The sequence below is a fragment of the Oncorhynchus clarkii genome, chromosome 12 (assembly GCF_045791955.1).
Source record: "Oncorhynchus clarkii lewisi isolate Uvic-CL-2024 chromosome 12, UVic_Ocla_1.0, whole genome shotgun sequence".
Lineage (NCBI taxonomy): Eukaryota > Metazoa > Chordata > Actinopteri > Salmoniformes > Salmonidae > Oncorhynchus > Oncorhynchus clarkii.
Genome location: NC_092158.1, coordinates 62,428,555 through 62,572,295, shown reverse-complemented (window position 1 = coordinate 62,572,295; position 143,741 = coordinate 62,428,555). Strand labels below are relative to the sequence as shown.

The 143,741-nt window shown below is 42.8% G+C and overlaps 7 protein-coding genes across 10 annotated transcripts in view; 4 read left to right on the top strand and 3 right to left on the bottom strand.

The window, feature by feature from the left end:
* Positions 1-590, top strand: part of LOC139421006 (rabaptin, RAB GTPase binding effector protein 2) — a 10,453-nt gene extending 9,863 nt beyond the window's left edge. The window contains exon 12 of the mRNA XM_071171471.1: positions 1-590. This exon is cut by the window's left edge and continues 456 nt beyond it. The gene's annotated coding sequence lies outside the window, so the exon portion shown is untranslated.
* A 719-nt stretch (positions 591-1,309) lies between these two features.
* On the bottom strand, positions 1,310-32,489 carry LOC139420951 (ATPase sarcoplasmic/endoplasmic reticulum Ca2+ transporting 1). Its single transcript, XM_071171385.1, has 25 exons — positions 32,415-32,489; positions 32,076-32,212; positions 30,703-30,720; positions 26,842-26,924; positions 24,704-24,808; positions 24,158-24,296; positions 20,641-20,721; positions 20,035-20,120; positions 19,618-19,773; positions 17,698-17,839; positions 17,251-17,417; positions 13,489-13,577; positions 13,235-13,337; positions 12,895-13,026; positions 12,495-12,620; positions 12,106-12,324; positions 11,822-11,933; positions 11,371-11,594; positions 10,955-11,175; positions 10,473-10,675; positions 7,870-7,955; positions 6,838-6,971; positions 5,975-6,092; positions 5,234-5,351; positions 1,310-1,660 (listed from the first exon to the last, which is right to left on the bottom strand). Exons 2-25 carry the CDS (start codon positions 32,191-32,193, stop codon positions 1,623-1,625), a joined length of 3,018 nt encoding a protein of 1,005 aa, XP_071027486.1. The 5' UTR covers positions 32,194-32,212; positions 32,415-32,489; the 3' UTR covers positions 1,310-1,622.
* A 24,765-nt stretch (positions 32,490-57,254) lies between these two features.
* LOC139420970 (uncharacterized) lies at positions 57,255-73,615 on the bottom strand. Its single transcript, XM_071171414.1, has 12 exons — positions 73,307-73,615; positions 65,646-65,757; positions 65,275-65,368; positions 65,031-65,085; positions 62,124-62,264; positions 61,737-61,897; positions 59,550-59,648; positions 59,251-59,396; positions 58,920-59,091; positions 58,682-58,794; positions 58,497-58,581; positions 57,255-58,422 (listed from the first exon to the last, which is right to left on the bottom strand). Exons 1-12 carry the CDS (start codon positions 73,422-73,424, stop codon positions 58,366-58,368), a joined length of 1,353 nt encoding a protein of 450 aa, XP_071027515.1. The 5' UTR covers positions 73,425-73,615; the 3' UTR covers positions 57,255-58,365.
* Positions 73,616-73,799: 184 nt separating this feature from the next.
* LOC139420989 (nudix (nucleoside diphosphate linked moiety X)-type motif 9) lies at positions 73,800-80,337 on the bottom strand. Its single transcript, XM_071171446.1, has 9 exons — positions 79,772-80,337; positions 79,286-79,570; positions 79,075-79,164; positions 78,558-78,644; positions 76,402-76,513; positions 75,488-75,634; positions 75,283-75,367; positions 74,861-75,050; positions 73,800-73,881 (listed from the first exon to the last, which is right to left on the bottom strand). Exons 1-8 carry the CDS (start codon positions 79,861-79,863, stop codon positions 74,905-74,907), a joined length of 1,044 nt encoding a protein of 347 aa, XP_071027547.1. The 5' UTR covers positions 79,864-80,337; the 3' UTR covers positions 73,800-73,881; positions 74,861-74,904.
* A 10,376-nt stretch (positions 80,338-90,713) lies between these two features.
* Positions 90,714-106,085, top strand: LOC139420976 (mitogen-activated protein kinase 1-like). Its single transcript, XM_071171421.1, has 9 exons — positions 90,714-91,118; positions 92,581-92,763; positions 94,090-94,279; positions 94,803-94,919; positions 95,047-95,161; positions 96,509-96,640; positions 97,489-97,598; positions 101,991-102,119; positions 102,256-106,085. The coding sequence occupies exons 1-8, from the start codon at positions 90,916-90,918 to the stop codon at positions 102,108-102,110; spliced, it is 1,170 nt and encodes a 389-aa protein (XP_071027522.1). The 5' UTR covers positions 90,714-90,915; the 3' UTR covers positions 102,111-102,119; positions 102,256-106,085.
* Positions 106,086-107,240: 1,155 nt separating this feature from the next.
* Positions 107,241-129,253, top strand: LOC139420984 (lysophospholipase D GDPD3-like). Its single transcript, XM_071171433.1, has 10 exons — positions 107,241-108,049; positions 109,655-109,697; positions 119,152-119,287; positions 119,556-119,601; positions 121,250-121,368; positions 123,052-123,141; positions 123,354-123,487; positions 123,849-123,908; positions 124,024-124,075; positions 128,524-129,253. Exons 1-10 carry the CDS (start codon positions 107,911-107,913, stop codon positions 128,650-128,652), a joined length of 948 nt encoding a protein of 315 aa, XP_071027534.1. The 5' UTR covers positions 107,241-107,910; the 3' UTR covers positions 128,653-129,253.
* Positions 129,254-132,511: 3,258 nt separating this feature from the next.
* LOC139421000 (yippee-like 3) lies at positions 132,512-143,222 on the top strand. 4 transcript variants are annotated; one of them, XM_071171466.1, is made up of 7 exons: positions 132,839-133,120; positions 136,426-136,522; positions 138,408-138,524; positions 139,539-139,657; positions 140,354-140,397; positions 140,914-141,022; positions 141,204-143,222. In XM_071171466.1, the coding sequence occupies exons 4-7, from the start codon at positions 139,541-139,543 to the stop codon at positions 141,291-141,293; spliced, it is 360 nt and encodes a 119-aa protein (XP_071027567.1). In that variant the 5' UTR covers positions 132,839-133,120; positions 136,426-136,522; positions 138,408-138,524; positions 139,539-139,540; the 3' UTR covers positions 141,294-143,222. The 4 variants fall into 4 exon arrangements, with proteins under 4 accessions (XP_071027565.1, XP_071027564.1, XP_071027567.1 ...); XM_071171465.1 differs by lacking the exon at positions 132,839-133,120 and adding an exon at positions 133,187-133,882; XM_071171464.1 differs by lacking the exons at positions 136,426-136,522; positions 138,408-138,524 and adding an exon at positions 133,785-133,882 and having other exon boundaries at positions 132,512-133,120.
* Positions 143,223-143,741: the final 519 nt, after the last annotated feature.

Below are 143,741 nucleotides of genomic sequence, written 5' to 3'. Positions count from 1 at the left end.
TTGGTTGCACCTCGACTCATGTTGCTTGAGCGCCCTCCATCTTTCCATATTTGAGAGTTTTTAAAATGTATTTTCTCATGTTCAATGACCAAACACTCATTCTATGACCAAACTTAACCCCCTTTTTTAAAACTGGACCTATTGAGAGAACTTGAATATTGGATTGTATTCACACCCGAGTCAATACATGTTAGTATTGGAGTTCCTGACTTGACATTCCCGCTAGTCAGATGTGACGAGAAACAGTCCGTTACTGCTTTAGTGGACGTCACTAAAAGGCAATATGTTGAGAAAAGGCCAGTATCTACTACTGTAAGTTATACTGTATTATGATACTTCTGACTCATGTAAATACACATGCATACACACACACCCACCTCTCAGGACTTCCGACCGTTGATACCAGCGAGTAACACTAACAACCCTGTTCCAAACCACTCTGACACAATTACCATCTTTACCTTTTTTAGACTTGACCATGTTTTTAAATGAAGAGAAAGAGATAAACCTGTAAAAAATAATATGAATGAATTTGGCATTCTCTCTTGTTGATACTAATTGCCGTAATATATAAATATACATTGAAAGACTACTCTTTGCAGGATCATGTTCTTCTTGTGTAATTGTTTGCGGAGAGAGCGGTGTGTGTGTGTGTGTGGGTTAACCCTGTTAAACAGCCGGGAAGCATGGATCCCTTAGCACATGAAAACCCTGGAGTCCTTCCACATAAAGTGCCTCCAGAAGATTCTCGTTGTTACCTGGCAGGACAGAATACCCCACACCGAGGTACTGAAACGGGCTGGCAGTGGTAGCATGCAGTCCACCTTAAACAATCACCAACTAAGATGGCTTGGTCATGTCATCCGCATGCCAGAGGGCCGACTGCCAAACGAAAGTGCTCAATGGTCACATGAAGGCCAACGCTCTGTTGTTGGCCAGAAGAAGCGGATGCAGGACCGAATTAAAACCACTCTAAAGAGGTGCAAGATCAATCCATCCAGTATAGAGGACCTAGCCACCTGCCAAACGTTCTGGCGCTCTCATTGTGCAATGGGCATCAGGAGTGTGCATTCGTCCTCCATACATCTGGAGGCAAAGCGTGCAGAGGCATGCTAACAGGGCTATTCCTCCCCCCTCCAACCAAGCTTTCACATGCCCGGTCTGCAGCCGCAGCTGTAAAACCATGATTGATCTCCACAGCCACCAAAGGACTCCAAAGTAAAGGAGAAGATGCTTCTCATCGACCGTAAGTAAGTGAGATACTGGGAATAAAACCAAAACTAATAACAATTAAACAGCCACACTCGCATTCTTTTAATACAGTTTTATTTTTTAAGAATAGTCAGAATAATTTGAATATATTGTTCATGTTCATAACGCTTACCTATATATATTAACTTTATTTCAATACATACACAAAGGAAAAAAGTGTTTATTTGCACATTTTTTTTTGTTTGTTCGTTTTTATAATTTTTTTCTGGTGGCTTTTGTATGTTTCATTCTTTGAGCTTGTCAAAAAAAAAATCTCACTTCTAGTGACGGTCTGCGCTCTCGTTTCTGGGAAGCGCTTCCACCATTTTCTCTTCTCATTCTTTTCTCTCCTTTATACTCCTCGTGTTCTTTTAGTCCCACTTCTTGCTTACTAGATTGTCATCAGCAACTGCATGGGAAAGAAAATGGCTGTCATTTTCAGGGTATTGGCAACCGGATGAGGTAGGACTAGACTCAAGTCCCAAATTGAGCACTAGCCCCCAGGGATCAATTTGGAGGATAGGTATAAGCAATATGGGGAACATTCCAACCCAGCCTAAAAATGACCATATTTTGAATTAATTACAACCCTTTTAGATCTACATGAAGTACTATTGATTGATGTGGAGTTGGGCATGCATCTATTATTCTGGCCATTTTAGTTATATATTAGTACGGCTCAATTTACGTTATCCAACACTTATATACTCAACACCAAATATTGGTGGTTCTGTAGAGCATGGCGCTTCCAACGGCAGGATTGTGAATTCCCAGGGGCCACCCACATAAAATGTATGCACGCATGACCAAGTTGTTTTGGATACGTGTCCGCTAAATGATACCAATATTTTTACTATGTTCATTAAAAAAACTGACTTTTCCATACAATCATAGGCTACTTACTGTATGTTGACCGTAGTTAAATGTTAATATTGGAGATGTTTTATATTAAGTTAAAACTGCAATGGCTAACCTTATCCCCAACCATGATCTTGCTGGTGGAAGAGTACACAAAGGCAATTACTACCTAAATGGGACATTATAGCCATAAAATTAGACAAACTTTAAGCAGTATGGGGATACATAGAAACCTGTAGGAAGACACTCACACATAGACTTTAGTGAAAACATGTAAGAGTGGGTATTATATATTATCAGTGTAAATTCAGTGTTGACACCATCTAGACACAAAATACAAAACCATTGATTCATAAACAAAGTGAAAACAGGAAGGAAGCCAAGGCAGTGGCAGGTATAGGAAAAGTGGGGGAGATAAATCATTGTTATTATGAAATACTTTGCAATTAAATAGATTCATATTTAGAATTGAAGCAAGTATGAAAGTCTGGATCAATATTCACTCTAAGCTGTTTGCGTGCGCGGCCACGCACCACCGCCAGGACTGCCATGCAGAAGAAATGCCAGCCCGCACAGAGATGCAAGAGATTAATCTTCACTATCAGCCACTTTCAATGCAACAAACCAAAACAAATCTAAGATTGAGTCTGTGATTTTGTTGTAGACAAAGCCACAGCTAGCCTGGGCAGCTGGTAGTGGGCTCTCGATCGTAACCTCAACTACAGTACGTACAGTGGTGGAAAAAGTACCCTATTTGTCATACTTGAGTAAAAGTAAAGATGCCTTTTTAATAGAAAATTACTCAAGTAATAGTGAAAGTCATCCAGTAAAATACTACTTGAGTCAAAGTATTTGGTTTTAAATATACTTAAGTATCAAAAGTTAATGTATAAATTATTTATAATTCCTTAAGCAATCCAGACGGCACCATTTTTTATTTTTTTATTACGGATACCCAGGGGCATGCTACCAACAAAAAAAACTTTACTTTAGTACTTTAAAGTATTTTTACATCACTGCTACAGTACACATTATTCCACAACTCCAAAACTGCCAAACAACCCAGTGTGCTTTGTGTGTGCAATAAACTCAAGTATTGGATTCCTGCTCCTCATTCCTCTAACATCCTGACTAATATACAATAGCGGTAGCAACAGTCTTAAACCTAATTTACAGTCCACCCTAGAGCCTTGTCTTCAATTGGTCAGCAATGGGGTGTTACTGCTTCCTATACAAGAGCATCATGTAAAAACGTTTTTTAAAAGACTGCATTGAACACCCCATATAGGCTACTGTAGGCTATATCATAGAAATCAAAATTGTTGGTAGGCCACTGATAGGCATTATGCTCAAATAGCCACGATATCCTATTGGCTGCTGTCTAAAATTGTAAGGGTACAGCCTCAGTGTTCACTGTAAACAATGCGCCGGAAGTTGCACAGAATTCTCACAACATTCAAGTTTCCACTCGCAAGACCTGACATTTGCCCAGGGCCCAAAATAGAGGGAACATTTCTGTGGATATTACAGGATATTATTACAAGGAATAATATACACTGCTCAAAAAAAAGGGAACACTTAAACAACACAATGTAACTCCAAGTCAATCACACTTCTGTGAAATCAAACTGTTCACTTAGGAAGCAACACTGATTGACAATAAATTTCACATGCTGTTGTGCAAATGGAATAGACAACAGGTGGAACTTATAGGCAATTAGCAAGACACCCCCAATAAAGGAGTGGTTCTGCAGGTGATAACCACAGACCACTTCTCAGTTCCTATGCTTCCTGGCTGATGTTTTGGTCACTTTTGAATGCTGGCGGTGCTTTCACTCTAGTGGTAGCATGAGACGGAGTCTACAACCCACACAAGTGGCTCAGGTAGTGCAGCTCATCCAGGATGGCACATCAATGCGAGCTGTGGCAAGAAGGTTTGTTGTGTCTGTCAGCGTAGTGTCCAGAGCATGGAGGCGCTACCAGGAGACAGGCCAGTACATCAGGAGACGTGGAGGAGGCCATAGGAGGGCAACAACCCAGCAGCAGGACCGCTACCTCCGCCTTTGTGCAAGGAGGAGCAGGAGGAGCACTGCCAGAGCCGTGCAAAATGACCTCCAGCAGGCCACAAATGTGCATGTGTCTGCTCAAACGGTCAGAAACAGACTCCATGAGGGTGGTATGAGGGCCCGACGTCCACAGGTGGGGGTTGTGCATACAGCCCAACACCGTGCAGGACGTTTGGCATTTGCCAGAGAACACCAAGATTGGCAAATTCGCCACTGGCGCCCTGTGCTCGTCACAGATGAAAGCAGGTTCACACTGAGCACATGTGACAGTCTGGAGACGCCGTGGAGAACGTTCTGCTGCCTGCAACATCCTCCAGCATGACCGGTTTGGCGGTGGGTCAGTCATGGTGTAGGGTGGCATTTCTTTGGGGAGCCGCACAGCCCTCCATGTGCTCGCCTGACTGCCATTAGGTACCGAGATCCTCAGACCCCTTGTGAGACCATATGCTGGTGCGGTTGGCCCTGGGTTCCTCCTAATGCAAGACAATGCTAGACCATGTGGCTGGAGTGTGTCAGCAGTTCCTGCAAGAGGAAGGCATTGATGCTATGGACTGGCTCGCCCGTTTCCCAGACCTGAATCCAATTGAGCACATCTGGGACATCATGTCTCGCTCCATCCACCAACATACTGTCCAGGAGTTGGCAGATGCTCTAGTCCAGGTCTGGGAGGAGATCCCGCAGGAGACCATCCGCCACCTCATCAGGAGCATGTCCAGGCGTTGTAGGGAGGTCATACAGGCACGTGGAGGCCACACACACTACTGAGCCTCATTTTGACTTGTTTTAAGGACATTACATCAAAGTTGGATCAGCCTGTAGTGTGATTTTCCACTTTCATTTTGAGTGTGACTCCAAATCCAGACCTCCATGGGTTGATAAATTTGATTTGCATTGATAATTTTTGTGTGATTTTGTTGTCAGCACATTCAACTATGTAAAGAAAAAAGTATTTAATAAGAATATTTCATTCATTCAGATCTAGGATGTATTATTTTAGTGTTCCCTTTATTTTTTTGAGCAGTGTAGATTTAATCGAGAAAAGATGTGTGTGTACTTACCCTCCAGGTAATTGCGGGCCACAAACTTGAGGACCTCGTCAATGAGGATGACGGGGAAAGAGAGCTTGAGCACCACCATCCATTTCTCCACATTCAAGTGGGTCAACTTAAAGATCATCTGCAGCGGAGAGGACAGGCACATTTCAGACACGTATCACATACTACTACTTAGTTATCACATACTCTTACGGCTAGATTCAATCCGATCGGCCCTTTTATGCTATGCACCTTTTTAAAAGCAATGTTTCCGTGTTTGCGTAGACCACTCACTGTAAACGCTGCATATGTCGGCTCAATCGGGGAAATTACCTTTAAATGTAAATCACACTATAACGTCCCAGATTGAATCTAGGCCTTACTCAGTTGTCAAATACTCTTACTCAGTTATCCCTCTTAGGGCTCTATTAAATCTGTATCGCTGATTCATTACAGATTATGTGATAGAAATGTTCAGGTTGAGCAGACATATGTAGCGTTTACCGTGAATCCGCCGATAACGCGGCGACATTGCCTTTAAATTTCAATCATGCTCTAACGCTGAATATCACAGTAAAGGGGAGTGGATAACAATAATGTCTGTATAACAATAATGTTTGACTGGGAGAGAGAGCGAGAAGCAGACAGAAGGCGAGAAAGAGAGGCAGAAGGAGATCGAGAGAGTAAGACAGAGAGGTGGATGTAGGATCAAAACTAGTGGTCCTTGGAGCCGGAGGGTTGTGGTGTGAGGTCAGGCAGACTCACGGGCATGGGGTCGACGTAAATGATCACGAAGTGGAGTGACATGGAGAGGGACATGGCTCCAACCAGCCACAGGTTGCTCCAGGGGGGCATGCGCAGCAGGGACTGGTTCTCAGACAAGCTGGGAGGGGGAAGGGGGGGATGGGGCGGAGGGGTTACGTAATCCACGCTGGCTAAACACTGTGTGTGTGCGCGGGCGCACTGAGATTTTTAGATCCTTCTTGAAATGTACATTTGATTTGTGGATCCAAATAAAGTATTTAAAATGTGTGTGTTCATACGCTGTTATCCACAGAGGTGTGTGTCCCAAGAGGTGTGCTAAAGCATGTGTAGATCTGAGATGACATGGTGAAGGATGGAGGATAATGTCTGTTCTGCACGTTTAATCTAAAGTTACTCTTCCAATGTCTTTGGGGTTACACTACACTTTCAACGTTATAGCTACTTTTGGGATTGGGCTTTCATATCATACTCTTGATACTCTGTGTTTTAGAAACGCACTGTTATAGAAGTGCTATAATTTATAAACGTAAACAAAGTGTTTTATATAACTTTACTGTTCATGTTCCACCTCTAAATTGATATACTGTGTGTGTATCAAGAATTACAGTGCTAACAAACTACCAATGTTGCTAATTCTGAGGACCCAGATTAAACCTACTCCTGTCCTGCACTACAAAGCATGTCAAATGGATAATCTCCATTGAAAGTGCTGTTTTAGAGTAGGCTTAATCTGGGACTGGGAAACAGGCCTTTTAATGTTATGCCTAATTGAATCTAGCATTTCTACCATGAATCTTCAAACATTGCTTTATATTGAACCAGACAGGAACCAAAGTTGCTTCTAGCTCTATTTGCAGTCTGACCTATTGAGGGCATTGCACATCTCGATGGTGACCAACACAGACAGGGCCATTGTCATGGGCGGAGCGGCCTCAAACACCTCACAGTGGACGCCGACAAAGTCCTCGTTTTCCTCGTGGCACTGCATGAAGTGGGACTGAGGAGAAAAATCCGAAATTAGGATGGAACCATTTACTGGATTATCACAATCATTCACTGTACATTTTTGCTAAGTAAGACGTTTAAATGTAGATCCTAGGTAGACCCTACACCTAAGATGAAAAATCTCCAAGATTGATGATGATCATGATGGTCTATGACCTTTAATGTATTTTAAATGAGGATCTCTTGATGATAATTATGGTTTTAGACCAATGACCAATGAATTTGGAACTGCAGTGGCACTTTTGTACTTTGTACGGTTCCTTAAATTATTTGGTGAAGCCATAGACAAATCTTTACATTGTGTCGAGTTTTTAAAATAAAAATAAAAAACAATAGTTGATATCTGATACAGTTAGTATCTGATATTAGTATCTGATACAGGTGTGTTGGTGCTGGGCTGAGACAAATGCCTGCACACCCAGTGAAGGTGGAGACCACTCCCTGTTCTACATCCCAAATGGCACCCAATTTCCCATAGTGCACTACTTTTGACCAGAGCCCTATGGGCCCTATATAGGGAATAGGGTGCCTTTTGGGACCTCTGCTCTACTCACCGGACTACGTTTTTGCTGAATGACTCATTTAAATGTAAGTCCTAGGTAGCCCGTACCCCCCACGAATGTATAGGATTTTTTTTTAAAGATATATATATTCAGATCTACGTGGATAGCAATGAGCTAGGCATAGGGTTCCAATTTTGGATTGGTGATGCTACCAAAGACGTTGGATTTTAAGATGAACGACTCAAGCCGTTTACCATTGTCTGCTTAAGGGGGTACCTCTCCCATAGACACCAATGAGATAGCAGTCTGCTTAGTTCATTGACTTCCATTGAAAGAAAAATGTGGGAGGTCTTGCCCTCCTCTTCCGTATCTGATGCTGCTACTCACCAGCTGATAGAAAGACACACCAGGGCCGTCTTCACTGTAGAGGAACCACCAGGCCGCAGCAGCAACGGTGGCAGCACCGACGTAGCCTGGAACACACACCACAGGAGGTCAGGTAACATTGATCTCAATTATAATTGGTCCTATTTGATTTCCTTTTTCTGTTGGAAGTATCGAGATGAGATGATGACATACTTTGTTGTTTATTTGCTTTGCATCACTTTTTAATTCAATTTTTTTGTATCTACTGTGTTCCTTTATCACGAGGATGTTCAGAAACAGTATAACATTAATTTGATTATTGCTTTGGCTTCAGTTTGTGTCCCACCACCATGCCAATAAAGCACTGCTCAATTTGAATGTGGTGTTGTAGAGAGGGGGGTGTCTACGCTGTGTGCCAGTGGAGGCTCCTCAGAGGAGGAAGGGGTGTTTTTTGTTGTTGTGAAACAGTTATCCTTTTTAGATAAACTATACTAAATATACACAACACCAAATAATGGATTAAAGGTCTACAGTAGAATCAACAGTACTCTGTAGGGTAGCACCATGGTGTAGCTGTAGGACAGCTAGTTTCCGCCGTCCTCTGACATGTTTTCCACCCAATCGAAGGATCAGAGAATGAATCTAGTACTGAAAGCATAAGCTACAGCTAACTAGCACTGCAATACATAAAGTGTGGTGAGTAGCTGACTCAAAGAGAGAGAACGACAATAGTTGAACAGTTTTGAACAAATTAATTTCTTCAAAAATGAAGGTGAAGCGAGAGAGAAAGCTAGCTATATTTCTTTGCATATTTTTTTTCACTTCCACTTACTGAGCTAGTGAATGCAGCTAATTACTTTAGCCTACTCAAACACCCGGCTCAAACAGAAAGGGATGCTATGTTAGCTAGCTAGCTTTGGGTATCCAACACTTGAACTCTTCTAAGTTAAGGTAAGCTTTTGGTTTTATAAATGTATTGCCACTGGAGCCCCCACCAGTGCAATGGCTAAACTGCTTGCTGACTGTACTGTGTGATTGTAGCGGGTTTACTAATGTGTTAGTTCTAGTAGCTATGTTGACTATGACATTAGATGATATGGTGACAACGATGTAGGCTGTGTGTAGCGGTTATGATATGAAGGCTTGGCTTGGAAAGTTTTTTTTTGCCTGGTCACAGACAACTGATGTGTTGTGCACTGAAGTCCACAAGCGAAAAGAACTGTGAAAGGAGGTCGATCACGTAGATGCGAGAAGGATATATACTACAAGAAAAGTAATCATGCTGTTTGTATGTGGCTGCTATGAAAGTGAACTGTGTTTGTGTGTGATCAGGGGTATATTCATTCTGCCGATTCTGTTAAAACGTTTCTTAAACAGAAGCAAACGTACATAAAATGGGGACAAACGTACCTGAATTTGTCCAAGAGAAACTCTCGTTTGTAACTGTTGGATTAATGATTACACCCTAGATCAGCTAGATGTAGGCAAGAGTGTGGAAGGCGGTATTGAATGTGTCACTGTCTGTCACCTTGATTACTCAAATTTCTCTCGACCTCTGCAACTACATTGTAAACTTTCATTCATAGGCTAGGATGTAGAAATCTAATGATGGGTATAGGGAAAATGTGAGTATCACGCAGTAGCCTAAACCTATCAATGTTACATTGAGCCCGGGGGAATGGAATATAAATGACAGTTATACAATATGCTGTAATAGAAATAAAGCCATGCTCATTAAAAAAAATCATCGTCCTCCCTCATCTTAAATGGCACCGACCACAACTGCTGTACGCCCAGTCGGTGAGGGTTGAAAGCTCTAAGCGTTTGACGTTGGGTCAGGGTTGTATTTAGATTTACGACTGAGCCAGGGATAGTTCAGGGTTGGAGAGTCAGACATAGCTTCATGAGATAGAATTAGGTCAGAGATGGATAGTGAGCATAGCATCTATGTTGAACCTGGAACATGACTCTGTTCCAGTATCCACACTAGCGTACTACATAAGCCCCATGTATAACTACTGCTAACAGGTCCCATGTGGCTCAGTTGGCAAAGCATGGCGCCTTGCAACGCCAAGGTTGTGGGTTTGATTCCTACGGGGGACAGGTATGAAAAATACGTTTCTCTGGTTAGGAGCATATGCTGAATTACTCAATTTTGTTCGTTCATGTAAAAAATGTGTTATCTTGTTTGTTACACTTGTTTGTTACACTTGGAAGATCTGATTAAAATCAGATCACAAGGAGTCTTTTAATCGTCTACACCTGTCTAAAAACGTGGGCACAATTTAGAATGTGGACAAAGGCTGCATGTTAGCACCAGGTATAGACGGGGCTTTAGACACAATATCCACCATAGCATACTATTTAGAGACAACTTCCACACTATCAAACTACTTAGAATGAGGCAATGTATTGGTCATGCATTCACAGTGGTATTCTAGTGACCCCAACAGTTGTTGAAGGAACATGAGAGGAGGAAAGCATAATGGCCAGTGCATTTGTAATGGTTTTGTTTTGTATTTAATGTTTTTGATGTGTTCCTGACTTCCCAGAATACATTTCCATGCAAATGGACAATAAAAATGCTGTCATATTATATGGTATGGTATCTTATCCTATCGTACCTCCGATGGCGAGGTATCTGAAGAACAGCCATCCAGAGATGAGGGGCTCCTTGGGGGAGCGGGGCAGCTTGCCCATGATGTCCAGGTCAGGGGGGTTGAAGCCCAGGGCAGTGGCAGGAAGACCATCAGTCACCAGGTTGACCCACAGCAGCTGGACAGGGATCAGAGCCTCGGGCAGACCCAGGGCAGCGGTCAGGAAGATACTGAGAGAGATGGAGGGATGGATGAGGAGAGCGAGGGAAAGAAAGAGAAAACAAAGAAAGGAGAAGAGTATGTTTTGACTAGAACTGTGTGTGGCAGTCATATTGCTGTTCTTGCTCACGGTGGTGTCTTGACAGCCAATACAGGAGCGTGACCAAGTAGTTAGGCTGCTACTACAGTGAATCTCTGTCTTCCGTCTGGATTGGCGTTCAACCACGGTTATGTCTGTCGCGATGGGGTCACGATGTGGTCACTTCAACCCATCCCCCCCGAACACTCACCAGACGACCTCACCAACGTTGGAGGAGATGAGGTAACGGATGAACTGCTTCATGTTGTTGTAAATGGCTCTGCCCTCCTCGACAGCTGCCACGATGGAAGAGAAGTTGTCATCAGCCAGGACCATCTCAGAGGCAGACTTGGCAACGGCAGTGCCAGAGCCCATGGCGATTCCGATCTCGGCCTTTTTCAGGGCGGGGGCATCGTTCACTCCATCTCCGGTCTGGTGGAGGAAGCGAGAAAGAAGGAAGAAAAGAGAAGGTAGAGAAGGAGGACGACTGTTAGTGATGTGTTCTGTTATGATGTGAATCGTATTTCCGCACATATTCTGGTTTTTTTTTGTAAATTGGATGGTTGTACAATAAGCTTTTGAGTTTTGAATAGGAGTGTCTCCTCTGTTCCTGTTCCCTCCTCTCACCATGGCGGTGATCTCGTCGAAGCCTTGCAGGAACTCGACGATCTTGGACTTGTGAGAGGGCTCAACGCGGGCATAGCAGCAGGCCTTGCGGACTGCTTTTTTTTGCTCGTGGAGGGGCAGATCGTCAAACTCACGGCCAGTAAAGGCTCGGCCAGTAGTGTCCTCATCCTCGGTGAAGATGCCAATACGACGGCAGATAGCCACGGCGGTTCCCTTGTTGTCACCTGGGAGGGAGGGAGGGAGAGAGAGAGTGAAGTATTGTATTGTTTGTTTTTTTCTCAATTTATTTCAGTCCTCTCTGAGACCACCAGAGTGAAATATAATGGAGGAAAGACAACCAACGGAGAAGAGGTAGATGGATGGAAACAGTGGGAGTGATAAAGGTTTTCCAGAAATCCTGGTTAGAGGATTCTTGGAAAAGCAACAGATTTTAGCAGTCCAGCATACTGACCAGTAATCATGATGACGCGGATGCCAGCAGCCCTGCACAGCTCGATAGCTCCAATGACCTCCTTACGAGGGGGGTCAAGCATTCCCACGCAGCCCACGAAGGTAAGGTCAGTCTGAGGACCACAGACAGAGCGAGAAAGAGAGGAGATGTAGGGTAAGTGCTTCGGATGAATTTAGAAATTCCAGTAGTACTGTTTGTATTTACCTAGTAACTCAGGAACCCCTTTCTTTACCTAGAAATTAATACAGTAGGTACTTAAATCCCCCCCTTCTCTCCTTTCTCACCTCGTAATCGCCGAACTTGGTGGCGTCTTCGAGGTTCATCTCTTCCATGCGGAGGGGTGTGTCTCGGGTGGCCAGTGCCAGGCAACGCAAGGTGTCACGGCCGGTACCCCACTCCTTGATCACAGCCATGATCTTGTTCTTGACAGGCTCGGACAGGGGCACGCGGGTAGTGCCAACGCGCACATATGCACACCTCTCAATAACACCCTCGGGAGCGCCCTAGGGAGAGGGTGACGGAGGGAGAGAGAGAGAGAGCGGTCAGAACTCAAGGAGCATTTAGGAACTTCATAAACAATCACTGCAAGATTTCTATAGAGATTATTGATATGAACATGTCACCGGGACCTTTACTCTGAGCATTTCCATGGAGACTGTTGACGTTCTCTCACCTTGACGAACATCTTGTTGCCGACAGCGGCCTTAGAGGACTTTGCTGGGGAGCAGAACACTGACATGGACTTCCTGTCTCTGGAGAACTCCAGGGTGAACTCCTTCTTCATCAGCTGCTTGATCACCTGGGAGAGAGACGGAGAGGACATGGGTTAGAGAGGGAGGGAAGAGAGGGTTTAGAAATGAAGGCAGGCGTTGTAGAGGGAGAAATGGGAGGTAGGCTGGAGAGGGGAGGGAGGGAGGAACGAGAGGGATGAGATGGGGAGTAGGGGAAGTAGGGGAAGAGGGGAGCCAGATGGAAAAGAGGGAGGTGAGAGAGGGTGGACTGGAGAGAGGGCAGAAAGGGGGAGGAAAGGAGGGGTAGAGGAAAGGTGGAGGGAGGGAGGAAGGAAGACTTACAGAACAACAGGCGTTGGCTCTGTCGGGCTTGGACAGGCCACGCACTTCAGTGTTGAACACGTTCATCTTCTCAACCAGGCAGCACAGAGCGGTCTCAGTGGCCTCGCCCACCTTCTCATAGATACCCTTAGACTGCAGGAGAGAGGGAGAGGAGAAAGACACTATCAGATCTGGGCTAGACTAATACACATATCAGATCTGGGCTAGACTAATACACATATCAGATCCATAAAATAACAGCTACACATATACAGATACTGAGTGCTGACAAAGTACCACGCACACACACGCACGCACCCAAACTCACAAACACACACACAGATAGAAAGCTTCTCCTTACATCGTTGTAGTCCAGAGAGGAGTCATTGCACAGAGCACAGATGGTGGACAGCTCCACCAAGCCATCATACTGGCCACACTTCACTAACGCACCGTTCTTAGTACTGAGAGAGAGATGGAGAAGACAGTAAGCAGGTGTGTGTGTGTGTGTGTGTGTGTGTGTGTGTGTGTGTGTGTGTGTGTGTGTGTGTGTGTGTGTGTGTGTGTGTGTGTGTGTGTGTGTGTGTGTGTGTGCCCATGTCCAGCTATACTCACACTTCTCCCTCAGGGGTGTACTTGGAACCAGAGATGTCGAAAGAACCCAGAGAAACGCTGTCTCCCTCCACTTTGTCAATGATGAACATCTGGAACCACACCACAAAGACACAACACACACTACTTAACTATGCACTTTAAAAAAGCCAACTGATCAAATTTCTTAATCAGCGTTATTTTGTGAGTTGGGTGGACTTTAGAAGGACAATAAATGGATCTAATGTGTGTGTGAGTAATTTTTGGAGTAAAATGACAAATTCATGTTTACCTTAGGGAGGCAACAATGTATGTTGGGTCTGCTGCAGTATGTGCCAAATGTTGAGCATACTCACAATCCTATTGCAGTTGGCTGCCTTACAATTGTACGTTGAATCAACAGACTATAATTGAGGTGAGCTGAATTTAAACGAGCTTGATGAGTAAAATTACAAAATGTATGTTTGCTCAAAACCACTGAAAACGAGAGCCATCATTATCCTATTTTCCAGCATGCTTTATTGCAGTTAGACTTTTTCAATACCCGTGTTTTTGCTTTCATCAAGCAATCATACCCCTTGACTTATTCCACCTTTTGTTGTTACAGCCTGAATTCAAAATGGATTAAATTGATTTATTTTCTACACAGAATACCCCATAATGACAAAGTGAAAACATGTTTGTAGACATTTTTGTTTTCGTCAATTTCGCACTATAGCATTTTCCAGCCCTAACGCCAGATTCTAACATCAGCTCACTTTACGTTGTAGTGGGAGGGGTGGCCATATTTGAGGTGTGTCCTTAAAAATACGAGCAAAAGTGACAATTTAATGCAGTGCTAATGGGAAGTTTTAAGACTCACAAAAAGCAGGTCTTTGCAGTTGATAATTGCATGGATTTTGAGAGCAGAAGTGCAGCCTATCCAGCCGTGATGCACAGTGAGTGCCCGTGGAAGAGAGATGTGATTTTATGCCGCTGAATCTAGTATTTAGAAACATAAACTATTGGTTGCTCTCCATTTCGTTTAAATAAGAACCAAGCATAGCCTACCCTTCCCTTAATCAAGGCTGGTTAAGCACCATCACATAGGTGCATCTTTTTAGCCTGGCCATTAGCCAACTAGTTTATGAATAAGTTTAAAAGTTTTTGCCCTCATGCTTTTTTCATTAGCTAGTCAAAATTCACATACCTACATACTTCATTTCGCTTGTTTGAGTAGGCTATCCATCCCCATTTTCAAAGAGCGCTCCTCATCCAAATAACGTTACCAAAGACACCCGCGCTCCTTCAAACTATTCAATCCCCCTATAATGCCATATCAATGCTGTATTTTTTTCAGAATCTGACCTAGGACATAGGCAACGATACAATTGACAGGAGTCTAGTTTGTATATAGACGTGCGAATGTTACGCGTAAAATCATACAGGCGTACCTGTGCAAACTCACAGACCTTTACAGTACTTATATACCTCCAGTCCAGTGTGCAGAGGTCCCTCCATATGAGCATGTGTACCCCGTTATCCTGAAAGAGTTAACTGAAAACCAGCTGGAGAACACAGGAGGCGTTTACAGTATCTCTGCCCACTTGTGGATTTCAATTTGAGCCTCCCAAGGCCTAGAAATGTTTTATACGTTTATAAGCAATTTATGATATCAAGCTTCTGACCCGATCCTTTAAAAAAAATATTGTTGTTGGTTTAAAAAGCAGGTTGGTTGTGTTTCGTTTAATTTGATTGAAAAACAAACTTATTAGAAATATTCACATCCATGGGTTTATGGTGATGAAGTAAACTGCTACATGGCTCAAATGCAATGCAAATTTCATCTGCTATTTCCGCGGTGCAAATATGATCTGTAGATGGTTCCATAATGTTTATAAACATTACATTTGCCAGTAGTATATTGGTGTGGACATTTCCCCTTTCTCTTTATATTTGATATTTATCCAGCACCAGTGAAAAGTTTGGATGTGCATAAAACCCTCCATAGTCTAAGATGTATGTATTATGCCCACAAGGAGCAGTTATGGTGCCTGTAACTGTATTTAGACAGAGACTATTTAAAAGAAGTTGCCGTTTCGTTTTTATTAGAATTTGATTTTTAAAAAATGATACACTGTCTTTTTAGGCCTTATCAATAGCCTAGTGAATTTAATCTAGTTTATGACTACGAAAGGCATGTCCATGTCCAGACTGCATTTATGGTAGGCCTAGAGCCCCTATAGCAGTGCAAATGCTATAGCCTATTTAACAATGTATTTCCATACTAAAGCAATGCAATGCTTATATAAACAGTTCGACTGCAAACATGTTCAACATATATTGCAAATATGGGGCAGGCTATTTAACAAAATAGGTGATAATGGAGTAACATTCGAATTGGAGTTGATAACAACGCAATCCACAAAAGACTGTAAATACACAACTTGAAGCAACCACATATTTAGCCCTGGATCACGTTCTGATTGGCCAGCAAGCCTCGACACACCAACAACTGGTTTATTTATCAAAACGTGCCACCGCCAGCAACTGTGCCTATAATTATGCTGGTGAAAATAGCACAAATATTTTTGACACACCCCTGAAACTATAGTGCTACTGTCAGTGCCTAGATTTACCGCTGCGTTAGATTTGTTGAAATAGAGCCCATCAACTCCATTTCATGTATTTTAAATTCAGGCTGTAACACAACAAAAATGTGGAAACAATCAAGGGGTCCGAACACTTTCTTAAGGCACTTATTGGTTGATTACATTGGTTGATTGGCTGATTACACAAATAACATACACTGAGTGTACAAAACATGAGAAACACCTTCATAATGTTTAGTTGCACCCCCTTTTGCCCTCAGAACGGCCTCAATTTATTGGGGCATGGACCACAAGGTGTCGAAAGCGTTCAACAGGGATGCAGGCCCATGTTGACTCCATTGCTTCCCACAGTGTCAAGTTGGCTGTACAGTATGTCCTTTGGTTGGTGGATCATGCTTGATGCACAGGGAAACTGTTGAGTGTGAAAAAAACAGCAGCGTTGCAGTTCTTGACACACTCAAACCAATGCGCCTGGCACCTACTACCATACCCCGTTCAAAGGCACTACAATCTTTAGTCTTGCTCATTCACCCTCTGAATGGCTACACATACACTATCCATGTCTCGATTGACTCAAGGCTTAAAAATCCTTCTAAAACTTTTTTACTCCCTTTTACAACGTGTCTCCTCCCCTTCATCGACACTGATTGAAGTGGATCAGGTGACATCAATAAGGGATCATAGCTTTCATACTGGATTCACCTGGTCAGTGTTCCTAATGTTTTTCAGAAACTAATCCAATCTGTTAGTAGTTGGACGTTTTGCACCCGTTACTGAGCCGTTACTGAGCCATTACCCGTTACTGTCTGTTCCAGTGTATATGATTTAGGTCGTCTCATTAATCAGTCTTCCCTTCCCCGGCAGTCATTCTCAATGCAGGCTGCAGGTGAATAAAAGTTCCAATTGCTGGATATCCTCACTTTGGACTCCAATAGGAATTACACATCACTTTGCAAGTCAGCATTGAGGTTTGAATCAATGTAAAATTGTAAGGCAACCGGCTGCAATAGGATTATGTGTTTCCTCAACATTTGATCAACAAATTACACATATTTTTTTTTTACAGTGTGTTGGATCTCTGATGTGTTTGTTTGTGTGTGTGTGTGTTTGTACGGCGTGTGTGTGTGTTTGTAAGGCGTGTGTGTGTGTTTGTAAGGCGTGTGTGTGTGTTTGTAAGGCGTGTGTGTGTACCCACCTTGGTGACACACATCTGGTTAGTGGTGAGGGTGCCAGTCTTGTCGGAGCAGATGACGGAGGTGCAGCCCAGGGTCTCCACAGAGGGCAGGGAGCGGACGATGGCATTCTTCTTGGCCATACGGCGGGTACCCAGAGCCAGGCAGGTGGTGATCACAGCGGGCAGACCTGGGAGGGAGAGAGAGGGGGGAGAAGGGGGACAGATGGTAGAGAGTGAGGGGAAAAGAGTGTTATTAGTTATACAGTAAACCGTACAGTAAATGTTCATGTTCTTGTGAATTGAAACCTCTCTTGAGACCTGAAGACATGCATTCGTTTTGCTACATAGGCTTTAGCCCAGGTTAACACAGTCTTGAGGGTGATTGGTTGATCGACTTTTGTCCACTTTACTTTGACCCATCTAGACTTTTTAGATTCGATTAGTGCTAGTCCAGTATCAGTTGCTCACCCTCAGGAATGGCAGCCACAGCCAGGGCCACAGCGATCTTGAAGTAGTAGACTGCCCCGCGGATCCAGGAGCCTCCATGGACAGGGTCATTGAAGTGGCCAATGTTGATCATCCACACGGCAACACAGATCAGGGAGATGACCTGTTATGGAATAGACAACCACAGGTTGTCAGATAAACCCTGGTTTAAAAATATATATAATATAATTGTCATCATTGCACTATTGGTTTCCTTACATTCTAAGTCTATGGACAAGGTATGACTTGGTTTCATTTCCCTGACACTGTTTCCAAATGCTTACGTAATTACCATTTGTTGCACAAATCCCACTGTCATTTTGAAATTTGGGTGAAATATCCCTTTAAGATGTATCAAATCAAAATGGGCAAAAATTGGCTACTTGACCGTTTTAAGGCCGTCAGGAAACTCATCTTGTCAAGTTGCAACAACTAAAGTGTAGTGTAGTAGAATTGTAGTAGTGTAGCTGTAGTAGTAGTAGTAGTAGTAGTAGTGTAGCAGCCGTAGTAGTAGTGTATTAATAGTAGTGGAGTAGTAGTAGTAGCAGCTGTAGTAGTAGTAGTGTAGTAGTAGTAGTGTATTAATAGTAGTGGAGTAGTAGTGTAGCAACTGTAGTAGTAGTGGTGTAGCAGCAGTAGTAGCAGTGTAGTAGTAGTAGTGTAGCAGCAGTAGTAGCAGTGTAGTAGTAGTAGTGTAGCAGCAGTAGTAGCAGTGTAGTAGTAGTAGTAGTATCGCAGCAGTAGTAGCAGTGTAGTAGTATTGTAGTAGTAGTATAGCAGTAGTAGTAATGTATTAGCAGTGTAGTAGTGTAGTAATAGTAGTAGTAGTAGTGTAGTACTAGTGTAGCAGCAGTAGTAGTAGTGTAGTAGTAGTAGTGTAGCAGCAGTAGTAGTAGTAGTAGTAGTAGTAGTAGTAGTGTAGCAGCAGTAGTAGTAGTGTAGTACTAGTAGTAGTGTAGCAACAGTAGTAGTAGTAGTAGTGTAGTAGTAGTAGTGTAGCAGCAGTAGTAGTAGTGTAGTAGTAGTAGTAGTAGTAGTGTAGTAATAGTAGTAGTGTAGCAGCAGTAGTAGTAGTGTAGTAGTAGTAGTAGTAGTGTAGCAGCAGTAGTAGTAGTGTAGTAGTAGTAGTAGTAGTAGTAGTGTAGCAGCAGTAGTAGTAGTGTAGAAGTAGTAGTGTAGCAGCAGTAGTAGTAGTGTAGTAGTAGTAGTGTAGCAGTAGTAGTAGTGTAGTAGTAGTAGTAGTGTAGTAGTAGTAGTAGTAGTAGTAGTAGTAGTAGTGTAGCAGCAGTAGTAGTAGTGTAGTAGTAGTAGTGTAGTAGTAGTAGTGTAGTAGTAGTAGTGTAGTAGTAGTAGTGTAGTAGTAGTAGTGTAGTAGTAGTAGTAGTGTAGTAGTGTAGTAGTAGTGTAGTAGTAGTAGTAGTAGTAGTGTAGCAGTAGTAGTAGTGTAGTAGTAGTGTAGTAGTAGTAGTAGTAGTAGTAGTAGTAGTAGTGTAGCAGCAGTAGTAGTAGTGTAGTAGTAGTAGTGTAGCAGTAGTAGTAGTGTAGTACTAGTAGTAGTGTAGCAGTAGTAGTAGTAGTAGTAGTAGTAGTAGTAGTGTAGCAGCAGTAGTAGTAGTGTAGTAGTAGTAGTAGTAGTGTAGCAGCAGTAGTAGTGTAGTAGTAGTAGTAGTAGTAGTAGTGTAGCAGCAGTAGTAGTAGTGTAGAAGTAGTAGTGTAGCAGCAGTAGTAGTAGTAGTGTAGCAGTAGTAGTAGTGTAGTACTAGTAGTAGTGTAGCAGTAGTAGTAGTAGTAGTGTAGCAGCAGTAGTAGTGTAGTAGTAGTAGTAGTAGTAGTAGTGTAGCAGCAGTAGTAATAGTGTAGTAGTAGTAGTAGTAGTAGTATAGTAGTAGCTGTCTGTCTCACCTTGGAGAGCTGCTCTCCGAACTCGTCCAGTTTGGCCTGCAGGGGTGTCTTCTCCTGCTCTGTCGCAGCCATCTGGTCGCGGATCTTCCCAATCTCTGTAGAGACACCAGTTGCCACGGCTACGCCGATAGCCTTGCCTGATGCAATGTTGGTGCCCTTGAGGGATAGACAGAGGGAGCGAGATAAAGGGAGGGGGAGAAGGGGAGACAGAAAGAGAGAGGGGAGAAGGAGATAGTGGAAAGAGTGAGAGTGAGAGGGGAAAAGAGGGAGCGGTCAATGAATGGCTGTAAGGGTGGAGGAGATGGAGAGTAGAAGAGGGCAGGAGTGTGGAAAATGACAGTTAGATTGATGGAAAGATTCCGAGATGGAGGAATAGAAAGATAGATAGATGGATAAATATATAGGAGAGTCCCTCACAGAGAAAAGCATGTTCTTCTTGTCCTGGTTGACAGCTCTCATGTCTGGGACGGCATCAGTGTGCTTGATCACACTGACAGACTCACCTGAGCGAGGTGAAAGACAGAGAGGCAGATAGAGTGAGAGAGTTTTACAACAAAAATGTTTTACATGTATTTATAATAGGGCTGTCAAAAGATGAAACATTTAATCAAGTTAACTCTCAGGATTTTATTGCAAATTCCAAGTGTAATTTAAAAATGTTCATACAAAAAACATTGCAAGAATATTGACGTCTTGATTTTGTCTAAAATAATGGTTCAAATTGAGAAAGCGCACTTTACTGAACCTCAATGTCAACTTGTTTTTACATGGCATTGTAGATTTTAGCTGTATATATCATGTATTTTGGATGTTTTCAGTGTATTTTCAATGCTTTCAGACAATGCGGGGAATGTTTTCAGTGTATTTTCAATGCTTTCAGACAATGCGGAAAAAAAGAGTGCACTAAAATGACAAAAAGTGAACTCGAGTTAACTGATTAACTCTGTCAGCCCTCATTTCTTTTTTATTGTGGTCTTGTAAAGAAGGTTACGACTGACAGTCAGAGTTGATAATATCACTCACCAGTGAGGATGGACTGGTCAACCCGCAGAGTAGTAGAGTTTATTTTGACGAGTCTGATGTCAGCGGGGACTTTGTCACCAACTGGGAAAGAAAGAACAAACATACACAATGTTAGCTCATAGTAGCTGTCTCAACTTCATGCATACACACACACACACACACACACACACACACACACACACACACACACACACACACACACACACACACACACACACACACACACACACACACACACATTCCACTCCACTCCACTTCAGAGTTCATTTCACGTATGTTCAAACATAATTGCTACACTGGAATCCACAGTCTTTATCACAATCAAGGTTTTCCCTGGATAACATTGTGCTTAGTCTGACTTATTTTTACAGTGTATTCTGTCCAACGCACTGCTTTTTAACATTGTCAAAATATCACCATTTGACATCTTGACTCTTCAGTAGGGCAAAATTAGAGCGAGAGAATTGATCATGGAGAAAAGTCCCCTCATCCAACTAGTCTTGACTCTCGAGGCTAAGTTTATTAACCCCTACCAACCCAACAAAGCCTCAGGACAGTCTGATCCAACCACATTATAACCAAACGAAAAAAATCTATTATATTACCTATTCAGAAAACACTTGTACTATTTACTCGTTGTAACAACACTGTACATAGTTAATAATATAACATTGAAACTTGTGTTTTTTAATTTGAACTGTTTTTTTGTGATTGCCAAAGCAAGTGACATACACAATGTAAAACATTGCTTCCCATGCCAATGAAGAGCCAATGAATTGAAAGTACATGCCAATGAAGAGCCAATGAATTGAAAGTACATGCCAATAAAGACCCAATGAATTGAAAGTACATGCCAATAAAGACCCAATGAATTGAAAGTGCATGCCAATAAAGACCCAATGAATTGAAAGTGCATGCCAATAAAGAGAATGAGAGAGAGAGCCAATAATGAGAGTGAGAGAGAGAGCCAATAAAGAGAGTGAGAGAGAGCCAATAAAGAGAGTGAGAGAGAGCCAATAAAGAGAATGAGAGAGAGAGCCAATAAAGAGAGTGAGAGAGAGAGCCAATAAAGAGTGCGAGGGAGCCAATAAAGAGAGTGAGAGAGAGCCAATAATAAGAGTGAGAGAGAGAGCCAATAAAGAGAGTGAGAGAGAGAGCCAATAATGAGAGTGAGAGAGAGAGCCAATAATGAGAGTGAGAGAGAGAGACAATAATGAGAGTGAGAGAGAGAGCCAATAATGAGAGTGAGAGAGAGAGCCAATAATGAGAGTGAGAGAGAGAGACAATAATGAGAGTGAGAGAGAGAGCCAATAAAGAGAGTGAGAGAGCGCCAATAAAGAGAGTGAGAGAGAGCCAATAAAGAGAATGAGAGAGAGAGACAATAAAGAGAGTGAGAGAGAGAGCCAATAAAGAGTGAGAGAGAGCCAATAAAGAGAGTGAGAGAGAGAGCCAATAAAGAGAGTGAGAGAGAGAGCCAATAAAGAGAGTGAGAGAGAGAGCCAATAATGAGAGTGAGAGAGAGCCAATAAAGACAGTGAGAGAGAGAGCCAATAAAGAGAGTGAGAGAGAGAGCCAATAATGAGAGTGAGAGAGAGAGACAATAAGTGAGAGACAGTGAGAGAGAGAGCCAATAAAGACAGTGAGAGAGAGAGCCAATAAAGAGAGTGAGAGAGAGAGCCAATAATGAGAGTGAGAGAGAGAGCCAATAATGAGAGTGAGAGAGCCAATAATGAGAGTGAGAGAGAGAGCCAATAAAGACAGTGAGAGAGAGAGCCTGACGTGACTGACTCGTCTTAGAACTCTGGATGAGTAGCAACACTGAAAGCCGACCCCACGGACAGACAGAACGAGAGGGAGAGAAAGACAGAGGGCAAGACACAGCGATATGATAGCAAACAGGTGTATGGGGGAGAGAGAGAGAGAGGGTGTAAGAGAGAGAGATAGATAGACGGGTGTGAGTACTAAGCACACACGTTATCACTCTCAAATTCAACATCAAATTCAGATTGCTTTATTGGCATGAAATATAATTTGTAGATATTGCCAAAGCAGTATAGTGGTACAGCATTTCAGTACAATGGAATGAGGATAATGAAATACAGTTAATTTCAGTAGTAATAATAACAGTACATCTAATCATGTATACAGGTACAACACTACTGCTGTATTGTGGAATCTTCGGTCATTTTTTATTTCATTAAATAAAAATAGGATTATAAAAATAAAAATAAAGAATGGCTAATAAATAAACAACAAAATGTATGGATGATGGTTACACTGTTTTACTGTCACTTACAGTATATACAGTATATATAACTTTCTCTCATTCTCTCTACACCTCCCTCTCTCTTACCCTCTGATTGCCTTAAAAGGACCCACTGTCTCAAGGACACAAGGACAGCCACCCTCCCTCCCTTCTTCACACAATGACACTTAGTCATTGTCATACGCTTTCTATCCCTCTCTCTCTCTTTCTTACCCTCTCAAATATGCACGGGCACACACACACACACACTCGTTCACAATGCCAAGCCACACATCTAGTACATTGGTGCAGGTCCCGTGTGGCTCAGTTGGTAGAGCATGGCACTTGCAACGCCAGGGTTGTGGGTTCAAAAGAAAACATGTATGGACTCACTACTGTAAGACTCATTGGATAAGAGCCTCTGTAAAATGACTAAAATGTCAAATATAAATGTAATGCATTAATTATAGTGTTTGTTCTTAGGTCACCTGCTAAATTTGGAAATTCTGCCTGCAAAATGAATAACACGCATTCAACATTAAAATGTGCCCTTATTGGTCAAATCTGTCCCTTTATCTATACTTGGATCAGATTAGCCAACCCTAAACCTAACCTTAACCATTAGAGCGATAAAGCAATCTGACCCAGGACCAGCCGCTGGTATGCATCCCAAATATCAGCCTATATCCTGCATCAGTGGTTCCCAACCTTTTTCAGTTACTGTACCACCAAGTGAATTTTGCTCTGCCCTGAGTACCCCTGAAGTACCCCCTCATGTGCATTTTACCAGTAGCCCTATGGTGTCATGAGTCTTCTCAAGTACACTCTGTGGATAAGCCAAGTACCCTCAGGGGTCCTGGGGCCTACAGTACATAGTGCACTACTTTTGACCAGAGCCCTATGACTATAAAGTGAATAGAGTGCCCTTTGTGATGTGTCTGTCAACCAGTATACTGACAATATTCACTATGGGTATTAGGCCTTGTTTGTTTATTTATTTTTCTTGGGGGGTAATTTGCTAATAGCAAACCCTAAAGACGTGATGTTCATCTGAGAGGATTTGACAGATTCAAGCACTTTGACATATTTTGTGACAAATTGTACACCCTTCGTCTCTGATAGGCCAGGTAGATTCTCTCTCGATTACATCAGATCTACATTCATTTTTAGTGGCTTGTGGGTATTGGGGCTATGGGTCGACTTGGAACTGGGCCTACAACTCTTGGGCCGGTTGGGGTAGAAGTTGCCCTTGGGCACAGATCTGAATCTTACCGGACACCTCCACCACATCTCCAGGGACGATCTCCCTGGCCTTGATCATCTGGACGTTCTTCCTGTCCGACCGGTAAACCTTCCCCATCTCAGGTTCATACTCCTTCAGAGCCTCGATGGCGCTCTCTGCATTGCGCTCCTACAGGGCAACAATAACCCCACAGAACATCAGTTCCTCCTGACCTCCCGCCCAGAAGTGTAAAGCCAGACTTATGCCAATATGGCCACCCCCTACACCCGTCACATCCACCCCCTCCCCGCTCCCTCGTCCCATAACCCCCCTATGTGTGAATCCGTGTACATAGTTTCCAAATGACCACCACAAGGCCAATATGGACCCGCTGCTTGTGGCTTGCGGTAACCCGATCGTCCCTCTGTATTTTTACTGTGGGACTGGGGGCTGCTGCATTTCCCCCTTTAACACCCCCCCACCCCGCGGTTAACACATTCTGACCCTGAGCGGGTAAACTAATGCATGTGATGTATTATGTGTGTGTGTGTGTGTGGTGTTTGTGTGTGTGTGTGTGTGTGTTTCCACTAACTGACCTGCCAGACTCCAACGATGGCATTAGCGATGAGAATGAGGAGGATGACTAAGGGTTCCACGAAGGCTGTGACTGTTTCCTCACCTTCCTCAAACAAGGCCAACACCTGAAAGCGAGAGAGAGAGAGGGAGAGAAAGAGAGGGAGAGAGAGAATTTATGTTTAGTGACAATGGAATGGAATGCATTTTTATGACACTTGACAGTATGCGCCTATATCAGAATCACTTTTTTCCACTCTATGCCAGCCTTTTTTTGTATGCGTGTCCGTGTGATAGAGGGAGTTTTTGAGTGTGTGTTTCCTCACGTGTGTGTATGCGCTTTCGTGTATGTGAGTGTAACGAGTTGTTGTCACTGGTCTGTTTTAGGAAAGAGGCTGTGTTGACATGGACACAGATCAGTTCTGATCCACTGAAGCAGAGTGAGAAGCAATGTAACCCACAGAGAGAGACAGAAATCCCTCCATCTCTCCATTATGTTATACGTCCATCCATTATTCTTTATTGCCTATTCCTTTGTCCAAACCGTCCTCTTTTTACCTTCTTCCATCGCCTCTCCCTTCTCTACTCCGTTGTTCCTTAGTGCAATGATTTCATTCTTCCATCCTCTTTCTTTCCTTCTTTCTTTCTTTCTTTCTTTCTTTCTTTCTTTCTTTCTTTCTCTCTCTTTCTTTCTCTCTTTCTCTTTCTCTCTTTCTTTCTTTCTTTCTTTTGCTTGTTTCTTTCTTTCTTTTCTTGTTTCTATCCATTTATTATCTTATTCCCTCTCTTTTAAGATCTCTACATTGTAGCCTCCTCACACGTACCATGCTATCGTAGAACCCTTCCATTCCTAGCAAAACTTCACTTGAAAGTACATGAGAAACATTGCAACAATATTGCCAATGCATTTATGCATTCACGCAGTATATCAACTTAATAATATGTCATTCATAAATGCATAATATAATCACTACAGTGTCTTCCTCAACCATATGCTGTATGTACCTATCATCATCGGTTTGTTTGTCTTTGCAACAATCAATGCCATTGTGCAACACTGTCTCTCTCTTGCGTTCTCGCCGGCAATCCTTCGTTCCTTTCATCCCTGACCTTTGTGGAAGGATACAGTTTCTCGGCCTGGCTTGAGACTTTCTTAAAATAACGCGGGCCTCTCTCCCCTCGCGCCCTCTTGTCACACACATGCACGCACGCACGTACACACCATGCACACACACACACACACACACACTATATCGCACACACACACCATTCTTTCTAAGGCCATAATGACAGCTGGCCAGGGACAGAGCGTAGAGGGCTGGGGGGGGGGGTTACAACATTGTGTCACCCCCCCCCCCCCCCCCCCCCAAAACAGATTTGAAAAGAGAGAGCGAGACAGGAGGGTGGAGGGGAGACAACAGTGAAATGAAATAGTGAGAGAGAGGGATGGGGGAGGGATTCCTAGAGCGAGCGAGCGAGTGAGTGAGTAAGCGAGGGAGTGAGAGAGGGAGGACATCAATCCATGTGAAATATAACTTGACGGGTCACAGCATGTGTTCTGTGTGTGTGTGTACGCAAATCATAATTGACCTGTGTGTGTGTACAGTATGTGTCTTTCACTGTGCAGGTATGTAACCTTGTGTGTGTGTGTGTGTGTGTTAGCTTTCAGTGTCCTCTCATGGCCTTTGCCACCATGCACAGCTGCTACGCTGAAACATTTACCCATCCTGCGTTGGGGTAAGGAGAGGACGTGGAGGGAGGAAATTGACAGGAAGTGACCTCACAGTGACCTTACAGGTGCTAACACCAACAAACAGATACATTCACCCAAACCTATTGACCTGTATAGACCCTAACCCACTTGTGGAGATCTGAGAAGACTCAATAGGTATTAACAATACATGAATATCTTCCCCTTGCTCTAATTACACTAATCATTGAGGAGCAGACCAGATGACATCACTTTGTCTTATACCAATGAAGTTTGGAACAGAACATCTGAAGTCATTCACCATTCTAACGCAGCAATGAATCTAGCGACTAGGAGGTCATGTCTTTACCTTGTCTTGTGTCATTACTCTGCAATCTTTCCCCTGTAACCCATAGCAATATCTTTTTACCATAGTCGGTCAAAATCAGTGACAACATTTTGTCTACTTACAAAAGAGATGCAGGCAGCCAGCAGCAGGATTCTGACCAACAGATCCTCAAACTGCTCTACGACCAACTCCCAGATGGTCTTACCTGAGAGAGAGAGAGAGAGAGAGATAGATAGATAGAAAGAGAGAGGCAGATAGATAGAAAGAGAGAGGCAGATAGATAGAAAGGGAGAGGAAGATAGATAGAAAGGGAAAGGCAGATAGATAGAAAGAGAGAGGCAGATAGATAGAAAGAGAGAGGCAGATAGAAAGCGAGGCAGATAGATAGAAAGAGAGAGGCAGATAGATAGAAAGAGAGAGGCAGATAGAAAGGGAGAGGCAGATAGATAGAAAGGGAGAGGCAGATAGATAGAAAGGGAGAGGCAGATAGATAGAAAGGGAGAGGCAGATAGATAGAAAGAGAGAGGCAGATAGAAAGAGAGGGGGGAATGAGAATAATGTCAGTGTGTGTGTGGATCTGTGTGTGTTGGCAGGAGTGTATTAGCACAATACAACAATAAAAATATTGCCAAATGAAATCGCAATACTACTATCTCATGATTGTTTTGTGTGGTTACACACGCAGACAAATCAGACCTAAAGAGGAGTGCACTCTTCAAGACACTTGCCAACATCATGCAATGTGGAAACCAACAGAAATGTTCCCTAGCAACGTGCACGCCCGGCCGACCACCGCAAAACCTTGTCACTTAAATCTCACTCGATTGATTGTTTTCACTTTACTCCTGCGATTCTTTCATTCTCTTGCTTGTGCCTGTCGTCGTCGTCGTCCCCCCCCCCCCCCCCGTTATGACCGCAGATACATTGGCTTTCCGTTGAATCTATAAGAACGCTAAAGCTTCGTCTCGACACTTACAGTACCAGTCAGAAGATTGGACACACCTACTCATTCCAGGGGTTTTCTTTATCTTGACTATTTTCTGCATTGTAGAGTAATAGTGAAGACATCCAAACTATGAAATAACACATATGGAATCATGTGGTAAGCAAAGAAGTGTTTAACAAATCTAAATATGTTTTACATTTGAGATTCTTTGAAGTAGCCAGCCTTTGCCTTGATGACAGCTTTGCACACTCTTGAAAAAGCTAGCATCAAGCCTAAGATCACCATGCCAAAGCCAAGCATCGACTGGAGTGGTGTAAAGCTCGCCGCCATTGGACTCTGGAGCCATGGAAACGCATTCTCTGGAGTGATGAGTCACGCTTCACCATCTCACAGTCCAACTGACGAATCTGGCTTTGGCCAGGAGAATGCTACTTACCCAAAATGCATAGTGCCAACTATAAAGTTTGGTGGAGGAAGAATAATAGTCTGGGGCTGTTTTTCATGGAATCAGGCTAGGCCCCTTAGTTCCAATGAAGCGAATTCTTAACTCTACAGCATACAATGACATTTTAGACGATTCTGTGCTTCCAACTTTGTGGCAACAGTTTGGGGAAGGCCTTTTCCTGTTTTAGCATGATAATGCCCCTTTGCACATTTCTGTCCATACAGAAATGGTTTGTCGAGATTGATGTGGAAGAACTTGACTGACCTGCACAAAGCCCTGACCTCAACCCCATCAAACACCTTTGGGATGAATTGGAACACCCACTGCGAGCCAGGCCTAATCGCCCAACATCAGTGCCCAACCTCACTAACACTCTTGTGGCTGAATGGAAGCAAGTCCCCGCAGCAATGTTCCTACATCTAGTGGAAAGTCTTCCCAGAAGAGTGAAGGCTGTTATGGCAGCAAAGAAGGGACCAACTCCATATTAATGCCCATGATTTTGGCATGAGATGTTCAACGAGCAGGTGTCTACATACCTTTGATCATGTAGTGCATGTCTGGTCTCACAAACATTGTAAAGTAGGTGTAATCCAGAGCCAAGCGTGTTGATTTATAATCCAAGGGTATCCTGCTATTGATACACTTGTTGATTTATGCTAAATAAAGTGACAACAACAGTAATTAATGAAGGGTCCTCCTGAGTGGTGCAGTGGTCTAAGGCACTGCATCTCAGTGCTAGCTGTGCCACTAGAGATTCTGGGTTCGAGTCCAGGCTCTGTCGCAGCTGGCAGGGATATCCTTGACTCATCGCACACTAGCGACTCCTGTGGCGGGCTGGACGCAGTGCACGCTGACAAGGTCGCCAGGTGTACGGTGTTTCCTCCGACACATTGGTGCGGCTGGCTTCCGGGTTGGATGGGCATTGTGTCAAGAAGCAGTGCGGCTTGGTTGGGTTGTGTTTCGGAGGACACATGGCTCGATGAGCGATGAGACAAGACTGTAACTACTACCAATTGGATACCACGAAAAATAGGAGTGATTTCTTCTTTTTTTTATATAAAATAAAATAACTGTAATTAATGAGGCAGTCGAGACAGCGCAGGTGAGTGCAAATAGGGTAGACAGTGCAAGTGTTTGGTGGTTACAGCCCTGTCTCTCCCCTTTATGTTAATGTGTAATATATGCAAATACATGCATACATGCAAATATATGCAAAGTAGGCACATATACGTTCCCTTATTTTAACACACAAACAAATAGCTGATATAATAAGAAAATGTATATATATGAGTGCATCCCACCCCCACCCCCACCCCCCCGCCGCCCCCCAAATATTGGGACATTCTACAATAAATTGAATATCTAAATTCGCACCTAAATCCCTGGACTCCATTCATTATTTGTCCGTGCCAGTAAAATTTTTATGTGCTACAATTCAGTCAATATCTGGTTTGCAGTGCCTTCATCCATTGTCCAAATGTTGCATTTATTAGAATTGTTTTTAAAACTTTTTAACAATTTCGATGACCATGTCTCTATTGCATCACGATGATATAGTACTGTCAGAGGTGAGAATCATAACCGTTACAGGGAGGAATAGTCAGTGTGATAATAATCTCTCATGGGTAGACACATGCAACACAACTGGAAGGGTTCCCACTAGATAACACAGCCACAGAGTCAAAACTGGGTATATCATTAAATTAAATTAAATTGGCCTTAATTTAAGGTTAGGATTAGGCATAAAGTTAGAAGTGTGGTTAAGATTAACGTTAAGTTTAGGGTTAGGTTTAAAACACAGGAGGCTGCTGAGGGGAGGAAGGCTCATAATAATGGCTGGAATGGAGTGAATGAAATGGTATCAAAAACATGGAAATTGTGTGCTTGATGTGTTCAATACCATTCCATTTATTCTGTTCCAGCCATCACTATGAGGCGGTTTTCCCCAATTGAGGTGCTACCGGCCACCTCTGGTTTAAAATCCGATTTTTAGAAGAGAAATTGTAGAAATGGGTGGGGTTTATGACTTTGTGATTGTGTTAACTAGTGATAACCCAATTGAAGTTTTTACTTCTGGGTTTTTGAGGTTTTGTGTGACAGATGGGATGGGTATGTAAGGACACAGATCTGTGCATAGGAAGATCCTTTTCTTTCAGGGTTATGAGAAGTTTGACAAGAAGAGTAATCCCATTCACAACCTCCCCTTCCTTCTCTCTGAAGTGTGTAGCCACTCCCTGTCAAGCATCGGATTGGATAAGAAATATGGCTACTCTACACCAACCAATCCAGTGATTTTAAAACCTAGAGGGGGCATATACAGGGATAAATGGGTGAATCGGAATGTCTGGAGGGTTTGTGATGACAGATGTCACGATGGCACGACTGACAGGAAGTCCATCATCCCAGGCAGGAAGCAGAACAACAGGTGTGTATGTGTGACTGCAAATGTGTGTGACATGGTGGCAAGAAATAAAGAGGTAGTGTGACTGATGGGATGTGTAACCTCCTGGACATTGGGACAGAAATAGGAGAGTGTGTGCAGACCGACCACAGACAGGTGTGTGAGGGGCAAAGATAACGTTGGGAACTCACCAATCTCAGCTGGCAGCTCTGTAAAAGGGGAAAGCGAGAGACGGGAGATTATTACCATAGCATTGCTATTTGCTACTAACATTGCTAATTGAGATCAGCATTAGGCCTGCTACCTCTAACTTTGATAGCAGAAATGCTAATTCTGCACTGTTTGTTTAAACGTAAAGGACCAGATTTACGAAGCCTTTGTTTCCACCTGTTTCACGGTCAGATCAGGTCATTGAAAATACAGGTGCAAACTTGTGCACTTGATACAAATGCCTATAGTTAATTAGCTAAAAACCTTTACTTAGCTCATGTCATCCACCTTTTGATTGATAACTTACGTCAGGACTGAAATCTCTCTGAACTCATTTCAAACCTTCAAATGATGCAAAAACAAAAACATGAAGAAACTGGTATTGCACAACTGTGATTCTACTTTATTTCTAAAGGATCGAACTAAGTGGTTTTCTTTAGCAAACGTTTGCAAACGAGTGTTAGGGCCTTGGTTTGTCCCAGGTCGGCCCGTCAGTAGCCATAGCAAACCTCTGTCCTTCTCACTGACCTCTGATTGGTTAGCCAATCAGAGCCTTGAGTCTGTCGTTGCTTTTGATTGGCTGGATGAGACAATGACTATACCAATGCTTCATATCATGATTTAAGCACGGATGACCAAGAAGAAACATTTTTGTAAAAAAAAAAATATATTATCATAAGCTTCATAACTTGACTTTTGCCTCTGTATATCAAGTCTGATGCTTAGCCCCTCAATGTTATTATCAAGTGTGCTAACTGCAAATACACTCAAAGAAAAGGACTGATACAACAGTTATGCAAGTAGAAGTTGTCATGAACTTCTGGAATCCAACCAACCACGATAGAGAGCCTGTACTGGACTGATCACAAACTACACTACCCAAGCATCCTTTGGTGCCGCTGACCTTCAAATGGCATCTGCCGCACCATCACAAGGTCACGTGAACCATTTTGGTTGCCGTGTGCCAATGTGTCAGTCAGCCAGCCAGCCAACGGCCAATCACAAAGAGTCAACATCCGACCTTCCCCTCTTCATAACCAAAACAAAGACTAACTATTGTCCAAGCCAGTGGAACACCTGTTGCTGTATGTATGTATGTATGTCTGTCTGTCTGTCTATCCCTCCATTGCATTCATCCTTTCCACAGCATTTAGGACCAATGAACCCCATTTTGGGTCTGCACCTCTACACCCAACCAGATCCTCCTCCTTTTTCTCCTCCTCTTCCTCCTCCTCACCATCATCTTTCCAACAAGCCCTATCCCTCCTCTTATCTATCTCCATGTACCTCTGTGCATCCCTTGGTTTCTCTATTATTTTCCATCCATCCATCCATCTCAGTCTCTCTTTCTCACCATTGTGACCATATCTGGCCAGGTTCTTCTTGAACTGTTCTGGTGTGAGGCCGGTGGTCTGGTCGACACCAAAGTATGACACGACCTCTTCCGGCTCTTTTGCGTGTGCATTCTCCATCCTCACCAAACAGGAGACGCTTCAGAAGAAGAGAACAAAACAAAGACACGTTTAGGACACGTCTGTCCAGTAATGCGTGGCTTGGCGCAGTAGGTAGTTCTCCAGTTATGAGGTTTTACAACCAGAGAAATTATTTGTTACCCATCACTCTATAAAAGTGTGGGATTGGGATAAAAACTGTCAACCCCCTTCGTACTCTCTCTCACAACTCTCTCTCTCACCTCTCCGGCAAACTGGAGCCCTGGACTGACAGAAAGTGCAACCTGGCACAGACTCATGAAAAGTTTTATACAGACACAAAAGTGGTGCGATTGGTGCTCTCTCACCATGCTCTTGCACCTCATTGGCTGAGGGGAGCAAAAGTGGGTGGGCCGGGAGGGTCCTGGGGGGGGGGGGGGGGGGGTCACGCGTGGAAGAATTGGTCACCAACTGCAGAGGGGGTCCGCTGTCTGCCGTCAAACTGAAAATAAGATGTGTTTTTGGATCGAGCATGGTCAGTAGAACAGGGAGGGGGAGATAGGGGCAGGGGTGCTTTGAATGAGAGGTAGGGGGCATTTAATGATGGGTCCAGTGTGGCAGATAGGACAAAGGGGGGGAGGGGGTACAGAGAGAGAGGTAGATAGAGATAAAGAGAGAGAGAGGAGGGGGGGACAGAGAGAGGCAGATAGAGAGAGAGGGGGACAGAGAGAGGCAGGTAGAGAGGGGGACAGAGAGAGAGGGGACAAAGTGAGAAGCAGATAGAGATGAAGAGATAGAGGGGGGACAGAGAGAGATAAAGAGAGGGGGTGCGGCAGAGAGAGAAACAGATAGAGAGGGGGGGGTAGAGAGCGAGGCAGATAAAGAGAGGGGGTGCGGCAGAGAGAGAAACAGATAGAGAGACAGATAGGGGGGAGGACAGAGAGGCAGAGGAAGAGAGAGAGGCAGATAGAGAGAGGACAGAGAGAGGCAGATGGAGAGAGACAGAGAACAAAGTGAGAAGCAGATAGAGATGAAGAGAGAGAGGGGGGACACAGAGGCAGATAGAGAGGGGGGACAGAGAGAGAGGGGGAGGACAGAGAGGCAGAGGAAGAGAGAGAGGCAGATAGAGATGAAGAGAGAGAGAGGGGGGACAGAGAGAGGCAGATGGAGAGAGAGAGGGAACAAAGTGAGAAGCAGATAGAGATGAAGAGAGAGAGGGGGGACAGAGAGAGAGGCAGATAAAGAAAGAGAGGGGGGACAGAGAGCGAGAGGGGTACAGAGAGAGGCAGATAGAGAGAGAGGGGGAGCAGAGAGAGAGGCAGATAGAGATAAAGAGAGAGAGGGGGTAGCAGAGGGGGGGACACAGAGAGAGAGAGGCAAATAGAGAGTACAGTGACAGAGACATAGAGAGTTCTAAACTTCCTTAATAAGCACAACGTCTTGAGTAAAAACTAAATTGGATTTATACCAAACCATCGCACAACCGATCATATTTCCACCCTAAACATCCTGATAGAATAACATGTCCACCACAATAACACCAGTGTATGCTCACTTTATTGTCTTCCAAAAAGTATTTAATTCTATTTGGCGTACAGGACTGTTCTATAAAGTTATTGAAAGTGGTGTAGGGGGTCAAACGTATGACATAATTCAATAAAATGGCATAACAATATGACTATTTAGGGGGAAACAGGTGCAGCGTCAAAATTGGCAAGAGAAGAACAGAATTCTTTAACCAGGGGCAGGGCCTTTGCAAGGGTTGCAATCTCAGCCCCACGCTCTTCAATATTTACATCAATGAATTGGACACTATTCTAGAAAAATCCTCAGTCCTTGGTCTTAGTCTCCACAATTAAGAGGTTAAATGCCTGCTCTTCGCAGATGACTTGTGCTTGCTGTCACCCACAGCACATGGCCTCTAGCAGAGCCTAGCAGACCCATTTTCCAGAGAATATCCAGATCTCAGGGAATTAGACCAAAGTTTATAGGGTATTGCACACTACAATTACTCAGGCTTAATAATAAGCTCAGTTGGACACCTAAATGAGGCGGAGAATGAACTGAGAGAGAAAGCACGCAGGGCATTCTACACCATAAAAAAACGAATTCAAATTGAAATATCTATAAACATTTGGCTAAAACTAATTGAATGTGGTATTAAACAATTTTTTATAATTATAGTGGTCTGGAAATATTCCAAGATCATGTTGTGGGTTGTCTATAATCATTCATAATTCCTTAATGTTTTTAAAATATCTGGTGGGAAAAAACCCAGAATACATTAAATCAAACACCGCAGTATGGAAGGGAACATCTTGTGACAAAGAATAATACTGTTTGACTGACTCTTTAAATTAGAATCAAAGTTCAAATTAATATTAGAAATCTGTATTTTTGCATTAATAGGTGGCATATCCTTTTGATAAAAGATTTGTCAAATTAATGATCCTTTCATGTTTCGTGTCTCAGTTGAATTGGTTTGAATGGTTTTGAATTAAATGATTCTTCCTTCAATTCAAATTCCTGCTTCCTGTAGGTGTGATCAATTCAAATTGAGTTCAAATTCATTGCTTGAATTTAATAAAATTCTGAATTGGCCCTAACCCTGCTGTTTACACAGCAGGAATATGGTGCCGTTAACACAAAAGTTGGATTCAGACGTTTATTTGATAGTGAGGGACACATTTCACTTTACATCTGGTAAATACAGTTCCTAGAGATTCTACATATATACATGTATACATATACAGCCTTTGATGATGGGGAAACGTGATTTTTTTTGCGTGAAGCCGGCTATACCGGAATAGGTTTATTTGAATTAATTAATTTGTTAATTCCATTAACAGAATATTCATCAAACACCTATTTTTCAGGGGCAGTTGACGAGACTATAACTAACTAAATAGACCCAGAAAAAACTAAACAAAAATGTGTTTTTTTTCCCATTTCATTTGACTAAAACGAGACGAATTTACTGTATCTCTGTGACTAAAATCTGACTGCTAGGTGGACTGGACAAGAGTTTCCAGAGAGATTGAGAGCTTTTAGTGAAAAGCACAATTAATATTAGCAGCAGAGATGTGCAGCGCAGTTCTGTTCAGCAGCGGGAAGGACCCGGTACGCACAGCCTACATCAGCTGGTGAGCTGCGGAGGAGCAAGAAATGAGTGTGACAGATTATACACATCGTGCAGGTGACTCTCTTGCTTCCCCAGAGCTAACCAGTCACCACCAGCCTTCTAGTTAGCTGCCCTTTGCCTGGTTAAGAAAAACAAGCTGCTTTACGAAATCAAAAACAATAGCAGCATTGAGTTTAATAGTAAAACATCAGTCTACTTATGTTTTTCTCTCCCTTGAGTATAGAAAAGAGAAAAGTAGTAGCTGTCTTTGAATTTGTAGTCTTGCTCAACCCTTCCAATTTCACCACTGCACTTCATAGCCAGGCTCTGTAGCCAACGTAACCAAGTCTCCCTCTTTTCTGCAGAGGAAACGTCTTGATTCTAGCCCTTGCTGTTGAAAAGATATGGCCGCTACAGCATATCGCAGGCTGTTCTAAAATTAGGCTACTTGCGTACTGGACCGTTACCATTTGTTTGGGCTACACCTTGTAATGTTATCTCATTAGCTACTGTAGCTATATCTAACAACCTTGGGTACGTTCAGCAGGATGCAATGTTTTGGAACGTTCAGATAGAAATATGCTATTTAGAACAAACATGCCTCTGACATGTTCAGTGGCAATTTTAGCATGTAAATCTTGGTGGGGCAACAAACTAAAAAAATATGTGGGATGCATGCCAGCAAAGTCACTACACTACACTCCACAACACTAAACAATACATGAATTGCAGTACAACGGTGACAAACGGTGCCCACAAACTGTTAGAGCCAACATAAAGCCGTCCCAAGAGCAGTTCCAACACTTTACCACTGCTACACTTGGCTATCAGCGGAACCTTGTCTGGCAGCGAAACAGTTAATTCAGCCTCATTTACTGCCTTTAAAAAAACATAGCTGATATGGCTGACTTGCTTAAACAAATGTGGTTTCTACTGAAAGTTGAGATATACAAACTATGGCATAAGGGGATGACGAGCAGATAAGAGACCATCCGTAATTTCGATGAAGACATTAATGAGCGAGCTAGGACAGAAGTTGTCAATATAACTATTTGTTCAGCACTTTTGAAATGTACAGTGACAGAATTCAGAACACGGGCCGTTCTTACGGTGTTCTCCCTGTACACCAAGTCAGAACCGTAGGATAAATAAAGGGGGTATATACATTTAGTATTACTTTCTTAGCTAGAGTATGCCTCCCTGGCTTATTACATAATTTATGCAGCAGCATACAATACATGTTTGGACTCACCTTGTTTTGTCATCAAACTTCGTCATCAAAGTCTGGCATTCTCTGGATGTATGGTGCTTTCAAGACAACTGGGAACAACAACAAAAAAGGTTGAATCATGATGACGGCAGTGATCTTCAGGTCATAGCTCTAGAAAGAGGCCCGAGTTCCCGATTTACAATTCCGAGTTGGATGAAAAAGTTCAAAACGTATTTTCCCAGTCGTAGCTCGTTTTTCCCGAGTTCCCAGTTGTCTTGAACTCACAGTTAGCCACTGATTCCTTCCAAACCACTCATTGTTGAATTTGCGATTTCCAACTTGTTGTGTAATGTTTATGTCCAATGGCCGATGAGCACCGATACGTTTTATCTATAATTTCTCTTCATTATTTCGCTTCATATGACAAGGATTAAAAAGGATTTGCCAGTAGATTGTCAACTTGATTCATGATGATGACTGCGAGCTAAGATTTTGAATGTATGATGTTGACATGATCAGTCCAATCCAAGCTACTCTAGATATAACGTGATTTGAAGTCATCTGTGGCCAATGACCTTGAGCCTTCTTGAATGGGCACTTCTAATGTAACTCTATGGCAACACCCAAGGGGCTAGAATTTTCGAGCTCTACCCTTAGACTTGGCGGTAACGTAGTGTCCCCATGAGTGACAGAACACTGAGCCAATCACGGCGCAACGCTCCATATTTTCTGCTGGCTTGCCCCACCACCACAGAAAGCATTGAGCTAGGCTGAAACACCTGCATTTTGGAGCTGCCTTTCTCAAGAAAACAGAACATGTTTGTATGCGGCTTTATTAACTCATATATATATATATATATATTGTTTTACATTGTTTGCCAACTGATATGTGACAAACTGATAAATTATTTTTTGCTAAAAATGTGAGGTTCAAAACAGGTGGTGCTCTGCCCCACATACCCTGAATGATGGGTCGCCACTGGACATGTTGAATAAGGAATAACATTGACTCTATTCATGGAATTGACTCTATTCATGAAATTATAATAGCTCAATCACCAGATGGTGCCACAAAGAATTGGCAAAGTAATATGGGTTTCACCTCCGTCACTCGGTCACATCATTGCCATTGTTATCAATGTCCACAGATGCCGCAGCCACCTTGATGTCCAAAAGAAGAACGGTGGCTAAGATGTATGCCCAATGATGTAGTACATCTACATCTCTTTCTCTCTCTACATCTCTCTCTCTCTATATATATATCTATATATCTCTCTACATCTCTCTCTCACTCTACATCTCTCTCTACATCTCTTTCTCTACAACACTCTCTCTCTACATCTCTCTCTCTACATTTCTCTGTCTCTACATCTCTCTCTCTCTCTCTACATCTATATCTCTCTCTCTCAACATATACATCTCTCTCTCTCTACATCGACATCTCTCTCTCTACATCTACATCTCTCTCTCCCTACATCTACATCTCTCTCTCTACATCTACATCCCTCTCTCTCTCTATCTCTCTCTACATCTACATCTCTCTCTCTCTACATCTACATCTCTCTCTCTATCTCTCTCTACATCTACATCTCTCTCTCTCTCTACATCTACATCTCTCTCTCTCTCTACATCTATCTCTCTCTCTCTCTCTCTCTCTCTCTCTCTCTACATCTACATCTTTCTCTCTCTCTACATCTACATCTCTCTCTCTCTACATCTACATCTCTCTCTCTCTCTCTCTCTCTATCTCTCTCTACATCTATCTCTACATCTCTCTCTCTCTCAATGTAGGCTGAATAAGGAATTAGGATGAATTACATGGCCAGATAATTCTTATACTGTAGGTTAATGAGGCAATACAAACATTATGTGATTAAAATGTGACTAAAATGAAAGGTAATTTAGGTGACTAAAATTGTCAACTGTTTTCATCATTTTGACAATAACTAGACTAAATCATTATTCAAATGAGAAAAATACAACTTAATGATATTTTTGTCAAAATGGCTGACTGAATGAAATCTAAATAAGAGTGCCAAAATTATCGCTGCTTGACAGTAAAACACAACAACAAAATATTAGAAAATAAAATACATTAAAAACAATAATTTAAATAAGAGATAGAAATAAATAATGACAAGGAATACGATGAGCATGTATTAGCAATGAATGTGGCTATTCACTTCAGATCTCCTTATTGTTTGGATGCTCCATCTATTTGGACTTGAGTGTCTGCTGAATCAATCTTTAGTTCATAGTTATTGTAATGTAGTGGTTCTCAGACCAAATTGAAAAACAAAATCACACACTATTTGACCAATGTTTCAGCTAAAGAGCTTTCATCCTCAGGGTGAATCACTTCATCAGTGGTTCTCAGAACCATATATCTACTGAGCAGCTGTGAAACGCTAGAGGGGCTATGGCTATGGGAATTGATCAAATGTGCAGGATGTGGGGGCAGTGCTTTGAGGAATGACTATGAGCGAGGGTAGTAGTAGTGATAGAAGAAGTACCATTATGTGTTGCAGACCTGGGTTCAAATACCATTTGAAATAAATTCACATACTTCATCTGGGCTTGATTGAGCTTGCCTGACCCAATGCAATGAAATCAATAGAACAGGGTTCCCCAGCTGGTGGTCCGCAGGCCAAATTTGGCCAGCAGGTGGTTTTATTTGGCCCCCCCAACTTTTCTGAGCAATTTTTTGTGTTATTATTTTTTGTTTTTACTCATTGTTGGACATAAAAGACTGTAAAAACACCAGGAAATCAGCTCCAAGTGATTATCCTACGCATAATAGACACGTGATTGTTTACAAATGTAAGCAACGTTTGAAATGATTATGTTTTAGTCAAATATATCTGTTTGGGCTTCTTGCGGTCAATTTGTAGTCTACAAATTATTGTTTTTCCCGACACCTCGACCATCTGCTTAAGAAAAAATTGTCCTGTGGCTGAATCTAGTTGATGATCCCTGCAATAGAAAGTCGCAAAACTGCAAACCCCGCCCATCTGGCACTCCAGGCAGGCTAAAGCAAATGCTTCAAGTATTTGAAAACATTAAAATAGTGTGTTGTATTATTAGGAGAGTGCAACGTTTGAGGTAACCGTAGCTACAGTAGCAGTTGTGCTGCCTCAGTATAAATAACCCTTCGTGATGCAGTCAGACAGCGGTACGGCGCGATTCACAAATTTCGGTGTTATTTCGGTGTGGTGGGGGAATGTGTTAACCCCGTTAACGCAACATATGTAGGGGTTGAGCGTTGAAGGTTATGTTAAGGTTGTTCTTGTTTGTAGTTGTGATGGGAGGAGGGGTAGAGTGAAGTGAACAGACAGTTCCTTTAAGCAGGCTGACCTGACATCTTGTCATTTTGATAGATTTACATGCTACATGCTTAAATGCTCTGTGGCTCACACTATTCTAATGTATATCCTCCTCTCTTAGCCTACCTCATTCCCAACCTCCTCTCATTGTGATATCATGTTTGCTACAGTTTTATCCAGCCAGGGTCGTATGGGGTTGAAACTCCGCTTAAAACGGACTAGTTTGATATTATTTCTAAGAAAGAACAATGGAATTGTCACATCATCTTCTGTCCCGTGTTAAGGTTGTGGGACTTGCCCAACAAGTCATCCATGTCATTTCAGCAAGCCATGGCACCCACCATCTCAGATTGTTCTGAAATAGTTAATGTAGTTAGAAACAGGTAGAAACACCCCAACAACCAGTATACAGTATCAGTTCTCCATGTTTGACAGGTATTAGGAAGCTTCATACCATGTAATGTATTCCACGTGAATCTGCTGATGGTCCCCATCTCCTGTTCAGAGAAATTAGTCATTTAAGCCACTTGCATTATCTACCATAAAGTTGTGTGAAAGTACCATGTTTTGACCACTAGATGCCGCTGTTCCTGCTATACTGCCACACTCTTTTATCAGTTTTGCTGGTCTCGTGTTTATTAAATAGCTCACAACATTTTCTTTGCAACTTTGGGTAGAAAACCAATAGATTTGGATCATGATTAAAATGATTCATCCGCAATTCAAGTGGCCCCTTTGTGTGTGCTTGAAAAAGGTCTGGATTAGTTACTGTTAGATCATTCCTGGTGAACAAGCAAACCATTAGGCTACAGCAGTTTTAATGGTTTTAATGTTATTGTCTCTTTATAGTATTCAATGGTAAAAGTCCCAAAAACACACTGTATAGCGTTTCACAATTGTAATGTTATAGGGTTGTGTTGGGTTTAATGGTACATGTCACTAATCACAATACATATAGACCCGTTTCCTGATCATTCTATTGAAAAACATGTCTGCCTTGCAATTCATTATTGTATTAGGGCTGTCACAACATTTTAGTCCCTAGCCCATTTCTCCATCAAAGTTTTGGGCTTGTCGAAAAAGTCTTCATATGAGAATTTCATAGGGATAGCCCTCTCAGAGAGCAGCCACCTGTTGGTCTATTCAAGCAGAGTTGGGTTGAAGCATTAGGTTGCTATTAGGAAAAACTGATTGCTTTCATGGAGGACTGGCTTGAATTGTGAGGATGACCACACAATTTATTTTCATAATGAGACAAATCTATCTACTTGCACACTACTTTATGGTAGATAATGCAATCAATTTAAATGACAAAACCTAGAGAACAAAAAAACATCACCAGATTCACATGACATAGTATGGAGAAGCAATACTCCAAGCCACAGCTTCATACTTATTGCCAAAAATAGAGATCTGATACTGTATACTGGTCATTGGGGTGGGATTGGCATGGGGTGTGAGGAGTCCGTGTATGGCTTTTGAAAAAAATGGATTCCTCATGTCTTACTCATTGGTAGGAAAAAGTTTGGTTCAAATCGGATGTCGGGTACTATATTTATGGAATATTATCTGAATCCTATAAATGAAAATGTCCAATTTGGGTGAAATCATTTAGCTTAATTCCTCAGAGATCAAATTATATTTCAACAAAATAATGTTTCAGGAATGCTAATTGTGTCTGTTAGTAACTATAGAAACAATTTCAGAACAATCTGAGATGGTGGGTGTCAATCCTCTTTCGACCCCCTACTCAATCCCTTCTTATCACCGCCTGCATCCACCACCCTCCTCAGGACCCCCTTGTCATTCCTCTTCATTTTACCAGCGATGACTTTTGACTCTTGACCTGGTACTCTATAACCGCCTCAGTTCTCGACACCCTTAACACTCTGCCTTGTCACTCCCTTCACAGCCCTTACCCTTAGCTGGCCCCTACAGACTCATTGTGACTGTAAAATGACCTACGCATAGTATAGCCGTAACAGAACCACGTCTCAACTTCTCCGTGGAGGGGTCAGTACTTATGGCAGCAGCTTCAGTCTGCATATCTACTCTCATTGCTGTGTGTGACATGCGTCAGGAGGAATCGTTGGACTCGGTTGGCCACTGAGGGTTTCAGGTTTACTCTCATATCCAGAGAGTGACAGTTTTTCTTGGAGACGGACGACCCGTCTCATCTTGCAAGACTGTTTACTTAGAGAAGCAACTGCAGCCACCCTTCAACACCTCCTAACCCCCATTACTAACCATCTCATCTTCACCTCAGTCTAAAGTCTACATCCAAAGTACACCTCCAAGAGACTGTAAACAAGCGATCACTCACTTATAAACAACCATTAAGTCTATGTCTAATATGTAAATAGGCCCTATTGACCAGCAGCTCTATATGTCACATTAGCTGGTACATAACCAGCAATCTAAATGACAACCAAATGTAATTCAAAAGCTATTTAGCTAGTAATGATCCATGCTAACTGGTTTTGCATTAGCAACATGTTATGTTAACTGGCTAGCTCTTAGACCAAGGTTACAGTAACATGCTATATTATGTCATGCTAACTAACTACACCTAACATGCTATGCTAACTAGCTGGACTTGTCATGATATACTATGAAAACTAGCTAAACCTATCATGCAACCATAAAATAGCTAGACTTCACATGCTATGCTATGTTAGCTAGCTAGTTCTAACATGCTATGCTACATATCTGGTACTAACACTGAATGCTGTAGCAGGAAGAAGGGTTTCTCCACAAGTGACAGCTAGCATGGGGTGCCACTCACTGTTGACCCAGGGTGCATCTCTCATTGACAGGTTAGCGCTGAAAGATTTAAGAAAATTATATTCGTGCCTTTTAACCCCCTGTCTCTCTCTCCGACTGCCTCTGCCATATAAGGCTGGTGCAAGCTGGGTCGCACACCATGTTGATGACAGAATGACAGATTAATGAAAAAAGAGATGGAGGGAGTGGGACACCAATACGGAGAGAGGGAGAGAGAGGTTACACTTAGAGAGGAAGGAGCAAAGAGAGAGAGAGTGCTTTAGGAATAACTTGAATTGAGTTTGCTGGTAACAAAATAGTCAATAGTCAATAGTCAATTGGATATAAGGTCATTGTGCTATGCGAAGGAAACTTGAAGCCTCCATAAAAAAAAATATAAATACACAAAACATGGAAACACACAGAAAATTGCAGATAGGAAGACAGTGATACACTCACTGAGACATGGGGATGCAGAGATATGGCAACACATGAACAGACCTAACCCACAAGTAGAGAACAACATGGAAATTGGAGAAACATAGACCTGTGTGTGAAAAGTGAGAGAACATATATATGATGGCCTTGCAGACATAAGTATCAACATTCCGGGCTATTCCGGGGTAAGTTAAAATGTCTCTGTGTGTACAGTATGTGCTAGTTAGGTCTGTGTGTGACAGGTGTTGGGGTGGAATGGTGCTAAGCTCCAAACGCTGTTCCTATCCTTATTCCTGGGGCTTTGAGCTGTGGTCCCACAACTCAGGACAACTGATCTACTCTTAAAGAGCCAAGACACACTCTGTGCCTTACACACACACTGCTGCACTGCACACACACACACTGCATCCATACACACACCACATGACAGAATACCCCCCCTTGAAACAAATTCACACCCACCCTGTATGAACACAAGCACAGATAATTTTACACTCTGCACACGCATATGATCACACACCTTACTCTTTGCACATACAGGCGTACAATCACAATCTCTCTCACACACACCCACATACATCTCTTTTATAACCAAAGCAGTGGTATTATTGCGTGTGGAGTGATACTACAGGCTGTGTGTATGCAGATGAGTAATGAAATTGTGTTGTCATAGGAGGTGATGGAGAGGAGAGGACTGCCTTATCGTGCCCCCAGGTCTATAAATCACCTTTAGCTCTGTGGCTAAAGCCAAAATAAGCAGCCACTGAAACAGGACACCAGTGAATGATAACATACCGTGCCTTCAGAAAGTATACATACCCCTTGACCTAGTCCACATTTTGTTGTGTTACAGCCTGAATCTTCCCACCCATCTCTACACAATAGCCCATAATGGCAAGGTGAAAACATGTTTTTAGAAATGTTTGTAAATGCATTGAAAATTAAATACAGAAACATCTCATTTACATAAGTTTTCACACCCCTGAGTCAATGCATGTTAGAATCACCTTTGGCAGAGATTACAACTGTGAGTCTTTATGTCTTTAAAAAAAAATCAAGCTCTGTCAAATTGGTTGTTGATCATTGCTAGACAGCCATTTTCAAGTCTTGCCATAGATTCAAGACGATTTAACTCAAAACTGTAACTAGGCCACTCAGTAACATTCAATGCCATATTGGTAAGCAGCTCCAGTGTAGATTTGGCCTTGTGTTTTAGGTTGTTGTCCTGCTGAAAGGTGAATTTGTCTCCCAGAGTCTGGTGGAAAGCAGACTAAAGCAGGTTTTACTCTAGAATTTTGCATGTGCTTAGCTCTATTCTGTTTCTTTTTATCCTAAAAAATGTCCTAGTCCTTGCCGATGACATGCATACCCATAACATGATGCAGCCACCACCATGCTTGAAAATATGAAGAGGGGTACTCAGTGTTGGACTTGCCCAAAACATAACGCTTTGTATTCAGGATATCAAGTTCATTTGTTAGACGTCCCTCTGCTCTCCCTTTCCTCCGTTGAGAAATGAGGACAGTCTTCCAGTTGATTGCAAAACTCAAGTCGCACCCCATTATTTCTGCCTCATGCACCAATTCATGTTGTTACTATGACCAGAGAAAGTTAAATATTCCTTGATATTAAAAAAGGCACAAGCTGCTAATAATAACAACGCAAGCTTATCGGACCACTTTGCTATAGTCATTCATTGTATCTGCCGTACTGGTTGTAACGTAAGTGGAAGTAGGGAGAACACACATTTTATGGCTAATAAAAGTGTTGAACAAAGTGTTGATAGTGCTGAATAACAACTTAAACATCAACTTTTGAAATCATTTAAAATCTCACAGTATCAATTTTGCTGTGCATTCGAGGAGTCTTTTTACAGTCTATAGCTCGAGGAAACTGTGCAGACAGTGAGCTATCTGATTGGCCAGCGGTAAGCCCGTAGGTGCACTTGATTTGTTCTCTAGGCCTGCCGGGTAGGCAGAGTTCTACCTTCAGACACATGAAATGGTTCAAAATGGGAACACTTTGCCTTCCCTGTGCTAGGGCTGCTGAATCAATTGCACCTACTGCCAACAGTGCCTTTGTGCCAACAGTGCCGTTGTGGTCGTCTGCAAACTTAATGATGGTGTTGGAGTTGTGCACGGCCACACAGTTGTGGGTGAACAGGGAGGACAGGAGTGGACTAAGCATGCATCCCTGAGGGGCCCCCGTGTTGAGGTTCAGCATAGCCAATGTGTTGTTGCCTACCCTCACCATCTGGGGGCGGCCCGTCAGAAAGTCCAGGATCCAGTTGCAGAGGGAGGAGTTCAGTCCCAGGGTCCTTAGCTTAGTAATGAGCTTTCTCACATAGGTGTTAATTTTGTCCAGGTGGGAAAGGGCAATGTGGAGTGAAATAGAGATTGCATCATCTGTGGATCTGTTGGAGAGGTTTGCAAATTGGAGTAGGTCCAGGGTGTCTGGGATGATGGTGTTGATGTGAGACATGACCAGCCTTTCAAAGCATTTCATGGCTATTTGGATAAATATGTAGGTTTGCTTGAAACATGTAGGTATTACAGACTAGGCCAGGGTCCTGGTAATCAGTCTGGTCCCACGGCTTTGTGAATGTTAACCTGTTTACTCACATCGGCTACGGAAAACGTGATCACACAGTTGTCCGTAACTGCCGGTTCCCTCATACATGGCTCAGTGCTGCTTACCTTGAAACAAGCATAGAGTGCATTTGGCTCATCTGTTAGGCTCGCGTCACTGGGCAACTCGTGGCTGGGTTTCCTTTTGTAATCTGTGAGAGTTTATAAGCCCTGCCACATCCGACGAGCGTCAGAGCCAGTGTAGTAGGATTTGATCTTAGTCCTGTATTGATGCTTTGTCTGTTTAATGGTTCGTAGGAGGGCATTGCAGGATTTATTTTAAGTGTCCAGATGTGTCCCGCTCCTTGAAACTAGCCTTTAGCTCAATGGGGATGTTGCCCATAATCCATCGCTTCTGATTTTGATACGTAAGGTCACTGTGGGGATGACGTTGTCGATGCACTTATTAATGAAGCCGGTGACTGATGTGATAAACTCCTCAATGCCATCGGATAAATTCTGGTACATATTCCAGTCTGTGCTAGCAAAAAAGTCCTTTATTTTAGCATCCGCTTCATCGGACCACTTCTGTATTGGATATGTCACTAGTACTTCCTGTTTGCGTTTTTGCTTGTAAGCAGGAATCAGGACTATAGAGTTATGGTCAGATTTGCCAAATGGAGGTTTGTAATTACAGGGCTCATCCGCAAAAGAGACCTTGGTCTCAGCACAACTCCCTGTCAAAGTAAAGGTTAAATAAATAACCCAAACAATGCAAGAGCGCAAATAGCTACGCGAAATGGCGATGATTTGATAGATGTTTGCCTCGATGGAATAGTGAGGAGACCCCATGAATCAAAACCCCGTGAATCAATACAAATAAATCTTGAGGATTCGATTCAAACTAAATACTGCAAAAAAAAAAAAAAAAAAAAAAAAATTCTGTTTCAGAACATCCCCAGGTGTCCTTGGCCAAAAGTGATAGAGAAGAACATGCTGGGTGGAGAGTGAGTGACTAGTGACAGATGGTAGGAAATGGGAATGTTTTGGCTATGAATGGATTGATAACAATTGTGAATATCTGATGTTGACTGGGGATAATTCACGATGGGAGCGGTCGCTGGGCTACAAAGAGGACAGAGGGGAAAATAGTTAACTGTACAGAAGGTCTCATTTCTCCGGTGACAGATGACAACACTTGCTATTAATAGGTAGGGTTATCCTTGTGTATTTTAGGTAAAAGGAGACAGGTGGGGGTTGCAGTTGAGGATTTCCCAGAGAAGACAGAGGGGATAAGCAAGTGTTACTGTACCCTTCCGCCCCCTTTAACACTGCATTTATTCTCCCTATCTCTCTCTCTCATACTTCTTTCTTCTTTACTTTTTCTCTCACTTGCTTTCTCAACTGTCACTCCTCAATGCTGTCTTCCCCTATTACTCACTTATTTTCTCTGTTCTTTGGCTTTCTCTCAATCTCCATCTTCCCCTCTCTCTCCCTCTCTCCACCCCTCTCTCCTCTGAGTTATATTTAGCTGCAGGGGGTTCGGTGGTAGAGCTGTCAACCCCTCAGCCTCACTGCCACTCCGAGCCTTACAAGGCCTAGGCAGGGACACGGTTGCCTGGTAACCGCCCGTGTTTTCACCTAAGCTGTGAAGGTCCAGCGCTCGACCCCCACCTAGCCTTCGCCGCACTAATTATCACCATCACTACCACCACCATCATCCTCATCCTACTCGTCATCCTTCACGGTGTTAATGCGGCCGCTTGATAAACAGATGTCCAGTGGAACGACGGTCTGTCCGCTCGCTCATCTACAGTGCTTCATTGAGTTTTAGAGAGGAGAATGGTATGTGCTCAAACTATTGGGGAAAAGGTGCTTGAGGACTGTCGTCTGAAAGTATGGTGGCCTGGGGTGGACTAACCTGGCAGTTAATGAAGCCGCCATGTTGGCATGGATTAGAACACACTTCTCCTTACTTATTATCTCTTTCTAATAATCTTTCAAAACCTTTTTTCAAAGTTGAAAGTATGAGTTTATTTATGATACTCAGTGTTGATTTCTCCTCCTTCACCTTCATCATCACCACCAGCAGCATTACCTTTACACTCCACCTCCTCCTCTTCCTTCATTTCCTTTTTTAAATATACATTGTAGACAGTGAAACAACAGAAGAGAGGAAAATATTCAGCTTCTCTTGGAGGACAATAGACGTAGATGTCAAACATGCTTCTTTATTAATAAAACCAATGTGCTTCAGTGTTGCCTGAAACAACTGCGTACAAGAGGTCTTCTTCAAAACATTTGAACTGTTTGCAGGTGCAACACGTGTCGCCATCACACACCTCCATTACAAAGACATAAGGAGTGAGAAGAGAGAAAAGGAGTCACAGAGAGAAGAGGGAGAAAGAGAGAGAATGAGAGCGAGAGGCGTGTGAGAGCAAAAAGGAGGGAAAGGCAGAGGCCACAAGGATAACGAAGGACAGAGGCATTATCAGCAGCTGCTGGAGAGACTGAGGTCATATGAGGAGAAAGCAAGGCAGGGGAAGAGATTACAATATACCTGTCTCCTTCTATATGGCCTAGTCTCAAATGTCACCTTATTCCCCATAGGACACTGGCCAAATGCACTATATAAGGAATTTGGCCAGTGTCCTATGGGGAATAAGGTGTCCACATCACTAAGGATCTATCATGGTCTAAACACAACAACACAATTGTGAAGAAGGCACGACAACACCTCTTGCCCCTCAGGAGACTGAAAAGATTTGGCATGGAGCCTCAGTTCCTCAAAAAGTACGACAGCTGCACCAATAAGAGCATCTTGACTGGCTGCATCACCGCTTGGTATGGCAACTGCTTGGCATCCGACTGCAAGGCGCTACAGAGGGTAGTGCGTACGGCCTACTATGTCACTGGGGCCAAGCTCCCTGCCACCCAGGACCTCTATACCAGGCGGTGTCAGAGGAAAGCCCTAAAAACTGTCAAAGACTCCAGCCACGTCATAGTCTATTCTCTCTGTTTACCGCACGGCAAGCGGTGCCCGAGTCTGGAACCAACAGGACCCTGAACAGCTTCTACCCGCAAGCCACAAGAGCGCTAAATAGTTAAGCAAACAGCTACCTGGACTACTGTTTATTATCCGTCACATGTATTCCTAGTTATATGCACATATCTACCTCAATTACCTCGTACCCCTGCACATCCACTCGGTACTGGTAACCCTTGTATATGAGTCAAGCTATCATCGCTCATTGTGTATCTATTATTGCTTTATAATGACCTATTTGACTTTTCTACTATTTCTCAATTTTCTTTCTCTCTGCGTTATTGGGGAAGGGCCCGCGAGTAAGCATTTCACTGTTAGTCCAGACCTGTTGTTTACAAAGCATGTGACGAATTAGGTGCCATTCATTATTTGAATTAGGTGCCATTTGGGACACAGCCTGTATGATTTCATCAGAAGTCAATTGGATGAGGAGTTTCTTCATTGGAGTACAATCCAACTCCCGGGCAGACTGACATTTTTATGGAATTGACCCCAATCATGATTTACATACAAAAAGTGCAAAGCCAGATTGTTGTTGTGGCAGGCAGGTTCAGATAACATAACTAGAGAACATAGGGAGAGAGAGAGAGTGACAGAAAAGACAGAGGGAGAGAGAGAGAGAGAGAGAGAGTGACAGAGAGAGAGAGAGAGAGAGAGAGAGAGAGAGAGAGAGAGAGAGAGAGAGAGAGGAGAGGAAAGACATAGTGTTCTATTACATTTATAACAGTAACACAAGCTGAGGGTGTTGTAACAGGTGTCTGTGAGAGAGAGAGAGAGAGAGAGAAAGAGAGACAGAGAGAGAGAGAGACAGAAAGAGAGAGAGAGATAGTCGGTCCAAGGCATAGACAGAGGACACAGATAAAGGCAGATTGTTGTCGACTGACAAGGAGAAAGTAAGACTGATGGCCAATGACAGTCCACTCCTTATAAGTGCACTTCGGATATGTGCAGCCTCTGTTTAGGTGCACTACAGTTTGCCAGTCCCAATTAAATTACTGTACACTGTTCCTAACTGCTCCTGATAACTATAAACTCTGATGTATGTATGCTGGGCTGTACCCAAATGGCACCCTATTCCCTATATAAGGCACTACTTTGACAGGGCCATGCGGTGTCCATTTTGAAACCTGAGGCCGGGTGGATTTTATTTTATTGTGTTTCCATCCCTGAGGTTACATTTACATTGCACGCACATGCCTGGTTTAATGTCTCTGGAACAGACACTCCCCTCTCCTCACCACACCACCCTAGTCAGAGATGTAAGGAGAGGGAGGGGGGTAGAGCGAGAGACAGGGCGGGAAGGCGTGAGAGATAGAGACAGAGAGGTACAATGCCTAGAGTAAATGAGAGAGAGAGAAACAAAGAGAGAGATGTGTAAATAAGATGGCTAGAGAGAAATAAAGAATGACAGAGAGAGAACGAGGGAGTAGAGGTGCTGAAACACCTGAAAAAGACTGACAGAGGGAGATGGGGAAGATTACAAGAATCTACTTATCTTACAGTGCATGTACAAAAGTATGTGGACACCAAATTAAATTAGTGGATTCGGCTATTTCAGCCACACCCATTGCTGAAAGGTGTATAAAATCAAGCACACCAACATGCAATCTCCATAGACAAACATTGCCAGTAGAATGGCCTTAATGAAGAGCTCAGTGACTTTCAACGAAACCCTGTCATAGGAGGACACCTTTCCAACAAGTTAGTTCGTAAAATTTCTGCCCTACTGGAGCTACCCCGGTCAACTGTAAGTGCTATTATTGTGAAGTTGAAACGTCTAGGAGCAACAACGGCTCAGCCGCGAAGTGGTAGGCCACACAAGCTCACAGAAAAAGACTGCTGAGTGCTGAATAATCTGTCCTCAGTTGCAACACTCACTACTGAGTTCCAAACTGCCTGTGGAAGCAACGTCAGGACAATAACTGTTTATCGGGAGCTTCGTAAAATGGATTTCCATGGCCGAGCAAGCCGAAGATCACCATTTACAATGTCAAGCGTTGGCTGGAATGGTGTAAAGCTCGCCACCATTGGACTTTGGAGCAGTGGAAACTCGTTCTCTGAAATGATGACACTTCACCATCTGGCAGTCCAACGGACGAATCTGGGTTTGGTGGATGCCAGGAGAACGCTATCTACCCCAATGCATAGTTCCAATTGCACCGTTTGGTAAATGAGGAATAATGGTCTGAGGCTATTTTTCATGGTTCGGGGCTAGGCCCCTTAATTCTACCGCTACAGCATACAATGACCTTTTAGATGATTCTGTGATTCCAACTTTGGAACAACAGTTTGGGGAAGGCCCTTTCCTGTTTCAGCATGACAATGCCCCGTGCACAAAGCGAGGTCCATAAAGAAATGGTTTTTCGAGATCAGTGTGGAAGAACTTGACGGGCCTGCACAGAGCCCTGACCTCTCCATCAAACACCTTTGGGATGAATTGTAAAACTGATTTTGAGCCAGGCCTAATCGCCCAACATCAGTGCCCGACCTCACGAATGCTCTTGTGGCTGAATGGAAGCAAGTCCCTGCAGCAATGTTCACATTAGTGGAAATCCTTACCAGAAGAGTGGAGGCTGTTATAGCAGCAAAGGTGGGGCCAACTCCATATTAATGCCCATGATTTTGGAATGAGGTGTTGTGACGAGCAGGTGTCCACATGCTTTTGGTTATGTAGTGTACTATAATAAAAACATCTAGAAATACAAACACAGCACACACAAAAGGACAATCGCAACCCTAAATGTTAACACAATGCCTCACAACAATGCACACAGAAAGAGGTCTTCTAAGCACTCCAAATGTAGCCTAGATATTGTATTGTATATATCGTCAACAGTCAGTCCAAGTCAAAACAAATCTGCTGCTCAAAGAGGCTCGGATAGGTGTTTTTCTCAAAGTCAAACAAATGAACCAAGTGATAATGCCATATAATGACTTCCCCTCTCGTTATAATCTGACATTGGATGCTCGGCTGGTGATACCCCTGCTTCAGCCGCTCTTTTAACACTCCCTATTAAGAGACCGATTTAGGTTAACAAACAATTTGATATGTGAAACCCGACACAGCCTTCGGCCAATCTCTCGTTGGGGGGGTATATAAAGAGATTTGTTTCCAACACTTTGCATAAGGTGCTATTTATAATCGTGCCACGTGTTTTTGTATGTTTGAAGTGTGGCCTGTCGTTTAATTGCTGCGAAGGGAGGGAGGTGCGGGGTAGAGGAGGGGGGAGTGAGTGAGTGAGTGAGTGAGTGAGTGAGTGAGTGAGTGAGTGAGTGAGTGAGTGAGTGAGTGAGTGAGTGAGTGAGTGAGTGAGTGAGAGAGAGAGAGAGAGAAGAGAGGTAGGTACCTGTCCTGGGGCAAAACTGTGCCCTGTGCAGAATATGGAAATTCACATTTGTTGTTATCCCAAATCAACTAATTCCAAATTGAACCAACACTAGCAGGAGATCTAAAATGATTGAGTAGGTATAAACAACAATAGAGTTTGGCCTCCCCCTTGTGGCTAAATGTTTGTTTTGGTAAACCTTGAAAGGTTATTATGCCTACACACCCAACATAATTGTATGCTTGGACATGGAATTTTAAGCAATGCATGTCTCTTCACAGAAAATCTAGAATATAACTGCCACAATTCGCTGCAGTGCAGAATTAGTCGACATTGGGTCCAAAAAGTTTCCATCCTCTCTCAAACAGCCCAGGTAGCATGCAGCAAATTGAGTGGACAATTTTAGATGACAGTCCAATTACCTTGTTTTAGTGTGGAAATATGTTTTTTTTTTTTTTTTTTTTTGACAGTGAATGGAAAGTCCTGTGGATATCGATATGTTCTTTAGCACCACGTCCTTGTTTAAGCACATGTACCCGACATGGTCCAGTGGATAAGAACCAAATATATCCAAGATCGTTTCACTTTATGACATAAAGGAACATTTTAAAGATTGGAGGTAGACTGGTAAGTACCCTATACCCATACCCATACCAAAAGTATGTGGACATCTGCTTGTCTGCTTGTCGAACATTTCATTCCAAAGTCATGGGCATTAGGCTTGCCACGAGATCTTGGAACATTGCTGCGGGGACTTGCTTCCATTCAGCCACAAGAGCATTAGTGAGGTCGGGCACTGATGTTGGGCGATTAGGCCTGGCTCGCAGTCGGCATTCCAATTCATCCCAAAGGTGTTCGTTGGGGTTGAGGTCAGGGCTCTATGCAGGCTGGTCAAGTTCATCCACACCGATCTCGCTTTGTGACTGGGGCATTGCCATGCTGAAACAGGATGGGGCCATATGATTCACCTGGCCATTTCTCCCTAAATAATTGGTACAAACAGCTCAATGATGGCTTACAATGTTTGAATGGGTTTGGAAAACACAATAAAATGTCAAAAAATGAAACATATACGTATCCTTTAAGACTTTAGTAGAAAAGTGGTGAAATCGCATATCAAATTTGTTTTTTGGTAAATGTTTTCATGGCTAGCTCCAATAGTTTACATGTGAACATTATAAAAAAAAGTCAGATGGAACAGAGTAAATAGGCATTTTAATGTCATAGATTTAGCCGGTGGTAACTTGTGGAATAGGCACAGGCTGGAATGAGTTTTTAACCAATCAGCATTCAGGATTTGACCCAGCCATTGTGTAATTCTCATCATAAACTGGGTCGTTCGAGCCCTGAATGCTGATTGGCTGACAGCCGTGGTATATCAGACCATATACCACAGGTATGACAAAAACATTTGTTTTACTGCTCTAATTATGTTGGTAACCAGTTTATAATAGCAATAAGGCACCTCTGGGGTTTGTGGTACAGTATATGCCCAGTATACCACGGCTAAGGGCCTCGTGCTATAAGGACAGCCCTTAGCCGTGGTGTATTGGCCATAGACCACACCTCCTCGGGAAAACAGCATAAACAAATGAAAATGCAGTACTGTTTGACGTGACTGTAAGTTAGCCGTAGCTGGCTAGCTAGCAAGGGATAAGAACGTTGTCAGCCAGTTTTAAATAAATTACAAAATATACTGATTATTGAACATACTTCCATCTTCTTTTTAAACACTTAAAACTGTCAAATGGGTGTTCCCTAAAGTTTACTAATTACAATGATATAAAATAAGATATTCATTATTTTGTCAATTTCAATAAATCTTTTCCTGTACTGACTTCCCTGTACTGAAAATGGAACCATGGACATGAAGCCATTCCAATAGGACTCTGCCTTTCTGAATGGGATGTGTGGGACATGATACTAAGACTACCATTACTTATTATGCCAGCACTGTTTTGGGACATTTTAATCCACAGATATCACACAATATTCTGATATCATTAGGAGCATGCCGAAACGTGATCCTCTAAATCGAGAGATCAAAATATCAACAAAAATCTGTGATTTGGACAGCATTTCGGGCACATTTTTGATCATATTTTCTAAAACTTCTTTAAAAAACATATGTGATCCATTTGATTATATTGTCCACGCTACCTTGAACATCATTAGGCTTAATAAGCCACTTCCTAATGAAGTTAGTGCCGATTCAAATTACAGAACAAATTTTAGGGGACATTTCCACCACATTTCTGCATAAAGGCATACTTGGGCTTATTGTGTTCTCCACACCACCTCAAACAGTATTGGGCTGTAATGTACCAATTATTTATGGAGGTACAGTATGTCCATGTGAATCCCGCCCAATTAAAACCAATGTAGCTGGTTGGTGGTCCTTTTAGAGTATAATAGGTTATTAAATCTGAAATGGCAGTTTACACACTTTGTGTAAAGCCTGAAAGTTCTCATCAATAATGGGTTACCTGTCTCTCTGCTGGACTGGAATGCATTCCTATAGGATTTTACCTAAAGTGACATGTACTGGGCAGGTTTCCTGTCACATAAAATTGACACAAAACAGAATATCATATAATATATCATTCAGTAGACTTCAGGGAACACCCATAACATTTTGCACATAAACTATTGGAACTATCCATAAATACACTAACAAAAAAACAGTATGTTGGCACATGTTTTCAACACTTTTCTACATTAAAAAAGTTCAGATACATTTATATGGCATCTTTATGAGCCATTTTATTGTGTTTTCCAGACCCACTTAAACCTTTCAATCCGTCATTGGGCTGTATATGCCAACTATTTATGGAGCTATGACAATGTGAGTCGTGTCCGATACGGCCCCATGCATCTGGTTGGCGGTTGCCCTCAGTGGAGCAACATACTACTGAGATTAACTTGATCAACTAAGTTGATGTCACCTGTTGACCCTCTCTCAATGCCACAAAGCCTTCACTAATTATCAGGACTGCCCTGATAGGCTCATTCAAACCTTAAATTTGAATGAGGTAGCCTAGTGGTTAGTTTGAATGAGGTAGCCTAGTGGTTAGTTTGAATGAGGTAGCCTAGTGGTTGGACTAGTAACCCGAAAGGTTGCAAGATCAAATCCCTGAGCTGACAAGGTAAAAATCTGTCGTTCTGAACAAGGCAGTAAACCCACTGTTCCTAGGCCGTTATTGAAAATAAGAATTTGTTAAATTTGTTAAATAAAGGTAAAAAAATAAATCATTTAAATCCTGTCAAGGCATTCCTCAGTTTCTTTCCAGTTGTGTGCGAACAAGTTAAGAGTACGTTTGGGTCCCATTACCATGTATATTTTAGTTCAGTCATAACATTAAGATGTCATTTCCTTGTTTGAGGTATATTGGTTTAATAGATTCATCCTTATCACCATTACCTTTTTATTATTATGCAACCAGCTTATGTCTCTCCTTTGCTGCAGAGCCACACACAAATCCAACTTCACCAAGTCCAACCATAAGTCCTTAATACATATTTTTACTTTGGCACTGTCTCTGTCTGTGTGCTCTCAGAATGGAGCAGAGTACCCCTGGAGTTACTTCTCTTGGGTTTCTTAGCCAATTTGTCAGCGGCCATATTGGAAATGACCACCCAGGGGGGTAAAGGACAAAATCTGTGATTGTACTATTGCCAAAACTACTTTATTTAGAGATGCCCTAGCTGTGTGATATTTGGTGGCTCAATTACAAAGTCCAATAAATCTTAACGTAGCTGCTGGACTATGGTCAAAATGATCTCTATGTCCCCTATTGGGTCTTAAGAGTAGTTTATGATCAGAATTATATATTTTTCCCATAGGGAAGTGCGGGACTATCATGTGATCGTTCCTTAACCCATAGAAAGTCCTGGCTCCCGCCCAATTGACTACTTTCAAATGGTGGAAGCGCTCAATGGCAATGTCCATGCCAAAATAGGTTTTATCCATCTAGAGCAGGGCTCTCCTACCTTGTTCCTAGAGCGCTACCATCCTGTAGGTTTTCACTCCAACCCTAATCTAGCGTACCCGATGCTAATAATTAGCTGGTTGATAAACTGAATCAGGTTAGTTACAACTGGGGTTGGATTGAAAACCTACAGGGTTGGAGAGCCCTGATCTAGAGTCCTCTATCAAACTATGATTTGTTCCATCTTCTGTGTCTTCCAAATAACTATTCTGAGTAATCTCGTAGTGTCATAATGTAGAGAAAAAGAAAAGGTGGCGTGGAGAAATTTCTGCCCTGCTAGAGCTGCCCCAGTCAACTGTAAGTGCTGTTATTGTGAAGTGGAAGCTTCCACACAAGCTCACAGAACAGGACCGCAGTGCTGAAGCACGTAGCGTGTAAAGATCGTCTGTCCTCGGTTGCAACACTCACTACCGAGTTCCAAACAGCCTCTAGAAGCAACGTCAGCACAACAACTGAGAACTGGAATGAGATGATCGATGATCAGGGGTCCACATACTTTTGGCCACATAGTGTATGACTCAATGCGAACTCAACTGAGAATGGTTTCTGAAATTGACACATGACAGAACTGAGCTTACCTGTGATTAGAATTACATTTACGGTCTTATTAGGCCTGCCATTGGCAGACCTAGAGGCATTCATCCCTTGAAATTGCCAGGGCTATATCTGGTCCCAGTCCGCCCCTGGTTTCACCTCATGACAAAATGTAGGCTACATGAAATGTCATAAACATTACCAGTTTGTTTAAGCAGAAGTTAAGACAGATGCATCCCATGTATGTTAATTTCCGATCCCCACAATGTTCTCTTAATCACAGATGCTGAGTGTGAGGTTTCATCCACTTCCACAATCCAGGAGGACCCACCCCCTGCTCAGGAGTGCCCCAAACACCCTCTCATGGTCAGGATGTTCCATTCCCTCACCTAACTCTTCAGAGGAGCTTCAGAAATGCAGTATGCCTGGACTACCCGGTACAGACAGAAGAGAACTAGGCACCCCTCGGAGCCTGGTTCCCCTCCTGGTTCCCTCATTCTAGGGAATTCTTCCTGGCCACTGTCCTTTTGCTTAGCTTGCTCCTTGGGGTGTAGACCAGTTGATTATTAAATGCCTAAACTATTTTTAACCACAAAGTGGTTTGAAAATGTGACGGTGCCTGCTCAAATCCTATTTGGGGGGGGGCACTACACGCCACACAATAGGTTAACAAATGTGACATCAATTTTCTCACTGCCCGTATGGAAATAATAGAGGTTGTCTTGGCTGATGCCAAACATGGGGTCGATATTCTAAAAATTCATGACACCTGCTGAACTGAAAACATTGGTTTGTACAAACTGTGCGTTTTAATTATATAATTTTGAATGAAACAGTAACAATGTAGGAAAAGTTTTAAAAAAAGGTGTCATATCATGGTTGTTAACTGCTTGGTCACACATCAGTACAAAGCAGCCGTTGTGCTTATTCACGAGTCTCCCATTACATAGTCTTACAGTTAGTAACAGTTGACATAATCAAGGTCAGAAAATGTGTGGAAGTGCACAATTGCAGCTTTGAACCGTTACATGTGAACAAAAGAAACAGCAAGTAAACAGCCCAGCAAAAGTAATTTGATGCCGATTTGCTTACAGAGACATGGATTGCTGAATTCACCTTGTACAAAAACACAGGTCCCTTGTAAATGTTATTGGTTTATATTGCATCATAGGTGTTTGTCTGAGCAAACAGGCACAGCTGTGGCTACCAAAAAACAGTGAAACAAATATATATATAAATGCTTTGTTCAATTCATAATGTAGTTAGTGCACAGAATTCTATCATACAAAAATACCGGTCCCATGATGCCAGTTTGCATGAGGATTTGAAAAGCAACAATCAGGTAACATGGGAGTGAAACACTGGTAAATGAATGAGTACCACAGTTAGGAGTTGGTTTCTAAGAGCTTACTGTATCAGACATTAAAGGTGATCTATGGTTTACAATAACATGAATGAACAGACATTGGACTGACAACACTTGGACAAGGATACATTTCCCATGTCACCCTGCGTGCGCCCGAGAGACACGTAACTGGTGCGTTCAAGACAAGTCGGAAACTCCAACATTTTCAACTTGGAAATTCGTCGTAGAAAGAGGCCCAAGTTTTCCAGTTTTCTACCTGGTGGTTCATTTCACTCACCTGATGTCCCAGGTCTGAATCAGTCCCTGATTAGAAGGACAGGATTAACACCAGAAGTGTTTTGGCCTCTGATGACCTACATTGAACAGCCCCAGAGTTTCCAACTTGTCATAAATGCACCATAAAGGCATGGCCAGGAAGGTAAAGCATGAACAGTTTAAACCCTACATTACATTTGGTCCTCTACAGTAGGAATGTTAAGTGGTACTTCTGTGGTTTCCTCCATTCTTTCCTTCCATCCCTTGCTTTTTCTATCAGTCCATATCTTGATCACCCACACTCTGGCGAAGGTATTCCTCATAGAGCTTCTTCTACAGGAAGGGAGAGATACGCTGTTAGTGGACAAGCGCGCACACACACACACACACACACACACACACACTACCTTCTTGGTCTTTACCACCTCCTGCACATAATCCAGCTTTTCCTGTAGCTGCCTCTTCTGTCGGCCAGAGAGAGTGGGCCGAGATCTGCAGAGAGAGAGAGATGCTTTAGGCATAATTCATTGATAACTGGTGACACTTGAAGTTGAACAAGATCCCGCAGTTTGAGAGTGTGCTCAGCTCTTACCTGAAGGAGAAGCGGGCAAGGATGAGGAGTAGGAAGGAGAGGAAGATGAGTCCGCCACAACTGTAGAGCTGGTACTCCACAGACATAGAGTCAAACACTCTCACTACAGGAGCCTGTTGGGGACAAAGGGCAAAGAGTCAAACAAACACAAAAACTTCCCCCTCTCCATCTCACACACACGACCATGGTCAGATCCCCACACCCCTTCACTCTCTCTCTCTCTTACAAATACACTGACCAGGTAGAGAGAGAGGGCCTCGATGCCATCATGCCCCAGGGACATCTCCAGCAGCTCTCTGGAGAGGCTGCCCAGCACCAGGGCTGCCATCAGCATGAAGGGCACACTGAAGCCCAGAAGAGCCAACACACAGCCCTTACAGCGCGCCCGCCGGTTATCTACACTGGTCTGCCTGAGAGACAGAGAGAGACAGAGAGATTGTTGTGTTGGAAAGGAGAGAAGATCAGTGATGTTTGCTCGGTCATCGACAATATCCTCAGTCACAGTTTTTTTCAGCAAGTTGAGAATGAGTGTAGGTGTAAAACACACTAAGTACGCAGGCGTGTGTTACCGGTCGTGGCTGAGTGTATCTGCAATGGCCTTAGTGATGAGCTCACAGTCCTTCTCTAGTGAGTTGAGTGTGTTCTGGACCGTCTGGTTGATGGTCTTCTCAATGGTGCGACATGCCTCCTCAATCTGGTTCACACAGCGACTGGGCTGGGGTTGGGACAAGCAGGTGGAAGTGAAGTTCAAAACACACGTACATAGTATACACACATTTGTTTAGCTAGGATAGTCCCAAGATTGCCCAGGTTGGCACATCCAGTGACTTTCAGGTGCAGTGTACAAAAAGGTGGGTGCGGTGGCTACCTTGTTGGGGTTGGGGACATAGATGGTAGGCATGTCAAAGCCACACTTGTTGAGTCCCGGCCGCTTGCACAGCTCCTGGACGATCTGCATCATCACCCTCTGAAACAGCCATTCACATGACAGGGAGATTAGATGATGTCATAAACTAAATCAGAAATTTCAAGCAGCAACCCCCCCCTCTTATACACTACTGCTACGATGTTGTTATCTATGCATAGTCACTTGAATAACTCTACCTACATGTACAAATGACCTCAACTAACCGGTGCCCCCGCATATTGACTCTGTACCATTACCCCCCTGTGTACAGTCTCGCTATTGTTATTTTACTGCTGCACTTTAACTACTTGTTACTTTTATTTCTTATTCTTATCCGTAATTTTTTTAACTGCATTGTTGGTTAGGGGCTCGTAAGTAAGTACATGTGACTAATAACATTTGATTGCACAACTCTGCCAGGACCTAAGATCAAGGGAGACAAGTTTTTTAGTACGATCTCTCTTGACACATTGATGAAAATAATCATGGCCTCAACCTTCAAGCTGCATACTGGACCCTATTCCAACTAAACTACTGAAAGAGCTGCTTCCTGTGCTTCGCCCTCCTATGTTGAACATAATAAACGTCTCTCTATCCACCGGATGTGTACCAAACTCACTAAAAGTGGCAGTAATAGAGCCTCTCTTGAAAAAGTCAAATGACCCAGAAAATATATATTTTTTAACTATAGGCCTATATCGAATCGAATCTCCCATTCCTCTCAAACAAAATTGAAAAAGCTGTTGCGCAGCAACTCACTGCATTCCTGAAGACAAACAATGTATACGAAACGATTCAGTCTGGTTTTAGACCCAATCATAGCACTGAGACTACACTTGTGAATGTGGTAAATGGCGTCAGACCTTTAAGTCTTTACTGAAGACTCATCTCTTCAGTGGGTCATATGATTGAGTGTAGTCTGGCCCAGGAGTGTGAAGGTGAACGGAAAGGCTCTGGAGCAACGAACCACCCTTGCTGTCTCTGCCTGGCCGGTTCCCCTCTTTCCACTAGGATTCTCTGCCTCTAACCCCATTACAGGGGCTGAGTCACTGGCTTACTGGTGCTCTTCCATGCCGTCCCTAGGAGGGGTGCATCACTTGAGTGGGTTGAGTCACTGACGTGGTCTTCCTGTCCGGGTTGGCGCCCCCCCCCCCCCCTTGGGTTGTGCTGTGGCGGAGATCTTCGTGGGCTATACCCGGCCTCGTCTCAGGATGGTAAGTTGGTGGTTGAAGATATCCCTCTAGTGGTGTGGGGGCTGTGCTTTGGCAAAGTGTGTTATATCCTTCCTGTTTGGCCCTGTCCGGGGGTATAGTCAGACGGGACCACAGTGTCTCCTGACCCCTCCTGTCTCAGCCTCCAGTATTTATGCTGCAGTAGTTTGTGTGTCGGGGGGCTAGGGTCAGTCAGTTATATCTGGAGTATTTCTCCTGTCTTATCCAGTGTCCTGTGTGAATTTAAGTATGCTCTCTCTAATTCTCTCTCTCTCTCGGAGGACCTGAGCCCTAGGACCATGCCTCAGGACTACCTGGCATGATGACACCTTGCTGTCCCCAGTCCACCTGACCATGCTGCTGCTCCAGTTTCAACTGTTCTGCCTGCGGCTATGGAACCCTGACCTGCTCACCGGACGTGCTACCTGTTCAACGCTCTAGAAACAGTAGGAGCGGTAGAGATACTCTGAATGATCGGCTATGAAAAGCCAACTGACATTTACTTGATTGATTGGATTATAAAATAAAACTGGCCAACTCCGTCCCAGCCAACTGTCAACCTTGTTGATATTGTAGATATGTATAAAGTGTGTGTAATAGGGAATTTCCAGGTGTAATAGACACAAAAGCGGTCGTTGATAAAGTTTTTTTTTCTTTCCCCTATCTCTGGTTTTGTACGAAACCTCCAGCAAGGAAGCAGAGAAAACCAGTGTGTCCTCGGAACTGGCACCTTTAGACTGGCGCCAATACTATCAGCAGATGGGTAACTGTCCATAACCTTTCACGTCTGGCCTCCAAGTCTAGTGACCAAAAAACCTTGCACGAACAGAATCATGTGCATTACAGAAAAGGAAAAGCATAATGCATTGCGTTAAGCACTTAACTGAACATGAATTTTATTAATCTTAAAATTTCCCACTAGAGTGTGTGTGTGTACCTGTCTGTCCGACTCTCCCCCGGCCTCGTCGGCCTTGCTGAGGTAGAAGCGCAGACGGTCACCGTGCTTCTCGTTGAGCTTCTCCACGATGTTGAGGGTGCGTTTGCACAGCGCCTGGCCCATGGGGTCAAAGAACACCAGGATGAGGTCACACAGCTCGCCTGGGATGGGACAGAGACGAGTCTGTTATGTTCTGTTCAATTAGCCAGATAGAGAAATGCAGAAACATGAAATACTGTAGCCATCTTTACACACAGATGGTGTGTGTGTGTGTGTCATGATGAAACACAGAGATGAATAAGAAAACATGCTGTAAAGTCAACAGTACCGTCACAGAATTACACACCCTACACCACACACACACAGCGCCATATTGTGGTGACCTACCCAGCCACATGATGGCCTGGTCCACATCGAAGGGGTACTTCATGTCCCCGTCCACCAGGCCAGGAGAGTCCACAAACGTCACCAGGCTGAAGCGCTTTTGCCTCGAAGTGCAGATCTCAGTACCCAGGTACTCAGACACACCTACAGGCAGAGAGAGAAAGAAACATTTAAAGTGATGAAAGAGTGTGTGGGAGGGAGGGGGAGAGACCTTTACTTGAATGGTATTTTCAAACATTTCACTCAGTGCTGACTAATGTTTAGAATGGGTTGTCAGAAATACAATGGTGATGACAGCATGACTATCACATCATATACAGTGGCCAGAAAAAGTAAGTGAACCCTATGGAATTACCTAGACTTATGCATACATTTTGATCAAATAAAATTTGATCTTCATCTAAGTCACAACAATAGACAAAGACAGTTTGCTTAAAACTAATAACACGTTTTCATGTCTTTATTGAACACACCGTGTAAACATTCACAGTGCAGGGTGGGAAAAGTATGTGAACCCTTGGATTTAATAACTGGTTGACCCTCCTTTGGCAGCAATAACCTCAACCAAATGTTTTCTGTAATTGCGTATCAGACCTGATCAACGGTCAGAAGGAATTTTGGACCATTCCTCTTTACAAAACTGTTTCAGTTCAGCAATATTCTTGGGATGTCTGGTGTGAACCGCTCACGCGGTCATGCCACAGCGTCTCAATCGGGTTGAGGTCAGGACTCTGATTGGGCCACTCCCGCTGTTTAGCGTTTTACATATTGTAGACTCGTCAACAGAGATCATAGCATCTTCCAGAGATTTCTGTAAGTCTTTAGCTGACACTCTTGGATTATTCTTCTTAACCTCATTGAGCTCTGTGTGCTGTGCTCTTGCAGTCATCTTTGCAAGACAGCCACTCCTAGGGAGAGGAGCAACAGTTCTGAACTTTCTCCATTTATAGACAATTTGTCTTACTGTGGACTGATGAACATCAAGGCTTTTAGAGATACTTTTGTAACCCTTTCCAGCTTTATGCAAGTCAACAATTCTTAATCTTCCATCTTCTGAGATCTCTTTTGTTCAAGGCAAATCAAATCAAATTTTATTTGTCACATACACATGGTTAGCAGATGTTAATGCGAGTGTAGCGAAATGCTTGTGCTTCTAGTTCCGACAATGCAGTAATAACAAGTAATCTAACTAACAATTCCAAAACTACTGTCTTGTACACAGTGTAAGGGGGATAAAGAATATGTACATAAGGATATATGAATGAGTGATGGTACAGAGCAGCATAGGCAAGATACAGTAGATGGTATCGGGTACAGTATGTACAAATGAGATGAGTATGTAAACAAAGTGGCATAGTATAGTATAAAGTGGCTAGTGATACATGTATTACATAAGGATACCGTCGATGATATAGAGTACAGTATATACGTATGCGTATGAGATGAATAATGTAGGGTAAGTAACATTTATATAAGGTAGCATTGTTTAAAGTGGCTAGTGATATATTTACATCATTTCCCATCAATTCCCATTATTAAAGTGGCTGGAGTTGAGTCAGTGTCAGTGTGTTGGCAGCAGCCACTCAGTGTTAGTGGTGGCTGTTTAACAGTCTGATGGCCTTGAGATAGAAGCTGTTTTTCAGTCTCTCGGTCCCAGCTTTGATGCACCTGTACTGACCTCGCCTTCTGGATGATAGCGGGGTGAACAGGCAGTGGCTCGGGTGGTTGATGTCCTTGATGATCTTTATGGCCTTCCTGTGACATCGGGTGGTGTAGGTGTCCTGGAGGGCAGGTAGTTTGCCCCCGGTGATGCGTTGTGCAGACCTCACTACCCTCTGGAGAGCCTTACGGTTGAGGGCGGTGCAGTTGCCATACCAGGCGGTGATACAGCCCGCCAGGATGCTCTCGATTGTGCATCTGTAGAAGTTTGTGAGTGCTTTTGGTGACAAGCCGAATTTCTTCAGCCTCCTGAGGTTGAAGAGGCGCTGCTGCGCCTTCTTCACGATGCTGTCTGTGTGAGTGGACCAATTCAGTTTGTCTGTGATGTGTATGCCGAGGAACTTAAAACTTGCTACCCTCTCCACTACTGTTCCATCGATGTGGATAGGGGGGTGTTCCCTCTGCTGTTTCCTGAAGTCCACAATCATCTCCTTAGTTTTGTTGACGTTGAGTGTGAGGTTGTTTTCCTGACACCACACTCCGAGGGCCCTCACCTCCTCCCTGTAGGCCGTCTCATCGTTGTTGGTAATCAAGCCTACCACTGTTGTGTCGTCCGCAAACTTGATGATTGAGTTGGAGGCGTGCGTGGCCACGCAGTCGTGGGTGAACAGGGAGTACAGGAGAGGGCTCAGAACGCAACCTTGTGGGGCCCCAGTGTTGAGGATCAGCGGGGAGGAGATGTTGTTGCCTACCCTCACCACCTGGGGGCGGCCCGTCAGGAAGTCCAGTACCCAGTTGCACAGGGCGGGGTCGAGACCCAGGGTCTCGAGCTTGATGACGAGCTTGGAGGGTACTATGGTGTTGAATGCCGAGCTGTAGTCGATGAACAGCATTCTCACATAGGTATTCCTCTTGTCCAGATGGGTTAGGGCAGTGTGCAGTGTGGTTGAGATTGCATCGTCTGTGGACCTATTTGGGCGGTGTGGACATGGCATGGTTCACATCAGGCAATGCTGTATTCAATATAGACAAGAAAAATACAATTTGTGTGTTATTAGTTTAAGCAGACTTTTTGTCTGTTGTTGTGACTTAGAGGAAGATCTGATCAAATTTTATGACCAATTAATGCAGAAATCCAGATAATTCCAAAGGGCTCACATACTTTTTCTTGCCACTGTATTACAGGGGGGGGGGTTCCTGAGTCCTGCTTTTACGCTGACGAATGAGGTTGAATCAACTCTGAAATCTCACCTTTGAGCTCGTGTAGAGGTTTGAAGTGTGGGTAAAGGTGCAGCGTGGCATTTCCCTAAAATACACCAAGAAACCAAGCCAAAGTTTACATTCTGCGAGAAAAACACATCCACCATCCACTGTGTGAGCACTTACTCAGTGAAAAGGTAAAACCCCTCAAAGTACCTCAATGAAAGTGCATGAATTGAGGAGCAAACTGAAGTCGAAGAGGAAATTCACTCCGAACTGTACCAGCTGTACTCACTGTGAGAGACTCTCTCTTGCGGCCACTTGTGACAAAGCTGAAGCCTTGCGTCTCAATGGCCACTCCTGTACGCTGGATGTGTTCCTCCACATACCTGAGACAGAAAGTTACAGCAGACATTTTAACAAGCACTCTCTCTGGTATTCACGTTATACGAGGTGTATGTCCACACACACACACACACACACACACATTAACAAATGGACCACGGGACATAATTACAATGACTTTGAAGCAAAGGGAAGCATAGGGGACAGTAGCATCAGTGTAGGGAAAAGTCCCAGTCTCTGATGGAACACTTTTCAAAGTGCATCCTTCTCTCCACTCTTCCTGTGGCTGTCAATGGTAACCTCGATCTGAATGAACATTACCAGTTGATGAAGGAGCTCTTGCCGGTAGAGTGGTTGCCCATCAACATGACAGTGATCTTTTTCCTGGGTGCCAGCAGAGTCACGCCAACGGACTGGGCCACTGCTACCAGCCCTAGAATGGAGACATGGAGGGATGTGATCAGGACACTTTACTAACTTTAGCTTATCTAACATGGGCTAGCTAGCGGTAATATAAATACTAGCTTTAAAAACTTGCTCGTTGACGTGACGAGTTTCGTATAAAGCCGATTGATCAACTGTTAGTTTACTAGTATTAGCCACTAAGCTATAGCTAGCCAACTAATCTAACTACCACTAACTGCTACCAATAACTATTGCTAACAACTCCTACTGGTAGTTACGTTAAAGCGGCAATCCTTAACTGAAATATTAACAGTGTCCTCCCCGCCACAGTTTCAGTCAAATACAACCCCTTCAAATCCATAGACTACGCTATGGATGCAAGGGATCTGATGGGGTTCGACTGTTGAACTAAGCTCAGGCATTTATACGTTATATTCTTCATGAATCAATGGGTAGCTAAATACCATTCATCTATAAGCAACTAAGGTCCCCCCCCCCAAAAAAAAATTACCAATGACCAATGGGTAAAATCATTTGTTAATTCTGTATTTAATCCTCTAAAATCAAATGTTCCAAACCTAATTTCTCGATCATAATCCGTTCAGAAGTGTAGGGCAGCCGCCAAAGTGACTCCTCTTATCAACTGTGCACAAGAATGTCCTCTGTGTTGTCTTAGGAAATCAGTATTGTCTGTGTTGGTCTTGCCAACCCCCATTTTCATACCTCTGAGAAGCAAAGGTAACACCATCTAGCTCTGATACACTATATACACAAAAGTATGTGGACACCTCTTGGCAGTAGAATGACCTTACTGAAGAGCTCAGTGACTTTCAACATGGCATCCTATCCAACAAGTCAGTTAATCAAATTTCTGCCCTGCTAGAACTGCCCCGGTCAACTGTAAGTGCTGTTACTGTGAAGTGGAAACATCTAGGAGCAACAACGGCTCAGCCGCAAAGTGGTAGGCCACAGAAGCGACAGGACGGGCCGCAGAGTGCTGAAGTGCATAGCGAGTAAAAATCATCTGTCCTCGGTTGCAACACTCACTATAGAGTTCTAAACTGCCTCTGGAAGCAACGTCAGCCCAATAATTGTTAGTCGGGAGCATCATGAAATGGGTTTCCATGGCCGAGCAGCCGTACAGAAGCCTAAGATCCCCATACGCAATGCCAAGAGTCGGCTGGAGTGGTGTAAAGCTCACCGTCATTGGAGCAGTGGAAAAGCGTTCTCTGGAGTGATGAATAACGCTTCACCATCTGGCAGTCCGACAGACAAATCTGGGTTTGGCGGATGCCAGGAGAATGCTACCTGCCTGAATGCATAGTACCAACTGTAAGGTTTGGTGGAGGAATGGTCTGGGGCTGATTTTCATGGTTCAGGCCCCTTAGTTCCAGTGAAGGGAAATATTAAATCTTGAATAGGAAGGTCAACCGCAAGCCAGGCCTAATTGCCCAACCTCACTAATGCTTGTGGCTGAATGGAAGCAAGAGTGTAGGCTGTTTTAGCGGCAAAAGGTGGGGACAAACACCATATTAATGCCCATGATTAAAATAATGCCTTGTAATTCTTGTTAATTCCTTGTAATTTAAGCTTTAGGCCTTGTATGTGAATCAATTCATTTTACAAAGTAATTAAATACACTTGTATTTAGAATTCTATTCTTCATTGCCCATTACTGTTACTCACATCTCCATGCATATTCCTATGTATACTATGGGGCCAGATAAAGATCATTTCATGGGATAATTGCTTAGTCTTATTACTTGTCGCATGTGAGGTATATAAACTCAGCAAAAAATTTAAAAATCCTCTCACTGTCAACTGCGTTTATTTCAAGAAAACTTAACGTGTAAATATTTGTATGAACATACATAACAAGATTAAACTACAGACATAAACTGAACAAGTTCCACAGACATATAACTAACAGAAATTGAATAATGTGTCCCTGAACAAAAGAGGGGGTGGGGGGGGGCACCAGCTGCATTAAGTACTGCAGTGCGTCTCCTCCTCATGGACTGCACCAGATTTGCCCGTTCTTGCTGTGAGAATGTTACCGTGCAAGTTCCCGGAATTTCTGGGGGGAGTGGCCAGAGCCCTCACCCTCCGATCTAACAGGTCCCAGACCTGCTCAATGGGATTGAGATCCGGGCTCTTCGCTGGCCATGGCAGAACACTGACATTCCGGTCTTGCAGGAAATCAGCCATACTGCTCATTCTGTGCGTGGTAACATTGTCATGCTGGAGGGTCATATCAGGATGAGCCTGCAGGAAGGGTACCACATGAGGGAGGAGGTCTACCCTGTAATGCTCAGCGTTGAGATTGCCTGCAATGACAACAAGCTCAGTCCGATGATGCTGTGACACACCACCCCAGTCTATGACGGACCCTCCACCTCGATCCAGCTCCAGAGTACAGGCCTCAGTGTAACGCTCATTTCTTTGACGATAAACGCAAATCCGACCATCACCCCTGGTGAGACAAAACCGCGACTTGTCAGTGAAGAGCACTTTTTGCCAGTCCTGTCTTGTCCAGCGACGGCGTGTTTGTGCCCATAGGCGACGTTGTTGCCAGTGATGTCTGGTGAGGACCTGCCTTACAACAGGCCTACAAGCTCTCAGTCCAGCCTCTCTCAGCCTATTGCGGACAGCACTGATGGAGGGATTGTGGGTTCCTGGTGTAACTCGAGCAGTTGTTGTTGCCATCCTGTACCTGTCCCAAAGGTGTGATGTTCAGATGTACCGATTCTGTGCAGGTGTTGTTACACGTGGTCTGCCACTGTGAGAATGACCAGCTGTCCATCCTGTCTCCCTGTAGTGCTGCCTTAGGCATCTCACAGTACAGAGATGGCAATTTATTGCCCTGGCCACATCTGCTGTCCTCATGCCTCCTTGCAGCATGCCTAAGGCATATTTACACAGATGAGCAGGGACTCTGGGCATCTTTCTTTTGGTGTTTTTCAGTAGTCAGTAGAAAGGCCTCTTTAGTGTCCTAGGCTTTCATAACTGTGACCTTAATTGCCTACCATCTGTAAGCTGTTAGTGTCTTAACGACCGTTCCACAAGTGCATGTTCATTAATTGTTTATGGTTCATTGAACAAGCATGGGAAACAGTGTTTAAACCCTTTACAATGAAGATCTGTGAAGTGATTTGTTTTTTTACAAATTACCTTTGAAAGACAGGGTCCTGAAAAAGGGACGTTTCTTTTTTTGCTGAGTTTATAATATACTGCATATTCAAATATTAAATATTACTGCCCACTACAAATGTTACTGGAGGTCAGAGGGGGGAAAAAAAAAAGATTTTTTTTTTAGTGGCAAAATAAAATAATTTCTGGAAAATTGCATCAGGTCAGCTATTCTGTATTCTGTGCCAGAATTAAGGCTGACTACACTCAGTTCTGTCATCATGAGGTGCTTTGAGAGACTAGTCAAGGATCATATCACCTCCACCATACCTGTTACCCTAGACCCACTCCAATTTGCTTACTGCCTCAATAGATCCACAGACGATGCAATCGCCATCACACTTCTCTTTTCCCACCTGTACAAGAGGAATACCTATGTAAGAATGCTGTTCATTGACAACAGCTCAGCATTCAACACCATAGTACCCTCCAAGCTCATCATTAAGATTGAAGCCCTGGGTCTGAACCCCAGTTGCACAGGGGCAGCCCCAGGTGGTGAAGGTAGGAAACAACACCTCCACTTCGCTGATCCTCAAAACTGGGGCCCCACCATGTTGCGTACTCAGCCCCCTCTTGTACTCCCTGTTCACCCATGACTGCGTCGCCACGCACGCCTCCAACTCAATCATCAAGTTTGCGGACGACACAACAGTAGTAGGTTTGATTACCAACAATATCGAGACGGCCTACAGGGAGGAGATGAGGGATCTGGGAGTGTTGTGCCAGGAAAATAACCTCTCACTCAATGTCAACAAAACAAAGGAGATGATCGTGGACTTCAGGAAACAGCAGAGGGAGCACCTCCCTGTCCTCATCGATGGGACCGCAGTGGAGAAGGTGGAAAACTAAGTTCCTTGGTGTACACATCACTGACAAACTAAAATGGTCCACTCACACAGACAGTGTGGTGAAGGCGCAACAGTGCCTCTTCAACCTCTGGAGGCTGAAGAAATTTGGCTTGGCACCTAAAACGTTCACAATCTTTTACAGATGCACAATTGAGAGCATCCTGTCTGACTGTATCATCGCCTGGTACAGCAACTGCACCGCCTGCAAACACAGGGCTCTCCAGAGGGTGGACGCATGACCGGGGGCAAACTACCTGCCCTCCAGGACACCTACATCACCCGATGTCACAGGAAGGCCAAAAAGATCATCAAGGACAACAACCACCTGAGCCACTGCCTGTTCACCCCACTACCATCCAGAAGGCGAGGTCAATACAGGTGCATCAAAGCTGGGACAGAGAGACTGAAAAACAGCTTCTATCTCAAAGCCATCAAACTGTTAAATAGCCATCACTAACACATTAGAGGCTGCTATACACACACACACACACACACACACACACACATATCTTTATATTTAAGAAAAGTGCACTTGTATGACTCTCATACAGGGGACGAGTTTGCAAAACGTAGCTCTTCATTTCCCAATCCAGTACATAGTGAACCTTCACAGTGAGGTAGCTTGGAGTTGTTCTGGAGGTCCAACTATCAGTGGATAGAGCTAGATAGGGTGTCTGTATCAATTCATTTTCAGTTTCTCTCTGATGTTTCATAGAGTTTGGGAATTACTTAGCTGCTGAAATGTGTGCGGGAGGGGACATTGTAACGCGGTCCAACTTTTTTCATCAGGTGACGAAATCCCAAGTCACTAACCACCGTATAGGGCTGCAAATCTTTGGCTATGAATACTCCCACTGCTTTTCGTTACTTCTTTATGTTTTTCTGAATTTGTCACAAATTGTTATTGGAAGGCACCAGCGAGACTGTTGTGTTTTCGCTAACGAGTGGACTCTCCTTGCTCCAGCTCCACCTGCAAGGGATATGGCTGGGTGAGGGCGACGTAAATGACACATCATGTTAGAAGTGTTTCCACTCGAGTAGTTGACAGTGTCAAAGCAATGCTTGCAGACTGTATTTTGTTTGTTTACGGTCTTCTTACCCTCGTCGTCATTTTGAACGCTGAATCCAAAATGTTCCCACAGAGCGGATTTGAAAGACGGCAGTGCTTCTTCAAATGTGCTTCTCTCTGTCTCACGAGCGCTCAACATTGTCATGTCGTAGAGAATGAGAGAATGTGTTTTTAGTTTCCCATGTCATTGCAAATCGTCCATTGGTTGTTTTGGGGGGTGGGGGGGGTGGGGGGGTTGCGCTCACTGCGGTTGCCACATTGAGACATTGCTATGGAGTTACGTTTTTCAGCCCTCATGAGACCCCTAACGGCCTGGTGCCCCAAGCAGTTGCCTGCCGGGCCTGTTCACAAGCTGCACGTCTGGTTCTGTGGATCTGAGTGTACAACGTGCGTGTAGTCTGCAGCACAATAAGCATGTTTTGGAAATTATAGGAAAATGACAGGCATATCATAATTCCACGGTTCACGTGCGTATTGAACCGTAGGGGGCGTAACTAACCATTTGACAACATACTGTGTACCGTTGCATTCCTTGTATGCATGGATAATAAACAGAGTAGCAGCAGAGTAAAAATTTGGGTGGGAAATAGTCTGGGTAGCCATTTGATTAGCTGTTCAGGAATCTGAGGACCCATGCCAAATCTTTTCAGTCTCCCGAGGGAAAATAGGCATTGTTGTGCCCTCTTCACAACTGTCCTGGTGTGTTTGGACCATGATAGTTTGTTGGTGATGTGGACACCAAGGAACTTGAAGCTCAACCTGCTCCACTACAGCCCCGTCGATGAGAATGGGGGTGTGCTCGATCCTCCTTTTCCTGTAGTCCACAATCATCTCCTTTGTCTTGATCAAGTTGAAGGAGAGGTTATTCTGGCACCACGCGGCCAGGTCTCTGACCTCTTCCCTATAGGCTGTCTCATCGTTGTCGGTGACCACTGTTGTGTCGTCAGCAAACTTAATGATTGTGTTGGAGTCATGCTTGGCAATGCAGTCATGGGTGAACAGGGAGTACAGGAGGGGGGCCGGTATAGTACGATTCAATCTTAGTCCTGTATTGATGCTTTTTTTTTTGCTTGTTTGATGGTTCGACGGGGGGTAAGCGTGATTTCTTACAAACTTCCGGGTTAGAGTCCCGCTCCTTGAAACAGCAGCTCTACCCTAGCTCAATGCGAGTGTTGCCTGTAATCCATGGCTTCTGGTTGGGGTATGTACGTACGGTCACTGTGGGGACGACATCGTTGATGCACTTATTGATGAAATCAGTGAATGATGTGGTGTACTCCTCAATGCCAACTTAAGAATCCCAGAACATATTCCAGTCTGCGCTTGAAATGCAGTCTCGTAGCTAAGCATCTTCGTCATCTGACCACTTCCTTATTGAGAGAGTCACTGTTACTTCCTGTTTTTGTTTGTTAGCAGGAGGATAGAGATATGGTCAGATTTGCCGGAGGGAGAACTTTGTACGTGTCTCTGTGTGTGGAGCAATGGTGATCTAGAGTTTTTTTCCCCTCTGGTTGCACATTTAACATGCTGGTAGAAATGAGGTAAAACAGATTTAAGTTTCCCTGCATTAAAGTCCCCGGCCACTATGAGCTCCACGTTTTGGTTCATGTCAATGCAGAGCTATACAGAGCCCTACACATAGTAAACCAATTTGAGAGGTGCACAGCGATGTGGTACGGAGCTCAATTTGGCCTCTGGAGGCTATGCAATTACGTCACACCATCCACACCGCTTTCTTATCAAGCATAAATTGTCTCTTATCCATAGGATATAGTGTATTTGTCATTTTAGAGAACTATCGCTTTAACAAAATGTGTGAACATGAATTAATAAATTTGATGTGATTTAATTAATCCATTAAACGCATGTACTTGTAACATTCTGTGCCAGATAGAACCTTATGGCTGAACCCAGATTAAAAACAATGAACACAATAACATATTTGGGGGCCAGGGCTAAGCCAGGGTTTGGCTTTGGGGAAACCCTGCCCTAAGCCACCGGTTATGTTGCTTATGCCTGGAGCCAGCCCTGCTCAGACCTATGCTTTGTGAAGATGGACCCTTATAGTCCCAACGTCTGATTTGTCTTCGTAAAATGCATTTTATAACAAACATTTCAACAAGGTACAAATCTGTCGTTCTGCAAGGCAGTTAGCCCACTGTTCCCCGGGCGCCGAAGACGTGGATGTCGATTAAGGCAGCCCCCGCACCTTTCTGATTCAGATGGGTTGGGTTAAATGGGTGACACATTTCAGTTGAAGGCATTCAGTTGTACAACTATGAATCCCTCTTCCCTTTCAACGTAATGCTAGCTAGCTACTAGCTAACGCGTTAGTCAGAATCAATGAGTCATACCAAATATAGCTAGCTAAACATACAGGCTGAATGACATTCCGACAGTAAATGTCTGCTGAAATTGGTTGATATCTTCATTAAATCTTCATTTGATGAGACATTAGCTAGCTAACTCACCACTGTCGGCATCGATGTACAATTGATGACAGTCTCGTAAAATGCGCTCATCGCAAGACACACTTCCAGACAACGAGTCGGCATTTGCCGCGATTCGGCTCTTGATTTTCCCAGACATTGCAAAACGTTAATCCAAATGTATCAATGAAAATAACAAATGTTGCTTTAAACTATACAAGTATTAACTAGCTACTCATTAAATTTCAGATTGATCTAAAAAAAATGCCCCTCTTCTTATTCATTCTAAGTTTAAATCACCCCGGTCGGTTGTAAAGGAACGTAAGAGCCACGTAGTCAACTAGAATACGCAAAGCCTTTCGGGTAGTGTAGTTCCTGGTTCTCCAACTGTGCAGTTGTATGTGGTCAGTCATGTTACGTTTTGTAATACAAAATCAAATGAAAAAATTGCACCACCAACTAACCCTACACACATATACCAAAGTATATTGGTTTACATAACACTTGGCTTCATCACAAACAAAATAGACTGATATTGTTTAAAATGCCTTTATTTTTGATCACGGCATTTTTAATTGAAGCAAAAGCTAAACTCAGACGCGTTTCGGCATCATGGCCTTGGTCAAGGAGTAACAAAGAAACAATGAGAGCATGTCTTCTTTTGAGCAAACCAGGTTCCCATCAGCCCTGATTACAGAGTGGTTACACATTAGTCATTGGTGGACACCACCTAGTAAACAGCAATAGGTAATATACATTCTAAATAGATATATCAAAACGCATATTAAGATTAGAAGCATTAGAGGTCTAAGTGGTTCTTGCCTTGAATATGGAAGGACACAAATGTATTTCTCACCATTTCTGTAGGGTCAATAGTTTGCTAAAACTACTTTGTGGTGTGTTTTTAGCCCTATTACCCTTTTCTGTGTTTTGTGGTTCATAGTTGTTGCCATCTAGTGAGCTTTGTAGTATGGCCCTTCTCACTATATATGTTTTTGTCCTTCCATATTCAATTGTTATTTTTGTTGTTGTTGTTGCTGTTTTGCACCCCAGTATCTCTACTTGCACATCATCATCTGCACATCTATCACTCCAGTGTTAATGCTAAATTGTAATTATTTCGCCTCTATGTCCTATTTATTGCCTTACCTCCCTAACCTTACTACATTTGCACACACTGTACATAGACTTTTCTATTGTGTTATTGACTGTACGTTTGTTCATCCCGTGTGTAACTCTGTTGTTGTTTTTGTCGCACTGCTTTGCTTTATCTTGGCCAGGTCACAGTTGTAAATGAGAACGTGTTCTCAACTCGCCTACCTGGTTAAATAATGGTGAAATAAAAAGGCCATAACTACTTAGACCTTTCTACTGCTTCTAACCTCAATATGCATTTTGATAGTGTATATATATTTAGAATGTATATTACCTATTGCTTTTCACTGTTTACTATGTGGTATGTGGTTACTCTGTAACCACTCCCTCTAATCAGGGCTGATGGGAACATGATTTGTTCAAAAGAAGACATGCTCTCATTGTTTCGTTACTCCCTGACCAAGGCCATGATGCCAAAACATAGTGATAATGCTGCAGGGCCTTGCTCCGGCCAATCCTCTTGAACGTGAGGACAGTTTCTTTGGTTACCAGTGAGCATGCCTCTCCTTGGCGACCACCTCCAAGAACTGGGAGTGGCTTGCATAGAGGGATAGGACGGAGTCAAGGTCGATCCAGTGGACTTGCCCGGCATCATCGCCCGCTTGCAATGGGAGCTCGCTCACACTGTTACCTAGGTAACCAGAGCAAAAATCAAAATTTCAGAGAACTGCAATGTGTGTACAAATAAAGAGCAGAATGGGGAAAAATGTACAGGATAAGGAAACATGCTATCCTGCTGTGAGAATAGCCAAATCCTCATGGTTTTCATTGAATTTAGTCAACATTTTTCCTGCATAGATAAGACTGCCTTAACTTGTTGTTGATCAGGGTCTATAATATCATAAGACTAATCATTGATTTACCTGTATCATCATGGAAGTTGACAGCAACCGTTTCCATCCAAGAGTTGTCATTATTTCTTGGGTCATCTACATAGCCCTTATAAACCTGAGAAGTAGATGAAGGACAGAGAGAGAGAGAAAGAAAACAAGTGTTTTATGTCAACTACACAAACAAATACAAAATTAAAATAAATATATGAGGATAAATTCTTTCTAGCCTGCTGACCTCCAGACCCGGCGAGTTGAACAGCTGAGTGATATGCTCGTGGATCCGCTCTCTGTCCTGGGGGGAAGCTGCCAGGGAGTTCAGAGCCTCCTCCGAGAACTCACGCTGCAGGGTGAGGGACACCAGCTCCCCCGGGTCTACCATACCCTACACACAAACACACGTCATCGTCCAGAAGAATACAGTGAGGTGTAGAGCCATGGTTGACGCCCTATGCTCCCAAGAAGGCCAAGATGATACAGATGTTCAGAGCAGGTGAGGAAGAGGAGGGAGGACTAGGTGAGCAAGAGGAGGGAGTAGCAGGTGAGAGAGGAGGAAATAGCATTTCTTTTGTATTATTATGAATAATTATTTTTTACCTTTACTTCACTAGGCAAGTCGGTTAATAACAAATTCTTATATACAATGACGGCCTACCAAAAGGCCTCCTGCGGGGAAGGGCTGGGATTAAAATGTAATACTACAGGACAAAACACACATCAGGACAAGAAAGACACCACAACATAAAGAAGACAACAACATACCATGGCAGCAAACATGACAACACAGCATGGTAGCAACACAACATGGCAGCAGCACAAAACATAGTACAAACATTATGGCACAGACAACAGCACAAAGGGCAAGAAGGTGGAGACAACAATACATCACGTGAAGCAGCCACAACTGTCAGTAAGTGTGTCCATGATTGAGTCTTTGAATGAAGAGATGGAGATAAAACTGTCCAGTTTCAGTGTTTGTTTGCAGCTCGTTCCAGTCGCTAGCTGCAGCGAACTGAAAAGACGAGTGACCCAGGGATGTGTGTGCTTTGGGGACCTATAACAGAATGTGACTGGCAGAACAGGTGTTGTATGTGGAGGATGAGGGTTAGACAGATGAGGGAGGAAGGAAGGAGTTTAAAGAATCCCACTGACCCCTGGGATGGCCCATTCCCCACAGTCTCTCCTCTTGATGGACACAAACTGCAAAACTGGCAGTTTGGACACTGGGTGCGACACTTGCTGTCCAGCTGAGTCTCTCTTCCACCTGTAGGGCGGTGACACATACAGTAGAGACAGGTTAAACTACGGAAACTACAGTACGGAAATCTACCCCTAACTCCATAGGCCAGGGGTATTCAACTCTTACCCTATGAGGTCCGGAGTCTTGTTTTTTTTTGTTCTACCTGATAATTAATTACACATCCGGTGTCCCTGGTCTAAATCATTAATTGCACACACATGATTAGAGGGGAACAATTTAAAAAATGCAGTGGCACAGGCCTCGAGGTCCAGACTGGAGTTTGAGAGTCATAGGCACTTCTGAGAGAGATGTACAGTTGAAGTCGGAAGTTTACATACACTTAGGTTGGAGTCATTAAAACTCATTTTTCAACCACTCCACAAATGTCTTGTTAACAAACTATAGTTTTGGCAAGTCGGTTAGGACATTTACTTTGTGCATGACACAAGTAATTTTTCCAACAATTGTTTACAGACAGATTATTTAACTTACAATTCACTGTATCACAATTCAAGTGGGTCAGAGGTTTACATACACTATGTTGACTGTGCCTTTAAACAACTTGGAAAATTCCAGAAGATGATGACATGGCTTTAGAAGCCTCTGATAAGCTAATTGACATCATTTGAGTCAATTGGAGGTGTACCTGTGGATGAATTTCAAGGCCTACCTTCAAACACAGTGCCTCTTTGCTTGACATCATGGGAAAATCAAAAGGAATCAGCCAAGACCTCAGAAAAAAAATTGTAGACCTCCACAAGTCTGGTTCATCCTTGGGAGCAATTTCCAAATGCCTGAAGGTACCACATTCATCTGTACAAACAATAGTACGCAAGTATAAACACCATGGGACCACGCAGCCATCACACCGCTCAGGAAGGAGATGCGTTCTGTCTCTTAGAGATGAACATACTTTGGTGTGAAAAGTGCAAATCAATCCCAGAACAACAGCAAAGGACCTTGTGAAGATGCTGGAGGAAACAGGTACAAAAGTATCTATATCCACAGTAAAACGAGTCCTATATTGACATAACCTGAAAGGCCGCTCAGCAAGGAAGAAGCCACTGCTCCAAAACCGCCATAAAAAAGGCAGACTACGTTTTGCAACTGCACATGGGGACAAAGGTCGTACACTTTGGAGAAATGTCATCTGGTCTGATGAAACAAAAATAGAACTGTTTGGCCATAATGACCATTGTTATGTTTGGAGGAAAAAGGGAGAGGCTTGCAAGCCGAAGAACACCATCCCAACCGTGAAGCACGGGGGTGGCAGCATCATGTTGTGGGGGTGCTTTGACGCAGGAGGGACTGGTGCACTTCACAAAATAGATGACATCATGAGGTAGGAAAATTATGTGGATATATTGAAGCAACATCAGTCAGGAAGTTAAAGCTTGGTCGCAAATGGGTCTTCCAAATGGACAATGACCCCAAGCATACTTCCAAAGTTGTGGCAAAATGGCTTAAGGACAACAAAGTCAAGGTATTGGAGTGGCCATCACAAAGCCCTGACCTCAATCCCATAGAAAATTTGAGAGCAGCAGTGACAAAGTGTGTGTGAGGAAGGAGGCCTACAAACCTGACTCAGTTACACCAGCTCTGTCAGGAGGAATGGGCCAAAATTCACCCAACTTTGTGGAAGGCTACCCAAAACGTTTGACTCAAGTTAAACAATTTAAAGGCAATGCTACCAAATACTAATTGAGTGTATGTAAACTTCTGACCCACTGGGAATGTGATGAAAGAAATAAAAGCTGAAATAAATTCTCTGTACTATTATTCTGACATTTCACATTCTTAAAATAAAGTGGTTATCCTAACTGACCTAAAACAGTTAATTTTTACTAGGGTTAAATGTCAGGAATTGTGAAAAACTGAGTTTAAATGTATTTGGCTATGGTGTATGTAAACTTCCGATTTCAACTGTATATCTTTCCCTAGGGGGTAGGGGTGGCCAACATTGGGCACAGGAGTTGGTTTGACTTTAAAGAGAGTTTGTGGGAAGGTTACGTTATCTGAAAAGTAGATGCATAGCTTAAGAGATGATGGAATAAAGTGGGAAAGTTACCTGGTAACAATGGGATCTGCTGCGTGATTGGGTCCCCACCGTCCCAGCAAACCTCTCCCAGTCAAACCAGTGCGGCCTCGAGGATTTCTACAGGAGGACAAGAGTTAGCTTACGTATGATGAAATATGCAATTATTTAAAATTGATATGAGGTCATATACATGTAGAACTCTGTAGCAAAACCCTACTTAGTAACATGCTGCAGAATGCTAGCTTATCATTGGCTAGTCAATGCTTGAATAGGGTCACACATTTGCCACAGTTGCTTCTGACAGCTCATGTCAAGTAGGCATTATGTTGGAGATTGTAAAGATACACTCAGCAAGATGACATCAGCTTCAACAGAATTCAAATCTGCTAAGAATGATTTTCTTGGAGATTTCCACAATTTGAGACAACAAATGGCATCCTTGGCATATTTGAATGCAGTTGACGTTGTCTGTAAGTAGGAAGTTGTGTATTATGGTGTAATCTTGCTGAGGATCACCATTGTAGAACTGTGTTGGATGAAGGCTCACAGTGGCATGCCTTGCTCCACTCTGTAGTCTCCCTCGTGACTCCGTCTGTCCACATTGCCATCCAGAGCGTTAAACCGCGGGGAGAAAGACCTGTGAAATAATACAACATTGTAAAAATACTTAATAATCATCAATAATGAACTAATCAGTTATAGCCACATGTCAGTAAAACAGATGACAAAATGAATTTGAAACCCTCTCTCTCACTCACCTGATGTCCTGATCGGCCCATACAGGCTTGATGAGCACAGATGGGGCAGTGTAGCCCACTGGTCTGTACTGGGGCCAATCAGTATTCCAGTCAACTTTGTCATCAGGCACTGGGAACCGCTGTGTCTCTGAGCCGGGGTACTTTGGGCATCTGGCCTTGTTGTGAGGGGCCGAGCAGGGCATGGTGAAGGCACTGGGCGGTAGCACACACAGACTACAGCCACTGGTACTGAGGCTTTTACTAACTCTGGCAATAAACTGGTCAGGAGAGAATGAGTTGAGAGGCCTGGGGAGGGAGAGAGAGATTTAATATCTAAAAGTAACATTTTAAGTAATCTTAGCATTCTATGACAATAGTAACATAAAACAGGGAGTAGCTACAATGCATAGAAAAAGGCAGAAGGTGAAAAGAACAGATAACTAACTACCTAATGATACGAATAGAATGATCATAGGTCTCCAAAATTACTCCAGAAAGATTCCATACCTGATTCCTGAGGTGCAGAGGCAAAATGGAAATCCTAAAAGGCTAAGTGCTATTCGAATCGATCCAACCCAGTTCCGTCTCACTCGTATCATAACCAGTCAGTCAACACTGTACAGGCCTGTATACACGTTGATAATGCTGCAGTAACCAGGAAATACAGAAAGCCCGCTGCTATGCTTTTTTTTTTAAAGGAGCGCACTGAATCGTATAGGAATATTTCAGTGTTGTTGCGGACGGCGCAATCATAAATAATTTTGAAGCTGCCTTTGCTCATATGATTCGATGTTTAATTCAGTTTCAACACACTGTACCACAGATACACCACAGCCTTTCGTTTCCAATGTGACAAATGAGTCACAGTGGGCAGAACAAACAAGGGGGCGGGGGCAGAGCCAAGCACAAGCTAGCGAGTTCCTATTGTCGCGTTCTAACAGGCATTTGTATATTTCTGCTAGGGAACTCCTACTCTGTGAAGTGCGCGTGTGCGCGTGTGCAATCAAACGTTTTATCGAAGAGAAAATTAGCACAACGTCTGCCAAAATCCATCTCGTTCCATCTTCTCCCACTGCTGGACACTTGGCTTCCTATCATCACCATATGTGGTAGGGAGTGGATACCCGGATGCTTCACACCTAAAGGTCTGGTGAAATATCTGGCTCATTGTTCTATATGTGACTGTACTGTCTTTAGTTTCAACCCGTGTTTCTGCTTCCGCATGTCGTCATAACGTGATCGGCAGTCTGCACTTTGATCACAAATAAAACAATAAGCCAGATGTTTCACCGGATGTATGAATCTGAAGCATCCGTTTAGCATTTCCACTTGGTGGCGTAGACACGAGAGGGATCAGAGAGGAAGAGAGGCCCAACTCGGCGGAAAATCTATCTCCCTCCAGCAGGTGGCGTTTTTCATTGTTTCGCACACCAAGCAAAGAGGTTTAGTATGGAGGTCAATGAGTGTCGAATTTGGTCCCCAAATAGTGTATGTCTTATTTGCTACATGAGGTTTATCTGATCAAATAGAAGTTTCGTAATGCTTAAGATGTTACAAGTGTACTAATATAAGTAGGACATGTGACATCCCGGCAAATTTGAGAAAAAAAACACTTTATATTAGAGTTGTCTCAAGATGGCTATGCATATTCATGGCATGAGGCTAGTAGCATGGAATCTCTCTCCGTTGAATACAGGCGGTACACGTCAACAACCCTCATCAAATATTTTAAAAAGGATTGCAATAATGAGACGTATCCACCAATCCAATGAAAGGATAGCTAGACAGCCCACCGCCTTGTTGTTAGGGCGGAGAAACATGTAATCTTGTCAGTTTTTCCATAATCTTCGGTGGGATACAGATTTGAGGAAAGAGAAGGAACACGAGACGGATCTGAGGGGAAAAAAGGAACACGAGACGGACGATTTGAGGGAAAAAAAGGAACACGAGACGGACGGAGGAGGTTTGATGACGTGAAAGCGTAAGAATGGCGCTGTTAAGATCAGAGATTCGTCTCCTGAGTATACACCTACGTTCAAGGTGTACATACCTACATCTCCTGTTTTCAAACAAAGTAATATGACTTATAGTGTTTGTGACGCTCGCCGTTTGGTGAGACGTAGACCCGGTGGCAATGGCAAGACTGAGAATACCCTGTTTGTCTTGTAGAACTTTGATACAGAGTTTCTTCCTGATAAGCTCAGGTAATGTTATATTTGCTATTCTGTGAGAGCCTATGTTTCGAACCCGCTTTAGGTGCTAAGGATTCGGACATGTTGCAGCAGTGTGTAGAAGAGAGATCCCACAATGTGAGAAATGTGCAGGAGGGCATAGTCAGAGGGAGTGTACAGTTGGGATAGAGAAAGCACAGTGTGTCAACTGTGACGGTGCCCATGCAGCTGGGAATCTGAAGTGAGAGAGAGACAGGTTGAGATTGCCAGAGTCCGATTGGGGAAGAACGTTTCCTAAGCTGAGGCAGTGAAGAGAGTAGAGGATAGCCCAAGAGTGAGTGAGTCGACTGGGAGGCCCACAGTGAGTAGGCTTGAAGAGAGAGAGAGCCAGACAGGATGAATTATAGTAAGGTTGAATTTCTTGCTTTTATAGCCATTGTGATCAACTGCACTGCACTGATGGAGCGGAAATCACAGAAGATAGATGTGTTAGTTTCAGCAGCAGAGAAATATTATGGTGTGAGAGATTTTAGTGCAGAAGATCTACAGGAAGTTTTGAGAGAAGGGGTTCAATCCTCCCAGGCTGACTGCCTGGTGTAGGATCGTTTAGGGCCAAAGTAGTGGGATGGGGTGGTGGGGTTTTGGGGAAAGCGTGCAGGGTAGGGTAAGATGGTGTGGCAATTAAGTTTTTCCCATTCCCCTTTGCCCTGTATTTATTTAGTATTTTTTGTCACAATGTGGAATGCACATTCCGAACTGAAAAAGGCGGCAATATGCCAAAAAGCATCTAGTCTTTCCCAGAAATTCACAAGAAGAAGAAGGCATTTCCACTCACCACCGAATATGGTGATGAGAGGATGCCCAGTGGCCGGCAGTGGGAGAAGATGGAGTGAGGTGGATTTTGTCCGACATTCTGCTAATTTTCTCACCAATAAAACATTTGATCTCAATACAGTTTTTTGTTCCCAAAACTATAATCTGTTACAAACTACGTTTTGTAGATTTTATCCTTTGCAATTTTTTATTTTTTTAAATGGTGTTCTTTAGGAGTGCAAGGGTGAATTTAGTTATTGCACATGCAGACTTCAAAGAGTAGGAGTTCCTTAACGGAAATATGCAAACACATGCTAGAACGCGCCAATAGGATTTTGCTAGTTCGTGCTTGGCTCTGCTCACCTCTTTGCTTGTTCTGCCCACTATGATTAATTTGCTCCCATTTGAAACAACCCAGTGGAAGTGACGGTTAATATTATACCTCAGTTTTCTATCTTGGGCTAGTTATAAAATCTTTGTTTTGATCCCAAATTATCCCCTGCTTAGTCCCCTACCCTCCCTCCCGGTCATGACTAGAAGGGATCCAGCTTTTGTCAAGTGAACGTCAAATGTTTTTTGTTGTTGTTGCATTTTAGCTAAACCTAACCCTTTTCCTAACCTTAACATAATTCTCCTAACCTGCTATGTTAATTCTCCTAACCTGCTGCACAAGTTCTCCTAACCTGCTACAAAATGTCAAATCTGATGTTAATTTGTCAAAAGCTTCTAGACATGACCCATCCTCCCAAGCACTTGTGACAGACATTCCTACCTAAGCAATAGGTTGCTTACAAAATTCCCTCTCGTTTTTTTCAGCACTGAGCAAATTTCAGGTCTGCTGAGCATAAACTTGAACATTGTGAAAATTCTGTGCTAACTTCAAGCGTGCGTTTACTGTGAACGATGAGGCTGTACCCACTTTAAGTTACAGTTTTAACAGTGGCCATGTAGGCTACTGTGGCTATTTGATCATAATGTAGGCCTACAGAGTGGCCTACCATCAAAAACAATGGAGAAAATGCATCCCATAACATTTTAACATGGAAATAGCTGTTCTAGCAGCCAATATGTGGTGTTCAATGTAGGTCTACTTTCCATGACACTTTTGAAAAAAAAACATGCATGGCTTAACATTAACCTGTTTATCCACTTGTCCTTCAGACAAGGAGGTGACTGAAAATGTTGTTGTGTTGTTTGATGCAAGAAACCACTTTACAAAATAAAATGCATTATTATTCCCATATCATTATTACAGAGAATCAGACAAATTATGTTACCCTGTGCCTATTAGCTACTTAGCTTATTCGAGCCTGTCTCAAAATACAACCCTGGCCCTTTAAGACAAAAAAAGCTATTTACCTGACTCACTTTTCAAAGATGTCTAGAAATATATATGTTTTGTACTCTTGTAGGAAGCAATCACTCCCATATTACTTACTACAGATCATTTATAACTGGGCTAATAACTCAATACCTAGCAAAGGATATGAACACAATGTGCACGCTTGGCTACATGTAGCTCTCGCTTTGATCTCAAAACAAGTGCATCTACTCACCAACGCTCGTGCTGTAAACACCAGTTAAAAGTAGTCCAGTTAAAAGTAAATGGCACAGATCCACATATGGCAATGGTCTATTTGCATATAAGCCTACTGCAGCTCTGATTGTTTATACCACACCGGTCTGTGTAGAGTAGGGCTGAGTAGTGCATGTCAATGCAATAGAATACTACTCCAATGCGTTCTGCCTACAACAAAATCTCTTACATAGTTTTTTTTCTTTTCGGTATGTTGCATTGAAAGTGGCTAATATTGCATTGATTTGATTTGATCACAATTGCCACAGTAAAGGGACACGTTGATAGTGTTAACAGGGAAAACTCTAGAACAGTGGCCACCAACCTTTTCTGAGTCAAGATCACTTTGAGTCAAAATGCAAGCTGAGATCTACCACTCAGACTTAAAAAACATAAGCTTATGCAACATTAACCAATTAAAAACAGTACTGTAGCAATGAGGTTTGTGCAGTGAGCTATAGGCCCAATACATTATCACTGCATATTGGCTTTGCTTGAATTGCCCTGCCAATGCATTGTTGTTCAGGACATGTTTGTAAATTATATTACAAAATTTGAGGTAGGCTATATGATCACACCGATAGTAGATCTGTTGTTGTATTACTCATGATTTTTTTTATATATATTTTTTATTGAACCTTTATTTAACTAGGCAAGTCAGTTAAGAACAAATTCTTATTTACAATGACGGCCTAGCAAAGGGCAAAAGGCCTCCTGCGGGGACGGGGCCCTGGGATTAAAAATAAATATAATATAAATATAGGACAAAACACACATCACAAGAAGAAAGACAACACAACTCTACATAAAGAGAAACCTAAGACAACAGCACAGCATGGTAGCAACACAACGTAACAACAACATGGTAGCAACACAACATTGTAGCAGCACAAAAATGGCGCTGACAGAGATGGTCGCCTCGCTTCAGGTCCTTAGAAAACAATGCAGTTATATGTTTTTTTTATGTATTATTTCTTACATTGTTAGCCCAGAAAATCTCAAGTGTTATTTCATGCAGCCGGAAAGAACCTTTGGATATAAAAGCGATGTCAACTTACTATAATTACGACCAGGAATACGTCTTTCCCGAAGCGGATCCTTTTTTCGGACCTCCACCCTGGACATGCGATCTTATCCCAGAGGCTGACCCATAACAATGCGGCCGTCGCAGGAGAGGCAGACGGAGCGGCCTACTGGTCAGACTCAGAAGGCGAGCAACACCATCCACTGCTTCCGAGCATATTACTAGCCAATGTCCAATCTCTAGATAACAAGGTGGATGAAATTAGGGCAAAAGTTGCATTCCAGAGAGACATCAGAGATTGTAACATGCTCTGTTTCACGGAAACATGGCTCACTCTTGATATGTTGTCAGAGTCGGTACAGCCACCCGGCTTCTTCATGCATCGTGCCGACAGAAACAAACATCTCTCTGGTAAGAAGAAGGGCGGAGGAGTATACCTTATGCTTAACGACTAATGGTATAATCACAACAACATACAGGAACTCCAGTCCTTTTGTTCACCTGACCTAGAATTCCTTACAGTCAAATGCTGACCGCATTATCTTCCAAGAGAATTCTCTTCAATTATAGTCACAGCCGTATATACATCCCGAGGCTGCATTTATTGTAGCTGGGGATTTTAACAAAGCTAACCTAAGAACAATAATTCCTAAATTCTATCAGCATATCGAATGCGCGACACGAGCTGTTAGTATTCTGGATCATTGCTACTCTAACTTCCGCGATGCATACAAAGCCCTCCCCCGCCCTGCCTTCGGCAAGTCTGACCATGACTCCCTTTTGTTGCTCCCAGCCTATAGACAGAAACTAAAACAGGAAACACCCGTGCTCAGGTCAATACAACGCTGGTCTGACCAATCGGATTCCACGCTTCAAGATTGCTTCGATCACGTGGACTGGGACATGTTCCGGATAGCCTCAGACAACAACAATGATGTAAACGCTGATTCGGTGAGCTAGTTTATTAGCAAGTGCATCGGAGATGTCTTACCCTCTGTGACTATTAAAACCTTCCTTATCCAGAAACCATGGATTGATGGCAGCATTCGCGCAAAACCCGAAAGAGCGAAACACCGCTTTTAATCATGGCAAGGCGACATGGCAAGGAAACATGACCGAATACAAACAGTGCAGCTATTTCCTCCACAAGGCAATCAAACAAGCAAAGAGTCCGTATAGAGACAAAGTAGAGTCGCAATTCAACGGCTCAAACACAAGACGAATGTGGCAGGATCTACAGTTAATCACGGATTACAAAACAAAACCAGCCCCGTCGCGGACATTGACTTCTTGCTCCCAGACAAATTAAACAACTTCTTTGCTCACTTTGAGGACAATACAGTGCCACTGACACGGCCCACTACCAAAGCCTGTGGGCTCTCCTTCTCCATGGCCAACATCAGTAAAACATTTAAACGTGTTAAGACCTCAAGGTCTAAACCCTCAGAAGTAGTATTAACACCTGTGGGAAGAGGGGCATTCTTCTTACCAAATCACATGACCTTTGTTTTGGAGGTGTTCAGAACACGGTTAAGGGTATAGAAAGCTTGTTGGACACTAAGAAAGCTTTGTTGTAGAGCATTTAACAGAAAATCCGGGGAGGGTCCAGCTGAGTAAAAGACTGTATCATCTGCATATAAATGGGTGAGAGAGCTTCCTACTGCCTGAGCTATGTTATCGATGTAAATTGAAAAGAGCGTGGGGCCTAGGATCGAGCCTTGGGGTACTCCTTTGGTGACAGGCAGTGGCTGAGACAGCAGATTGTCTGACTTTATACACTGCACTCTTTGAGAGAGGTAGTTAGCAAACCAGGCAAAAGACCCCTCAGAGACACCAATAATCCTGGCCGGCCCACAATAATGGAATGGTCTACTGTATCAAAAGCTTTGACCAAGTCAATAAAAATAGCAGCACAAAATTCCTTAGAATCAAGGGCAATGGTGACATTGAGGACCTTTAAGGTTGCAGTGACACATCCATAACCTGAGCGGAAACCAGATTGCATAGCCAAGATAATACTATAGACATCAAGAAAGCCAGTCAGTTGATTATTGACACGTTTTTCCAACACTTTTGATAAACAGGGCAAAATAGAAATAGGCCTATAACAGTTAGGATCAGCTTGATCTCCCCCGAATAAAGGACGAACTGTAGCTGCCTTTCAAGCAATGGGAACCTCCCAAGAAAAGAGAGACAGGTTAAAAAGGTTTGAGATAGGCTTGGTGATGATAGGGGCAGCAACCTTAAAGAAGAAAGGGTCTCAACTATCTGACCCAGATGTTTTTTGGGGGTCAAGTTTAAAGAGTTCCTTTAGCACCTTGGACTCAGTGACTGCCTGCGGGGAGAAACTTGGTAGCGGGGCAGGGGAAAAAGAGGGAGGAGCATCAGGGCTAGTTGCATTAGAAGGGGTGGGAGATTAGGAAATGTTGGATGGGCAAGGAGGCATGGCTGAGTCAAATAGGAATCCTGATTTAATGAAGTGGTGATTAAATAGTTCAGCCATGTGCTTCTTGTCAGTAATAACTACATCCTCAACATTAAGGGACATGGGCAGCTGTGAGGAGGGTTTATTTTACAGGTCTTTAACCATTTTCCGGAACTTCTTGGGGTTAGACCCACAGAGAGAACTGCTCCTTAAAGTTACTAACTTTGGCCTTCCAGATAGCCTGAGTGCACTTATTTCTCATTTGCCTGAACGATAGCCAGTTTAGGTCACCTAGTAGGACAAATTCAGACTTAGTGTAAGGGGCCAGGGGAGAGCTTAGGCCAGGTAGGATACAAGCCGGTGCTGATGGAGGACAAAAGCACCCAGCAACAGTCAGCAAAGAGTTTTTGAAAGTTTAATGCTTAAAACCAGGAAATTAAATGGTTTGTGGACAGACTTGGTGGAGACAACCGAGCACTGAAAGTGATCCTTTGTAAAGATTGACACTCCCCCACCTTTGGAAGATCTGTCTTGCCGAAAAAGGTGAAGCACAGCTGAGTGAGCATACATTTAAATAATTTGCTTTTTATTTTATTGGGCTGATGATGATGCCTGCATCTTATGTTCAGTCTCAGCGGAGGGAGAGAGCAGCAGACTGTGGGTCCGCCTCTCAACATCCCTCTGCTCTCACTACCAAAAAGGGACACCATCTTCCAGATGGCAAAACTCGAGTTGCACCCCATTATTTCTGTCTCATGTTGTTACTCCTATGAACAGAGAAAGTTAAATATTCCTCGATATTAAAAAAGGATCCAAGTTGCTCATAATAACAACAACAACAACGCACGCCTATAGATACACTTCCCAACTAATGTATTACTTCTGCAGGACTTGTTATAGCGCTGAGTGAAAATGGGAAGAACTCGCATTATATGGCTGATACATGTGTTGAATACAAAGTGTTGCGTAAACATGAACTCACATGAACTCAAACATGAACTCACTCATAAAACCAGCATCTCTTTGCTGTATTCGTTGACAGCCTCTCCCTAGTCATGGTTTTGAACGTTTTGAAATGTCAATTATATATATATACATTTTTCTGTAGCTTTCTTTTATGCCTGCTACATCACTGCAAACACCGTCATCTGAGCCCGCTGATTAGCCCGCGGAACCAACAGTGCGCTTAATTTGCTTTCTGGGCCCGCCGGGAATGCAGAGTTTGTACCTCAGTCTAGACTCTATAGACATATGAAATTATTTCAAAATGGTAACAGTTCGCATAGCCGGCGCACAGGGCAGCTGAATCGGGTGCATCTACCACCAACAGCCCAAGACAACAACAACAAAAGGCTTTTTTCCCCTCCTTAATATCGAAATGGTCTCATCGCTGCAACTCCCCGACGGGCTGAGGAGAGGTGAAGGTGGAGTCATTATAGTTAATTTTTTTTACAGAAATGTTTGGCGATCGACTAGGAATGCCTTGGAGATTGACCAGTCGGTCACCGGTTAAGGACCACTGCTCTAGACAGTTGAGTGAAATTAAATCTCTTGCTTCTCTCCGTGGGCTAATATTTCTGCGTGGCAGTCCCGTGCGCCGCATTCTCTGAACAGCAGTTTAGACTTAGAGGGAACGTCGGTTGGTTATCCTATCCACCAGTGGCAGATTTAGGTATGGGCGACACGGGCAGCCGACCAGGGCAGCATCTTGCTGGGGGCAGCGGCACAAAAAAAAAGCATTTTATTTAACTAGGAAAGTCAGTTAAGAACAAATTCTTATTTACAATGACAGCCAAGGAACAGTTGGTTAACTGCCTTGTTCAGGGGCAGAATGACAGAGTTTTACCTTCACAGCTCAGGAATTTGATCTAGCAACCTTTTGGTTACTGGCCCAATGCTATGTTGCTATGTTGCTTGCTATGCTATTACACATAGGCTACATAGTTTACATAACATTGGAGATAATTACACACAGTTGCATCATGATAAATGGTGGATTTGGTTAATTTTCATTGAGGTGACAATGTTTTCTGTGATTGTATTGCTAACTTAAAATTTCCAATGCTGTAGGCTAACTTAAAATACGTTTATATTATGCTGATATTTTGTATCTTTTGCAATATATTGAGTCTTTTGGGGTGTCTTATGTCTAGAATTAGCCAAGGAGGTTAAATGGTTCATTTGGTTCCTATTCTGTAAGTTTGATAAATTGTGCATAATGACATGTATATTTAATTGTGCAACAAATGTATTTAGGTAGTCAGACTCATATACTGTATTTCAATGGAAATTCAGGGGCACTTCTGAAATATTTTGGAGCACCCTCTGGCACTGGCCAGGATGAGGAGCCATTACCTCCCCAGCCACACAGGCCTCTTCAGAAATTATCTCAGAGCCTCAGGATGAGGAGCCATCCACTTCCTCAGTCACACAGGTGTCTTCACAAATGTTGCCTGAGCCTGAGGATGAAGACCCATTTGCTTCCACTTCTCCCCAGCAGGATTCTTCAGGTGTGTTTGTGCTCACGTGCACGTGTGTTTGTGTGCATCCCTGCATAACATAAACAAAATAAACAATTTCACTTTTGCAAAGTTTTAAGTTTCCATATTGTAGGTAACAATGAGGATTTTATTATTACTGGGTATGTTTAATGTACTTTTTACTCCAGCCATTTAACCTGACACCCAAAAGTACTCCTTACATTTTGAATGCTTAGCAGGACAAGAAAATGGTCCAATTCACGCTCTTATCAAGACAACACATGTTCATCCCTTCTGCCTCTGATCTGACGGACTCACTAAACACAAATGCATCTGTTGTAAATGATGTCTGAGTGTTGGAGTGTGCCCCTGGCTATGCATACATTTTAAAAACAAGAAAAAGGTGCCATCTGCTTTGCTTAAAAGAAGGAATTAAAAATTATTAATACTTCTACTTTTCATACTTAAGTATAATTTAGAAATCACATTTACTTTTGATGCTTAAGTATATTTAGAACTGTATACTTTTAGACAAGTAGTATTTTATTGGGTGATTTTTACTTTTACAAATTTCTATTAAGGTATCTATACTTTTCCTCAAGTATGACAATTGGGTACTTTTTCCACCACTGCTGGGTTGAACCAGGGTCTGTAGTGACATCTCTAGCACTGAAATGTAGTGCCTTAGACTGCTGTGCCACACTAGATGAATGCAATAATTGGTAGTCGCTCTGGATAAGAGTGTCTGCTAAATTACTCAAATGTAAATGTAAATTGTGTGGTAAAAATAAATTAAACATGTCCTGAGTGTGGGGGAAAAAAAGTTTGTTATCACAATCAAAATCACATTGGATCACTTTTATTTGGGTTCAGTTGACATTTTTCTATTCAGCCTGCCATCCAGGTGGTGGCAGTATCGCGTCACAGTTGGGATGTCAAACGCTGCTGAAAGTCCAAAGCAAAGAAGACTACGAAGAAGAACTTAGAAACGAATCCATTTACACACTCTGGAGGGGGGCCCTGAACGACTCGTCTTCATCCGTCAACGAAACGAACCAAGGAAATATTTTTTAACCTTTCTATCAACCTGAAGTCAATTTTTGAGTTGCGCTAGGCCCCCTCCCAAATATTGACTGAAAATAGTAGATTTATAGATTGAATCATGGCGGATTCGAGCAACAGTGCTGCGGCGGCTGGAGCCACAGGCTCGAATACTGGTGCCGCCGGGGCTGTTGCGCCCGAGGGAGCGACTGGAGCTGCGGGGATAAAGCCCGTGTTGGAGGTGGTAAAGGGGCAGAACTTTGACGTTGGCCCCCGCTATGTCAACCTCTCGTACATCGGGGAAGGGGCCTATGGAATGGTTTGGTAAGAGAAAATACACGATGTCCGCCTTAAAAACGTTGATTTCAGTATAAAAAAACAAGCCAACTAAGCTTCGTCTGAAGGCGTTGGCGAGCTCACTGCCTCCTCATATCGCCTATTAATTGACAAAACAACCATCTGGCTGTAAACGCACAATTCTGCGCATACCCTTGTGTATTAAATTGCACTTAACGTTACCACTGATAGTGATAAACTATTTATACGTAGTTAACTGGCTAGTTAGCAACAGATTGCCAGCGTTTGGCTCACTTAGCTAGCTAGCTACATTAGTTAGGTTAGTAGGTAATTCGCTACTGGCTAGCTACGCATTGTGGTTTTAGTATGTCCTGACCTAGTGTATCCCAGTAATGTTCACAATAGCATAAAATGAAAAATCTAGTTTATACGTCATTTTGTAGCAAACAACGCTAGCTATCTAGCTAGTTTGCAAACTAACTAGCTATATTATAACCGCAGCTCAGGCTAACTTGCTAGCTAACAACGTTATCTTACAATTAGCCACCTAACTAGCTAAGTCGCTAATAGGCGTGGTTATTATGAGGCTGCCAAATTCTTATTCAATACAGGAAGTGGGAGGAAGTGATTGCGCAGGTCTTTGTAATCTTGATACAGTATAAACAGTTCATCGTTCACACCGCGTGAGTCTTTTTTTGATGGGCCAACTGTTACTAGCTAGTTAGTTACCGGTAGCTAACTAAATAGTTCGTTGGTTAGTTAATCACTGACGATACCACTTGTTTTCTTGTAGAAAATGTCTCGCGAGGTTTTCTGTGCAATGTTGCACCGTGCACAAGGTGCGCGTGAGAATTGTTTACGCAAGATCAAAGATTGCGTTTAGCTCGATTGCAGATGTTTTCATTGATCCTTTTATGGTAAAGGAAATCACACCTCACAGCTCCAGCTATATGCAGTATCAACAGTTTATCTACCACCTATCAGAGGTAGATAAACTGATACTGCATGTCATGTCAGCGAAGCAAGTTTTGCCTTGCGTGTCATGGCAAGCACTTCCTGCCTTATCCAAGTTATCTAAACATTGGCAAGGTAAAGTGTTACACCATTATTTCATACTTGACATTTGTGACCAAATGCGCAACTACCTAGGGCACACCATAGCACACACACCACACTCTGAATGTAATCAAAATGGTCTATAGACTGAATATTTATTTTAACTTGTACATTCCCTTGACAGTTATATTTGCTACGTTGTTAAATATAGCCAAACTTCAATAATTCAATATGAGCCCCTCTTGGTTCCTCTTAGTTAGTTGTCTCATTGTGCTCATGCTCAGGTGTCACTATTATAAAGAATTGCCGTGTCATGCAATGTGCTGGGCTTATTGTGCTGGTTGTAACTGGAGCCCTCTCTTGCCCATCACTCTCTACCCCCCCCCCCCCCCCCCCCCCCCCCCCCGTCCTATCTCTCCTCCACCCCACCCAGCTCGGCCCATGACGGCATGACGGATTCTCGCGTGGCCATTAAGAAGATCAGTCCGTTTGAGCACCAGACGTACTGTCAGCGCACCCTGAGGGAGATCAAGATCCTGCTGCGGTTCCGCCATGAGAACATCATCGGCATCAACGACATCCTGAGGGCCCGCCGCATCGAGTGCATGAGGGACGTGTATTCTTTCACCCAGAAAGGGAAGGGAAAGGGGGGATACCTAGTCAGTTGTACATCTGAATGCATTCAACTGAAATGTGTCTTCTGCTTTTAACCCAACCCCTCTGAATCAGAGACAGAGGCAAATGGTGAAAGTGGCTGGCTCACTGTGCGTGATCTCTGCGCATTATTAGTGGTGTGGTCGGCTAAATAAGTACAACAGAATAGACGTAGTTAAAATAATAGTGATAAAGGAACCGAAATATGCTGGGTAGAGCATGCCCAGATCTCAACAGTACCCTGATCGAAATTGGATTGGGAGAGAAGGCCAACGCTCTTTTAAAAAAAAAAAAAAAATTTTTTACATCCTTTCCACTCACTGCAAAATTACGCAAGCATGGCTCCACTCAGCTCATGCTCTGGTGTGGTATTAAAAATATATTCTGCTTGTCTCCAGTCATGTAAAATGACTTGCATGAAATGGGTTTATCAAAGGCAATTTTTTTTCTCAGACCCGCAAATACCATGATAGATTTATGCAATGCATTTATTATAAAGTGGGTATTTTCACCCTTGTCTGCGGTGGTCTGCGAACCCACAACCTTCTGGTCCGCAGCCCTGCGCACTATCAAAATTGCTATGTTTCTATGTAATGCTTACAAAACTCTTTCAAAAACGGCATATCTAAGGCTCTGGTCTGTCTTAGGAGTGAGGGTAAATGTTATGCATATCCTCTGCTATCCACTTTGTTTTATTATTTTGTGTATAGGGGAGGGCCACTTTTTGTAAGTGTTCAGGGAGGGTCGGGTGCAAATATATTTTACTGAAGGGATGGCCATCTATTTTAATTTCAGAGGTCTGGTTTTCTCCAAGTATCCCTCATTATAAATAACGTACAGTCCCTAAATGTTTTGCATGAGTGCAGTATTTCCTTGTTCCTAGGTTGATGAAAACAAAGGTTGATACAACGTTATAATTCCATGCTATGGAAAATAAACAAATTCATTGGACCTGCGCCGAAGTAAATGTTAGCAATACCGGGGTGGGATACGCAATATTACAATGGGTGTGAAGGCCTTTATGCTTTCTAAAACTAAAAAGAAATTCACACTTAATACATGGAATTGGTTACGGGCATGTTCAAATGGATATGTGGTTGTTGGCCCGTAGTGCCCGTAACTGTCATTTTTTGTGCCTTTGAATGGCACCCCCTGCTGGTTCCCAGCTGTATAGTGCTGAACCTCATGGAGACAGACCTTTACAAGCTTAGATCTAACAGAATTACATGGGTTAGGATTATGATTTGGTCCCTCTGTTTGTTAGGCTCCTTAGCCTCTTGTTTCCCAGCTACATAGTGCAGGACCTGATGGAGACAGACTTGTACAAGCTCCTGAAGACTCAGATGTTGAGCAACGACCATACCTGCTACTTCCTGTACCAGATCCTGAGAGGCCTGAAGTACATCCACTCTGCCAATGTGCTGCACCGTGACCTCAAGCCCTCTAACCTGCTCATCAACACCACCTGTGACCTCAAGGTAATAATAACCAGAATACTACTACTACTAACGCTATATCTATAATACGGCTAACCCCAACACAATAACTCCAGTACTACTACTACTGACTCTGTGACCTCAAGGCACAGTTAGGTACCCCATATCCATCAATCTAAGATCAGAGCCAATATTTATAAAGGGTTTCAGAGTACAAGTGCTGTTCTATGGTCAGTTTTGCCTTGTCAATTAATGGACAGGAGGCACCTGATCCTAGATCAGCACTTTTTCTCTGAGACACTTATGAATACTCCCATGGTTACACTAGCTATCACCCAATCATAACCATAAGGGAGTGGGGAAATCTAACCGTGGACCAATGGGTAGGGTCCATTGTGTGAAGATAATGATCTACTCAATAACCAGAAGAGGGCTTAGTGGGGATTTGCTGGCGTGAACAGGCCCGTATTTATTCAGCTGATTCTATTGCAGAACGTTTCTTAAGTGGAAGCATTTTGTATGTTTCTGCATGCTTCTCTGTATTTTAACGACCCTCCTCTGTCAGATCTGTGACTTTGGGCTGGCACGGATAGCTGACCCAGAGCATGACCACACAGGCTTCCTGACAGAGTACGTGGCTACGCGCTGGTACAGGGCCCCCGAGATCATGCTCAACTCCAAGGTGTGTGTGGACTGTGCATTGATTCCATGTCTGTGGACCATATTTTCTCTGTCAGGCCTACTCCTAGTTATTTGATAGTACAAACACATGAATTCACATTCACACTATCTCTGTGTGTGTTGTTCAGGGCTACTCCAAGTCCATTGATATCTGGTCAGTGGGCTGCATCCTGGCTGAGATGCTGTCCAACAGGCCCATCTTCCCTGGGAAGCATTACCTGGACCAGCTCAACCACATACTGGGTGAGAGAGACATGTTGTGACGCAAATGGCAGCCTAATCCCTAGCTAGTGCACTTCTTTTGACCAGAGCCTTATGGGCCCTAGTCAAAAGTAGTGCACTATAAAGGGAGTAGGGTGTGACCCTCGCTCAAACTTTTTGCACGAGTTGCTGTATGCTCTTTTTCGAAATACCTTTTGGAAATGTCCTTGACTTTGGCTTCTGTCTGTGAGAAGGGTGGACTTACCTGAACTGGCTATAAACACTGAACAAAAATATCAACTCCACATGCAACAATTTCAAAGATTCTGAGTTAACTTTCATATATTGAAATCAGTCATTTGAAATGCATTCATTAGCCCCTAATCTATGGATTTCACATGACTGGGAATACAGATATGCATCTGTTGATACCTTACAAAAAAGTTAAGCGCATGGATCAGAAAACCAGTCAGTATCTGGTGTGATCACTGTTTGACTCATGCAGTGTGACATCTCCTTTGCATAAAGTTGATGAGGCTGTTGATTGTGGCCTGTGGAATGTTGTCCCACTGCTCTTCAATGGCTGTGTGAAGTTGCTGGATATTGGCAGGAACTGGAACACGCTGTGAGTATCCCTAACATGCTCAGTGGGTGACATGTCTGGTGAGTGTGCAGGCCATGGAAGAGCTGGGATATTTTCAGCTTGTGTTTGTTGTGTGTAGCTTATGCCTGCCCATACCATAACCCCACCGCCACCATGGAGCACTCTATTGACATCCGCAAACCGCTGGCCCACACGTCTCCATAGACACTCTCTGCCGTCAGCCCGGTACAGTTGAAACCGGGATTCATCGGTGAAGAGCACACTTCTCCAGCGTGCCAGTGGCCATCAAAGGTGAGCATTTGCCCACTGAACTCGGTTACGACGCTGAACTGCAGTCAGGTCAAGACCCTAGTGATGACGCTTGATGACCTTCCCTGAGAAGGTTTCTGACAGTTTGTGCAGAAATTCTTTGGTTGTGCAAACCCATAGTTTCATCGGGTGGTTGGTTTCAGACGATCCTGCAGGTGAGGAAGTCAAATTTGAATATCCTAGGCTGGCATGGTTCCACATGGTCTGCGGTTGTGAGGCCGGTTGGACGTACTGTCAAATTCTCTAAAACGACACGGTAGAGAAATGAACATTAAATTCTCCAGCAACAGCTCTGGTGGACATTCCTGCAGTCAGCATGCCAATTGCATGTTCCCTCAACATGAGACATCTGTGGCATTGTGTTGTGTGGCCAAACGTCACATTTTTAGTTTCCATTTTCAGAGCATTTCAACTGTTTGCTACATTGTGTCCTACTGAACAGGACCCAGGTGTAAAGTGTGTGATTGGTTGTGCAGGCATCCTTGGCTCTCCCACTCCGGATGACCTGAACTGCATCATCAACATGAAGGCCAGGAACTACCTGCAGTCTCTGCCTGAGAAACCCAAGATCCCTTGGAACAAGCTGTTCCCCAAGGCGGACAGCAAGGGTAGAACACACACACATTATTACATTACATTATAGTCATTTATCTTACCCAGAGTGACTTGGTGCATTTATCTTAGGGTCACTAGGTAAGACCGTCATAGTAAGTAAAACTGTTCCTCAAAAATGCAACAATCAACAAAGTCAGTGCAATGTTTAGTGCAGGAAAGGCAAAAAAAAACAGCATTGTTAATTTTTTTTCACACATGCATGCACACACACACATTCACACGTTAACACACACAAATAGCAGACATTCAGATTTCAAATACATTTGCAAGCTTTACCATGCATACACACCCTCACACTTTCCCTTTTCCCAGCTTCACTAGCGGTCCCTGTTCTCCAACTCAGGTGTGAGCTTTGGTTCACCAAGTAGACTTCAACCTAGTTAAAATGGTCACATTAGGTGACTCCTTCCCTTTCATGTGGGATTGTGGTATTTATGGGTAATCCATTGAGTTTGGAAAGAACTATCCGTTTAAAGGTCATGAACAGTAAAAATCATGTTTTTCATGAGTTGCCTTGTGTATCACAAAATTAGCTTGAGATTATTTTACTGCGACACTGCTCACTGCATCCAAGTTGATTGACGTAAGTGTTACAAAGAGCTGTCAGTCAAGGTGAATTCATGAATGTAAGCTCCCCACTCACTCAGCCTGTCTTTTCAAACTTCCTGGTAGTTAGCCATGAGAGGGGGGAGTTTCATTTTAATCTCAAATGTTGAGTATTTCTATCCAAAACAAATATAGGTGTTATTTTAGTAACTCAAAAGGCTTTTACATGGGAATCAGAATGACTGTTTGAGACATTTTAACAACACCCCGTCTCTCCGTCCTCTCCTCCCTCCAGCTCTGGACCTGCTGGGCCGCATGTTGACCTTTAACCCTATCAAGCGCATCACGGTAGAGGAGGCCCTGGCTCATCCCTATCTGGAGCAGTACTACGACCCCACTGACGAGGTATGACTGCAGCAGCCCGCCCTCACATACTCAGGTGCCCTGTCCAGAAACCTTAAGTCCCTTTTCACATAACATTTTTTACCCTGGTTCAGTTTCCTGAAGCATTTGAGAATACAACAAAATGTTTTTTGCTTTCACAACACCTAAAAAATAGACCACATTTTACATGACTGGGCACAGTGCGCAGTTTGACTAGGCGTGTGACAGTTCACAAAACCCACACTAGCACGGTACTTCTCATATCCCACTCTGGGCTAATGTGATGGACTGTCACTGCTAGGGAGCTCTCTAGCCCTGGCAGTCTGTCCATATAGTATGTAGGAAGTGTAACACAAGGTGCATTGGATAATTAATTGACAACTTCGACTTCAGCTTGCTTATATAGAGTGGGTATTACTTGTTTGCTGAAATGGGTGCGAGGGGGTGAAGTTCATAATGTGGTGCAAGAATGTTCAAAAGGTGCTGAAAACACCCTATTCTTCTCAACCACTGAGAATGGACTCATATCCGTGGCTTTAAACATACCTGTCGCTCTTGTCATGTCTTTGGCCCGGTCAGAATCAGCTGCGAAGGGCTGTTTGAATGCAGAGGGGAGACCAAGGTGTTTATTTAATTCATTTTCTTCTTTCTTTTTCCGTTTCCGTCTTGCTCCAGTGGTAGGAATACTGGGGTGATATCGGCCTGTCAAAATCAAATCCAATTGTATTGTTGTCATACACATTTAGCAGATGTTATTGCAGGTGTAGTGAAATGCTTGTGTTTTTAGCTCCAACAGTGCAGTAATATCTAACAGTTCACAACGATACACACGTCTAAAAGTAAAATGATGGAATTTAGAAATATTAGGACGAGCAATGTCTGAGTCCAGAGTGTGTATGTATGTGATGGTATGTATAGACTTTATGGCCAGTGTGGGTAGAATATTTAGTATATTTGTAGAATACATAGGATAGACGTGTGTGTGTGTGTATATATACATACACGTGTGTGTGTGTGTGTGTGTGTGTGTGTACATGTGTATGACAGCAATAGTTAAGTAGGATGGCATTACCTAGAATACAGTATATACATATGAAATGAGTAAAACAGTATCCAAACATTATTAAAGTGACCAGTGACTCCATGTCTGTACACAGGGCAGCAGCCTCCAAGGTGCAGGGTTGAGTAACCGTGGTAGCCGGCTAGTTACAGTGGCTTAGTACCAGGCGTGGATCCAGTCCGACAGGATGCTCTCAATGCTGCATCTGTAAAAGTTTTGTTAAGGTCTTAGGGGCCAAGCCAAATTTCTTCAGCCTCCTGATGTTGAGGAGGCGCTGTTGCGCCTTCTGCACCACACTGTTTGAGGTGTTGGCAGCTGCATAGGCTATTGTATTTGAGCAGTGGCAACATACTCAGTCCATTGCCATGATAATCTACTGGGAAGCCAACATTTTCCCCAACTGGAGATGTTAAAACGATGGAGAATCCTCCTGGTTTATCGACCCCACCACTCGCCATTGTACAAAATTAGGTCCCAGCTGCGCATCACAAAAGGACAGTTTGAAATGCACCAGTTGAGATGTTGTTTTTGATTACAATGTTCACATAGGATCTAGTTGTTTCAACGGAATAGCTTGAAATTGTTTTTTTTTTCAGCTCAGATTTACTGGAGGCATACAACGTAACGTTGTATAGCCTATAGGCCTAGTGTTTATTTTCTTTAATTTATTTATTTGGGTTCACAGTGCGGACCGAACCGAGGTCCCTGTACTGAACGGTTCGGTACGAATATATGTACCGTTACACCTGTAGCTACTGATATTCCCTAGGGTTGTTAGTTTGACACAGAAGAAGAGGACGCATCAGTTGTCACACAATTAGATTTTCAGAAGGTAGAAAGTAATATGAGCACCAAACAAATGTGAATCGCCAAGTCTTAACGTTTGAAACGATTTTCTGACCGGTGCATGCTGCATTTTTGGATCAGTTTGGGGTCCGTGGACCGATGCAGTTGTGTCTTAAACATTTGAATCGGAGACTGATGAGTATCGGTGAATCGTTGCATCCCTACGGATCAGGGTGCCAAACGCTCCAGGATCATATGTGAAAGCGCCCTAAGGTGTTAGGAGTTGTTGTATACTGTTATTACACTTAACAAAATATACTGAACAAAACATATAAATGCAACAATTTCAATGACTTCAACGAGTTACAGTTCGTATAATGAAATCAGCCAAATGATTAATGTATTAGGCCCTGATCTATGGATTTCACATGACTGGGCAGGACATAGGCCTGCCCACTGGGGAACCAGTCCCAGCCAATCAAAATGATTTTTTCCCCCCCGCAATAGTGCGTTATTACAGACAGAAATACTCCTCAGTTTCATCAGCTGTCCGGGTGGCTGCTCTGACAATCCTGCAGGTGAAGAAGCCGGATGTAGAGGTTCTGGGCTGGTGTGGTCTGCAGTTGAGGCCAGTTGGACGTACTGCCAAATTCTCTAAAACGACAGAGGTGTCTTATGGTAGAGAAATGAACATTAAATTCTCTGTCAACAGCTCTGGCGGACATTCCTGCAGTCAGCATGCCGAATGCACGCTCCCTCAACTTGAGACATCTGTGGCATTGTGTGACACAACTGCATATTTTAGTGGCCTTTTATTGTCCCCAGCACAAGGTGAACCTGTGTAATTATCATGCTTCCTGATATGCCCCACCGGGTGGATGGATTATCTTGGGAAACGAGAAATGTTAACTAACAGGAATGTGAACAAAATATTAGAGAAATACATTTTTTGTACGTATGGAACATTTCTGTGATCTTTTATTTCAGCTCATGAAACATGGGACCAACACTTTACATGTTGCATTGATAGTTTTGTTCAGTGTATAAACGCAACATGCAACAATTTCAAAGATTTTACTGAGTTACAGTTCATTTAAGGAAATCAGTCGATTGAAATAAGCTAATTAGGCCCTAATCTATGGATTTCGCATGGCTGGGAATACAGATATGCATCTGACACACTAAATAAAAAGACAAGTAGGGGCATGGATCAGAAAACCAGTCAGTACCTGGTGTGCTCACCATTTGCCTCATGCAGCGCGACATCTCCTTTGCATAAAGTTGATGAGGCTGTTGATTGTGGCCTGTGGAATATTGTCCCACTGCTCTTCAATGGCTGTGAGAAGTTGCTGGACTTTGGCAGGAACTGGAACACGCTGTGAGCATCCCAAACATGCTCAATGGGTGACATGTCTAGTGAGTGTGCAGGCTGTGGAAGAACTGGGACATTTTCAGCTTCCAGGAATTGTGTACCGATCCTTGCGACTTGGGGCTGTGCATTATCATGCTGAAACATGAGGTGATGGCGGCGGACGAATGGCATGACAATGGGCCTCAGGATCTTGACACAGTATCTCTTTGCATTCAAATTGCCATCGACAAAATGCATTTGTGTTCGTAGCTTTTGCTTGCCCATGCCAAAACCCCACTGCCAACATGGGGCGCTCAGTTCACAACATTAAAATCAGCAAACCGCTTGCCCATACAACACCATACTGTCTGCCATCTGCCCAGTACAGTTGAAACCGGGATTCATCAGTGAAGAGCACACTTCTCCACTGTGTCAGTGGCCATCGAAGGTGAGCAGTTGCCCACTGAACTCGGTTACTACACCAAACTGCAGTCAGGTCAAGATGCGGTTGAGGACAATGAGCACACAGAGGAGCTTCCTTGAGACTGTTTCTGACAATTTGTGCAGAAATTCTTCCCTTGTGCAAACCCACAGTTTCCTCAGCTGCCCGGTTGGCTGGTTTCAGATGATTCCGCTGTTGAAGAAACTGGCTGGGGAGGTACTGGGCTGGCATGGTTACACGTGGTCTGCAGTTGAGGACGGTTGGACATTCTGCCAAATTCTCTAAAATGGAGGTGGCTTGTGGTAGAGAAATTAACATTCAATTCTCTGGCAACAGCTCTGATGGACATTCCTGCAGGCAGCACGCCAATTGCAACCTCCCTCAACTTGAAACATCTGTGGCATTGTGTTGTGACAACTGCACATTTTATAGGGGCCTTTTATTGTCCCATCACAAGGTGCTCCTGTGTAATGATCATGCTGTGTAATCAGCTTCTTAATATGCCACACCTGTCAGGTGGGTGGTTTATCTCGGCAAAGGAGAAATGCTCACTAATAGGGATGTCAACATTTGAAAGAAATAAGCTTTTTGTGAGTATGAAAAATTCTGGGATCTTTCATTTCAGGTCATGAAACACGGGACCAACTTTACATGTTGCGTTTTTTATATTTTTATTTATTTCTTTATATTTTGTGTGTGTGTGTGTGTGTGTGTGTGTGTGTGTGTGTGTGTGTGTGTGTGTGTGTGTGTGTGTGTGTGTGTGTGTGTGTGTAGCCTGTAGCAGAGGAGCCGTTCACCTTCACCATGGAGCTGGATGACCTGCCTAAGGAGAAGCTGAAGGAGCTCATCTTTGAGGAGACGTTCCGCTTCCAGGCCACCTACCAGGGCTCCTGAGACATAGAGGTACACACGCATACATACACTCACATCACTCCATAACGATTACTAGAGCTTTGAAAAAGAGAGGTGGGCATTCTGCAATACTTTTAGATGTGATTTTTGTCTTGTCATTTTCATCTCCTGTTCATATCTGTTTCAGCTTTGAAGACGAGTGACAAAGCCACACGGAGACTCCAAACGACAAGCTACAAAAACAAAAAAAACATATATACAGCATACAAAAAAAAAGGACCAGAAACATGTACATTTTAAAGTTTTTTTTGTATTTCTTTTGCGGGGAAGCTGTTTTTTTGGTGGGGGGGACTGTTGTCTACTTAAAGGAAAGATTCACCCATTCTGAATGTTATTGTTTTTGTGCATCTCAGCAATGTTCTATTGATTCCTGAGTTTTTTTTCATGCGTATCTGAGTTATTTCCATTCAAACAGGCAGAAATTTGGATGGTGTGTGGCAGCATTGCGATGAAGTCGCTCTCACTACACTGGAAGTTAATAGGAATTCGACTTTTAGATCGCAAAAACGTCTTATCATACATGTCATATTTCTGTCGAATGAGCCATTGATCATATTTTTTGCGATATTCCTACCTTGAGAAATGTGTAATTAAACAGAGGGTCCCACCACATTTCTCCTATTTGTCTGCCTCTTTAGTCCATGGTGCATTTCATGGTGCTATTGCTTATGTCATACTAGGTTAAACATGGTGAGAGTGCAATTTTACAACTAACTATTTCACATGCTGATATTGACTCTGGCATTATTGTGTAGCTAGCTTGCCAGCCGGTCCATAGAGAGAGCATTGCATTGTGGATTTTGTTGTCGATTTGAGCTGCAACAGATTTCCCACAGGATTTTCACATGTTGCTACCAACCTTATTATAACAACAATTTTAAATGTGTTCACAAAAAATATTGTTCTCACATTTAGTGTTATTTAACACTGTAAATTGTAGGAATTAATGGTTTTGGGTGGATATTTCCTTTAAGTACTTCTGCACTCATTTTAACCACCATCAAGGAGACTCTTCCCTCTTTCTCTTTTACTGCTTTCTGCGCCGAGTGTACTGTTTAAAAAGCAAGAACTTAATCTGACCAACTACCACTCTCGTCCCTGTGAGCCCTTTCTCTTTTTTCCCTCAGTAAATCGGTGTTCTTTCCATCTCTTTCTCACTAGTCACAGTATGTGTTACTGTATTAACCTACACCTTAACTGTCTGTCTTGCTCCATGGAATTATTGTTTGAGAAAAAAAAAGAGAAAGAAAAGATAGACAGGTGCAAGTTAGATGTGTACATATAAATGGTTTTGTTTGAGTGATCTCGTGGAGGTTTGGTTTGTCCGCCGTTATTTGAATGTTTTATGAACAGTCAGGAGTCGTATTTGTATGTTTTGAAGTTTATATTTGAGAGAATTGTTTTGTTTTTTTGGAACATTGATTTCTAGACATTCTTTACTTGATAAACAAACATTCTATGTTTTAACGGCATGTTGGTGGTTTTATATTTTTTTCTTTTTTTTCTTTTGTTTAGAAATATGTATGTTGTTAATCTAAATGAACACGCATTCATTCTTGAAGTGTACCAAAGTGGCAAAGGTAGAGTGGGATGGAGAGATGAGGAATGGCTTGAATCGTCTTTGTACTGTAACCCACAGCTGGTTTATCTCCACCCTCACTTATTCAAAGAGGACGTCAGAGTTTTCTGATAGAAATACATGGCCTAGAACAGGCATGATTACCCCACATCTTAGAAATTCTGACGTGATTCCCTATTCTCTGTGCTAGTCTCTGACTCACTAACACCGATCAGCGACATGCCACAGACCCTCACCGGTCCTTAAATGGGAGGTTAAGGAAAAACTGCAATCTTTTTTTGAAGAGGGGTGCCTATAGTATGTTTCTCTTCTCCCAAAACAAATCTGCCACCATATTAGAAAATTCAAATTTCTTCTGTCTGCCAATTTGCCATTCCCCTCTCTCCTCCCTTCATGTGTCTGGTATTGTTTCAGGGAGGACAGTGATTTGTAAATACTCTATTTAGTTGTGGAGGGTGGCAGGCAGAATCAGCAGATATACGACTGATATTTACTTTACGCTTGTTAAACCGATAATGGTTGGTGTTTCATGGTGGGCTTCGCTCAGAGCTTAACGCATTGCTGTCACATTTTCCACTCACATCTAACAGTGGACCGCTTCATTTTACCGTAGCACATCCTTAGCCCCTCAGAAGCTATAAGCCTCTATTCATGGTAGAAATGGCCCTACTTAAAGATCTGGGATCAGTTTAGCCTCTCCTAATCCGTATGTTTGGCCATTAGAGGAGGCGGAGAGTAAGTATGACTCCAGGGCTGTGTTCAGGAAGTTTTTACGTCCTGGAACGTTCAATTGAACTGACACAATGCTGTTGCGGAACGCTATCAGCATGGCTACTGCCCTTTAAAAACGCTGTCAGTTATGAGCAAACGTGCCTGTCTGTTCAAGAATATTTTTGGGAAACGTGTCAGTCAGTACAAACTGTTGCGCAACGTAGCAAATGTTAAAGCGAACTGAATGCACCTCTGATCGATCAGTGGATATGGGCAGTATCATCCATTCCACACACCCCAATTACCAGCCATGCTTTACTCAAAGGGCTTTCTCCCTCAGGTCCCACCCACCACCCTTTTATCTCGCTTCTGATTGGCCGAGACCTACCAAACCACATCCCAGGTTGGCTGCCATTTGCTTACTAATTTCTTTTACTCTTATTTCCTGCTGTAAATTGTTTGTTTCCTCCTCCTCCCCCCTCCCTCAATGATTACTGTTCCATCCCCAATCATGGCTAGAAATGAAAGCCGATCTGATTTTAAAGTGGAGGAGCATTGCTTGAGTGACATCTGTCAGTTATGTTTGGGGAAGAGGGGTTACTTGAGTCAATCATGTTTCTCAATCAGCGCACCTGCACTTTGCCACGCTAACCAAACTTTTCCCCCTTCTGTTTTTTATTTTATTTTTTTCAGCTGTTTTAGTCTTAAGTAAAGCCTACTCTTTTGCACTTACTTCAATTTGTTCTCTTTCCTCCCTCTTTAATCTGCTTGCTTTTCTGGGCAGATTTTTCATGGAAGCTCACTGGAGCCCGTCACACTTTTTATTGAGTGTGTGCGTGTCAAGTGTCTTAACACACATTTGCAGTGGACCACCCTGGTCCGCGCTGTTTCATTGTGTGTCTGTATAGTCTGTGGTTGACAGCAGACACTACTCCAATCGGCAGTATGTATGTGTTCCTCTGCGTCTGTGTGTTTATCTTTTTGAAACGCACTCCAGAGGCTTTCCCGTTATTTCTATCTGCATGTTTGGATACTTGTGACTGTCTGTGGTTCTCTGACCAAAAGCTGCTTTACTATCCCCCAACCCCTTTTTACCCCCCCCCACACACACACACACACTCACACACACCAGCGACAGACCCAACTGACCGCCAGTCTCAACGGAGAACAATGCGAATGAACCAACGGGACCATGTTTTGCAATACGCAATCACTCACTTTTTCACAGACACACGCATACACATATCCTTGCACACAAAACACAGCACATATGCACACAATACATTAAGAAAAAAATGCATAGTCAGTTTCTAAATAATGTCCTTTTTAAATGGCTGTTCTTATTATTGCTATCGTTGTTAGTGGAGGTCTTTTTTTCACATAAGGGAGTTGTATCTTCTTTTTTTTTTTTTTTGGTATAAATGTTTTTATTTCTCTTGTTTCTCTTATGGGTGTGCTATAACTGGCAGTGTTTTCACTCTTTATCGAACCTATTTTTCCCCATTATTCTTTTGAATGAAGATGATATGCCATATGAGTAGGTTGTCAGAGAGATGAGCTATTGAGGGTTATCGTCTATGTATATTCTATGGGTATTATGAATTAAACAATTAACAAAGAAACAAAATTATATACATATAATAAATAAAATTCCTGATACTGGTAAACTGTTTGTTGATTTTCTTGATGTCTTGTGGTCTGTCCTTCTTCGTGGTACTGAATGGCAGTGTGGACAGCGTTATAGAAACATCTTAGGATGATAGTGAATTTTCCAGTAATATTAGCTGTTTAATGTGTCACAACATGCTTATCGGCGTCATCTCCCTCCAGTTCTCCTGTTCCAAGCCAAGTTGTATGTCCTGTTGGACAACAATTCCTACTCATTTTCCTCCTTGGCATGTCTCTGCATGGGTTCAATGTTCTCCCACAGGGCTCAGCCTCTTTACTTCAAGGGTTTGGGAATAGGTAAAGCAAGGCTAGACTTGAGTTTAATAGCTAATGCAGGATTGAGTGACCGACCTGCATTTTGATATACTGGTTGGTTGCAAAGGGAACCAGACTGACTTACATCTTTTTTTTATAGCACCTGCTTCAACTGGACCTTGGATTGTGTGTGGCCATGTCAGTTGAGGAAGGAATGCTATACTGGGGAGTGAAACTATTATTTATCTGGCATACAGGCTATGCTGTTGCTTCTCTCTGATTTATCTAGTTCAGTCACTTGTTTGCTACCTTTCAGCATTTTCTATTGATGTAAACAACGCTGTGGTATACAGTATTTTGCTGAAGTTGCATGCCTGCTTGTGAAAGTGCATTTACATAGCTTTTGACACCTATTCTTTGTTAAGTACGCCGTCTGTGTGTGTTTACATACACATCCTTTGTTAAATAAAAGGTGCCTGACGGCATCGAAACCTGCCATGTAGCAACGCTTGCTCTCACACTCTTTACCAGCCTATACTGTTAGCTCTCATATCTGTTGCTTGAGGTAGCACCCATTCTGTTATCATTACATTCATATTCCCACCCATAAATGCATGTTGTTTGAGGTTTGCTTTTAGTGCATTTTATAGTCGCACTTCATGCAGGATAGTTCCATCATTTACATGATCACACACATGGTGAAAGAGGGAGTTTGTGTAACAAAAGGCAGTAAAGCCTGAGAGAAGAACAATATAGGCCACAGGGAAGGGAAAGCGAGAGAGAGAGAGAGAGAGGTGAGAGAGGCCAGCTCCTACTGACACTAGTATTTCATTAACTGATTTTACAGTTGTGTGGGTCCCAGTTCCACGGTGAGAGATTTTACAGAAGGAGCGAGCGGTAAAAGAGGGATAGTGCGAAGGAGGTTAGGTTGACTACAAACAGAACCCATGAAGGGAAGGAGAGTAGCGTCAGGTGAGGTTATGAGTAATAGTTTTTCTAGGCATTCGAGTGAATCGAATGGGAGTGGGACCTTGTGAGACTTCCTTCAACTGCCTCCGTTGGCTGTACCAGTTTTTCAAGTCCTGTTTTTTCCACGTCACAACATTCTGTTCTAGGTGACCAATGGACTGGCGGAGAGAGAGAGAAAACGAATGATCAGAATAAGAGGCACAGTAAAAGTGGAGGACAGAAAGGGCAAAGAGATTTGTGTGAAAGAGACAGTCGAGTGAAGTTTAGAATATGAGCGGGTCAATTAAGTGTCTTTGGATGCACTCGAAGAGGTTTTGGAGTGGTTCCTTCATCGGTTGTTAGTTACCAGTGTTATGTGGCAGCTCGGTGGGGGATAGCTGAAAACTATTCAAAGTATTTTATTACAACTTGCAGAACAAGGGGACTCAACTCTGGCAGGTTTTTTCCCATCAGCACTCCTGACACTTGTAGGCGTCCTATTAATTGTCCTATTAATTTATTGTTAGAGTGTCTAGGAGGATCCAAGGACCTCTGCCTTTTGATACTGTGCCTAATTGCCTTCGGACACTTTTGAGGACTGTTTTTGGAGGAGAATTGATTATGGCCAGTTCCCTGTACTTTATCCTTCCGGCCTTAGGGGGCTACACCCTGACGTCGCTCTACCTGTTGAAGAACCCTCAGATCCTCCACAAGAAGAAACGGGCTGCCTTCCACTGCACCCACATCTCACACAGAGGAGGTAAGGAAGGAACAGCGGAAGGATGTAGTAGTCACCTTGCTTCTTCACCTTTTCTCTCTAACCGTTGATGTGAATGGGCTGGACTAGTGAAAGTTGAATGTTTGGAGCATGTGGTGTAGCTGCAAGCAGGAGGGCTGAGTGACTTTATTGATATGACCCAGAGTCACACTGTATCTTGATGAATATGTTTTTCTGATTTGAGCTATCCACATTTCAAGTCTGTGGGGATCATAAAAAAGCAGGCTTATACAGTGCCTTGCGAAAGTATTCGGCCCCCTTGAACTTTGCGACCTTTTGCCACATTTCAGGCTTCAAACATAAAGATATAAAACTGTATTTTTTTTGTGAAGAATCAACAAGTGGGACACAATCATGAAGTGGAACGACATTTATTGGATATTTCAAACCTTTTTAACAAATCAAAAACTGAAAAATTGGGCGTGCAAAATTATTCAGCCCCTTTACTTTCAGTGCAACAAACTCTCTCCAGAAGTTCAGTGAGGATCTCTGAATGATCCAATGTTGACCTAAATGACTAATGATGATAAATACAATCCACCTGTGTGTAATCAAGTCTCCGTATAAATGCACCTGCACTGTGATAGTCTCAGAGGTCCGTTTAAAAGCGCAGAGAGCATCATGAAGAACAAGGAACACACCAGGCAGGTCCGAGATACTGTTGTGAAGAAGTTTAAAGCCGGATTTGGATACAAAAAGATTTCCCAAGCTTTAAACATCCCAAGGAGCACTGCGCAAGCGATAATATTGAAATGGAAGGAGTATCAGACCACTGCAAATCTACCAAGACCTGGCCGTCCCTCTAAACTTTCAGCTCATACAAGGAGAAGACTGATCAGAGATGCAGCCAAGAGGCCCATGATCACTCTGGATGAACTGCAGAGATCTACAGCTGAGGTGGGAGACTCTGTCCATAGGACAACAATCAGTCGTATATTGCACAAATCTGGCCTTTATGGAAGAGTGGCAAGAAGAAAGCCATTTCTTAAAGATATCCATAAAAAGTGTCGTTTAAAGTTTGCCACAAGCCACCTGGGAGACACACCAAACATGTGGAAGAAGGTGCTCTGGTCAGATGAAACCAAAATTGAACTTTTTGGCAACAATGCAAAACGTTTGGCGTAAAAGCAACACAGCTGAACACACCATCCCCACTGTCCCCACCTCACTGAGCTCGAGCTGTTTTGCAAGGAGGAATGGGAAAAAAATTCAGTCTCTCGATGTGCAAAACTGATAGAGACATACCCCAAGCGACTTACAGCTGTAATCGCAGCAAAAGGTGGCGCTACAAAGTATTAACTTAAGGGGGCTGAATAATTTTGCACGCCCAATTTTTCAGTTTTTGATTTGTTAAAAAAGTTTGAAATATCCAATAAATGTCGTTCCACTTCATGATTGTGTCCCACTTGTTGTTGATTCTTCACAAAAAAATACAGTTTTATATCTTTATGTTTGAAGCCTGAAATGTGGCAAAAGGTCGCAAAGTTTAAGGGGGCCGAATACTTTCGCAAGGCACTGTAGAGCGAGAGTCTTGGCGCTGGATAGGACACTGATATTCTCTGCTTTTCTTCTGATCTGTGTTGTCAGGAAGTGGCGAGAGGATAGAGAGCACCATGGAGGCCTTCACACAGTAAGTGACCAACCCTAACCAAACCTGACTTCAGATCAGTTACAGTGCTTATCATAAGTATTCACCCCCCCATTTGATTTCTTCACATTGATTGTTTTGCAAAGTGGTATTAAATTGGATTTAATGTTGTTTTTCAACGATATACACAAAATACATTTATTTATATTTTTTATTAAGTGAGTCAATGCATGTTAAACACCTTTGACAGCAATTACAGATGTGATTCTTTTGGGGTAAGTCTCTAAGAGCTCTGCACACCTGGATTGTGAAATATTTGCCCATTTATTCTTTTAAAAAAATACTTCAAGCTCTGTCAATTTGGTTGTTGATCATTGCTAGACAGACAGCCATTTTCATGTCTCGCCATAGATTTTCAAGCTGATTTAAGTCAAAACCGTAAGTAGACCACTCAGGAACATTCACTCATTGGAAGCTGCTGAGGGGAGGATGGCTGATAATAATGGCTGGAATGGAGTGGTATCAGCCACATGGAAACCACGTCTTTAATGTGTTTGATACCATTCCATTCAACATTATTATGAGCCGCCCCCCTCCCTCGGCAGCCTACACTGCGATTCACTATCTTCTAGCTTATTGTCCGGCTGAAAGGTGAATTGTGTTTGGTGAAAAGCAGACTGAACCAGGTTTCCATTCAGCCAGTACTCTCAGTACAACACAACTGTATGTGAGTCACACTCACGACTTCGATTGAAGAACTAAAATCACGCCTGACAAGGCCTCTCTGAAACCCTTCAATTCTTCCGCTCTTCACATCGATGTCAGCAGGAATGATTCATGCCAAAAACAAACATCTTTGGAACATGAGGCTGACTTTTTGCCAACTAAACTGTCACTTTGTGGTAGCGGGTGCTCATCCGTTGAGTGCAAACCAGTTAGTTATTCTATGGATTGCTTGGCCTGGCTGTAGCAATGAGCAAGATGGCTAACACGACCAACACGATGAAAGCTAACAAACTGGGTCGGAACCATGCCCAAATTAATAAAAATAAATTCACCTTTGTTGTCTTGTATGTCTCAGCTCTGTACATTCTCTGGCTGCCATCGCTCAAATCAGTTTGTGTGTGGGCCTAGGGGACGGTTTCACTAACTGTGTCTTGCCCCCAGTTGGCACTGTTCTGCTAGTCCAAACCGCGGGTTCTCTTGACAATCGTGTAGCGTTCTTGAGGGGCCTTGGTGTTTCCGATAGTGTCTTCCTCTCCCGGTTGCTTGTACCTCGTCTGAGTCTGAGTTGCGGGACGCGGAGATGGTCTTTGGTTGGAGCAAATGTCTTGTCTGCCTGGGTGTGGTGTATGTGGTAGCTGCCTGCACCCAACCCGGCTCCTATGAGCTCTTGTCGCCGGATACTGAAGGCTACTCAAAGAGAGGGCGGCCAGGTTCGGTGGGTACCCCCCCCCCCCCCCCCCCCGCCGCCTGTGTCTGCCTTGGTCAAACACTGCTTGCCTCTCTTCCCAGAATCTTTTTTAATGAAGGGTCTGGTCCCACCCTGGTGATAAGTAGACTTTCGAGACCGGGCTAACTAAACATGCGCTGCATAGCGTGCTAGCCGCGAGCTAGCTATTACTAGTTATTCCTGACGTCCCATGGTGGAGTTGCTTGGGTTGTTCTCTTGTTTGGTATATGTAGAGTTAAGTCACTTGGCTATTCTAAACGGACCATGCTGCAGTCAAAGAGGCTAGCTAGCTTAGACTAAAAAGCTTCTTGCCTAACGTCAGCTAGGATGCATAACTTCTGGCGTGTGAAATGTAGTAGATTTCCCCAAGCACCTCCGGTGAGGAAACAGCCCCCGAGCACTTAGCTCAGGTAACACCCAGAACGATGGTCCTTGGCACGGGTGTGAGCGACCAGTGCGCCCCTCCACAAAAACATTACATTGACAACAGTGCCCCAACGTTTGGTTTACAGTCCAGACGAGGTACTACCTCAGCCCTTGCAGGAGCCCCCTTTGCCCTTTAAGTGGTTGTTGGTAGCAGAGTCAGGGGAATTAGCAGGGTTGGACACAACCTTGCTATTATCCCACACAAAGTCTCGTGGGCTGTCAAAAGTGGTGGAAATGGAAAAATAGATGGCATTCAGATTGCATTTCTGGCGTGCATATGACCAATGGCGTGCATACGTAGTGTCACCCTGGATCATGCCAATAGGGATGTCGGGGTACAAGCTACAATTTGTTGTGGCTTCCCCACACTTCTGCAGCATCTTCACTTTGACTGCTCCCGAGTCCTCAGCGCCGGTTTTGAGCGAGGAAATATCCTCCTGTCTCCAGAAGCGGGTCATCTGAGTGGTTCCTATCTTGAAGATATAGTATTACCTTGTTCCGAAAAGGGACGGGACTGTACATCCCATTCGAGACCTACGTGCCCTCAGCAAGCACCTCAGTCTATACAGTATATTCTGAATGTTCACGAGCCACTGGCTATTACAGCAGATTGGCTGGTATTACACACATTCATGCTACTGTCCCATATTCAGTCTCTAGGATTCATAAGAAACCAGAAAAGAGCCATCTGACTCCATCTCAGCGCATTCCGTTTCTGGGTCACGAGCTAGACTCACTTGCGGATCACACTTTTATATCCCCATGGTGGGTGTCTGGGTTCCAGCTCTGCTTAGCCAAATTTTGGCTTCTGTAATGGAAGTCGTTCCCCTTCGGCTACTGTTGATGCGGCCCTTCCAGTGCTAAGTGCTAGCCACTCACCTTGGTGCATCTCACAGCCTAAGCTGTTGCTTCGGTGTCCCTGTTAGGCCAATGGGTTCAGGCCCGGTGGTGGGACCCTCTGCTATTGTCAGGGGGCTCCCATGGGCTGAGTTGTATCCCGCAAGGTGTTCAAGACAGACGCATCCCCCGACGGGTGGGGTGCGCTATACGAAGGCAACTCGATTCGAAGGGTATGGACAGTGGTGCAGAGTGCACATATTTCCCCACTATCCTCATTTTGGGTGCAGATCTTTTATTCAGGTGGGTCCCTATTTCTCAGCAGTGGAGGCTACACATCTGGGTAGTCTCCCAGTTAAGGGCAAATGTTTGGCAGGGCCGACGTAGATCTTTATGCATCTCAAGAAAATGTGCATTGTCGACTGTTTTTTTCAACGAGGAACCCGAGCTCTCCATTGGGAACAGACACACTGGCGCACCAGTGGCCTTGGACCCTCCTTTACGCATTTCCCCCAGTGGAGCTGATTCAGCCCACATTGCCGATTTTGCGCCTGGGGGGCTTGTCGTTGATTCTTGTGGCTCCCTGTTGACCCAAGCAACCTTGGTTTGTGGAGATGAATCGCCTGTTGGGTGTGGTCCTGTGGCAACTCCCGCTGCGCAGGGGAGTTATTTAAAGAACGTTTGGGATATTTGTGCTGCGGTGAGTTGGGCATCACCACACACTTTTATTAAGTTTTATCTCTTGGATGTCACTGCTCCCAGTTTTGCCCACAGCGTGCTTACAGCTCGGAGAGTAGAGGGTCATTAGGAAGCACGCAGTGTGTGCAATACCACTGGGCGGTCTGCCATGGGACATTTAATTTGGTATCCATTGGGCCCGGCTTGGGTTTGGATTCTAGTTCCCCATACTTGTGTAGTACGGAGAGTACTTGACTGAAAGGGAACTTAACGTTATAACTAATATCTACTGTCCTCTGAAGGAGGGAAGTGAGGTACAACACCTGTTTGGCCCTGTGCTGCTGGTTCTGGGCTCAGTGAAGAGCAAAACTGAATTGAAACTAAAAATGTCCATTGGAATTTGGTTGTACTTTTAGATTATTGAAAGGGGCAAGTAAAACGCAAACGTCTTTTAACTCAAAGGTTGCGTGCTCGAATCTCATCACGGACAACTTGATCATTTTAGCTAATTAGCAACTTTGTAACTACTTCATTTTTGTTTCAGCTACTTTGCAACAACTTAGCATGTCAGCTAACCCTTCCCATAACCCTAACCTTAACCCTTTTAGCTAGCTCTTCTCCTAACCATAATCCTTTAATTTAACTCCTAACCCTAATCTTAACCCCTACGTAAAGTTCGCATTAGCCACCAAGCTAATGCTAGCCACAACAAATTGAAATTCAAAACATATCATACGTTTAGAAAATTTGTAACATATTATACCAATTGCAATTCTTAACATATTGTACGCGTTGCAATTTGTAACATATAACAATTGTAATTCATAACATATCATACGAAATGGATGATGGACAACCACAAATTAATTACATACCATATGAAATGTAACGTGTCATACGTACAAAATAATATGAAATGCTCTGAGACCAGGGTGCAAATACACAATTTGAAGCAACCACATGTTTAGCCATGGAGCGCGATATGATTGGCCATTGAAGGGCCAAGCCTCGACACACAAACAACTTGTTTATTCATCAAAACCCTGCCCTTTCGTGCCAACCGCAGCAACTGCACCGATAATTATGGTTGTGAAAATATCAAAAATATTTCTGACACAGCCCGAACCTACAGCGCTACGGCCAACGCTTAGATGGACCATTGCGTTAGATTTGTTAAAATAGAGCCCCGTGTATCAATACACCCAGTCACTACAAAGATGCAGGTGCCCTTCCTAACCCAGTTGCCAGAGAGGAAGGAAACCGCTCAGGGATTTCACCATGAGTGACTTTAAAATAGTTACAGAGTTTAATGGCTGTAATAGGAGAACTGAGGATGGATCAACAACATTGTAGTTACTCCACAATAATAACCTAATTGACAGAGTGAAAAGAAGGAAGCCTTTACATAATAAAAAATATTCCAAAACATGCATCCTGTTTGCAACAAGGCAATAAAGTAATACTGCAAAAAATGTGGCAAAGCTATTAACTTTTTGTCCTGAATACTAACTGTTATGTTTGTGGCAAATCCAATACAACACATTATTGAGAACCACTCTCCATATTTTCAAGCATAGCGGTGGCTGCATTATGTCATGGGTATGCTTGTAATCGTTAAGGACAGGGGAGATTTTCAGGGTAAAAAATATACAGAACGGAACTAAGCAAAGGCAAAACTTGTTTCAGTCTACTTTCCACCAGACACTGGGAGATAGTTCACCTTTCAGCAGGACAATAACCTAAAACAAAATGCCAAATCTACACTGGAGTTGCTTACCAAGAGACAGTGAATGTTCCTGAGTGGCTGAGTTACAGTTTTGACTTAACTCTACTTGAAAATCTAAAACAAATTTGACCATTTGAAGAATTTTGAAAAGAATAATGGGCAAATGTTGCACAATCCAGGTGTGGAAAGCTCTTAGAAACTTACCCAGAAAGACTCACAGCTGTAATCGATGCCAAAGGTTCTTCTACAGTGTATATTATACAACAGGTGGGTCTAATATCTTATGTTTCACTGAGTCATGGCTGAACGACGACACCGATAATATAGAGCTGGCTGGGTTTTCTGTGCATCGGCAGGACAGAACTTTGAGAGGTGTGTCTATTTGTCAACAATAGCTGGTGCGCGATGTCTAATATTGAAGACGTCTCAAGGTATTGCTTGCCTGAGGTAGAGTACCTCATGATAAGCTGTAGACCACACTTTCTACAAAGAGAGTTTGCATCTCTATTATCCGTAGCTGTCTATTTACCACCACAAACTTATGCTGGCACTAAGACCGCTCTCAATGAGCTGTATAAGGCCATAAGCAAACAAGAAAATGCTCATCTATAAACTGCGCTAATTTCTACCAGCATGTCACATGTGCAACCAGAGGGAAAAGAAATCTAGAGCACCTTTACTCCACACACAGAGATGCATACAAAGCTCTCCCTCGCCCTCCATTTGGCAAATCTGACCATAATGCTATCCTTCTGATTCCTGCTTACAAGCAAAAACTAAAGCAGGAAGTACCATTGACTCACTTAATACGGAAGTGGTCAGATGACACGGATGATACGCCACAGGACTGTTTTGTTAGCACAGACTGGAATATGTTCTGGGATTCATCCAATGGCATTAAGGAGCATACCACCTCAGTCACCGGCTTCATCAATAAGGGCATCTACGACATCGTCCCCCACAGTGATCGTTCGTACATATCCCCACCAGAAGCCATGGATTACAGGCAACATCCGCACTGAGCTAAAGGCTAGAGCTTCCGCTTTCAAGGAGCAGGACACTAATCTGGACTCTTATAAGAAATCCCACTATGCACTCAGACCAACCATCAAACAGCCAAAGCATCAATGCAGGACTAAGATTGAGTCCCTACTACACCGGCTCTGAAGCTCCTCGGATTTGGCAGGGCTTAAAAACTAGAACAGACTACAAATGTAAACCCAGCCGCCAGCTGCCCATTGACGCGAGCCTACCAGACAAGCTAAATGCCTTTTATGCTCGCTTCGAGGCAAGCAACCCCATGAGAGCACTAGCTGTTCCGGACGACTATGTGATCATGCTCTCCGTAGTCGATGTGAGCAAGACTTTTAAACAGGTCAACATTCACAAAGCTGCAGGGCCTGACGGATTACCTGGACATGTACTCAGAGCATGTGCGGAACAACTGGAAAGTGTCTTCACTGACATTTTCAAACTCTCCCTGATCGAGTCTGTAATACCTACATGTTTCAAGCAGACCACCATAGTCCCTGTGCCCAAGAAAGCGAAGGTAACCTGCCTAAAATACTACTGCCCCGTATCACTCACATTGATGGCCATTAAGTGCTTTAAAAGGATGATCATGGCTCACAACACCATCATCCCGGAAAACTTAGACCCACTTCAATTCGCATACCACCCCCAACAGATCCACTGATGACGCAATCTCAATCGCACTCCACACTGCTCTTTACCACCTGGACAAAAGGAACACCTATGTGAGAATGCTGTTCATCGACTACAGCTCAGCGTTCAACACCATAGTGCCCACAAAGCTGGGACTAAACACCTGCCTCTGCAACTGGATCCTGGACTAAGGGTAAGCAACAACACATCTGTCATGATGAGTCCCCTCCTGTACTCCATGTTCACCCACGACTGTGTGGCCAAGCACAACTCCAACACCACTGTTAAGTTGCTGACAACACAACAGTGGTAGGCCAGATCACCAACAACGATGAGACAGCCTATAAGGAGGAGGTCAGATACCTGGCAGTGTGGACTACAGGGAAAGGAGGGCCGAACAGGCCCCCATTAACATCAACGGGCTGTAGTGGAGCGGGTCGAGAGTTTAAAGTTCCTTGGTGTTCACATCACCAACACACTATCATCGTCCAAACACACCAAGACAATCGTGAAAAGGGCACGACAACACCTTTTCCCCCTCAGGAGATTGAAAAGATTTGGCATGGGTTACCAGATCCTCAAAAAGTTCTACAGCTGCACCACGAGAGCATCTTGACCGGTTGCATCACCGCCTGGTATGGCAACTGCTCGGCATCCGACCGACGTAAGGCGCTACAGAGGGTAGTGCGTACGGCCCAGTACATCCCTGGGGCCAAGCTTCCTGCCATCCAGGACCTATTTACTAGTGGTGTCAGAGGAAGGCCCAAAAAATTGTCAAAGACTCCAGTCACCCAACTTTTGTTTCTACACTGATGCTACTCGCTGTTTATTATCTATGCATAGTCACTTTACCCCTACCTACAGTGGGGCAAAAAAGTATTTAGTCAGCCACCAATTGTGCAAGTTCTCCCACTTAAAAAGATGAGAGGCCTGTCATTTTCATCATAGGTACACTTCAACTATGACAGACAAAATGAGAAAAAAACAATCCAGAAAATCACATTGTAGGATTTTTTATGAATTTATTTGCAAATTATGGTGGAAAATAAGTATTTGGTCACCTACAAACAAGCAAGATTTATGGCTCTCACAGACCTGTAACTTCTTTAAGAGGCTCCTCTGTCCTCCACTCATTACCTGTATTAATGGCACCTGTTTGAACTTGCTTGTTTGTAGGTGACCAAATACTTATTTTCCATCATAATTTGCAAATAAATTCATTAAAAATCCTACAATGTGATTTTCTGGATTTTTTTTCTTCTCATTTTGTCTGTCATAGTTGAATTGTACCTATGATGAAAATTACAGGCCTCTCTCATCTTTTTAAGTGGGAGAACTTGCACAATTGGTGGCTGACTAAATACTTTTTTGCCCCACCGTACATGTACAAATTACCTTGACTAACCTGTACCCCCACGCATTGACTCGGTACCAGTACACCCCCTACATATAGCCTCATTATTGTTATTTATTGTGTTTTAAAAAAATTTACTTTAGCTTATTTAGTCAATATTTTCTTAACTCTTATTCTTGAACTGCATTGTTGGTTAAGGGCTTTGTAAGTAAGCATTTCACTGCAAGGTCTTCACATGTTGTATTTGGCGCATGTGACAAATAACATTTGATTTGAATCCTGAATGCTGATTGGTTAAAACCTCATTCGAAGCCAGTGTTTATTCCATAAATTGCCACCAGTTAAATCTATGATGTTAAAATGCCTATTTACTCTGTTCCATCTGGCTGCGCAATCCACTGTCTCAACTGGGCCATGCAATTTATAAACTTGATCTCTACTATAAAAAGCATCGAGACATTATCTCACATTTCTTTTAGATTAACATTTTGTTTTCAACAAATACAAATAAATGACACTAGAAAGCAACTTAAACAAATGCAAATTAAGCTAATTTGCTATTATTCTGGCTGCACTGTTTGACATGACTGTAAATTAGCTGTAGTTGGCTAGCTAGAATGCAAGGGGTAAGAATGTTGCCAGCCGCTATGGTAATGGAACATTTAGAACGAACGACTAGAACAATTTGGAACAAATAGACTGAACAACTGGGTTGAGTCTCTGGCAACCAAACCGATAGAAGAAATGACCAGCCGGCTTGGGTAGCTACCCTAGATTTGTCGGGACTATATCTTGTGGACGGATCAAATAGTATGAATAAGTTCATTAAAATATTTTTTTTAATGAAAATATGTCAATCATTATTTGAATATGTTGGTAACCCGTTGTATAAAAGTGATAATGCCGGTGTTTGGAGGATACATTGGCACAGTTTGCCGGTCCTCGACAAACACCCATGCCAATATACCCTCCAAACACCGGCATTATCACCTAATTGACTCAGGGGTGTGAATACAGTACTTATGTAAATGTTTTGACTGTGTTTCAAATCGGTGAGCAGCTGCTCGTGTGGACATTGTCACAAAGCCACACCCGTCCCACTCATGTTAGAAGTTCAGAAATAGAAAGTGTAGGCTGTATAGAAATAATGAAACTCATATTGAAAATCATTAAACAAAATGTATCAACCTAATCGATATGTAGATTGTATCACACATTCTAGTATTGGAACTGTACTAATGTGCCAGTGTCCACAATATAATGATGCCGGGAGCCAGCTCTAACGCAGTTCCACCTAAGACACCATCAAATCAACAGCTATGCGGGTGTCAGCATTTAATCCCCTCCCCACCCTCAGTGCAGTGGAACAGGGTACAGGAATGCTGGAACTGGACTGTCACCTGACCCGGGATGGTCATGTGGTCGTGTCACATGATGAAAACCTCCTGAGGCAGACCGGCCATGATGTCACCATCTCCTCCCTAAACCTAGAGGTCAGAGGTCAAATGTATATTAAAACCATATAAATACAATGTTAAACTCCCCTTGATTGTTGCTTGAACGCTCTTTGTGTTACCTTAGCTACTCTGACCTGAATGTGTACACATATTATAATATATACATGTAGGCCCCCCTTTATAATCGGTTCCATACAATTTAAGTGTTTATGAGCTTTTATAAGCGGTTCCATACAACTTAAGTCAGTAATGAGACAGTTCATTCATTTTGTATTATACAATACTAATTGTGTTTTCTTTTCAGGAGTTACCCCTGCAAAAGGACAGACTGGAGGTCACGTTTTATGCAGGTATCCAGGTATCCACTGTAACACATACACACACGCACTACATGGCCAAAATTATGTGGACACCTGGTCATCAAACATCTCATTCCAAAATCATAGGCATTAATATGGGGTTAGTCCCCCTTTGCTGCTATAACAGCCTCCACTCCTCTGGGAAGGCTTTCCACTAGATGTTGGAACATTGCAGCTGGGACTTGCTTCCAATCAGCCACAAAAGCGTTAGTGAGATTGGGCACTGAAGTTCGGCGATTCCAATAAATCCCAAAGGTGTTCAATAGGGTTGAGGTCAGGGCTTAATGCAGGCCAGTCAAGTTCTTCCACACCGATCTCAAAAAAACATTTCTGTATGGACCTCGCTTTGTGCACGGGGGCATTGTTATGCTGAAACATGAAAGTGCCTTCCCCAAACTGTTGCCACAATGTTGGAAACACAGAATCATCTAGAATGTCATTGTTTGCGGAAGCGTTAAGATTTCCCTTCACTGGAACTAAAGGGCTTAGGTTAAACCATGAAACAGCCACAGGCCATTATTCCTCCTCCATCAAACTTTACAGTTGGCACTATGCATTGGGGCAGGTAGCGTGCTCCTGGCATCCGCCAAACCCAGATTTGTCTGTCTGAATGCCAGATGGTGAATTGTGATTCATCACAATTGCTCCAAAGTCCAATGGCGGTGAGCTTCACACCACTCCAGTCGACGCTTGGCATTGCACATGGTGATCTTAGGCTTGTGTGTGGTTGCTCGGCCATGGGAACCCATTTCCCGACGAACAGTTATTGTACTGATGTTGCTTCCAGAAGCAGTTTGAAACTTGGTAGTGAGTGTTGCAACCGAGGACAAATGATTATTACGCGCTACGTGCTTCAGCCCTCGGCGGTGGCTGTGCCATTGTTGCTCCTAGACGTTTCCACTTCCCAATAAAGACACGTACAGTTGACCAAGGCAGCTCTAAAAGGGCAGAAATGTGACAAACTGACTTGTTGGAAAAGTGGCATCCTATGGCGGTGCCACATTGAAAGTCACTTCAGTACGGGCCATTTTACTGCCACTGTTTGTCAAAGGAGATTGCATGGCTGTGTGCTTGATTTTATATACCTGTCAGCAACGGGTGTGGCAGAAATAGCCCAATCCACTTATTTGAAGGGTGTCCACATACTTTTGGTGATGCAGTGTATGTCTCGATCAGACCAACCTCGTCATTGCATCAATCAATAATTTCAATAGTCTTTTTTTCCCATTATGTAATCCAATGTTTTTTTGTGGCTATGTGTGCAACTGAAAGTTTAACATTCATCTTTTGCTACTATTTCTTTCAAGCCTAAGCATACAATTGTATGCATACCTTGCACCATACAGAACACACTGCAACTGCCTCTGCAAGACAATTCCATTGGAAATTAATGTACTTCTGGTGTACCAAAATGCAATAATGCTGTCGATCTAATCGAGGTAATACACACACACACAGATACACACATTCATCCACCCTACTTCTCTGACAGAAGTGGGTCGATGGCATAGACAAAAGCTCCTTGTGAGGTTTTCGCACCAATGTGTGCGTCCATGTGTGTGTGTGGATTATGATGACACTCACTACCTCACCCTTCTCCCTCCCATCCTCTCCCTTTCTTCTTCCGTTCCCACACCAGGCCACTACAGCACCGGTACAGACAGGAAGTTCACCCTGTTGGAGGAAGTGTTCAGGAAGTTTCCTAAGATGCCAGTCAACATCGAGATCAAAGAGGACAACAGCTTGCTGATGGAGAAAGTACAAGACTAAGCTGAATTTAATCAAATCCAACTTTTTAAATCAAATTTCAACTTTACGCTTTACATTGTTTTAAAGTGACCCTGCTTTATTTACAGAATATACTTTATAAATATGTCTGCGAGCAACAATGAACGGGGTTCACAGGATGACAGAAAGGAGACAAGATAGTTGGATAACAAAGCAAGCACTTTATCATGTAGGAACTATATTTATGTGCAAGCTCCTGAGTGGTGCAGCGGACTAAGGCACTGCATCTCAGTACAAGAGGCGTCACTGCAGTCCCTGGTTCGAATCCAGGCTCCATGATTGGGAGTCCCATAGGGTAGCGCACAATTGGCCCAGCGTCCGGGTTTGGCCGGGGTAGGCCAAACTGACTTGCCTAGTTAAATAAAGGCTCAAAGTAAAATGTGCAATCATGCATTACCATGGTTCGTGAGAATAATATTTTTTAAGTATTTTTATCATTAGCATATATGCTAATATGCATTTATAGGTACAGTACATATTTGAGTACAGCAACTAAAACCCTTAAAGACAGATGTAATGAGTCTAAATACAAAATCTGGACTGAATCTGACTTAAGGTTAATTCTTTTAACGCTTATTTTACCAGGTAAGTTGACTGAGAACATTCTCATCAACAACCTGGGGAATAGTTACAGGGGAGAGGAGATGAATTAGCCAATTGTGAGCTGGGGATAATTAGGTGGCCAGATTTTGAATTTAGCCAGGACACTGGGGTTAACACCCCTAAGTGCCATGGGATCTTTAGTGACCACCGAGTCAGGACACCCGTTTAACGTCCCATCCGAAAGACAGCACCCTACACGGGAATGTCCCCAATCACTGCCCTAGACCAGAGGAAAGGGTGCCTCCTACTGGCCCTTCAACACCACTACCAGCAGCATCTGGTCTCCCATCCAGGGACGGACCAACCAGGAACAAGCATCAGAAGCAAGCCAGCAGGGGGATGCAGGGTGGGATGCTACTGGTTTTCATGAGGAGAAGATGATTGCAGATGATTTTGAGCACAAGTGTTACATGTGCAAAGAATGCGTTGTTAATAATTACCTTGTTTTTTGAGTAATCAATGCCAATTTCATTGTGGTTCATCTTAGAGACGTCCATGATAGCAGTTTCAAGTTGATAGGCCATTGTGAAGTGGATTTACAAAGGATTTAAATGGACACGTAAAATCTGATTTTTGATTGGTCATTAACCAATCCTCTAGCTCGGCGTTATTTGGACTTGTTGTTCATGACAATCCATTTTTCTAAGGTTTTCCAAAATTCCCAAGATGGATGAACAAAAATATCCTGACAGGCCTTGTGGGTCCTTGTGGCAAATTTGTTCAGCATGAGGAAAGACACTTAGGTCAAACAGGGCAGTGGATATGAGGGTTTAAGTGAGACCGCTTATAACAGTGCCACCTATAGGCCAATCAGTTTCCGTGTGCCAAATTAGAAGAAAAGTGACCAATCTATGCTTGAGTTATGACCATGTCAGGGAAACAATTATGTACGAATAACAATAGGTTTCACAGATTTGCTGAATGGCTAAGTCACAGGCAACGAATAACTCTCCTCACCGGTCTCCGAACATCTTTTTTCCGTCTCTCTCTTCCATCTCTCTCTCTCTCTCTCTCTCTCTCTCTCTCCATACCTTCTTCTGTCTCTCTCAGGTGTCCGACATGGTGAAACAGTATGATAGAGAGAACCTCACAGTGTGGGCGACTGTAGACTCTACCATTATGAAAAAGTGCCGCAGAACTGTAAGTGTCATCTAGGGGGGAGATGCAATAAACTGAACCAGGGGTCTCTAACTCCTGTCCTAGGGAGAGACATTTTTTCTTGCACTCTCTCAACCCACCCTCTCTCTCTTCCCTGTCCATCCTGCTCTCTTCTATCCCCATTCCTCCATCTCTCACTCCCCTCCCTCTCGCTCTGCTCTCCCTCTCTCCCTGCTCTCCCTCTCTCCTTGTAGAACTCCACCATGCCCTATAGTTTCAGCATGAGACGAGGGCTACAGCTGCTCCTTCTTTACTACAGCGGCCTGCTGCCCTTTGTACCGCTGGGAGAGAGCTTCTTGCAGTTCTACCTCCCCCGCATTATCAACAGGTTTGTGTGTGTGTGTGTGTATGCGCGCGCCATGTGTGTTTTTTTGCGTATTGGTTTCCAAGTTCATGTGCTGATACAGTACCCATCTGCCTTCACCATCATCTGCCTTCACCATCATCTGCCTTCACCATCATCTGCCTCATCTGACTTCAGCATCATCTGACTTCAGCATCATCTGACTTCAGCATCATCTGTTATGTCTGTGCATGGATGTGTGTGGTCATATGTTTATCTTTGAGTATAGGTGCACACGGATGTGTGGTGACAGAGAGCTTTCTATTGTTCTTTCTGTCTGGCAACCCTGTGTGTGTGCGCGCGTGTCGTAAATTGTAACTATCTAATCTCATTCTGTTTGGTGCAGGACATATATTCCTGAGGAGCGTCTTCTGAAGAACAGAATGGTCATCTATCTGATAGAGAAGTGGGTACATTTACTACAGTAACAAAGCAGTTCCGTTTCCCTACTAAAAGCAACAGACCATATACAAGCTTTGATAAAAGATTAAACCACCTGAAAATGTTTCATGTTGTTCCAGATTAACGATGAAGAAGAGTCTATTCAAACATCTGGCCAACAGAGGAATTCAGGTACAGAGCAAGCATCATAATCACCATTACTGTTAGCATCTTTATCATCATATTTGTTACTTCCATCACTTCCTAGCCCCTTCTGCTAACTTCTACCTCTTCAGTATGTCATGGCCTTCAGTAGGCTCAGCAGAGCTCCTGTTACAGCCCACTTTCCCTTATCCAGCCCTTTAAGAACTGTAGACACTGTGAGTGTGTAGGGCAAGGGGCAAACCTAGGAGGGGGTTCAATCCAGCCCGATTTTAGTGGAATTTCTCTGTTATACTGATATATGATGGGCTTTTGGATGATCAGTGGGCAATGGCCGGCCCCCCCTACCAAGATGGGCCGGCCCGGTTTTCTGATAGACTGAGGCAAACTCACATTCAAAGTCAAACATCAGCAAAGAGACCTGCTCCGACTCTTGTCACCTCACACAACACTTCATATTTTTTGGGTGGCTGACACGGAACCCAAACCGGCTGCACACGTGCGCCATCGTGCGCTATCGTGCGTACATTTATTTTTTCCCCCTACACCAAACGCAATCAAGACATGCAGGTTAAAATATCAAAACAAACAATGAACCAATGACATTAATTTGGGGACAGGTCGAAAAGCATTAAACATGTATGGCAATTTTTAGCTAGTTAGCTTGCACTTGCTAGCTAATTTGTCCTATTTAGCTAGCTTGCTAATTTGTCCTGGGATATAAACATTGAGTTGTTATGTTACCTGAAATGCACAATGTCCTCTACTCTCGACAATTAATCCACACATAAAACGACCAACCGAATCGTTTCTAGTCATCTCTCCTCCTTCCAGGCTTTTTCATCTTTGAACTTATATGGTGATTGGCATCTAAACTTTCATAGTATTACCACGACGACCGGCAAAACAGTTCGTCTTTCAATCACCCACGTGGGTATAACCAATGAGGAGATGGCACGTGGGTTCTATTTTAGTCCTTTGCACCACAGATGTTCGTTGGCGCAATAATTGAATAGCATGGATTTCTAAATTTATTTTGCAAAGCTCGTGTCCTGTCTGGTCAGCATGTGAAACCAGGATTTGGTCAAACAGTAAAGTGCATTATCCTCATAATTCCTGTAATGAAAGTGTCTGTCCTCCCAATGTGCCTGTTACCTCCCTGGGGCCTGCTGCTGCAATGAGCAGCAACTCACCTCACTCCCCATGCGCTCGAGATAAATTATTTCTAAACGTACAACTAGCTTCATCCCCTTGTCCCTGTCGAAGAGAGGAGGGTCTCAGCTTTCTGTAGGTATAATTATTTATTTCTCAACTCTCAATATTCAGCTCAAACGCAACTATTTTACATCCAAGATATTTGATATGGCTATGAGATATGGAGATATACGTTTTTTTTAGCACATAACATTTAATGTTGGATGAATACTTAGCTACTAGCATTGCGTAATATATTTAGAGTTAGAAATGTAGTTAAAGTGCTTTTTCATTAGTTTCCACTTCTACAAGTGTTGTACCCCACATTAATTAGCCTAGGATATTAGTTACTGCACATAAATATGTATGTAATTCCTCTCTATTAAACAAAAATAAATCCGTACATTCTGGAGTCTCAAAAATATAGCAACTATAGTGTCATTTTTAACCCAAAATTCATGATATTCACTGGATTAGCACATAAAAATATATTGAAACATGCATTAAATTAAATGTATTTTTATTAAATGTATTTTTATTTCACCTTTATTTAACCAGGTAGGCAAGTTGAGAACAAGTTCTCATTTACAACTGCAACCTGGCCAAGATAAAGCAAAGCAGTTCGACACATATAACAACACAGAGTTACACATGGAGTAAAACAAACATACAGTCAATAATACAGTAGAAAAATAAGTCTATATACAGTGTAAGCAAATGAGGTGAGATAAGGGAGGTAAAGGCAATAAATAGGCCATGGTGGCAAAGTAAATACCATATAGCAATTAAAACACTGGAATGGTAGATTTGACAGTAGATGAGTGTGCAAAGTAGAAATAATGTGGTGCAAAGGAGCAAAATAAATAAATAAATACAGTAGGGGAAGAGGTAGTTGTTTGGGCTATTTATAGATGGGCTATGTACAGGTGCAGTGATCTGTGAGCTGCTCTGACAGCTGGTGCTTAAAGCTAGTGAGGGAGATAAGTGTTTCCAGTTTCAGGCAGCGATCGGTTGAAGAGCATGCATTTAGTTTTATTTAAGAGCAGTTGGAGGCCACAGAAGGAGAGTTGTATGGCATTGAAGCTCGTCTGGAGGGTTGTTAACACCAGAAGTATACAGAATGGTGTCGTCTGTGTAGAGGTGGATCAGAGACTAACCAGCAGCAAGAGCGGCATCATTGATATATAACAGAGAAGAGAGTCGGCCCAAGAATTTAACCCTGTGGCACCCCCATAGAGACTGCCAGAGGCCCGGACAACAGGCCCTCAGATTTGACACACTGAACTCTGTCGGAGAAGTAGTTGGTGAACCAGGCGAGGCAATCATTTGAGAAACCAAGGCTGTTGAGTCTGCCGATGAGGATGTGGTGATTGGCAGAGTCGAAAACCTTGGCCAGGTCAATGAATACGGCTGCACAGTATTGTTTCTTATTGATGGCGGTTAAGATATCGTTTAGAACCTTGAGCATGGCTGAGGTGCATCCATGACCAGCTCTGAAACCAGATTGCATAGCGGAGAAGGTACGGTGGGATTCAAAATGGTCAGTGATCTGTTTGTTAACTTGGCTTTCAAAGACCTTAGAAAGGCAGGGTAGGATAGATATAGGTCTGTAGCAGTTTGGGTCAAGAGTGTCCCCCCCTTTGAAGAGGGGGATGACCGCAGCTGCTTTCCAATCTTTGGGAATCTCAGATGACATGAAAGAGAGGTTGAACAGGCTAGTAATAGGGGTTGCAACCATTTCGGCAGATCATTTTAGAAAGGAAGGGTCCAGATTGTCTAGCCCGGCTGATTTGTGGGGGTCCAGATTTTGCTTTGATGTGAATACATCAGTAGTCTGTTTATTCTTCTTCTTAAGGAAGCACTACAAATGACTTTTATAAGATGAATACTCGGGATTTGAGTCCGACCAAATCATGGGCTGGTGCCACCAACTGTAAAAGTAAGTGGCACCAGTGAAAAATGATAGTCTAGAGGCCTGTAATAGAAATTAATAGGGTTGGTGTCGATTCAGGGGAACACGTATGATAGGTACTCATTTGAAATATAGCTTAAGGCCTAGATTCAATCAGATCAAGCGTTAACTGGCGATAGCTGCATTGCTGATGTTTTGGCGGTGTCGGAGGTGTATCTATGTTGGAGCTGTCAAATAGGTGAGCAGCTGCTCTTGATTATTGTCACAAAGCCACACCCCTCCCACTCGCTTTAGAAGTTCAGAACAAGGAAGTGTAGGCTATATAGATATAATGACGCTCATAGGTCCGCTTTAGGTATAATGCCAGGAGCTGCTTGTGGATTTGACAGTTCTAACACAGTTCCACCTCCGACACCGCCAAAACAACTGCTATGCGGGTGTTGGCTAAAGCAGAAGAAGCACAGAGTGACAGCAGAGAATATGATGAGACAGATTGACAGAAGGGGCCTGAATACTTTCTAAATGCACTGTATGTGTGGCACAAAATGGGATATGGGTGAGGGGAATGGGGGCGGGTATATGCAAATTTCAATACTGTAGTTCCTCATCACCTCTTTGAAGTCACGTAGATCACATCATTACGCTCTTTTTGTTTACAAAGCCCTGCTCCAGAAACTTCCGACTTACCTAACATCACTATTAAGATTTAAAATGATAAGTTATCAAACCCGTTCACAGGGTTGGTTAACTCAGGAGACTCCTTTGGTATCCAGAGAGTTAGGTAAATCAGCCTTTAATTACCTTGCACCTTACTTGTGGAATGATCTACAATACATTTAACATTTTGAGGAATTGGTGCCGCTATGGCATTTTAAGCGGTTGTTTGTTAGGGAACATTTTTACTGAAGAATGCGTCTGTTTTTTTTGTTTAGCTTTTTGTGTATTGTTGTGTATAATAACCTGTATATGAACGTGTAGTTTAATGTGTTTAGTTGTGTATTGTGGTGCTTATACAGGGCTCATCTGGAAAAGGGACTTTGGTCTCAGCATTGACTCTTTTTCAAAATAAAGGTTAAATACAAAAATTTGATTTACTATAGTTTTAAAAATGTGTCGTGTTTTTGCGGACATTACTGTAGTATTTACTACAGTGCTTATTTTAACGGATAATACTGTAGTATTCGCTATAGTATTCTATACTACATTATTATAAAGTAAAGGTACTACACATGATCGAGGTATACTACAGTGCGTAGTACAGTATTCTACAGTAAACAAAAGTTTACTATACAATTCTCTAGTAAGTACTGTAGTATTTTATAGTAATCTGTAGTATGTGGGATAACTGACGTCTGGCCCTCTCTGTCCTCAGGTGCACCTGTTCGTCTGCAATGAGGATCCGGACATCGAGGCGGCGTTCGAAGCAGGAGCCACAGGCGTCATGACAGACTACCCCACCCTCCTGACTGACTACCTACACAGACACAGGAGTCAAGACTGACAGCCCAAACCTCCAATCACACTACTGATTCACAAACAGGGTTCTTAACTGATAGCTCGAGCTACCTATCAAGAGACCACCACTCGTGCGTTGTTTATCACTGAAAAAATCACACTTAAATCGCAATTTTCCTTCACAACTCCGGTCTCCACCAATGAGCAAAAGGACAGCTCTGTAAGGAAGTTGCCTGAAAAGCACAGATCCAAGACCAGCTTACCTTTCCCAAATCCCAACCTTGACCAATAGAGGGAAAAACACTAAACCAATCTCTGATCAATGTCTTTAAGCAACTTCATTCCATCTACACAAAAAGATGTCACTTACACTTACTGCCTTTTGGTTAATGGATTGTGGTCATATATTGACACTGTTCACCTCTCTCTGCAACCTCTCTGCAACCTTCCCAAACCCTAATGGATCTATCAGTGGCTGTTTGAATGTTGTTGGGGGAAAAGGGATTTCTTTAAGTCTATATCCTTGACGGTTTCCCATGGTATTATGACGTTTACATAATGGAACTGATTTTTGGGGTCTTTATGACAGGCTATACAAATTATATGTTTATCAATGCAAAGATGATTTAAATAAATACTTGTATAGTTTTAAGTGTTCTCAAGACCAGCCTCCATTAGTTTATACCACTGGAAAATAACAGCTTCCAAAACACATACACACACACAGTATTTATGTATTTACTTGTTTCACTTCCTCATTCTCTCGGCCCAGGAAATGATCAAAGTCCGCTCACATTTCTTAACAATAATCTACCAGCCAGTCAGGTCTCAGTGGGAAACAAAGGCTGCACTTTCCTGACCTGGTTCTCTGTGTGTTGCATGCAGTAATAACAAATAGATTAATGGAATAAGGGGATAAATTCAAACACAACTCTTTAGAGACATGGTAAAAGATTATGAAGACCTTGTCCTTTAGACTTCGCAGAAATAGGGCTTCTGTGACGCACACAGCGGCAGTTGGAAACACAGGGCACTGGACTGGTTCATCTAAATCTAGATAAGAATATCAGACTTGAGCGTTAAGTACAAGTCAGATCTTTAGCTAATGTAATTTTCTAATAATGTAATAAAGTTTAAGATGTACAGTACCGGTCCAAAGTTTTAGAACACCTAATCATTCAAGGGTTTTTCTTTATTTGTACCATTTTCTACATTGTAGAATAGTAGTGAAGACATCAAAACTATGAGATAACACATGGAATCATGTAGTAACCAAAAAAGTGTTAAACAAATCAAAATATTTTTTATATTTGAGATTCTTCAAAAAGCCACCCTTTGCCTTGATGACAGCTTTGCACACTTGGCATTCTCTCAACCAGCTTCATGAGGTAGTCACCTGGAATGCATTTCAATTAACAGGTGTGCCTTCTTAAAAGTTAATTTGTGGAATTTCTTTCCTTATGCGTTTGAGCCAATCAGTTGTGTTGTGATAAGGTAAGGGGGTATACAAAAGCTAGTCCTATTTAGTAAAATACTAAGTCCATATTATGGCAAGAACAGCTCAAATAAGCAAAGAGAAATGACAATCCATAATCTTTTTTTTCTTTTTAGGGGGTAGATCAGTTTTAATATTGCAGATAGATTGTAGCTTCCATCAATGTAATTGTCTGCATCACTTCCAATCCCCCACATATTGTTTTTGCAAATATATATATATACATATAAATACACACATTTATATATACACACACACATCTTTAAAAATATATATATTTTTTGTTTATTCCCCTCCACCCCTTCCCCAATTGGAGCAAACAAGTGAACAACAACAGCCTGTATTTCCTGCTTATACATACTATATACATTTTAAGGACACTATTTTACAATAGTTTTATTTTGTTTGTTTTTAACTTGTCATTCCTCTACCCTTAACCTCTCATATATTTGAAGTTTGAATGTTTGAAGGTCAGTCAATATGGAACATTTCAAGAACTTTGAATGTTTCTTCAAGTGCAGTCTCAAAAACCATCAAGCGCTATTATGGAACTGGCTCTCATGAGAACCGCCACAGGAATGGAAGACCCAGAGTTACCTCTGCTGCAGAGGATACGTTCATTAGAGTTACCAGCCTCAGAAATTGCAGCTCAAATAAATGCCTCACAGAGTTCAAGTAACAGACACATCTCAACATCAACTGTTCAGAGGAGACTGAGTGAATCAGGCATTCACGGTCGACTTGATACTTGAATATATTTCAAACCAAATACTTTTAGACTCTTACTCAAGTAGTATTTTACTTTAAGGTATCTCATTTTGATTATTTTAATTTGATTATTTTAAGGTATCTTTACTTTTACTCAAGTATGACTATTGGGTACTTTTTCTACCACTGACTCTCATTGAGCAGTGGCGACATATTGTTAATGTTTTATCCACAGCTCTCTGTCCATCACCATTGTAATCTCCAGTGAAACCAAAATGCTCCCAAACTGGAGATTTAAATGATGATGGAGGATCCTCCAATTATTTTTTATCGACTCCACCACTCGCCATCATACAGAACTAGTTCCAGATTGTGCCTCACAAAATGATAGTTTGAAATGCGCCAGTTAAGATTATAATTTCGATTACAACGTGTGCATACGCTATAGTTGTTTTAACGGAATAGCCTACAATGTTTTTTCACCTCAGATTTACTCAAGAGGCAATGGTATATGCATCGTAGGCATAGCCTATAGGCCTAGTGATGTTATATTTAAAAACATTTGTGATATGTATTCATTCAGGTTCACAGTGCGGACCAAACCGAGGTCTCCGTACCATTCATGTACCGTTACCCGTTACCCGTCAATCTCTCTAGGACAAGATTATTTTTTTTATCAATACATAGCACATAGCCTGTCTTCTCTTGAGAGTCAGGTCTGCCTTCGACGGCCTTTCTCAATAGCAAGGCTATGCTCTCTGAGTCTGTACATAGTTAAAGATGTTCTTATTCTGGGTTTACAGGAGGCGTTTCTGGGTTTACAGGAGGCGTTTAATATGTTGACAGTAAATCCGCCATGTCAGGCTCAGCTAGCAACATGGATGGAAATACAAGCGCAATAGAAAATAGCTCACTCACCTAATGTTGGATGTAATGGATGTTCAATGTAAAACCTAATTTTGGGTCAGTCACTGTGGTCAGTTATTCTGCCACTGTGTTCACTCTCATTAGGGCCAAATAGCATTCTAGTTTGTGCCGTTTTTTGGTAAATTCTTTCCCATGTGTCGAGAAATGTACTTTTTATGTTCTCATTATTTGGTTGGGTTTAATTACGTTGCTATCCTGAGGCTCTGTGGGGTCTGTTTGTGTTTGTAAACAGAGCCCCAGGACCAGCTTGCTTAGGGGGGCTTTTCTCCAGGTTTCAAAAAAAATATTTTGAAAGGTCATCCAACTTGGAACTCCAATTCGAAAATTCGGGCATCTTTCTAGAGCCCCGACTTTCCGACATTCAGATCACTGACGTCATGATTTGAACAGTTCTTTTTTTTGTGTTCCCAGTTGTCTTGAAAGAACCATAACTGTGGCAGAGTTCTAATAAACTGGCCCAGGTTAAACCAGTCCACTGTGGCTCGTCACGTGACTGGGTGAGGGAGGAGCGCCTTGTTCAAATCAAACAAATCTGCGTCGCTTGGTTATTTTGTCAACAAGGCAACATTATCCAGGCTTCAGAAACATGCCCGGGAATCGAATGCAGTAAACGTTCAGCCAGTGCAGAACACGCTACATTGGCGCCCGGGTGATGTTAGTCGAATCTCCTCGTAGACACGAGTCTATTTGGACTCCCGAGTGGCTCAGCGGTCTAAGGCACTGCATCTCAGACGCTCGAGGCGTCACTACAGATCCCGGGCTGCCATGATCGGGTGTCCAGTACAATTGACCCCGCGTTAGATGGAGGGTTTGGCCGGTAGAGGCCGTCATTGTAAATCAGAATTTGTTCATAACTGACTTGCTTAGTTAAATAAAGGTTAAAATAATTTACAATTCAACCTAATTGGCTGACCTACATTCCCCCAGTCAATCTGACGATTCTCATTGGTCGTCGGGGATTTGTTTTGTAGCTGGTGACGTGTTGGTACCGCCTACTTAACAAGCGTTGTAAACAAACCCTGGATAATATTGGAAGTTTAACCTCGCACCACGAAAATATCATATCCTTTAAAAAATTACTCGGAGTAGCTACAGTTCTTTTAAAATTTTAACTACAAAATACACGAAACGGTTTCATCTCAGAGAAAAACTTGTTCCTGTTGTCAAGTGTGAGAGACCGAGAGAGAACAGCTGCAAGACGATTTTTGTTTGTTTGGTTTGGATCCGTCCGATGGTTTCTTGCTGAAGAAGTGACAAAACAAGCTATCCCCTAGACGATTGAGCAATTTACCGATGCATCTCAGTTGACCTATCCAACGGTAGTTTTCTGGTCACATATTCGTTAAAATTAGGTATTCCATTGAACATCCGATAACTACGTTAGGTGAGTGAGCTATTTTCTATTGTGCTTGTATTTCCTTCCATGTTGCTAGCTGAGCCTGACATGGCGGGTTTACAGTAAACATATTAAACGCCTCCTGTAAAACCCAGAATATGGTTCAGTTGATAGCTACTAAACTAATGTCAGCATGTTCGCTAATCTCTCACGATAGCTGTCTAAAATTGATAGATTGGTAGAGAGGAAGACTGTCGGTGAATAATTCACTGTATGAATCGTTTTGGGGAATTCTTGGCTAGCTGTTTGCTTTGTCAGAATGTGGAGCGAGTCAGCTAGGTTAACGTTAGCAGGCCAGCAAGGATCATAGTGATATTTTGCTTGTTGTTGTGTATGCCGTGACATTCATACTGCCCGTTATTTTGAAATTGCTCTAGCTACAATGATGAATTTTCACATGGTCATTTAACCGTTTTAAATGACCCAAGACTTTTGAGTTTTTAAAAAAGTAACATTTTCCCCATCCACCTATAGCGCGCTACTGACTCTGACCATACATAGTCGGTTTTAGCTGGTACAGTAAAGTAGGTCAATGCATGTTGTGTTCTGTCTCGTGCAATGGTCAGCGTTATCCTTGCGACGTCCTTACCCAAAACTTAACCCCTAACCCTTACTTAAAACTTTTTTTTAAATGTGAACTTCAATGGTGTAGTGACGTTCCAAGGATCGTGGATAACAAGGAGGATCGCTTGATAGCACGGACCCTGCTGTAATTGTACCAAGAAGTGAGCTGCGAATTAGACAACCGAGGTAAAGTTGGTTTTAAATTCACACGTTCGGACATTAGCCTAAAGCCATTTAAAAATGTATGAATAAATAACTAATTCACTGTTTGTCACAACATCAAACTAGGTATGACTTATTCTATAAATGTCGAGCATACTTTTACAACCTTTGTTTTGAGGAAAAATTCCAGTTTTGATTTGATAGAGGGCATGTAGTCCATCTAGGAGGGCATGTGTTCAAAGTTCTAAAGAGTCTGTTATACCCTATTAGAAGGAGCTTGGCAGAATATTCTGCATCTTCAGTCATATTAAATTAGATTACAGGAAAGAACTACTGGATGAAGGGGTCAGGCCTGACTAACAAAGATGACCGGTGGATGCTCAAGAGGACCAAGACAACCAAGAGGATCAACATGGACATTCCACAGTGGAGAGTGTACCATAACATACACTCCCGTTCAAAAGTTTGGGGTCACTTAGAAATGTCCTTGCACATTTTCTGTCCTATAAAATAACATCACATTTATCAGAAATACAGTGTAGACATTGTTAATGTTATAAATGACTATTGTAGCTGGAAATGGCTGATTTTAATGGACATAGGTGTACATAGGCCAATTATCAGCAACCATCACTCCTGTGTTCCAATGGCACGTTGTTTTAGCTAATCCAGGTTTATCATTTTAAAAGACTAATTGATCATTAGAAAACCATTTTGCAATTATGTTTGCACAGCTGACACCTGTTATTCTGATTAAAGAAGCAATACAACTGGCCTTTAGACTAGTTGGTGCATCAGCATTTGTGGGTTCGATTACAGGCTCAAAATGGCCAGAAATAGACCTTTCTTCTGAAACTCGTCAGTCTATTCTTGTTCTGAGAAATGAAAGCTATTCCATGTGAGAAATTGCCAAGAAACTGAAGATCTCGTACAACGCTGTGTACTACTCCCTTCACAAAACAGTGCAAACTGGTCTAACCAGAATAGAAAGAGGAGTGGGAGGCCCTGGTGCACAACTGAGCAAGAGGACAAGTACATTAGAGTGTCTAGTTTGAGAAACAGATGCCTCACAAGTCCTCAACTGGCAGCTTCATTAAATAGTACCCGCAAAACACCAGTCTCAATGTCAACAGTGAAAAGGCGACTCCGGGATGCTGGCCTTCGAGGCAGAGTTGCAAAGAAAAAGCCATATCTCAGACTGGCCAATAAAAATAAAAGATTAAGATGGGCAAAAGAACACAGACACTGGACAGAGGAAGAGGGGGGGGGGACAAAGAAGAACAAAGAAGAACATTTGTGAGATGCAGAAAAAATGAATGGAGGAGTGCTTGATGCTATCTGTCAAGCATGGTGAAGGCAATGTGATGGTCTGGGGGTGCTTTGGTGGTAGTAAAGTTGGAGATTTGTACAGGGTAAATGGGATCTTCAAGAAGGAAGGCTATCACTCCAATTTGCAACGCCATGCCATACCCTGTGGACGGCATTTAATTGGAGCCAATTTCCTCCTACAACAGGACAACGACCCAAAGCACAGCTCCAAACTATGTAAGAACTATTTAGGGAAGAAGTAGTCAGCTGGTATTCTGTCTAAAATTGAGTGGCCAGCACAGTCACCGGATCTCAACCCTATTGAGCTGTTGTGGGAGCAGCTTGACCGTATGGTACGTAAGAAGTGCCCATCAAGCCAATCCAACTTGTGGGAGGTGCTTCAGGAAGCTTGGGGTGAGATCTTTTCAGATTACCTCAACATATTGGCAACTAGAATGCCAAAGGTCTGCCAGGCTGCAAATGGAGGATTCTTTGACAAAAGCAAAGTTTGAAGGACACAATAATTCTTTCAATTAAAAATAATTATTTATAACCGTTTCAACGTCTTGACTATATTTCCTATTCATTTTGCAACTAATTTCATGTACGTTTTCATGGAAAACAAGGACATTTCTAAGTGACCCCAAACTTTTGAACGGTAGTGTACATATATACTGTGTATAAATACAGAAGATTGAAGAGACCACTGCAAAATTATCAGTTTCTCTGATTTAATTATTTATAGGTATGTGTTTGGGTAAAATTAACATTTTTGTTTTATTCTATAAACTACTGACAACGTTTCTCCCATATTCCAAATATAAATATTGTAATTTAGAGTGTTTATTTGCAGAAAATGGTCAAAATAACAAAAAACATGCAGTGTTGTCAAACCTCAAATAATACTAAGAAAATAACTTAATATTAATTTTTGAACAACACAATACAATTTAAAAAAACTTTAACAGAAATCAACATTTGGTGGAATAAGCCTGACTTTCAATCACAGCTTTCATGCGTCTTGGCATGCTCTCCACCGGTCTTTCACAATGATTTTGGGTGACTTTGTGCCACTCCCCAGATTTTCACTGATCCTCCACCAAATTTCACAGTGGGTGCGAGACACTGTGGCTTGTAGGCCTCTCCAGGTCTCACACCCACTGTGAAATTTGGTACATGTTTGGTTTTGGGGCTACATGTATACATTTATGATTTGCCTCTGAACTGTAAATGAACCCCTCTGCAATATTTTTTTCCAGTCTTCAATGCGAAGCAAGACTGTTCAATGTGTGCTTTGCAGCATCCAGAGAAAAATGACGATCTGACCAACTGGATTTGTCTTGGTGTAATACAACAGTAGGCTATGAAAACTCATGTAGTTTCATCTTTCAAGACATTTGAAACTTTTTTATCTGGGTTATCCTTGTATTATTGCTCTAATGTTCTATTATCATGACTCTTATGTTATTATTCTATGATGAGAGATACTAGATACATACTATGATAGCAATTCACTGTAATAGGTACACACATTGTATCTGGCTCAAGTGACGATTAAACTGATTTCAAATATTACATTTATTATAATGTTTGATATTATAACATTGATGTGTGATACCTTTTTTTATCAACACATACTTTTTTTCAAATATATGCCTTTATTACTATATGATTTACAGTTGAAGTCGGAAGTTTACAAACACTTAGGTTTAAGTCATTAAAACGTGTTTTTAACCACTCCACAAATTTCTTGTCAACAAACTATAGTTTTGGAAAGTTGGTATTCACATCTACTTTGTGCATGACAGTAATTTTTCCAACAATTGTTTACAGACAGATTATTTCACTTATAATTCACTGTATCACAATTCCAGTGGGTCAGAACTTTACATACACTAAGTTGACTGTACCTTTTAAACAGCTCGGAAAATTCCAGAAAATTATGCCATGGCTTTAGAAGCTTCTGATAGGCTAATTGACATCATTTGAGTCAATTGGAGGTCTACCTGTGGATGTATTTCAAGGCCTACCTTCAAACTCAGTGCCTCTTTGCTTGACATCATGTGAAAATCAAAAGAAATCAGCCAAGACCTCAGAATTAAAAAAAAAAAGTCTGGTTCTTCATTGGGAGCAATTTCCAAACGCCTGAAGGTACCACATTCATCTGTACAAACAATAGTGCGCAAGTATGAACACCATGGGACCACGCAGTCGTCATACCGCTCAGGAAGGAGATGCTTTCTGTCTCCTAGAGATGAACGTACGTTGGAGCCGAAAAGTGCAAATCAATCCCAGAACAACAGCAAAGGACCTCGTGAAGATGCTGGAGGAAACGGGTACAAAAGTATCTATATCCACAGTAAAACAAGTCCTATATCGGCATAACCTGAAAGGCTGCTCAGAAAGGAAGAAGCCACTGCTCCAAAACAACCATACAAATGTCAGACTACAGTTTGCAACTGCACATGGGGACAAAGATTGTACTTTTTGGAGAAATGTCCTCTGGCCTGATGAAACCAAAATAGAACTGTTTGGCCATAATGACCATTATTATGTTTGAAGGAAAAGGGGAGAGGCTTGCAAGCCGGAGAACACCATCCCAACCGTGAAGCACGGGGATGGCTGCATCATGTTGTGGGGATGCTTTGCTGCAGGAGGGACTGGTGCATTTCACAAAATAGATGGCACTATGAGGGAGGAAAATTATGTGGATATATTGAAGCAACATCTCCAGACATCAATCAGGATGTTAAAGCTTGGTCGCAAAAGGGTCTTCCAAATGAACAATGACTCCAAGCATACTTCCAAAGTTGTGGCAAAATGGCTTAAGGACAACAAAGTCAAGGTATTGGAGTGGCCATCACAAATCCTCTGACTATTTTTCTGACATTTCACATTCTTAAAATAAAGTGGTGATCCTAACTGACCTAAGACAGGGAATGTTTACTATGATTAAATGTAAGGAATTGTGAAAACTGAGTTTAAATGTATTTGGCTAAGGTGTATGTAAACTTCAGACTTCAATTGTATATTGCCTGAATACTCAACAATGATTAACACCTCAGTTATGTGTGCTTCTGTCAGTTTGTGGTCAAATGCATGTCATTTTAGCAATTGAACAAAAATCCAATTAAATTTAAGTGTTCCTATTTGCAAAAGCATATAGCAGAATTTGGGTATTCCAGAACTGTAATTTACATGTAAATAAACATAACCCTGTTTTATGTTTTGAATACTGCAGCTTTGTGTGCCAGAGATGGTACCATTCAGCTTGTCTGGGGATGACAAAGAAGGACTTCAACAAAGCCAAAATAGAAAATGATTGGTAAAGGGTCCTCTTTGCTGTTAAATTAGAGAAGTATATAAAAAAGGAATGTTGTGCCTTGTAACTACTTTAACATGTGGATCTGTTGCACTAAAATGAAAACATTGATTTGGCATACAATTTAAGATTGTACAACATTATGGTGACATTGTCTAATTTCACATAGAACAAATTGCGCTTGACATTAAAGAAATGTTAAAGTTATTGCAAATAAATGCACATTTTCACTTTTTTCTGCAACAATCACTGAATTTGTTATAGATTTCTTCATCTTTAAATGCAATATTTGAGATTTTATGTATTTCTATCAAATAAAAACTGCAATTTCTACTCAAAGCAAAGGTTGTAAAAGTATACTAGAAATGTATGGAATAAATCATACCTAGTTTGATGATTCTGTCATAATCCGTGAAAACGCTATTGATTTTTACCATTTTAAATTGCTTTTGGATGATGTCTGATGAATGTGTGACTATAAAACAAACTTTACATTGGTAATTAGACATGCATATGGCTAATATGTGCCCAGCCCTGTTTCCCACTCCTAATAAGACAGTTAGTTCATTATTGTGTGATTCATATTCCTTTTGACATTTTTTGTGACACTCTTGTACCATCACAAGGTGTGACCTGTCATGTGTAAATGGAGAGGAAATTAAGATTTGAGTGCATACGTTTCTGCAATGCTGGCATGTCTTTTTTTGCAATGTTGGACAGGACAGACAACCAAAAGTTATTGAACTTGTTTCTTACACTTTCATTTTCTTTTACCAGTTTTCATTTGACCGCCATGGGAATCATATGTTACTCTTTGTTTGTGTTGTTTACCCAACTTTTCCTAACCCTATTTGGCAAATACGCTTACAAAAGATGAATTTCCGCATGGTTACTGCACCACACAAATAGTGAAGTTTAGGGTTTGCTACAATCACATTTAGGAATAGACTAGCATTATGAGCCCTTGTAATGCCCAATATCCTCTCTCTCCTCTCCTGTTTTCCTGTTAAGCGCTACTAAGTCACTCTGTTTCCCTCTCTATCTCCTCAGACATGGTGAAGCTGACGAAGGCTAAGACGTTCCAAGCATACCTAGACTCGTGCCACCGCAGGTACAGCTGTGTTCACTGCCGAGCACACCTGGCCAACCATGATGACCTCATCTCCAAGGTGAGACTACAGGGACCAATTATGGCTAGTGGGTTAAATTCCATATAGTTGGTTGCAGGGGTTGGAACCGGTTCAGGGAACAGAACCCAAAAACCGGAAAATAATGGTATTTTTCAAGGAACAGAAACTGAACCGGGAGCGAAAGTGATCCATACAGTTCCAGAACAGAACCGTTATTTTAAAAGCATGGAAACCGGTTAACATTATTTTACATTTTCTAGTCCCACAAAAAAACGCAACAAAGCAAGAGAGGGTCACTCAAACTTATTCTAACGTCTGGCTGCAAGCTGAGAATCGTTGCCCCTCCCCCAGGAAAGGATGGATTTACTTTTTCAATGTCAGTTAAGGATGCCTAGTTATCACATTTCACTTTGGATTTAATTTTATTCTGGTGCCGCCCTGCACACACACAAGCGTTAGCTTGCTAGCTCAAGCGTGTTAGCTTGCTAGCTCAATGGGCATTCAAAGTTCCTTCATATAAACTGCTCCTCCTAGGTATAATTAATTATGTGGACCTAATTCAGATAATGCATGTCATAACAAGATGCCTAGCGCTTCAAGTCTGCTCCTCAACCCTCTCTTTCCTTAAAACCACAGATTTTTTTTTTATATATTTGATTTTGCATTGTCTCTCTCGCTTTCTCTCACTGTCTTTTTGGCACATTTGAGTTCATTCTCTTTTTTTCTGTCATCCAGTCTTTTCAGGGTAGCCAGGGTCGTGCCTACCTCTTCAACTCTGTGTGAGTATCTTTACTTGTCATCCAGTGTATGGCCATATAGCCTACACAGTGTACCCATAATTAATGAACAAAATAGTATCCCTTTTAGGTCCCTAAAACACAGTCCTAACTTAGTTACCGCTCAAGCCTCAGTACACTGTCATTATCATGCATCTGCCAGGTTCTCCTTATGCCACTTCAGTGTGTTTACGCTAGTCCTGTAAGCCATACAATGCACCCTGAAGCCAGTTCACTATCCTAACAGTGGAGGTCACGTTCTGTTTTTGCTGTAGTTTGCATTTAGTAGTTAGCACGTCGTTTCTCAACTGGTGCATAGCAAACTCCCCCTGATGTGGGGCTAAATATTAGGCTCTGGATAGAATTATCACTTTTCTTGTTAAAAAATATAAATATAAAAGCTTACCTGGTGGGTCACCAGAAAATCTGATAAGCTTAGGTCAGGTCACAAAACTGACATTTGTGGCTTGGAACCATGGCGGTAATTGACCTGCGGTTCTTGTTCCTGGTGTTTTTCAGGGTGAATGTGGGCTGTGGTCCTGCCGAGGAGAGGCTGCTACTCACCGGGCTCCACGCTGTGGCAGACATCTACTGTGAGAACTGCCACACCACACTGGGCTGGAAATACGTAAGGACCAGCACACACACATACTATGCTACTACTGCTCTATGTCTACACACTGTAAAGAATGAAGAACTCAAATAATATCCGCAATCCCCATCCTCAGAAAATGTGGATGTCTTTTAAGCTTGTCTACCATGCACTCCCGCCTCTTATTCCCCCCCACCCTCTATCCCTCTTCCTACAGGAGCAGGCCTTTGAGTTGAGTCAGAAGTACAAGGAGGGGAAGTTCATCATTGAGCTGTCCCACATGATAAAGGACAACGGCTGGGACTGAGAGGTGAAGGGCGATGTTTTCATTGATGTTTCGTCCCTCGTCCGTTGTTCTTCCTGGCCTGAATGTGTGTCCCCTCACCCTGCGTAAGGGCCATCGGCTCTGTCACTCCGTCACTTCATACAGCTTTGCCAAGAATAGCATGTGATGTTTGTTTTTATACATATATCTATATACACACGGAGTATTCCAAACATTAGGAACACCTTCTTAATATTGAGTTGCACCCCTCCTTTTTGCCCTCAGAACAGCCTCAATTCATTGGGGCATGGACTCTACAAGGTGTTGAAAGCATTTCACAGGGATGCTGGCCCATGTTGACTCCAATACTTCCCACAGTTGTCAAGTTGGCTAGATGTCCTTTGGGTGGTCGACCATTCTTGATACACACAGGAAACTGTTGGGCGTGAAAAATCCAGCAGCTTTGTCAGTTCTTGACACAAACTGGTGCGCCTGGCATCTACTACCATACCCCATTCAAAGGCACTTAAATATTTTGTCTTGCCCATTTACCCTCTGAATGGCACGCATACACAATCCATGGCTCAATTATCTCAAATCCTTCTTCAACCTGTCTCCTCGCCTTCATCTACACTGATTGAAGTGGATTGAACAAGTGACATCAATAAGGGACCATAAACTCACCTGGTCAGTCTATGTCATGGAAAGAGCAGGTGTTCTTAATGTTTTTGTATACTCTGTGTGTGATACATGTATATATAACTATACACACACACTCGTAGGTTTTACGAGTTTTATATCAAATCTACCCCACTATTACGGGAGCACCTTTGTCAATATCGCTATATCCCAATGTTTAGTTCTATCGTGGTAGAGAATGAGCGAGTACAGGCTGTGTGAGTGCCAGTGAGTGTGTGAGCGCGAGCAAGAGTTTGTATACACTCGGGCATGTGTGAGTTGTGTGTTTACGAGTGTGTGTGTGTTGCAGTGCGACCACCTCCTTAGCAACCTCACTAAATCCTTCTCATGTAATCTGTGCATCTGTGTGGGATGGTAGTCAACAAAAAACTAAATTCTCTCTCAAAGTGCAATTCACAGGGTGGAGACAATTAGACCGTTGTGCAAAAACCTAGCGCCCTCAAGGCTGTTCCCTTTTTGTTTTTAGGTGAATGTGTGCAAAAAGCAAGTTACCTTGCTTTGTGTGTGTTTTAAGACTTCATACTTAATGTTTGATGGTACAAGCAGAGTTGAAAAAAAGTAATTACGTTTGGTGCCGTTGTCATGTTACTGTTTTATCTCAAATGGAGTATCAAGTGCAATACAGTGGGGTGTGAGTGCGCGTGGTTGAAGTGTCAGCAATATAACATTGGTCATGTTTTTTTTATCCTTTAAAATGACAATCGATGTGTATTCAGTTGTTAACGATGTAAAAGGCTGCAGCATTACACAGTTTGTAAGTGTTTCTGTGCGATTGGCCCGTGTGAGTTTGAATACTGTGTGTGTAAGTGTTTGGCGTATGGGTATTTTCTCTCTATTCTGCCTGTGGGTATGCATTTTATGGTTTGTGTGTGAGTGTGTATGGTTTGGTATGCTTGAATTTTATGGTTTGTGTGTGAGTGTGTATGCAGTGGGAGTGTACAGTGTAAGATTGTATGATCTGATACAGTACTTGCTAGACAGTTAGCAAATGCTTTAGTTTGGGGGTAAAATCTATTGTTTCTGATGTGTAATTGGATATCCATTTTTACGTTATTTCCTTTTGAGATCAGTCTTGTAAATACAGCTTAACATTGAGCAGCATGTACATAAGCATTTATTTGATAATATAAGAGAGCAATGTGTAATATCAAAAAGGATGAATATATCTATAATTATGTAGCAGATTGTGACTATGTAAGCTTTTCCATTAAAGTATTTTATTTTAACCTGAACTCTCACATTAAAGTATGTGGTAAATATATCTGCCTGTTGTTTCTGTTACAGTAGCTAGGTTTCCATCCAATTAGCCACCGATTTTCATGCGAATATTCCAAAATCTGCATAAACAAAATATGCGCATTTTTGCGCAAGTGGTGTTTCCACCAAATGGACCGGTTGCGGTGAAAAGCAGTGCGTGATGACGTAGTGCACATAAAAATGTACTTTTTCGCGTAAATTGTCATTAACCGAATAAAATCGAAAGTTCAATGTGTTTTCAACTCGCACTTTCAACTCTACCAATAATTTTGTCACAACTGTTTAATTAAATAGCAAATGTGCCCACTCCGGCCTTGGCACGTACACTCTAGACAACAGCTTGCAGATATAGAGATAGCGGTCTGAAACCACGTAGTGCGCCTTTTCGGATTTTTGAGGATAGTTAGGCAGGCTCCGCCAGTCTTTCAGTATGGTGCGGGTGAAGCACGCCTCTGTTTCAAACAGCGCGTCTGAGCAGTTCTTCAACTGTCGGGAGAAATGGCAACTTCCTGGTCCTGGAGCAGCTCAAACTGT

Coding starts and splice junctions, on each gene's coding strand:
- LOC139421000 (XM_071171464.1), top strand. CDS start 139,541: ATGGTGAAGCTGACGAAGGCTAAGACGTTCCAAGCATACCTAGACTCG. Junction 140,398..140,913: donor GCCTACCTCTTCAACTCTGT/GTGAGTATCTTT, acceptor GGTGTTTTTCAG/GGTGAATGTGGGCTGTGGTC. Junction 141,023..141,203: donor CCACACTGGGCTGGAAATAC/GTAAGGACCAGC, acceptor CTCTTCCTACAG/GAGCAGGCCTTTGAGTTGAG.
- LOC139420989 (XM_071171446.1), bottom strand. CDS start 79,863: ATGATACGAGTGAGACGGAACTGGGTTGGATCGATTCGAATAGCACTT. Junction 79,165..79,285: donor TGGGCCGATCAGGACATCAG/GTGAGTGAGAGA, acceptor ATTATTTCACAG/GTCTTTCTCCCCGCGGTTTA. Junction 78,645..79,074: donor GTGGAGCAAGGCATGCCACT/GTGAGCCTTCAT, acceptor GTCCTCCTGTAG/AAATCCTCGAGGCCGCACTG.
- LOC139420970 (XM_071171414.1), bottom strand. CDS start 73,424: ATGTCTGGGAAAATCAAGAGCCGAATCGCGGCAAATGCCGACTCGTTG. Junction 59,397..59,549: donor ATGTCCCCAACCCCAACAAG/GTAGCCACCGCA, acceptor TCCCAACCCCAG/CCCAGTCGCTGTGTGAACCA. Junction 59,092..59,250: donor GATACACTCAGCCACGACCG/GTAACACACGCC, acceptor TCTGTCTCTCAG/GCAGACCAGTGTAGATAACC.
- LOC139420951 (XM_071171385.1), bottom strand. CDS start 32,193: ATGGAGAATGCACACGCAAAAGAGCCGGAAGAGGTCGTGTCATACTTT. Junction 20,722..24,157: donor AGATGTGGTGGAGGTGTCCG/GTAAGATTCAGA, acceptor TTTCTTTCCCAG/TTGGTGACAAAGTCCCCGCT. Junction 7,956..10,472: donor CAGATACCTCGCCATCGGAG/GTACGATAGGAT, acceptor TGTGTGTTCCAG/GCTACGTCGGTGCTGCCACC.
- LOC139420984 (XM_071171433.1), top strand. CDS start 107,911: ATGGCCAGTTCCCTGTACTTTATCCTTCCGGCCTTAGGGGGCTACACC. Junction 121,369..123,051: donor ACAGCTTGCTGATGGAGAAA/GTACAAGACTAA, acceptor TGTCTCTCTCAG/GTGTCCGACATGGTGAAACA. Junction 123,909..124,023: donor GTCATCTATCTGATAGAGAA/GTGGGTACATTT, acceptor ATGTTGTTCCAG/ATTAACGATGAAGAAGAGTC.
- LOC139420976 (XM_071171421.1), top strand. CDS start 90,916: ATGGCGGATTCGAGCAACAGTGCTGCGGCGGCTGGAGCCACAGGCTCG. Junction 94,920..95,046: donor AGATCATGCTCAACTCCAAG/GTGTGTGTGGAC, acceptor TGTGTTGTTCAG/GGCTACTCCAAGTCCATTGA. Junction 97,599..101,990: donor ACTACGACCCCACTGACGAG/GTATGACTGCAG, acceptor GTGTGTGTGTAG/CCTGTAGCAGAGGAGCCGTT.